The sequence below is a fragment of the Archocentrus centrarchus genome, chromosome 18 (genome assembly GCF_007364275.1).
Source record: "Archocentrus centrarchus isolate MPI-CPG fArcCen1 chromosome 18, fArcCen1, whole genome shotgun sequence".
Taxonomy (NCBI): domain Eukaryota; kingdom Metazoa; phylum Chordata; class Actinopteri; order Cichliformes; family Cichlidae; genus Archocentrus; species Archocentrus centrarchus.
The window spans coordinates 21,608,379-21,752,557 of record NC_044363.1 but is presented as its reverse complement, the minus strand read 5'-3'; the positions used below and the strand labels follow the sequence as shown (position 1 = coordinate 21,752,557).

At 40.1% G+C, this 144,179-nt stretch overlaps 1 protein-coding gene across 1 annotated transcript; it reads left to right on the top strand.

Moving 5' to 3' along the window:
* Positions 1-53,695: 53,695 nt before the first annotated feature.
* LOC115797080 (uncharacterized) lies at positions 53,696-108,328 on the top strand. The gene is made up of 3 exons (XM_030753557.1): positions 53,696-53,719; positions 53,826-54,373; positions 108,201-108,328. The coding sequence occupies exons 2-3, from the start codon at positions 53,866-53,868 to the stop codon at positions 108,326-108,328; spliced, it is 636 nt and encodes a 211-aa protein (XP_030609417.1). The 5' UTR covers positions 53,696-53,719; positions 53,826-53,865.
* The last annotated feature ends 35,851 nt before the right edge of the window (positions 108,329-144,179 follow it).

Genomic DNA, 144,179 nt, shown 5'->3' with positions numbered 1-144,179 from the left:
CTAGTGCAATATTCATTCACAAAGTGAAATACTCACTATCTTCATTATTATATTTATACACTTATTTTATTAGGGACTAGAAAGAGAGAGCATATTTCTCCCATATTGGCTTCTCTTCATTGGCTCCCTGTTAAATCTAGAATAGAATTTAAAATTCTTCTCCTCACATACAAGGTCTTGAATAATCAGGCACCATCTTATCTCAAAGACCTCATAGTACCATATCACCCCAACAGAGCACTTCGCTCTCAGACTGCTGGCTTACTTGTGGTTCCTAGGATACTTAAGAGTAGAATGGGAGGCAGAGCCTTCAGCTTTCAGGCTCCTCTTCTGTGGAACCAGCTTCCAGCTTGGATTCGGGAGACAGACACCCTCTCTATTTTTAAGATTAGGCTTAAAACTTTCCTTTATGATAAAGCTTATAGTTAGGGCTGGATCAGGTGACCCTGAACCATCCCTTAGTTATGCTGCTATAGGCCTAGTCTGCTGGGGGGTTCACATAATGCACTGTTTCTCATTCACCTTATTTACTTTGTTTATACTCCACTCTGCATTTAATCATTAATTGATATTAATCTCTGGCTCTCTTCCACAGCATGTCTTTCTCTCCCCTCAGCCCAACCGGTCGCGGCAGATGACTGCCCCTCCCTGAGCCTGGTTCTGCTGGAGGTTTCTTCCTGTTAAAAGGGAGTTTTTCCTTTCCACTGTCGCCAAGTGCTTGCTCATAGGGGGTCGTTGTGACTGTTGGGTTTTCTCTGTATTATTGTAGGGTCTTTACCCACAATACAAAGCGCCTTGAGGCGACAGTTTGTTGTGATTTGGCGCTATATAAATAAAATTGAATTGAATTGAATTGAATTGAATTTTTTACACTGTATATATTTTTATACATTCTCTTATTTTCTGTAATTTTTTAATACATTTTATTTTCTGTATATTTTATAAATACTGTTTTATTTTCTGTATATTTTTAAATTATATTAGATTATTATATTTTTATTTAAGAAAGTTTGATTTTCTATTGCATAGCACTGAACAGGAGTGGCCCTCCAATCTCATTGTACATCCTGTATAATGACAATAAAGGCATTCTATTCTATTCTATTCTATAGTACAGATAATTATGGTCTTCTGCCTCTGCTAGTTTATGATAGAAAACCACTTATTAGAGAGGCTAATCAGGAAAAAATTGCTTCAGTTTGCTAGAGAGTGTAAAGATTGGACTCTGGAGTGATGAAAAAAAGTCATGTGGTCTGATGAGCACAGGTCTACCCTGTTCCAGAGTGATAGGTTCATCAGGGGAAGACGAGAGGTGGATAAAGTGATGCACCCGGTCATGCCTGGTGTCTACCCTACAAGCCTGTGGAGGCAGTGTTATGATCTCGCATTGCTTCAGTAGGTCAGGTCTAGGTTCGGCACCATTATGCTTACTACCTGACTATGATGAATCACCAGGGTTTTCCATCAGTGGATTTTTTTTTTCTTCTCTGACGGCACAGGCATATGCCATGATGACGATGTCAGGATTCATCAGGCTTAAATTATGAAAGAGCGGTTCGAGGAAGAATGAGACATTGTCTTCACAAATAGATTGGCCACCACATAATCCACTCCTCAACCCTATTGAGAATCTTTTGGATGTACTGAAGAACACATAGCACAGCAACCTGACTCTCGCAACCTGACTCTCGCAACATCAATAGATTTTAGCAAAAAATGAATGCAACTCTGGATGGAAATAGATGTTGTGACAATTATTGCTAATTTGTTCAAGCAAGAATTGTGGTTATCCAGTGTTCATATTGGTAAAAAAATAAAAAATAAAAATTCCTTTATTTATAGTGAAACTCCTGCATGTCATGATTTACAACGGCGTATTGAAAAGTTGAGGCAAAACTTAGTGAACTTAGCAATATAAAAGCTTTTTAACAGTGGAGAGGATGTACAGCAGGGCGAGGGTACAGGTAATTTCTGAGATTATAGAAGATATCTGTTAGGTTCGCCTTTAGGTGAATAGTGAAAGGCAGCCAGGCAGGTGAATGATTTTCCAAGATGGGAGCATGGGTCCGGGGACTCTCCAAATAACAGAGGGCAGGAATTTCTGGCAGGAAAACAAGCAGTCAAACTGGGAACCACTGAGAAAGCTGTAACAATCTGGCAATGACTGGATGTTTAGCGAGTCTTTTATGCACAGGTGGGTGAAGGTGGGAAGCAGGTGCATCCACCGGAATTCCAGCCAGCTGGTAGGTATGCCTCTGGGAGGACTTCACAGGGCAGGTAGGTTCCACCCACGTTCACACAGGAGATAGAGAAAGAGAGAAGGCGAGGGAGAGAGAAAAGGGAAAGAGTAAGTAGAGCTGCTGCTATCCAAATATCTTCAGACCTGACACTTGACTAGCTATACACCCACCGAGTTTGAGCTAGATCAAAAATGAAGAACAGACAATCAAACATCCAGAGACCCCCCGACCACCACCCACACCCCACCCCACTCCCACCCCCACCACCCACACCCCACCCCCTGCTCTTCATTTTACTTATGAGATATATTAATCATTTCATCTTGTTCAGCCATCAGAAACTCTTTTCCAAAAGCTTTCACTTTCTGTCCTGTCATATGTGATGTCTTCTGTTTGTGGAATGTGTTTGTGTGTCTGTATGTGTGCTGCTTGTTGTACATCATATGATGCCTGCCTGGATTATTGCTCTATGCAAGCATGTGAGCACACGACTCTTTTTGGTGTCTGTGCATAGATGATCTTGTTTTGCCAGCATGCCCATCCTTATTCTGTTCTATTGATCATCTCCATCTGTGCTGGACTGTATTATTAACTTCACGTACAGTGAGCTTCTTCTCAGCAGTAAGGAAAATCTATAAGCTACATGGTGAATCAGTGGAAAACTCTGTTTTCCTTCATTACTGCCTATTAGGGTGGTGTCTTTTCAAGGCAAATAGGACTGGAGTGATCTGAGAAATGTTCACAGAGAAATGTTCTCTAATTGGTTCTAAGGGTCTGCGTGGTGGGATCAGAGAATGAACTGCATTTCCTCACTCTCAGGAAACAAGCTCAGATGGTGAATCAGACTAGTTTTTGAAGTGTTACCAATTATGGAAGTGCAGAGTGACATCATCCAAATCTATGGGCGAAAAAAGGTCATTTATGGTGTTCCCATGGCTGTGTGATATTTTGTAAAAGTTGGGTAATTGGGTAATTAGAAAGGGGAGCAGGGGAGCACTAAAAGTCTGTAAGTTATTTAGGCTTCATCCTCTGGGGGTATGAAAGGTACAACGTTTCATGACAGTGCTTTCAGTAGTCTGGAACAAGTTGATCAAATTATATCACCACCTCCTGAAATTAAAAAAAAAACAAAAAAACCTCACAATTAGAGTGACTCTGGTTTCAACTCATATTTAGTCAGATGGCACCAATACTCAGATTAAGAGCATTGCATTTCCTATGGCAAACCTTTTTGTTAATACAAAAATAAAGAAACATCCTTTTTTGATATCTCATCCTTGCAGATCAGCTGAAAGGCACTATGTGTTGTCTGTTGCAATTCTGAAATACAATTTAAAAAGAACAAATCTTAAAACATACATTATATATTTTTTATTTTTACAGGTCCGATTTTGAATTCAGTGATACCATTCTACATGACACGCACAATTTGTTGGCTTATATGCTGCTGCAATCAATCATTGATAGGATGTTATCAGTTGCAATGAGAAATAATAACACTCTAACATTCAGTGCAAGATTAAGTCACCCAACAGAAGCCGACAACTTCATTGCTTTACTCCTCATTTTTACATAGTGGCCTAGGTTTTCATATCCGGGGGCCTTAAGAGAACTCATCGCATTGCGATATGAAAAATACTGTACAGTAAGAGCCACCCGGGTTAAATCCATCTACTTTATTGGTATTCACTGTTCCCTCTCTCCATCTGCTCAGCACATCACAACCTGATGTCTCCTACCTCTGCCGCACTATTTTTACCTGCTCCTGGATACTGTCTCCCTGCAGGTGACGTCAACGAAGAGCGATGAAGAGACAGACAGAGAGAGCTGTTATTATTCATTTACAGTGTAGTTACTTTGCTGTCATTGTTCAAGAACGTACTGTAGAATCTAACAACTTTGTTAGAAGGGGAGTGTGGGAAGGGACATGCCTCATGCTTACTTACTTGAACTTGACTTAGTAGTGTGTCCCTCTCAAGCACGCTGGTCTTAATTGAGACTGATGGTTGTTCATCATCTATGTTGCTAAAATCATCTAATGTGACTCTTTACCTCAATTTTCTGTAGGACAGTAAGTTTATTTTTGACAATATGTAAATGTTATTTGATGACCTCATGCCATGCCTGCTCATGTATTACAATGTGCTATGGTGTATTGTAAGTCTGTCTATGCTTTTATGACACTATTATCCTTCCGATACATGCATGCACACCTTTGCAAGGAGACTCTATGTGTTTCATATACTTAAATGTTCTTGTAGTTAATTACTTTGTAGATGCTAATCCTTAACATTTAAATTGGTGATTTAGCAAAACAAACAGTTACTGGTGATTAATAAAACAGAGATTTTAATTTTAAATTAATATTTGCAACAGGAATTAAATCTAATGCTGTGTACTGTATGATGCAGAGAGCTAAATGAAACTTTATTTAAGCACCTTACATGATACAAATGGAATGGAATTCAAACTGGTTTTAAAGTGATTAACAGATGCACAAAGTGGAAACTAAGACCATCGTTGAAGAAATCGTACAAGATGACATGTAAAATGTTAAATTGTAATATGTAGATTAAATGAATACACGTGATAATAGTGCAAAAAAAGTAATTAATAAAAACAATAACAAAAAAACTCACTGAACAATACAAAAAGAGAATTGTTTTTATGTAACAATATTAATCAGATAAAAGTGATAACAGTGCATTCTTATACTTATTTGTTAAGAACCACTACAACACAAACTTTTGAGAGAATAATACAAATTGTTTAACCGTGATTCCCACCAGTGTAGCCCACGTTACTTTCTTTTCACTCCCAAACTACCTCCTTTCGTTAGTGTTTTTGTATAAGAAGAATGAGAGCTGCACCTACAGCCACAGGCTAAGTGCTGTGCTGTGCCACGTTAACAGTGCTGGGTTAAATTCACCACATCCCCCTGCAAGGTCTGTAGCCTGCTGCCTACAGACCTTCATCTAACAGCTCGACACACTCTGTTCCTTCTCTTTAGTTACCTGTGTGGAAAACAGAAAAATTCAATTCTTTGCTGTGGCAGCCACACAATAAAGCCTACCCTGTATTGAATCCATGTATTGACCGTATATGCAATCTACTTTTGACACTGGACAATGCGACTGATCAAGGATCAATCACTTGTGCTTGAATGCACAGCTGCGTGTAAGATGAGTCAGTTTTCTCTTCTTGTATGCATCCCCATAGATTTGTTATTAAACAGAGATGCATGCGTGCATATGTGTACGCATTTTACCTCAGCAGGCACCGAAGTGCTCCCTGCCTGTGCACGGCATTAATGCACGACCTTGTCCAAGGTTAATCTGTCACTCTTGTTGTATATTTGCATTCATTCTTATCTGCACTTCACCACTCAACTGTCTGTCTGCCCCAGCCTCTGCTCAGACTTAATCATCTTTGTACATTAGACGAACATCCAACAAAGCAGACATATATATATATATATATATATATATATATATATATATATATATATATATATATATATATATATATATATATATATATATATATATATACTGTATATATATATATATATATGCCATTCATGCACACAAATACGTAGGTACATTACATCATTATATAATTTCCCATTGTGGGATCAATAATGTATCATCATTCATTCATCATTCATTCATTCACATGCCCTCACGCTACAAAAAATCTGCTTTCCTTTAGAAACCACTTCCTAACCACACCCGAAATAATTATTCAGAGACTGTCAATATTTGCTCTATATTTTATGTCTTGCTAGACGTTAAGCTGACTGCTTCTCAAAAGTAATGTATTTATCACTGCATGGGGGCCCAGTGTTGCTCTCTGCAGGCAGCTGTAGCTTTTTGCTTCCGCAGGAACTGCGCAGGAGGCCAACGAGGTAACTGTTTCTCTGCTGCTTTTAGCTGAGCAACACGGGTTCTAATTAGAAGTAAATAGTTCTTCCTTAGGTGATTTAGAATAATGTGCAAGACAAGGAAACTGGCAAAAGTTAGTCTGTACAACAATTTAACATTTTTTTTAATTGTATGTTTTTCTCATGCGAAGGCAGCATACCTGAGCACAAAGTGCTTATTGCCTTATCTATAGAATGTGGGAAGCACTTTCCATAGGTAAATCTGCCTGTTTGTTGAACCGTTTAACTGTAACAATAAATTCTGATCAGTATGTTTTTGAGTATGCTATTCAGAGACAGAAATGTGTTGTTTTGTATGATGACATGATTTTGTGTTGCCATAGAGTTCTCTTTTTTTTCTAAACTGAACTATGCAACTGCTTTAGATGTTAAAAGCAAAGTGAGGATGATCAGTTACCTTCATATAAAGAGCATCTGTGAGCATCTTTTGTATTTAAAACAACAACTTCTAAGTAGATTGACGGACATTGCTTACATGGTCCCCCCTGCCATCTCTGTCTGTTCTCTCTCTATCTTGTGTGGGATTAACCCTGCTTACCTCCTCCCGGGAGTGGGAGTGGCTACTTAGGTTTCAGTTGGCACCCCTGTTCCTGATCACAATCACCCACAGCTTATGACCCTGGCTCTCCTTATAGTTATTCACACCTCATAGTTCCTTTGATTATTATAATTTTTTTTCATCCAAACCTTACCTGCTGTACTTACCCTATTTGTCCTCCTATGTTGCAGATCACTCTCCGGTGCATCAGCCTTCCTGTCTAGGAAAAAGCTTCCCTGTCCCAGTTCTGCCCAGTTGGAGAAAACTAACCTGTAATTAAGCCTGTGGAGCGTTGGGGGAAACTCACTGGAGTTAAAGTCAGCAGATGAACTCACATGTGTTAATTCTATCGAGCTGGACTTAAACCCTTAAAAACACAACAAAACAAACAAACAAACAAACAAAAAATTATTCCACTTATCCAATTCAGGGTCACAGGGGTGCTGGAGCCTGTCCCAGCTGCCATAAGGCAAGAAGCAGGGTACACCTTGGCAGAGGTGGCAAAAGTACTGACATTCTGTACTTAAGTAGAAGTACAAGTACTTATGTTAAAAAATACTTTAGTAAAAGTCGAAGTACTGGTTCAACTTCTCTACTTCAGTAAAAGTAAAAAAGTACAGGGTCTGAAATGTACTCAAAGTAAGAAAGTAAAAGTAGTTCTTTGGAGGATGTTTCTACCTGCTATTTTTGTGTAAAACAAACCGAACCTCATTATATATTATTGTAATAATATAAAATAGTACATGAGAATACAAATGTTATTCCAATCTAAATTTTAATTCTAATGAATGCACTCAGCTTGAATCTGTTATGTAGGACACAAACTGTTAAAGGGAATTTAAACACAGCTCTATTCTCTGTGTCCTCCATAGTAGAGGGTGACTGTGCCTCCACCTAAACACCAACATGAGGATACTCAGGGGTTACAGTGGGATTCAGAAGGTGGAGGAACCCTAAGATCCGCTGTAGTGGCTCTGCATGGGGAGAAGAATCACAGCTTTCTATTGTGAGCTGCAGTAAATGATGTTGGTGTGCAGGCTGTGATCAGCTGACCTGCTGCTGCTGCTCTGAGGTTTACTGCTCTGTGTGGATGAAGTGAACTCACAAAGATGTAACCCAGTATTTCACAGCTATCTGAGCTGATCTCCATCCCCTACACTGACAGCATACAGGCTGTAGAAATGTTGGATTCAGTGATTGAATCTCAGCATCAGCAGCTTTGATTCAAACTCATCTCTGCTGCACTGATGTAACCTGTAACTCTGACCATGAACACAGAGCTTTACTGTAAATACAGTACAACAAACTAACCTATTTATTAAACACTAAACTGCAGCATTTTCATAGAATCTTTGAATTACACAACGTCAGCATACTTCAGTTTGTTTTCCAGTCCTTACCTTTAACTCTAACCTCTCTTCTTCCTCTCCTGTCCTCTTTCTCCATCTCTGAGTGAACTTCTCTCTCTTTGCTCTCCCGGAAATACAGCAGCTCTTCTTTTAGCTAGCTGTGTAACAAACTGCACACCCTTTGTGTGTTTGCTGATATTTGTTGAGCATTTAGAAACGTTGCATTTACCTGCCACACGTTACTCCCTTCATGCTCGCTCCTCTTCAGTAACGTTACCTAAGCTGTTTATGTGCCGCAGCGCAACTTACGGACTCGGTCCGGCCCGATTATAGCGCTATAAATAATACATTAATTATATGGGTTTGCGTATTTAATCCCTTTCTACGAGATAAGCCGGTGATGGAGGATACGCCAGTACGATTGTCTCTTATATATTATTATTCCTCCGTTTAGGCTCAGATCGTTTGATGTTTGACGGCGCACTGACCGGAAATGCAAACTTCTCTCTGACGTGTTAAAAAGTAACGAGTCTGTTTGAAAATGTAAGAAGTAGAAAGTACAGATACTTGTGTAAAAATGTAGGGAGTAAAAGTAAAAAGTAGTCAGAAAAATAAATACTTAAGTAAAGTACAGATACCTGAAAAATCTACTTAAGTACAGTAACGAAGTATTTGTACTTCGTTACTTCCCACCTCTGCACCTTGGACAGGTGACCATTGAGTTGCAAGACTAACACAGAGAGACAGACAACCATTCACACTCACATTCACACCTATAGCCAATTTAGAATCACTAATTAACTAACCCGTGCAGAATGTTAGAGTACCCAGAGAGAACCCATGCAGGCAGGAGAACATGCAAACTCCACACAGAAAGGCCTCAGCCTGGGTTTGAGCCGAGGACCTTTTTGCTGTGAGGTGCCACCCACAAAAGTTGCAAAAGAAGATTGAGTATCGACACACTTGATGCAATATTCAAACCTACTGTACTTACCTGTGTTCTCAATTGAAGACCCTATTGAACTTTTCCAGGTGTATGGACAAACCATAACAATTAATGAATTCCATACAGTTAGATTGCAGCTTCAGGGATGCTATGCTTTTCATGTCTATATATTTTCAGCTTTTTTTTTTTTTTAATTTAATGAGATGCTAAATGAGATAATACTTAAAGGTCAAAGTGAGGAGTTAGAAAGTTACAAATAACACAAAGTTGTATTTTGGGTGTGACTGTTCCCAGTCTGACTTTCAGGTGCAGTATTGAGCTGTGAAAATGGGTTGGTCAGAGGTTCATCCAACACATCCCAGACACATACATGTCCAAAATATAGCAACAGTACGTACCTTTTACTACCATTTCTGATCTAGTCAATATATCTGTATTCAGCAGCATGCTTTAATATATACAAAATAGTGTATTTTCATTTGGAATAAAACACAGGCCCAAGTTGTCTTTATTAACAGCCACCTACCTCATCTCAATCCATTTGAAGTAACAGAGTTATCTCCATGGAATACCATCTTGAGTATTCCTAGGAGAAAACGTTAGGTACTATATACACAAATGCACTGTACACAGAGAGGTTTGACTCACAGCCTAAAAGCTATGTTGTAATTCAACATCTTATCGTTCAGCATGTTTGTCTACAAACAGTTCACAAGCTTACTCTGAAACACCGCGGCAGGTTGTCTTGAGAATCAGCTGTTACCACAAACCCCCCAGCTGGCAACATCAACACTGATGAATAGCAATATGCAAGTTTAATTTTAAAGTCACAGTACATCCAGAATGCACTCTGAATAACCATTGCCATGAAATGAATAAAAAGGCAGTACAATATGACCTGCACTTTGTGCAGTGTTACAGTAAAGATATTAAAGAGTCAGTTTGCTTGATCTCCAAGACTTATAAAGCAGGTCATCCTCACCAGGCGCCATCCTGAGGCCATGAACCCCCAGTTATACTGTGTGAGTATGACGTAGAGCACTGACAGTGGACTGTTGTAGAACTCAGTGAGCTGTGTTGAGATGTCTTTGGGGATATAAAGGGCAGAAGTTGAGTCTCTCAAGTGGACATTGATTGACTGACAGACATGCTCTATGTGTGTTTTTGTACAGATGCATGTGTGTGTGTGTGTGTGTGTGTGTGTATGTGTGTGCACAACTGGGCACATCAGCATTGACTGTTGGGTGTCATCAGTCTTTTTCCCATCTACCCCCCCCCCCCCCTTTTCCTCTGGTCCAGAGCTGGTGACATCTTGACAGATTAAAACACCATGTGCTCCAGTCCTTGGTTGGCCACACTGGTGAACCACAGGGACACGACTGTGAATCAATACAAGAAAATACTGACTCTGGAACAGACATCACCCACTCATGCTCACATGAAAGCACGAGTTCTCTCCTTGCATGAACAGACACTGCACATATGCATAACACCACAACAAATACAAAACATATGTTAAGTAATAAGGATTATTTGAGTGTGTCACTCAAAGTGACACACACAAGGAGACTATTGTTATCTGCTCAACTCTAAGCAGCATATCAGTGTCTTCCAGTGCATCGTTTTGGTTTTATGACTTTTAACTTTGAGTTTGCATGTTGCATGAATGTGATCGTGAATGGTTGTCTGTCCCAGTGTGTTACGACGGACTGGTGTCTCTACGCTGCCTCTTGCACTATGACAGCTGGGATACACTCCAGCCCAACCACGATCCTGAATTGTATAAGTGGAAGAAAATGGATGGATGGAGGGATGGATGGATGGGCTTTCAGCTTTAATAATTTCCATCACTTTTGTGAACCTTGTTTCCACCATGTGATAGGCTCTCAAATTACAACCAAGCTAGCAATTATACATAAGCTATTAAAATAGCATTTGGGGTATGGTCTATTATCTGGATTCAATTATTGCCTTATTTTTAAAATTCAAAATGACCCCCAGAAAAATAGCTACCAAATTTTGGTAAATGATCTGAAAACTCTACTTTGTAAACACCTTTGCCTTAACCTCATCAGTAGCTCCTACTCTCTACCAGACAGAACTGGCTGGATCTAAGCTCATCTTGGAGGGCAGAGAGGCTGCTACTGTGCTTATGGCTATTCAGGATACTCACCGCTTCCTCACTAGAAATGAGAAAAGTTGGCCTGGTGAGACACTCACTGAAGCTACTCATCGAATGGGTTATGTAAATAACTGTGTTCTATCTTACAGTGTTTTATGTCTCATATTGGTAAAAAAAATACCTTGAGAAAAAAACCTTGAGACCAGCTACAACAGATGTGAAAGCGGGCAAAGCACATATAGCTGCTGTTGCTCATCTGAAGAGAAAGAACTGGTATAAAAGGACACCAGATCAAACTGGCTAGCATTACCTCAAAACTTTTTTCATAAAAGCAGTGGTGGGAGATGGCACCTGCCTGTGTAAACATGACTTTAGGGCTTTGTTGTCTCCTTTTTTTTCTCCTTAAACCTCTTCTACATCTGGGTAATTACTGCTTCAGAGTTCCTCTAGGGGAGAGTGGAGGTTTTGAGGAGGTTTCAACCTGAACCTGAGGCTGCTGTATTTGTTGCCGCACATTTTCACACCTTTTGCACTATGACAGCTGGGATAGACAGCGACTCACCTACAACCCTGAATTAGATAGGCGGTTAAGAACATGGATGGAACAATGGACATTTTCACATGTTCTGCAATTTCAGGTAAAACTAAAATCCCATCACCTGCCCAAACTGCACCTGAGGGTGGAGTGTTTGCATCATTTCAAAACAATACCAGGAGCAGATTATCTTTCTCATCCTGTTTAGAGGCTTCATGCCCACATCCAAGTCAATGTCATGAGGTATTCCAATAGATATGTCAAGCCTTGGTCGACCAACTAACCAACTCCTGTGGCAGCAGTTCAGCAGTATCCAGCTGGCTGCATCAAAGATCAGCATTACAGAAAGATCTGCTGCAGAAGCCATTATAGGGTCAAAGGTGGTCTGATGGGTATGTAAGGAAGTGTTTCTGTCACCTGCTCACTTTCTGACTCAGCTGACAGAATCAGTCCAGTATACTAATGTGATATATGCACACAGTTATGTAATAAATGACATATTTTATAAACTGGCCTTGTGCATTTAAAGTTTGAAGGGTGCAGAAGGGCATCCAATCATATAGTCAGGCAGTGGACACTGAGTTTGTATTTTATATAATTTTTTCCTTTTAATTTGGAGCACTTAAAGGATATTTTGTCCACGCAGGCTTAAAAGTTTAGATTTACAGTATATTTTGGGTCATGACCTGTGACTTTAGATCCAAGTAAGTTTCTGCCTACACTCTTTCATTTAGTACAAATGTTTTAATGCTATGTTGTATTGATTTCTTCTGTTCTGTTGAAAGCAGCTACATCTTTTTTTTTCAGCTGTTTTTCAGTTTTTCTTATTACATGCATCTGCCTATTCTTACTTAAAGATTCTAACCAAAAACTTTCGACTTCTGATTATTGATTATGGGCTGTTTACTCACAAAATTGGCCCTGTATGTATGCACTTTGCATAGATTGTGGGTACTTCTTGATACTCTTGTTTCCTTCCCCAAAGAAACATCCACTGGATTTATATCAAATCATATTTATATCATTCTAAGTTAGCCATATAGTGTATCTATTAAGAAGGCAACACTTTCTTAATGGGGAGGCCTTAGGAGCTAACTATACTAAAATAAGTAAATAAATAAAATCCAGTCAGCTAATTAGGCTTGATTATAATAAGTGATAAAGAAAAAAAAAAACTGCCACTGCCTGAAGGTATGAAATTTTAACTGTATACCCACACATTTAGGAGCCAGTTAGGAAATTAAAAAAAGAAGAAGAAAATAAAGCTTGGCAGTTTATTTGTGATCCTAACAGCTGTGTCCATCATATGTAGCAGTTAAGGTTTCTTTCTCCTAAATGAAATGCTGGACAAAAAAAAATGGCCCTGACTGTTGTGTCTTTATTGATTCTGCCAGGGTGCCTGAATGTGATTAAGGGGATTTAAACTCAAGCCTGCTGACGCAAATCATGGCTGGAGGTAATATAATGTCCAGATGAAGTAGAGAGATCCATCCCAATGGGGAGGTGGCCCTCTCTGACCCTGCGTGGGCTCAGGCAATTAGCATTGGCAAAGTGCAACTCAATAACAAAATCTCCAAAATAGAGGAAGTGCTTGCTTGGCTAATCCCCTCTGTCTCAGAGAGGCCCCAAACCCTCTTTTTAGGAGGCCATTGCGAATGCATGTCAGGGACTTGGAGAAAGCCAAGCCAAGCTGCCATCAGTCTAGATACTGGAGATGTCTGGACAGCTGCCAAGTGGAGAATTATGTTAATGTTTGTTCTAATAATAAAATGCAGTTGAATACATTAATATGTCAATAGATATGACATGCTTTTTTTTCCCCACCATATGCTGTTTGGAAGACCACAGAAGGGAGACCACTGAGGTTTTGAAATCTTTTCATATTTGTTTTGAGTTAATATATAAGTATACATCATTTTTGTTCTTTTTGTTCACATGTCCTTGACTTGTGATTTTGTGTCTATAAAATTAAATTCAATATGCAGGCTATTTGAAAGGCAGAGGCTGATGAATAAGACACTGAATGTGCTTAATTTAATGCATACTGTATGCACAAAGCACACATGCGGTAGCTGCCTTCATGGATTGGTATAGTGTGTCCACCTCATTAGTCTATTTCTAGTTCTAAACGCCAGTGTTTGATGTGGAAAATGCTCCGACCATGTGTTGGGGCTTGTAATAATGAATGTTTCATGCAGGTTGGGCCCAAATGATCCATCAATTCCGATTAGATTGTAATTACTAGGGTAGAAATATATTCAAATGAGTTCATTATCAGTCAGATCAGGAGCAGACCAAGCCAGTTTGTCTATTTACCAGAACTTCAAGTGTTTATGCTGCAATTTAAGAGAATACTGCAGTAGTTCTAGCAGTTAGGCATATGTCTTAATGCATCATTTTAGCCAATTAGCCAAGTGCTCTTCAATCTTACATTTTTACTGTGCGGCTGCCAGTGTTGCTTAAATTCAGGGTCTGTCTAAATATGGTGAAGGATAGACAGTTTTCTAGCAGTCCTACAGGGTTCAGAGTGCCAGGTAGATAAATACATGGGCTGACCAGATCATTCACTTTCTTTCTCCCTCTCACCACCAGCAGCATTGGTTTCCATTTCTGCAGGTCACTGCTGAATGACTGCAGATTACATCGGCTACTCTGTGAAGTCTGCGGGGACGAGGCCATCAGGCTGAAATGACATGGGGTGGTGACAGGCGGACCGCTCGCCGACACCCACTGACATGACTCCCATTCATGGCAGCTAGCCCCGTGACATTAATCTGATTCTAGTCTGTAAAGGGACTGTTTTGCACCCACCAGTCTCTACTAAAAAAGGAAATGACCAATAGGGCAAGCCATTCTTGCGTAACCTGCAGGTATTTCAGAGGAACCTGATGAATATTTTTCTTTCTGCTCCTTGAGGTCATGTGCAGACACAGACACAGTGTAGCATGCAATGTGACTTTTCTCGTGTCTCCACTGCCTTAATTTAGTGGTTTATAAGACGTAAACTTAGAACTTTAACTAATTAAGTGGATGTTACAATAGGTTACAGAAAATACATAGCAAACTGGTTGTGATGTAATGGCAAAAGCTTCAAAGTGCTACTAGTCCAGTTTAATAAACGTTTTCATTTGGGCCAAAAAGTCCTTATTTAAATTGCCTTTTTGTAACGTGCACGCTTTTAGTTACAAGCTCTTTGGCTTTGCCTAGTAAGTGCCTTTTTGCAGATTTCCCACTATCAAAGGAAAGCCCTCTGCTGGTAAATATGCCTGCAGACCCCCACCCCCACCCCCACCCCCGCGCCCCATCGGTATTGTCCTCATCATTGCCATGACTTTTGGCTGACATGTTTTGCCTGGCTAATGGTGTAAGCCATCAGGGATTGGATCCTATCCCTTCAATGAAACTCACCCTCCGACCACGTAGCTGTGGGGCAAGCAAGGTGAAGATGAATTGGGTCAGCTCACTTGTTTAGAGACGAGAGACAGGCCCCTAATTGGATATCATCTCGCTCTCTTTCCCTAATTAGCGCTGCATTGCTTTATGAACTGATATTAAGATGCGCTAGAAATAGTGATTAGCTAAAGGTTATTACCAGCCAGGGGCACATGGACATAGAGCATGCTGGGCAATGTAATGACTGCACACGAGTTTGTTTATTTTGGCTTAGTGATTCACTCTTACTGTAGGTGCAGCTTTTCTACAACATATGTTTTTTTGATGCTGATTACTTGCCTCAGATTCACCATGTTAAATTATATAATTAAAATATTAATTAGGTTTCAGATCTAAGAATGTTCCCAGCCAGTGGTGGGCAAAAAAATATTCAGATTCTTTGCTTATGTGAAAGTAGCAATAAAAAATACTGCAAGCTAGTAAATCACAGTCACTTTATTTCACTCTCCATCACTGTCTATTGAGCCTGGTCCCACTTTACAGTTCTCATTACTGTGCAAATTATTTCTGTTTTTTTCAAAAAATGTCAGAAATGCTGTCCTCTGAACTCCAAACACCAAACCACAAGGTAACGTAACATTTGCAGTCATCCTAACAGAACCCCACCACCGACCGTCAGCATTCTGGACTATGAGAAATTGCAATTCAAATGGCGCCGGCCGCAGTGGATTGTTTTATCAGGAAAATGAATGTTTCCCAGTTACCATCAAATGATTATTCTCTTGCATTAATATTTAAGCATCAATTTGCTGAAGCACTTTTGATTAATTATTTTGTGTGGGGCAAAAAAAAAACTAATTGAGTAGCTGATTTTTTTCTTAATAAAACATAAGAAAAATATAAGAAACCAGCGATAGTAAATAAGTCTCGCTTGACTTTGTGCAGTCCAAGTCTAATGTATTTATTTCCTGTAAATTTAAAATGGGAAGTTCAGACATTTACATTTGAGATGCTGAAATCATAAATTGTGATTTTTGCTTGAAAATGACATAATTAATTAGGCAGATGTATGATATCTGAACATTAATACACCAAGTCTATGATTTTAGTATTGGAAGCTTTCTGGTTTCTATTTGTAACCCATTTTTAGTCCATGCAGTACTGACCAATCGTGTCTGAGCAGGCTTTGGCTGCTTGTAGGTAAAGAAGGAACAGATTTAGTGAAATGCAGTCTGGAAACCAAGCATCTGAGGATAGTTTATCTTTCTTTTAAATGAATTTTTCTTAAAGATTTGGCTGTCTCAGAAAGTCTTGGCACAAATATTTGCTGGTTACAACAGAATCCCTGAAATATTTAACACTGTCCCCCCCAAGTCAAAGCTATCAGAGAATAGCTGATGGTTTCCCAGATTTGGCAGATGCTCATAATTGCTTGTCTGGTAATATTTTAGGCTGAAATTGTATAAGCGGTTTGGTATTTTAGCATTTGCAGTTCATTCCATTTTGAGGCATTAAATAGTTCTTCACAGGCTTGTAAATAAAATAATCAGGCAATGCAGAGCTTGACTAAATGGATTTACTTTACACCATTGCCCTTTATTTAACAAACATCGTTCTGACACAATCAGCACACACAGTAACTACTGGAGCTTAATATTGTGTTGGCATACAGTGGATTGTAAAAGGATACACTGCTGCCTCATCTCTGGTAAAATAGTTAAAGACTTAGATGTGACTTTTTATTCCCGGCAGAGCCATTTATCATGCTGCTGAGGCAGTGTGCTAGCAGCTTTGATGCAAGGTAAAGGCTTCGCCCTGATAGCAAAAACCTTTGCTATGATCACTGCTGACACTGATTATCATTTGCAGCTTCCACACTGGACCGCACAGATCCTGAGGTCATAATATCATGGTGAGCTCACCACAAACATACACTCATATACAGTGGATGAGAAGAAGGCGGCAGGGTTTATTCAGAGAATCAATATTGCAGAACAGTCTGTTACAGTTACAGAACCAGAGACAGTCACAGTGTTGAAATCCAGGCTACAAAAACCCATCTGTTTACTGCTGACTGTACACAAACAATTCTTTTTATGTCCTCTGTGTGTGTGTGCGTGCGTGCGTGCGTGCGTGCGTGCGTGCGTGTGTGTGTGTGTGTGTACGCATGTGTGCGTGTGTGTGTGTGTGTGTGTGTGTACGCGTGTGTGCGTGCCTGCAAGAGAGAAAAGTGCTTTCTGAAAAATGTATTTGATGTTGATAGTCAAAGTCAAATAAACATGCTGACATTGCAATGGAGTTTATCTGCACACACACACATTCTCAGGAATCTAAACAGAGCAAGAAATGTCTGTTTCACATTCTATCACTCTGTCCATCTATGTTTTGTTTTTGTTTTTTGTTTTTCTGCTCCTTTCAGCACTGTGGGCTTTCATGTTAAGCTCAGAGCCTGCAATTTTCTAATCCTCCAAAAGAGGACACTGTGGAACATGCTGTCGTCTCCTGAGAGAGGAGTGCACACACAGAGAAACTTGGAGAAAGCGAATAGTAGCTTTGGAAGCTATATTTTCATTGTTTGTAATGCTATTGAACTTGGCCCACACTCCATTATTGTTCAAAGTAACCCAAGTTTTAAAAAATAAATTCTTTGCTTGCATTTATTTCTCTCTCTCGCTTTTTTTTTTTGTTTGTTTTTTGCAGGAAAAACTGTGAAATACATCTAGAAGCAAAAAGAAAACAAGAACAGCATTTCCTTACTAGCTCCCTGATGAAACAATCCACGGTTCCAGGTTTTATTCTCTTTTGTTTAAGCGCTGACTCATTTCAGAGACAGACAGTGTAGTGTTGTGAGACATTATTACAATAGCGTGTCACTCTGCCCTGCATATTCAGCAGGCAGAAAATCACTACAAGGTGGAGATGGAGAAAGGAAGAGAGCAGGAGAAAAGAGAGATGCAGGAGAGAAAGAGAGACAGGCTGATGGCTAAAGACAAAGTGAGAGAGAGGGGAGAAGGTGATGCGGGGCATTAGAGGAAGTGAAACAGACAGCTGTGTGAAGCTCACAGGAAGAGGCAGCAGCCAGGGGAGAGATGTTGCATGCTGGGGATGTGAGCAGTTCTGACACATGGGTAGCAAAGCGAAAAGGGCCGACACAATGGAGAGAGGCAGAGAGCACTGGGAGGCATCATGATTTACAGTAGGGCTATAGCCACTTCAGGTTTGCTGTGTCTCCACAGCTAAAAGCTCAGTGGGGATGCATTCATTCAGTTGAATGGAGCCCTCTTTGCCCCCCCCACCCCATCTCCCCACACTTGCTGTCATTGTTCTCGAATTCTGGAATGTATAGGAGTTATAGTAAAAGGTCATTTATTGAAAGAGGTCATTTTTGTGGATCTATTAGAGTAGAACCTGCATGATAAGCTGCCACTATTACTACTTTTCCACCGCCGAGGTGCTGGTACTTGTGTCAGTGCTGGTGTCGGTTTCAATGAACCGGTGTTTCCACCGCGCTTTGTGAACTGATCCTTTACGTAAGAGTGTGGGCGGGTCCTCGTCTGGACGGAAAGCGGGAGAACACGCTCCCCTTTGTTGTGCTGCGAACACATTTTACGGTCCAACTCAAACTACTGCAGCATCTGTGTGCAGCACAGAGGTAAACGCAAGCAGCAATTATGAGCAAGATGACAAGTACGCACTTTTCGTCCTTTTATCTGTGATATGAACTGAAACAATGCAGCAAGTTCAGCCTTAGGGCACAACCTAATTGACAGCCATGAAAATCGTATCGCTTTTCTCATGTAATACACACCATGTAGTGAAATGGTGGTAGAAAACTTTACATTGAGATGGCAGTGCCACACCCTTCTGCCACTTTTATGACGCGTTCTTGGTTTGAGACCAGCTAGCTTGTGGGGCCCGAGTTGGACCAGTTTTTTGGTCAAGCACCGAATGTGTTTGCGGTGGAAAAAAACGCTGAACGGTTCAAATACTGGCACTAGCACCAGAACCCCGTTGGTGGAAAAGAGGCATACTGTATGTGATTTTCAACTGTGTGGAATCTTCCAGTATGAATTCTACATGACTGACTCAACATTATCTGACACTGGACCCTACTAGCTGTAAAACTTCATTTGAAGGGGAGTGCATAAGATTAACACAGCCCCTGTAATGACTCTTTATTTAAAAAAAAAATCATTGTTATCATTATGTATCATTTGATCATTTGTGTCATTTCTTATGTAAAGATGACATTGTTTGTAATATTTTTTTTTGTCAGTTTTGCATTGACCAGAGATTCTATTCATCTATCCGTCCTCTTAACTTCTGATCCAAGTCAGGGTCCCAACTGCCATGGCGCCATCATGGGGCCATCATGGGGCCATCATGGGGCCATGATGCGTCCATCATGGGGCCATCATGGGGCCATGATGCGTCCATCATGGGGCCATCATGGGGCCATCATGGGACCATCATTATGATCATCTTGGTGCCCAGACTTTTGATTTATGCCAAACAAAACAAAAAAATAATCCTCACACAATATCAAATTGAATTTGCTGTGTTTTAGTTTGTTGAAGTTAGTAATGTGGCTTTTGTCATGTCATGGCTGCATGGGATTTTTAATAAAATACTACAGACTTATTGGTCGGGCGCTAAATGATTGATGTTGCCTGAAGTACGGCCCTAACACTCTCTTCAGGAAGAAATTTTTAAAAAAGTCAACTGATCACACGTTACATTAAATACAGGCTTACAAATGCTGATGACTGATTCTTTAATGTAAGACTAAGGATTAATTTTCTATATACATATATAGTAAAAAAAAAAAGTAATGTCCAAGGAAGCTTACATTTTTTTTAACATAAGATTTTACTTTTTATATATTTTACAAACATTTTACTTTGTATACTTTTGTTTCTGTAATGCAAACATGTCTAATGTTTTTGTGCTGCTTCCTTTGTTAAACCCACTATGTGATAGTGTGATAATGCCTCAGTTACACAAGGGTAAAAATAAGATGGCAACCTTGCAAATAGAAGAATTTGGAAGTTGCATGGTCATTGCATTGATTTTTTTACATTTGGCAACCGATTCCAAGTAGTTGCAGCAATCAACTGGTCACACAGAGGTTGAGCTTACAAAAACCTTCAATCTCTTGGAGATCACTTTCGAACAAGGTGACTGCGCAAGTCGTCTGGTGGGAGGCAACTTGTCTCGAAATAATTATGATTTGGGCTGACAACAGACAGACTGGTGAAGGTTTGTGAATAATCACATCTAATTTGTAAACACAAATTGATTGTCAACATGTTGCAATCAATCTGAATCAGTCTATACTCTTGACTCATCTGTGACGTCTGTTTGTAGTCGGGGACTTGACTCAGCTGGTTGCATTCTTGTTATATTGCTATATGAAAGCAAGGTTGCCGAGTGCCTCATTTTCCAGTTAAATTGCTCTCCTTCAGCAACAATGTCACTATTTGCAGAGGAACTGCTGAATTTCTGTTTCACATTGAAGAGGCTTTGGCTGGACTCTAAATATAAGTAGCTAATGTGGATTTCACAGATTTTCTTCAGTTTATCACAGTTAATCACAAACAGATTGCATGCAATTGCTCCATTCAATCACAAACTCATAGGAGACTGATATGAGATTGATTCTGTCATCTTGCATTTTTGTTGCCATCTTAATGCACCAAAGTTGCTTTGACGATGACAATTGACTGCAAGTGATTGCATTCCCGGTCCCTGTCTTCAAAACAACCATTTCAAAGACAACGAGATCACAAGTTCATTGTACACTGTTGCAGTAAATTTGGTCATGCCAACTTCCCCAGCAATTTTTTTTTCTCTAGTGTGACTGTAGCATTATATAAGTTTCCAAATTATTCAAAAAACATTTTTGATAGAATAATTAGACAACTGTAGCAAATGGTGCAGTATTTGCTGCTTCAGTGTTCTCAGGTCAAAATTGCTGGTTGTTGGTGGAATCTGTGCACTTTGGTCTTAATTACATTGTTTTTTTTGTTTTATGACTACTGGAAAGCATCAAAGTCTGAAATTTTCAGATGCTGCACACAGAGACTTTAATTTACTATGTGCATTTCAGTTCAAAGGCATAAGGCTATTAAGATCTAGTCTACAAATATCCTTTGTGCTGGAGGGTTAAAAAAATTACAAATTTCATGGAAGATAAAAATGGTGGTAGGTGTTTGAGTAGAGGGAAAGAAAACATTGAAAAAAAGGGCATCAAATTTCACTGACCAACTGACACGACTGCCACTCTAATTTAGTAACACTGGCAGGAAATGGACGATATAACAGGCAGCATTTTCATTACTTGAAATCCTGCTCTGAAAATTAATACATTATTTATTCTAATATTCATATATTCACACAACAGCTCCAGACACTGTAGCTCCTGAACTGCATGCAGGAATTTCTCCTCTTTCTTTCTCACATCAAAGTCATACTTTTTACACGCAGCCATCTTTTTTACACACACACACACACACACACACACACACACACACACACACACACACACACACACACACACACACACACACACACACGCACGCACACACACTTACTCTCTAATTCCACATCCTTGCAGAAAACGGGTTCGCTGAACATTCATACACGCGTGACGTGACAGACCTGACAAACATACATGCCAAGTAAATTGGTAGCCTGCCAACAGCCTCAAGTTGGAGATTAGCACTGATATCGCTTGACTTTGACTATCACTGGTGTTCTTGGCGGGCAAGTCATGTGTTCATAATGCTACACCATGCTGTTATTACTGCCCTTTCAAAGACTAATCAAGCAATTAACGACTACTTTGCAAACGGTACTGTAGCTATGGCAACATCAACCCTACGGCACATGTGGATGGACCTCAGTGTCCTCGGAGAAATCAATGTGTCTGTAATCTGAAGTTTCTGTACAGCCCCCTGCACCCTGGCTGCAGTATTGACTTATTGGTCCCCATTAATTACTGGTAGTGTGACCTGGAGTTATAGAGGTGGGTGCTCAAGGAGCTTTAGTTTGTTTTTGATTGCTACTCTATTTTATTCTGCGATCTGGTGCCACAAGATAAAGCACAGATTGCATTTTAGGGAACTCTGCCAGCATTAAATACTGGCATAATGTTGTGAATAAATGCCACAAAAAAAATGCATTATCGCTGCAATATTAGGAGTTAGGAGCCAAGGATTAAACAGCACAACATTTAAAATGACATGGTATTATATGCAGCTATTATATCACAAATGAAATCAATGCTGCATAAGGCCCTCTTGAGTGTGTGGTGCGATGGTTCTCTGCCTTGGGTTTGTTTCATAGACTGGTTATAAGAGCTGGACTCCTGATTTGAAGCGTCGAGTTCAGAAATTTGTTGTCGCCAGCTTTATTTTTTGGAGCCAAAATCGACCATATCTGGACAAGAGGTCTAAGATACCAGCTAATGATTGCAACCTTGCGTACAGGCGGTATCCATGGCAAGCACTATGGGTGTAGAGCACAGACACTGACACCTACTTATTAGTGCTAAGTAACACACAAATGAAATACCAGAATTGCATTTACCAAAACTGGAGCGAAAACTTGATGGGCTTTTACTACAATTAGTGACACAGCAAGCCATATTATTTGTCAGCTAATTGCATTAAAAAGGCTTCAACAGGCATTATTCCACAAACACAGTTGAAAGGTCCAGTTCAGTGACTTGGATTTGCTGAGATGATGCCTAGCTGACACCTGGGGATAGAGCTACCTGTATCAGCATCTGCCTGTCAGTCAAAATGGCCAAGAACCTTATAATACATTTAAAAAAAAGAAGAAGAATAAAAAAACAATACCCTTTCACCTTTGTCAGAAAGGGGAAAATTTGCTCTAGAGGCCAGAACATGCAGCAAAGGCCCTGGGACAGAATCAAGCCTATTTTAATGCAGCAGAACTACAGTGCACTTAATTGTGCATGGGTTGCGTATCCAGTTAGGTGAATTATGGAGCACCCCTCTTATTTTTTTTTAACAAAGTGCGGCACCACCTGCCCTACACAGAAAGAATCAAAGGCATGTCAGCCACCAAAGTGCTTAAAAAATCAAAAATTGTTGTGAGGATTGATTAAAAAAGTGTCATATCAGTGAGACAAAGACTGTGATAGTGGTGTTTAAAAAGAATCTTAATCTAAAGATAGAAGCAATCATACCATGTACAGCTACTACAACTTTAGTGTGTGGAGATGGTGGGAAAGTTGGAGAGGATCGCTGGGCAACTGCTGGCAATCTGTCATTGGGTAGTTGAAAGTGAGCTGTAGGCAGGTTGCAGTGTAAAGGCTTGTGAAGAAAAGAACAAAAAAAAAAAAAAATGGGACAAGCAGAATGGCTCCAAAGTGAGTGGGCTTGGAAATCTGGGCGATGCAACTGATTCATACAGTAGACGAGTGAAGCAAGCTGGAGCGCGAGAGGATGAAGTTACTGAAGAAGACAAGAACTTAAACTATGACCACTGAGTTAGTGCCACTTATGGAAACTGCATGATCTGGTGAAAACAGAGGAAAACAAACAGGAGACAGATGGAGAAAGAAGCAAGGACTGCCAAGATCATAATATCTAGTTACGGTATGCAGCAGTTTTTGCGTAAACGCTTTTCCATTTCAGTCTTTTTTTTTTTTTCCTTCTTTTTTTTTATTGATCTCAAGCAGCTAAATAACTCAGCAACAAACACAAACACCAAATGATTCTGGTCCCTAAAATGTATTTCTGGATTAGTATTTCCTTTCAGTCATAATTCAAGAGAGAGAGAAAATCTGACTTTTCCGAGCACAATCCTTACAATATCTACCTCCACTCCCCTGCTCACAATAAATAACACCAGCTAGAGCAACACAGGGACATGTGAATGGTCTGTTGAGCATGCTGAGGTACTGTTTAAGGTGCTGTGGATGATCTGTAAAGCTAGCAACAAGCCCAAGTCCTCAGAACACTAATTCCTACCTCTCACAGCCAAAGGAAATGAGATGTTTACAGTAAATGGGGCACTTAGCTGCACCCACAGTGTTCAATATTGATTTAATGAATCGGATTTGTAAATATGAGGAGCAGTGTCAGGTTTCCATTCGGTGAAAAACCTGCTTCCACACAAAGGAGCAGCTGGAAAGAGAGAACAGTAACGATAATGGTAAAATATATTAATCAGTTTTTATTTCAGTGTTATAGTTGCTTCTTAGAACCTACAATTTGGATGGGTGGATAGGTCTGCATTCATGTAGTGAGGGCCACTTGTCAGCAGCACGCACAAAACATGAAAAGTAGTAAAACACAATAGTGTGGCATATTCAGCTTCTTTAGGTCAGGTCAAGTGCATTCATAAAAAGCAGGTCATGGCTGCTTTTTCTAGCTGCGTTTGTTCCTAAAATTCAAGCTTTGAAACAAGGTTTTCGATGTTTGAGATAATGGTCAGATTTTTATCAATAATACTACTATCACCTCCCAGTATTCATTCTAAACATACTGACAAGAATTTCAAACACATAATTAGTGCACACAATCCATGCTTTAACATTAAAGAAAGCAATTACAGGTGGCATTTACAGTAGAGTGTCTGTCTGCGTGTGATGTTTTGAACCTGCAGAAAGTTGTCAACTCAGGCATTATACATTTGCGAGCAACTCTTAGCTTCAGACTTTCTAGTGGTGGTTGATAAATGTTAAAGTGATAAGCTTTGTTTGAATGGAATGCATCAAAGCTCTCCTTGAGGCATTTAATTGAGACAATTAGGCAGCTGAAGCTCTTAAAAGTGTAGAACAGCACACCGTTTGAGTGAAAAGAGTTATGACAGGGAATTGTGAGGAGTCACCTATTTTGCTGGGCCTTTGTGATCAGCCTTGCCTTGATCAGCACACCGTGAACTCTTGCACTGCAGGCAAGGAAGATGCAACTCACCACTTAAACTCACCGACTTTGAAATACGTCTCCGCTTGTGCTATTGCTTTCACGTCGATCTTCCTTTCTTCGTGGGAAGAGGCAACAGGAAAAGCGACGTGCTCGGATCCATTTCAAATTTTAATTAGCTGTGTTTTGCGAGTGTAACAGACATACATTCAGACCGGCATTATCCTTTCAAATTTTTAATTAACAGCTGCCTCTTGGTTTCACCACATCAAAAGGTTGGAGTGTGTAATTGCGCCAATGTGTGTCTGTGTGAGTTCCGAGTGTAAATGTGTTTGAAGCTGTCTGTTTTCAAGAGCAAAGGTGTGCCAAATTGTGATACTCAGCATACTGTCTGTTGGGTGTATGTCAAAAAAGTGTCAGCTAAGACTCATGAAGGGACACAGGAGAGCTTTAAATACTTAACAGTGTGAGAGTATTTTAGAGTGGGAAGTATTACCCTGTGATTTCAAATATGTCTTGTATAGCTTCAATAAATAAAAAAGGAAGAAATACGTATTACTTTAGTTCAAGCCAGATTTCTGCTACTCAACAGCTTGGAAAAAAGCACACCTCGACATCTGCCACAACTATCACTCTACACACTCAGCTCACATGAAAAAAGTTTAAACACTGTGTTTGAAAATAGTAACATTAACAGTCATCATCCCTACACATTAGCAGAGAGCGTAGGATATAGAAATCCATGACATTGTCTCCTGTCAGTGCATGCTGACAGCTGCGCTCAAGAAAACCGAGAAAATAATTCAGAAAGTTTCACCTCCCTATAGATTTGAAGCTATAAAAAATAGAAAGGAAAATATACAGTCCTGTCCTGAAAAGAAAGTTTTCACAGGATTCTATGCAGTCCTGTGATAAATTAGATACACTCTTACTGCTTCCAAAGGAATTAAGAGGGCAAGTAGCAGCCAGATGCTGATAATCAGATGCACCTGATTAACTGATCATCAGCAGGTGTGAGCACCTCTATAAAAGGAGTTTTGTCAATTTGCCAGTCTGGAACATTCAGCCACGTGTTAACACAATGCCACAATCGTCCCAGGAGTGGACATCCCAGCAACCTTAGAGAAACTACAAAAGCCCAAGAGTTACATCTCAGACTCTACAGACCTCTGTTAGCGTGCTAAATATTAAAGTCCATGACAGCACAATTAGAAAAAGACTGAACAGGTATGGCTTGCTGGGAAAGGTTGCCAGAAGAAGGTCTCTTCTCTCTAAAAAAAAAAAAGATGGCAGCACAGCAGTTTGCCAAGATGCATCTAAACACGCCACAAAACCTCTGGAACAATGTTCTTTTTGGCAGATGAGACCAGAAATCTTTTTTATTTGTTTTTTCACAAGACTGTAATGGAAGCACTTTGTTCTATCTTGGCTAAATATATATGATATATTTAGATAACTTTAGATAAAGTCTGTATGTGGGAGTGCGTCTGTAACAAAGCACGTTATAATCCATAGAAAGAGGCTGATTGATTGAATTTTATGGATCTCACTGGCAATGCAAAGTGGATGCCAGTGTAAAAACCTCCCAGATATATCCCCACTAAAACCCATGAAAGGAAAAATAGATATAGAATAGAAACATAGCAAGTGTCATGTAACTTGGCCCACTAAATTAGCTATAACATATCCAATCAAACATACAGTACCTAATCAATAAACTAAGACAATGTCTTCATGTTGGACATTAAAATCAAGCCCAGTTACTTAAAAGTATTTTCCTCTCATTGCCAGATATTACAGCAAGATATTTGAAAATAATGAACTCATGCATTTACCCAAGGGTGCTAGATAATTATAGGGCTCACTATTTCTGACTCCCTTCTGTACCAGCGGGAGACCGTCTTCATTAGGACACACTGACCAAGAGAAAACAGCTGACCTTCCGGGATTTTCCCTTCAAAAGTGACTCTTTACAGTGAAGATTAATAATACAATGGAAATTCAACACATTAAAGACATAATATTGTCAACTGCAGTAAAGTAAAAGTAAATAAATGTCCAGAGGAAAAAAAAAACTGTCACAAAAAAAAAAATTCTACAAAAATTTGTTCTTTTTCTCTTTTAATGCTACAACGACTAAAAGTTTATTGCAAGCTTATTGTGTGTCTTTTTTTTTTCTTTTTGGACTAGCCTCCTGCAATATGCTGCTGAATCATGGTATTGATGCTTTCGCTAACCTGCTAAGAATGATTTTTCTCCATTGCTGACGTTTGTGATAGAACAGTGAATGTATAATTCAGTTTCTCTGCTATTCTTTGACAGCCCAAATTGAGGACCTACCATGTTTTAGTTTCATAGCCTGAGAGAGAGAGAAAAAAATAATAATAAAAAAAAAAAAGACAAACAAAAATCATTGGAGTTAAAGTCATTTCACTGGCATGTCCAAAAAATGATAGAAAAGTTCTTTTGAAGCTCATAAAAGAGGCATTTCTACAATACCTGAGAAAAAAAGAGAAAAGGTTCTTATTTCATATATCTCATGTATCTCAGACTTGTACCAACATTGCATTATGTTTGCATTTTTTAGTCATTTCATGCAACAAGAACATGTGCATTGCATGTGTAAATCCTAGTGTCACACATGTCTTATAAGAGTTAGAAAAAGCAAAAAAAACAAAAAAACAAAAAACAAAAAAAAAACCCAAAACAAAAATGTACCACTGTAAACAGCAAATTCTTCACTTTTTTTTTTTTTTTTTACTAAAAGGGAAGACTGAGTTTTGGGAGAAAGAAGAAACTTTACAAACCAGCGGGGGCGAATAAATAAGGAAATAAGAGAAACACTGAAAACACCCCAAAAACCAGCCTAGTGTTGTTAGCAGGAAAGTCAGTTCTTTGTAGGTAAGTCCGAGCTGGCCTCAACTATAGGGACTGGTCAATGTGTTGGGCTTGTTCAGTAAAATTGCTCTAACCTTATAATTCCCCATCTCCCACACGCTGTTGCACTCTCTTCCATAAACTGAAGTACCAATTTTATTCAATTAAACTTTTATTACAAGCCTGTGGCTGCAATTTCAGCCTGTGCTAACATGGAGTTGTTTAGTTTCTCCCTTAAACCCTTAAACCCAGGCAACAAATGGATCTCAGCTTTGTCCACTCTTTGGAACTTTGTTTGTGGACAATGTCAGGCATGGGGGATGTGGTGTGCCTACATGTAGTCCAGATGAACTAGCATCCCATTGTATAATTGTCTGCTTGATGGTAGAAGGTTTAATCCTGTGTTGACTGAAGCGGCAGTAAAAGGCTGGTGATGTGGACGTATTTCAAAGACTAATTCTTCTTTTAAATGTTCTCAATATCAGTGTTTGATAAACATTTTAGATTTTTTTAACAACCACTTGGGACAACAGGTGACAGTTATGACATGGGATTGTTTAATTATGACAGTGAGGAAGTGGAGATCAGCATTAAAAGGCCTTTGCACACAGACTTAATCTGTTACTCAGTGATTAGTTGGACTGGACTGTGACACATGGCGATTGTGACGAACTTCATAAGAGTTTAAAATACATGTTGGTCAGGATTCATTTGTATTAACCAATGCAGTGTTCCCAATATTCCTGTTTCACTGTGTTTTCACCTCCTTGAACATAAGATTTGTACTTAAAAAAAAAAGAAAAGGAAAATAAAAGACCTGACACTCGATGAGGTAAAGCCAAGAAACATACACCGCTTTACATTCTATTTTAAGTAAATTTTCAACCAATTTTCAACCGGAATCAAACAAATAACAGGAAACAATAAACATATCCAATGTGTGTGGATGGTATTCAAACATGGGACACAGCAGACCTGAGGGATTTACTGTGGCGCAAGATTATTAATGGGTTAGTGAGCTATGCTGAACTTAAAGTCAGAGTTTTCAGTCTCATGAGGTGGTTGTCTTTTTGCCTGACTGAAACACAGGACTGTTGCCAATCAGATGCTTTCCAGATGGTATTACATGGGGGATCAATGATGGTCTGTTCATAATTCCATCAGTTTTGGCAAAATCTCCAGCACCACTGCCTGAAATACAGCCACGATAGAGCCTCCACCGTGTTTCACAGATGGCTGTAGACACTCACCGTTGTACCTCTCTCCTGACCTCCTCTGTACATACTGATGACGATTTGAACTAAAACGTTCAAATGTAGATTCATCACTCCATCAAACCTGTTGCCACTGATTTTCAGTCCAGTTCTTGTGTAGTTTGGCATATTTCAGCCTTTTCTCCCTGTTTCCCTTCTTTAAGAATGGCTTCTTGAGAGCCACCCTTCCACTGAGGCCGGATATATCTCTCAGGTCCTGTGTCAGGTCTTTGCCTTTCTTAAGTCCAGCTTTTTTAGCCCTGCCACTTTTATTCTCCATTTGTTCAGGTTCCTCAAAGGTTTTAATGATAGATATAAGAGATATACCAAGTTTTCATAAAATAGTATTTCTTCACAAACAAGATGATTCCCAAACTGTTCTATTTTTGACATTTTTAATAGAGTCAACAAAAGAAATGGAAAGAAATTATGTTTTTTTTTTGTGACAGGCTGCTAGTAACAAAGTGGATAAGGTTACATTTTAAAACTGGTTCTTTGCTAAGTTGTCTGCCATGTGTTGACACAACACTGCTTCATCCCTTGAGTTAGGAGCTCTTTCGTGTTTGAATGATTCATAAGTCAGTACAAAGTGGCTTAGCAAATGAAAAAAAAAAAATACTACAAATGGTCAGATCCGACAACTGAACTGAGAATAACTGAAAAAGCAGCCAATGTCCAAAGAAAAACTTTGAAAGACCTTCAGAAAACCTGAAGGACTAAAAAAGAAATTACAAGAAAGTTCAAATCAAAATATGAAGAAATGTGTAGTGACTCAAGACTTTTGCACAGTACTGTAGCACTTATTTGATGTTGCTGTACAATCTAAGGCAAGTTATCACACTCCTTTTAGTTCTGTTTTATCATCCTTTTAACAACTAAATGCTTTACTATATTCTCCAGGTAGTTGTTAACTTTATTTTTGATGAGCAGGTAACATTGCCTTTTGAGCAGCGGAGTGCTTACAGTGTCGAGCAAGGATGATGAAGAAACTGAAAAAAAATAGTAAAGCTGTGGACCCTAAAATTAAAAAAAAAAAATCATAATGATGATAAAAGATCCCAAACACAGCACAGCAGAGCCGGGTGATAATTCTCTCTGACTTCTTTTTAATACCTTAACCATAATAATTTGATCTAATAAGTAATAGAAAAAACTGAGCAATAATTTAAGGTTTGCAGTACCCATGAGTTTGCAATCTGTTATGTCTCTAAATTGCAACAACTCCCCTGTGACTGACAGGACTGTAGATGTCTAGTGCTTCACTCAGACTGCCTTCTGAACCGCACACACTCCCAACTCATATTTTATACTGCCTGTCTTCTGAGTGTGTAGAGAATAAACTTTTCAATTCTAGCCACTATCTGCGTGACATTCATGCCATGTGAAGGCTGTGGTTGGAAGGAGCTTGGAAGCATGCTAACGGTAGGTGGGGGTAGGGGAGGTATGGGGTGGGGGTGGGGGGTGGGTTATGGCTCTGTATGCTCCCAGCATTCACCCTTGTTAGCCTTTACCAGTTAGACAATGCCCTGATGAAACATGACAGGACAAGCTTTCATAGTCATGTTGGGGCCGCCGCTTTAAAATGCTAGCAACTGCACTGTTTTGTAGCTCTTGCAGGGAAAGAGAATTTTAAATGGCCACACACTAACACTTTGTTTGGCAGTGGTGCTGTAGGAATAACAATAATATGACAAATACCACCCAGAGACACGCGCTGCAAACCCAAGGGTGAGTAACTGTAAAATGACAAATGCTTTATTTGAAGTGAAAATCCACCCAAAACAGGAGGCCATGCCTTGCCAGCGAGCTCAGAAAATATAACATATTGTGAATATTGAATTATTTGTGAACACAAACCCCATAAATCCCACCAGACTCTAGTCTGTTATACCACAACCTACAGCTGTTCTGTTCATAAAAATCTGAATTTGCAGGCCTTCCTGTTGCATGTGTGTTTTTAGCAGAACCAGAATTCACCTTAGGTAATATCACCTGATATTTTAAAATTCAAAAGCTGATAGTGTTCTTCTCTGTAGCTATTCCTCTCCTTTTGAGATGGCAGGCAAAGGCAGTGAGCTCACAGGATCACCTGCGTGTATATGTGTGTGTGTGTGTGTGTGTGTGAGGCCATGTTGGTAGCTGTGCAACTGATTGATATCATAAGTGAACCATGGGCTGAAAGATCCCCCAGTGCCAGATGAAAGGCAGGATTAACAGAAGAGGGGTTGAGCTGCGATGAGCACTGAGAGTGCATCGGGGGAGATCAGATGAGGAAATAATAGAGAAGAGTCCCTTGCCTTTCAGAGAGCAGACAGGAAAGCAGAGCTTATGAGATGCAGAAGAGTTGTAGGAGATTGAATGATCAGTTCCAGAGAGTTGGCAGCTTTCCCAGCCAAGCTTCCAATCCTCCGAGGAGAAAAAAGAAAAGCAATCTCGATGGTGAAGAAAGATATCAGAATTAGAAAAAATGGGAGCAGCAGGGTCAGCAAAACACAGTTCACCTAGTAATTTTTTCTCTTAAACAATCTTCTACATTATTCTACCTTTGATGATTTCCAGTAATGTATAGAAACACACAATATAGAATTATACGTTTCTGATGCCGTTCTCTCCCCAGACATTGGTGTCTCCCCCCCCTTGTGTTATTTGGAGACTTATTGAAAGTCTAATCAAAAATTGTGATCTGATGCACAATGTGATTTAAATCAGATAATAAAAGATGCTATGATTGGTGTACATAGACCAGAGCTAAAAATCCCAATCAGGCATTTTGATTATGAGATAGAGATCGTTATTGATCCACTTAGGCAGTCTGTTTCCCATTTTCCTGCCTGCAACAGTGAGAACACACTGCCACAGAAGTGAGGCATTTAACAATTGATTGCTTCATCCGGGAAAGGTTCATTGAGATTCATCGCAAATGAAGCACTTTGTTTGTGGTTTGTCTCTTAGGAGAGCGAGTTCTTTCAAAATGTAAAATGTTATTTTTCTCTCCTTTTGACATCATCTGAATTGAGCCGACTTGATTGGAAGAGTAGTATTTTAAAAGTGAAAATCACGTTTTAATGTATAATTATGAATACATGAAGACAAAAAAAGATGACTTAAACTAAGAAATCTAAAAATCTTAGGTTTTGCATGCTAATCTGTACCATGATCTTAGATCTTTAGGTTTAATAACCCACACAGAAGCACCAAGTGCTGTACCTTGGATGGGCACCACAGGTTGGCTTCACAATAAAACATCTATCTTAACAGCAGAAATAACCATGTTAGTGTGTTAAGTCTGGTACAAAAACAAAATGATTTTGTTTAGTCTTAATAGCAATTTCCAAGTGTTAAAGTGGGCCCGAACGATCCTGAATGGCATTCTGGCACTTTCAGTTAATTAATAATTAAATCAGACAGGCAGGTTAATGCATGTTACTATTTAATGAGTTAATTTTTCATGTGCTGCAGCCTGGCATTGCTTCTAGTGTTGGCACAGAGATACTTGTTCAGTAATAAGAAAATAAAGACCTCCCGTGGCCTCTTACACTTTCAACACATCCTTTTTCCCTTCTCGTCCCTGTGATTGGATCCATACATGATGTTTTGCTAAATTATATTTTTGTGAAAAATCTTGCAAAACTAATTAGTATACTCATTTTGTGTTATTCAGACACTGCATAGAAAAGCCAGGTAGCTTACTGGAGGCTTCACTGGTTAGTTCGCAGTATTGTGACAAAGTTTACAGCGATGCACTATGGTGGACTGATTACATCTGGAGTACTTTTACTACATTATAGCAGACATCAATTTATAGTTAAGGTGATGATCCTACCTTTTATATTAGCTTTAGGGGTTGGAAATCAGCCACATAGCTCACCTAACATCTGCTTTTAGAGAGAATATCAATGTAGCAGCACAGGTCAGCTGATCACAGCTTGTACACAAAGAAAAATCAGCCGAAGCTCATAAGACAAATTATTATGTGACTTATTTCTGTTCCTAAAAATCTGAAACATGGTTGACAGTAATTCTTTTTCCCACAGTGCATTGCTACACCTGATCCTAGGGTCCCCCTCCCTGGCCCCACCATCTGCCAAGTCCCACTTTAATCCCTGTTGATTTCCACTAGTGGCGGGCACCACTGCAAAACTTGGTGTCAGAAACCAAGTAAATACAGGGCTAGTACTGCAGATAGCAAGTACTAATACCGATACTTTTAACTTATAAAAACAACTTATGCGGGGGACAGCAGTGTGTCAGGATTTATGAATGCAGCATTGATGCGCTAAATCTCAAAACATTTTATTGACCATTAAATGACTGTGATTTTTACTTTCCACTGTTAATTAGATAACACAACAAAGCACACCTTTCACAGTTGTTCCTGTGTTTTGAAATGGAGTAATTTGATAAATGGAGTGTTGAACTAAATGACTACAGACCTGTTGCCCTGACCTCTGTGGTCATGAAGTCCTTTGAAAGACTGGTTCTCAACCACATTAAGGAAATCACGGACCCCCTGCTAGACCCCCCTGCAATGTGCCTATCGGGCCAACCGGTCTGTGGACGATGCAGTAAACATGGGTCTCCACTTCATCCTCCAACACCTTGATCACCCAGGAACTTATACAAGAATTCTGTTCCTGGACTTTAGCTCAGCCTTCAACGCAATTATTCCAGGACAATTACACAGCAAACTGACTGAACTCAGCGTACCAGCTTCCACCTGCCAGTGGATAACTGACTTTCTTACTGGCAGAAAACAGCAGGTGAGGCTGGGAAAGTGTACTTCAAGGACCCGAACCATCAGCACGGGTGCCCCACAGGGTTGTGTACTCTCCCCACTGCTCTTCTCACTGTACACAAATGACTGTACCTCCATGGACTCCTCTGTTAAAATCCTGAAGTTTGCAGATGACACAACAGTCATTGGTCTCATCAGTGACAGCGATGAGTCTGCTTACAGAAGGGCGGTTGATCAGGTTGTCCTCTGGAGCAGTCAGAACAATCTGGAGCTGAACACAGCAAAAACAGTGGAGATGACCGTGGACTTCAGGAGGAGCCCCCCAACCCTGCCAGCACTCACCATTCTAGACAGGACTGTGATGGCTGTGGAGTCCTACAAGTTCCTGGGCACAATAATCTCCAAGGACCTGAAGTGGGACAGCAACATCAACTCCATCATCAAGAGGGCTCAACAGAGGATGTACTTTCTGTACCAGCTGAGGAAGTTCAACCTACCCAAAGAGCTGATGGTGCAGTTCTACACAGCCATCATAGAGTCCATCATCACCACATCCATCACAGTGTGGGGCAGCGCTATCACAAAACATGACACCAAGAGACTGCAGCGTATTATCAAGTCTGCAGAGAGGACCATCGGTGTAAAGCTGCCCACACTGCTGGACCTGCATGCCTCCAGAATCAGGAAGCGTGCAGAGAAAATCATCACTGACCCGTTTCACCCTGGCCATCACCTGTTTCGGTGCCGTCCATCAGGCCGACGTTTCAGCCATATGAAGACCTGAACGACCAGGCTACAGAGAAGCTTTTCTCCAACTTCCATTATTCTCATGAACAACTGAACACTACTGAACAGTTAATACTTGGGACAGCTGAATATCAAAAATTACCTATTTAATTTATGTAATGGCATACACAGGATTTTCACCTTTACTTCAATTTTCTATTTAAATATTTTATATTTTCTATAGTTTTTATACTGCACAAACTGCACCTTTTTAAAATTACAAGGTAAATTGCACATGCTTAAATGTTTTAAATGTTTTCTATATTCATGGGTATGAATGTGTGTGTAAGGAGAGAGTGAGCTGTGTGAATAAGATTGTTTTTACTGTATTTTTCATGCACTGCAAGCATCTGTGTAACCAAAAACAAATTCCTTGTATGTGTGAGCGATAGTTGGTCAATAAAGCCTGATTCTGATTCTGAAGTCCTCGAGTGCAAATGCTCTTGCCTGGAAAATGATTTATGGGTCATATTCTGTTGTTTCAAATGTGCTAGAGTATATAAATAAACTTTACTTGACAGTTAACACAAAAGATTGGCCTGTGTCAATACATTTTTATACTTTTATGCTTTTTTTTTTAGTTCCAAAAGAATAATTAATTTAACACACTGTAATGGGCTTAATGTGTTATTTGAATAAATGAATATAGTCTATAGGTAGTCAGTTTGTTAAAGTAACAACTATGATGACCAAGTCTGCACGGCTGAATCATGACAGCAAAACAAAGTAGAGTAGGGGAGGGGAGGGAGAGGAGCAACGTGCGCGTGCAAGATGTGAGGGGACCGGCGTTTGCACAGTTATGTCTACTTTTTAATGAAATGGGGACAAAATACTGAAAATAGATGAGAAAAACTGAAACAAAAGTATTAATCCCAACTCCAGTCTTGGTATTTATACTACTGATATTTGGATTGATCCACACACCCCTAATTTCCACCTTCATGACAACTTTATTAAATTACCCATTCAAATTGCATTAAGGTTGATGAGGCATTATTAGAAGCACAGCTGGTTCAACTGGCATGTAGGTGCCATCCAGGCCACTACTTGTGTGTAAGGTGCCACCTTAGCTAGTCTGAGTCACTGAACTATGGCGTTGGTTCCTTTTGGAGTATTTTTAAGATATTCAGTTGAAGAACATCACAGCTTGTTGTGTGTTTAGTTTTACTACCTTTTAAAAGAAGCCTGAACTGAAGTTTTGATGAGGTAAAATCCAATATTTTGTTAGTACGTTACTTAGCTCTGTGATGCACTTAAGCAGTCTGTCCAACCATCTTGCTAAGATTGCTAATGGTAGCTGATAATTTTTCACACCACCCTTTCATCCTCATATGGTCAGGCATAGCTCAAACAACAACAGCACTGTAATTGAGGCTCCACAGTTCAAGTCCACAAACCCATGTGTGATGTCACTGTGGCTAGATCAGTCCTTTATAACACAGTCTGCGCTTTAAAGATATTTTTGTCTCTTATGTGACTATTGCCTTACTTTTTATTGGCCTACTAAGGGGAGATGAGTGAATAGTGAGAAACAGTCTTTGTCTTAGCAGCTTAATTGGCAACATTTCACAAGTCATGCTGTACCTTTATTTCACATCAGTGATGTTTTACAGAACATTTCTCTGTATTTAATGTTCCCTCGAGAAAGGCGCGGGGGGGGGGTGACAGACCCCGCTACTACACCTCTAATTGGCTGCATAAAACATTCAAATGAAGTTCAGACACTATTTTGCGAAAAGCAGGAAAAAGATTAAGTAAGGCCTCTTGTTATTCAAATTAGTCAGCACTGAGTCAGAAAACATGCCATTAATGATGTAACAAAAGAAATGCTGTCTTACAGCCCAGCTGCAGTCATAACATAGACAAATGCGCCACACTGTTTTTCAATTATTTTATGGAAGTTAAAATGCCCTATAGCAGTTGTTGTTTTTGTTGTTCCATTTTGATGATTATGATGATACAAGCCAGGAGAGTGTGAGAGTATGCAAATTGGCAGTGATTGTAGGGGAACTGCTGGAAACTGCTCACATTGGAAATGGATTGGAGGAGAGATTGCTTATTTGTGTCCGTGCTGCACTTCTGTGCATTTGTCTAATAGTTATAGCTCTTAGTTTTGCATGTGAAACTTATCATCCAGGATATTTGCACCTCCAGATGCAATAAATCCCAAATAAGCATGTGTTTACTTTATTTGTTTAGCTTCCTTACTGTTAAATGGATTATCATAAAACAGAGAGACTTTTTGTTGGTGAATAATTTACATTATGTGATTTCTGTACTGTTCTTCTCAGCTGTGCCTCAGTGACTGTGTGAGCTGTGGGCATCAGAATAAAAAGGGAGACTGTTTATTTTACGTACTTCCCATGTTTTACAATATAATGCCTTTCACTGATTTAAAACTCATAACATTTTGGCAAAACTCTAGTCAACATGGCTTATACAGTATGACCCTATTTTACCCTCACAGATACACCCGACTTAAAAGCCTGCTGCGTCAAGTTCTCTTGAATAAAGCGTTGCTCATTTTGCCACACATAGCCAATTTCCTGCCTTTTATTGAGCCCATTCCCTTTCTCTCATGCTGTTCAAAGTGTGTCTTATTTTCAGCTTCTTCTCCCAGAAAGCTGACAGCCCATGCGGAGTTCTGGGGGAGGGGGGGTGAGGATGGTGTTTGTGTGATTGGGGAAGAGGACACTGTTTTGACAGATTGGTGTGCCACCGTGACGTCTTGGGTCAAGCGGTAGACATCTACTTTCTGTCAGTATATGAGGCATGTTAGCTCCAGAAAGCCTCTGATCCAAAGCCTGTATGGTGGCAGAAATGGGAAAGACATACACTATGCTTCAAGTAATAACTGTGTGGAGAGTTTGTGTGTATTGTGTACAGTAAAAATGACATATTTTTCATAAGTTTTCACTGCTTATAGTTGAACACAGTACACAGTTTAAATACATTCAGAATATACAGTTAGGTCCAAGTATTTGGACAATGACACAATTTAGTAATTTTGTCTCTGTATATCATCATAGTGGATTTTAAATAAAAAAGCCATGATGTAATCAGAGTGCAGACTTTCAGTAGTGTATCAAATGTTTACAAATTACAGCAATTTTTCTATGTAGTCCCACATTTTCAGAAGCTCAAAAGTAATTGGACACACTAACATAAACAGCAATATTATAATTATTTTGTCTCTCTGTCTACATTTTTCTCAGTAAAGCATGCTCTTTTGAGTTTAGAGCAGGTGGCTAACTTGGCCATTGAAGAATATCCCATTTCTTTGCCTTGAGAAACTGTTGGGTTACTTTTGCAGTTTCTTTTGGGTCATTATTTGTTTGAACTGTGAAGCACTGTCCCATCAGTTTTACATCATTTGGCTGGATCTGAGCAGTGTGTATAGCCCTGTACACTTCAGAATTCACCCTTCTACTTCTATCAGCAGTCACATCATTAATAAACACTAGTGACCCACTTCCACTGGCAGCCATACATGCCCATGCCATAACATTGCATCAACCATGTTTGACAGATGATGTGATATGTTTTGGACCACATTTTTCTCTTCCCATCATTCTGGTTAATCTTGTTTCCAAAGAATTTTTTCAGAGTTGTCCAGGTTGTTTTAGATGTTTTCTGGCAAAGTCTGCTGTGACTGTAACCAGTGGTTTGCACCTTGCTGTAAACCCTCTGTATTTACATTCATGAAGGCATGTCTTGGTGATAGATGCTGACAATGATAAGTCTACTATATCTTCAGGCTGTTTTTGACTTGGTTAGATGCTGTGAAGGTTTTTTTTCTTAACTAAGAAAACAATCATGTCATCATGTACTTTAGTTAACTTCTGTGGTCTTCCAGGCCTTTTGGTGTCGCTGAGCTGGGCAGTGCATTCCTTCTTTTTAAGAATACACCAGACTTTTGTTCTGATCACTGCTGAAGTTCCTGTTGTCTCTCTGACTCTCTTCACTTGCTTTAACTTGGAACTCATATTGTCATTTCCATGTACAGTCATTAGACATAAGTTCAGCACTTTGAATCAATTTCATGCCTTTGTTACATCTAAACTGGACTACTGTAATGCTCTGTATAGTGGAGTTAGTCAAACATCTCTTGCTCATTTATGGTTAGCCCAAAATGCTGCAGCCAGATTACTGACTGGGACAAAAAGAGAGATCACATTACACTAGTGTTGGCAGCTCCCTGTACATTACAGTATCCAGTATAAAGTGGCACTGTTTGTGTTTTAAGTCTTTAAATGGTCTCATACTTGCATATGTGGTAAATATGCTGCACCCATACACTTCCTCAAGATCATGAAGATCGGCTTCTCTGTCACTCCTGATCATCTCGCAGTTGAAGCTTATTTCAAAAGGTGGTCATGCCGTTACTGTTGTTGCACCAAAACCGACCTCCCTCACGAACTTTGGCAAGCATCAGCTGTAACTGTTTTTTTAAATCTAAGCTGAAGACAGAACATTTCTGTCAAGATTTTGCAAACTGCTGATTGCTGGAACTGTGATTGGAGGATTGGTTGCTGTTGGGCTATACAGTATTTCATGTAAACATTGTGAATGCATGTTGTGCCAATCATTTAACAACCCATTTGTTCTATCTTATTTTATTGTAAATCACTTTGGTTTTAAATGTATTATATAAAATAATTTACTTACTTCAGATCTGCTTAACTTTTCATGGAATAACAAGGGAACAGGCCTCACCTGGCCATTAAACTGTCAGTCAAATGTCTAATTACTGTAGTTTTCAGCCTCTGAGAATGGGGCGCTGTGTGCAAAAATGGCTGTAATTTGTAAATGCAATAATTTTGTTAAGCTGCAACTCTGCACTTCAGTCACATCTTGTTTGTTCAATTTTAAATTTTAATGATGTACAGAGGCAAAAAAACCAACTGTTACAGTTTAAAAACATATGGACCTAACAGTAGATAACAATAATTCTGTCTTAAATACATTACTCCTTATTTTCCTTAAGAATTTCTCTTTCCTGTTATTTTTATTTAAAAAAAGCAATCTCTTGTTTATCAGTTATTTTTTACATTTTAGTATGTGCACACTCCCTCCTGCATTGATCACACAGTGATTTACCACTGCAGGAGGCCAATTAATCGATGGGGGTTTGGAATTACAGCTGAATTATGTGACTTTGATGGAAATATTAAGACTGTCAAATATGACTAAGTGGATGTTTAATTTAGTTATTGTTTTACCCTGGATAAAACATTTATATACATTCATACATTTTCTGACTTAACCAACATAATTAAATTGTTAATGAAAGTAAAATTGGGAAACTATTTCCAAAATAACTATAGATATGTGGTGATGTGATGCAGTGCTTTACAGATAAAATTTAAATAGAATTTAATGAATCCATTTTCTCTTGCTGTAATAGATCTATGAATCAGGACTATACAGGTGTTACATTAAGAAGCAAACCTAAAAGTAAAAAAGCCTGCTGACAAGGCAAAACCAAGGAAGGAACTAACTATATCAAAGACAGTTGTTCTAGAAAAAAGTCAATATTCAAGGCACTTCAAAAAGAACATAAAACAAGCACAGACCTTGCAGGACTTCATTCTTAAGCAAAAAGCACATAAAAGTTGAAAATGTAACTAAATATGGAGACGGGTCTGTTTTGGACCCATGTATGAGCAGTGTGTCTGGGCGAATGAGGACAAGACATACAAAAATACCATCCCAACAGTTTGTTTGTCTGTATATATATCAATAGATAAATAGAAACACAGATGCCCTGTGACAGACTGGTGATCTGTCCAGAGTGTACCCTGTCTCTCGCCTTATGGCAGCTGGGATAGGCTCCAGGCCCCCTGCAAACCTCAAAAGGATAAGAAGAAGAAAATGGATGGATGGATGGATGGATACAGGTCTGGCTCCAGGATTGGGCCCCAGAAACCCTATACCGGGCAAGAACACTTCCCTTTGATGTGTCTTCCATATGGGTCATTGGAATCAATTTGCCATGGGAGACCCTATCAGGGGGCGAAGTCTTGGGATCACTGGGACTCACAAATCCCTCCACTACAATAAGGTGGTGCATCATCGAGGAGGATGGATGGATATATAGATAGATATGGTAAAAAGAAAGCACACCTTCTTTTAGTTCTAAGGTTTTACATAGGAATGTTGGTCTTCTTCACGGCATTCCTTCAGTTCTTTGAGGTTTTCAAGCATTCATATATATGGACAGCTCTCTTAAGATCCCATGGCAGCATTTCAATCAGGCTGAGGTCTGGACTGTGCCATTGCTTGGGCCATTGATTCTTTTCTTTGTCCACCATTCTGTTGGAGATTTGTTACTGTGCTTGGGATTATTGTCCTGTTGCAGCTTTATCTGTCAAACAGATGGCCTCACATTTGACTCTAAAATACATTGGTGTACAGAGGAGCTCATGGTTGACTCAGTGACTGCAAGGGGTCCAGGAGCTGTGGCTGCCAGACATCTCCACTTTGGTTTCATCTGTCAAAAGGAACAAACAAGCCCAAATCATCATCCCTCCACCACTGTGCTTGGCAATTGGCTCGAGGTGTTTGTGCTGATATGCTTCACAATGCATTAAAAATCTCCACTTTGTCCCATCTGTCCAAAGAACATTGTTCCAGAGGTCTCGTTGTTTGTTCAGATGCTACTTTTCAAACCTCCAATCTCATTGTACATTCTGTATAATGACAATAAAGGCATTCTATTCTTCTATTCTAAGCTGTGTTGCCATGTTTGTCTTAGAGAGAAGAGACTTTCCCTGGCAATCCTTCAAACAGCCCATATGGCCTTGTAACCCATCCCAGATTGATGGGCAGCAACAATTGCTTCTCTAAGATCATTGCTGATGTCTTTGCTCCTTGGCATTGTGTTAACACATACCTGAATGCTACAGACCAGCAAACTGCCAAAACCTCTGCTTCTATATAGGTGCTCACACTTGCTGATGATCAGTTAATCAAGTGCATTTGATTAGCAGCATCTGGCTGCTACTTACCCTCTTAATTCATATGGAAGCAGAAAGGATGTTCTCAGTTTTTCACACATGGCTCCTGCATTTGGACTTAATTTTTGTTCCAATTAGGTAAATACAACCTTAGATGAACTACAACATGATGTATTACACCATGCCATTATTTATTAAAGTCTTGCTAAGACCACAAACATTTTATGATGTCCTGATGCATAAAATCTTAGACTAGACAGATGGTGTGCTTTCTTCTTACCATGAATGTAAGAAGAACTGTCTACTTTTTATGTTTAGCTATTTTTTAAGAGTCTTGGTTAAATTCTTTAAAGTTCACATTTATGAGAAACACCTTTTCATGTAATGTATTTTCCATTTGTTGTTTAATACTCAACATATTTGACCACTCAAAAAATTCAAATAAGGTCTAATCAAAACATAATGACAAAAAAATATGTTTGAAAAAATAACATCTGTTGATGGTGTATCGTTAATTTTCTCCCACTCCAGTTTATTTCCAATCAAATGTCTCTCATAGTCTTATATACTCCTGTGCATATAAGCTATACATGCATACATCATTCCTAAGGAGTCTGAAAGTGTACCTTGGAACGCTTTTCTTATTTAATTAAATCATCAACTCAGAGTGAATTCTACAAGTTTCATCTATAACGCATTCATCTCCCACACCAGTTTAAAAAACACTGGTTGCCTCTGCGCCTCAAGAAAGAACTCCAATTAAGTAACAATCTGTTTCCTTGTAATTATATGTACCAGCTTGCTTAAATTAGGCTGAAACCCATTACAGAATTAGAACTTGAAATTGGGTCAAGAGCATGTCACAGTCTTTCTACTCATGCAGTTGTGGCAGTGGGGGAATAATGGCTGTAGTGTAAGCCGGATTCGGGAGGTGTCAAGATGCCCAGCTCACTGGTGGAGACAAGGCCCCTTGAGTCACTGGTGCTTCCTTCACAACAGCCTGGTCAAGATTCTTCAGACAGCCACAGAGCAGCCATGTCAACAAACAAATGCTTGTTTTCTACTCATTAGTGCACTCTGGTGAAAGTGGAAAAACTAGCCATGAGTGGCTGGAAGGAATGGAGTGTCAACTCATGTTACACATTCTGCCTCTTTGTTGTTTTTTTTTTCCTTTTGGAGGGCTGGAAAGAAAGTGCTGAGGGGGGAAATGGCAACATGTTTTTGAATATTGGTTACAGGGCAGTGTGTATGTGTGTGTGTGTGTGGGGGGGGGGGGGGGGGGGGGGGTCCAATTCTATTTTCGAGGATATGTCTCTATGGAGGTTTGGACATTTTGGTTGTTGGTCAATTCTCTGTATAAAAGTGGGATTTCAAGGAATAGGATGAAACATGGAAAAAGCAAGATGAAAAGACTGATACCACTTGTATATATTTTGCAGTAAATATGAAACGGAAACCAACGGCCACTTAGATTAGCAAAGAGTGAAAATACTGAGTGTTCACCTTTGTCTTTTTAAAAGTAACAAAATCTACCTGCCAGTACCTTTTAAGCTGTTAAATCTGTTTCAAGCCTGAAATTTGACCTTTACAATGATGACAAGACTCCAAGAGGTTAGAGTTTTTTATACAAGTCTGGGATATATGTCATTTTAATTTTATTTAGTTGTACAAGTTAAACAAAAACAGCAAAGAATTAAACATCATTAATATACACCAGTCAAGCATAACATTATGACCACTGACAGGTGAAGTCGACAACAATGATTATCTCTTCATCTTGGCACCTGTTAGTGGGTGGGATACATCAGGGAGTAAGTGAACATTTTGTCCTCAAAGTTGATGAGTTAGAAGCAGGAAAAATGAGTAAGTGTGAGGATTTGAGTGAGTTTGACGAGGGGCAAATTGTGATGGCTAGATGACTGGGTCAGAGCATCTCCAAAACTGCAGCTCTTATGTGGGTGTTCCTATTCTGCAGTAGTCAGTATGTATCAAAAATGGTCCGAGGAAGGAACAGAACCAACGACAGGGTCATGGGCGGCCAAGGCTCAGCGATGCACATGGGGAGCGAAGGCTGACCCGTGTGATCTGATCCAACAGATGAGCTACTGTAGCTCAAGTTGCCGAAAACATTAATGCTGGTTCTGATAGAAAGGTCTCAGAATACATGATGCATTGCAATTTGTATGCGGCTGCATTGACCAATCAGAATGCCCATACTGACCCCTGTCACCCGCTGAAAGCACCAATAACAGGGACATGAGAATCAGAACTGGACCACGGAGCAATGGAAGAAGGCGGACTGGTCTGATGAATCATTTTCTTTTACATCATGTGGATGGCCGGATGCGTGTGCATCACTTACCTGGGAACACAGGGCACCGGGATGTAGTATGGGAAGAAGACAAGCCGGTGGAGGCAGTGTGATGCTGTGAGCAAAGTTCTGCTGGGAAACCTTGGATCTCGTACATGGGACACGTAACACCTACCTAAGTATTGTTGTAGATCGTGTACACCCATTCATGGAAATGGTATTCCCTGATGGCTGTGGCCTCTTTCAGCAAGATAAGGCACCCTATATGAGAATGCATCTTTTCTCCATTTCTGCTCTTAATGCTAATCTAAATAACTAAAAGCTGCAACTTGTAATTTTTTAAGATATGAGACTGGGTTTAGTCATCAAAAAAGAATTGGTAATACACTTCTTTCCCATTCTGAACAGTTCTTTTAAATTGAATTTATTAGGGCTAACATTTTTTTTCAACCCAGCTTCTCTTTCTGTGGTAATAAGGCCAAGAAATATGACCAAATTAATCAAAATTTGCCCCTGCTATAGTTCTCCAAAGTGGCAGATTTGCTTGAGGCCAAGAAAAAAGCCTGCTTCTGGAGAGTTTTTGTCATGTCTTGGGCTGAAGCCTTTCTCATCAGTTTTTCATTAGGTTTCTATTTCCAATTAGGTACTAGCCTCAGTGGACAAAAGTGAGGCAAACAAACAATAAATTAGGCAAAGGTGCAACAAATATATTTGCCAAGACACGCGTCACTGCATCACAGCCTAGTGCCAAAACCATTTTCTTCTCTAGGCATTTTCGGACAACAGTGAGACAAAACCCACAGATAACCCTGTCAATTATATACTGTTTTAATGCCCTTGTATCTAAAACTACAAAAACACTACAAAATGCAACAATGGCTTGCTTGCCTCCACATTAAATACTGACTCCCTATAGCAGAAGAACAAACTCATGAAAGACTAATTATTAGTTTGCAAACAAATTTCTGCATCCTGCATTTATAATTGGAATATTTTTTTACCTGATTTCTTGCTTATCAATGCAACCAGCTGGTCCTCAGGACTTTTTTTTTCGTCATGACAAGGCCCTAATTGCTTCCCACATGTGGTTAATATAAGTTCATATGGTCACTAATGAGAACTGTCATACAGTAGAGGCTTTTTAAAGCAAATCTCAGTTATTTAAATGGACAGGTTTATCCAATGGACATAATTTACAAAAATATGTAATAGGAAATGGAAGGTTTTTCTTCTTGTTATCATGTAGCTCAGGTGTTTATACAGAGAAAAAAAAACTGTCTGACTTTATTTGTCAAGGAAGCACATTGTGTTTTCTGCACTGACAAAACATCTCAGTCATCAATCTTTCTGTCTGCCTATACATCTATAACATGCAATACAATGACAAACATTGAAAATTAAACTTTTGCATGGTTTTAGGGCTGAAGTAAATGTCACAGAACATTTTCATGGTTGTTCACAATGGGAGAAATAATTCAGTGTATACAGTGAAAAGTGAGAAGCCGATGCAGTAACACTACACTCCAAATTTCCTGGTAAAGGATAAATACATTTAATGGATGCTTTCTAAAGTACACCTCACTAGTACTGAGTTGGATCATCATTTGCCTTGTCTTAATTCTTTATGTCATGGATTCAACAAGGTGCTGGAAACAGTCCACAGAGATTTTGGTCCATGATGGCATCAGACAGTAGCTGCACATCCATGTTATGAATCTCCTGTTCCACCGCATCCCAAAGGTGCTCTGTTGGATTGAGATCTGTGACTGTGGAGGCCATTTGAGTGCAGTGAACTCATTGTCATGTTCATGAAACCACTTTGAGATGATTTGAGCTTTGTGACAAGGTGCGTTATCCTGCTGGACTTTAAACATCTCATTAAATATTTAAAGCAACACTGTGTTACTTGGAGTCTCTCTCTGCTTTTTAACGTCCGTAAGTTGAAGATGCTACTTAGTTCCACACACACTTGTTTCCACTGAGGATGCTGAAAACTTGAGCAGAAGTACATACAATTGAATCCAAAATTCAAATACCAAATTGTCATAAAAAACTTGCAATTATAACAAAGTCTTTGAAAAACAAAGGACATATTTGCCAGAGGTTTTTAAACTAATTGTATGCCTGCAAACTTATTCAGCCAATTAATAACACTGACCATCTTAACTCATTTGTACAAAAAGGTAGATGCCGATGCATTATATCCTTCACTTTCTCAGACACTTGTTCATGTAATTCAACCTTCAGCTATTGTTCAGTTGTTATAAAAATGGCTGCGCCCCAACTTTCCAGCAGAACCAAGCTGACTAAGCAGTGCTGAGATAGTGAGAGACATGCCATCAAAAATAAGTTAAAATGTCAGAAGACAAATTGTTATCCCAAGCAAAACTGTGTCTAATGTCATGCCTACACTGACGGTTTCTAAACCACTTTGTGGAAATGCATGAGGTTGTATTTAAACTGCTATCATGCAGGGTTACCACACTATCGCACATAAAGGTTTGCTCACGTATAGAGAGAGAAAAAAAAAGACTTCATCACAGAAATCTGCAAAATAACAAGCGCAACACTCCTGCCATTGAAAGTCCTGTCAAAAAAAAGGCTGACTAGTCTCAGAAGACGAGTGTCAGCCTGCAATCCGTTTCTCAGAAAGAGAAACAGAGCCAAATCCTACAAGTTTGATATACCAGACATACCAGCATTTCACAAGTGCATGACTGGAAAAATGCCTTATTTACTGATGAATCCTACAGCAAGTGTATTAAAGAGTTTGGCAGGAGAGGAAAATCACACTGCAGTTTTTCATTCTGAGAGTGAATATTCAGGCCTGGTGTTTAAATTCTCCTTCTTTAGACTTATATTGAATTGAAAAGCCTTTCATCATATATTTACTACACTTTCTGGCTCGTATCTTTGTAGAGAAGTATCGATACTGCAGCAGGACAATGAACCCAAACACGCATCAAAGCACTGGAAAAATGATGTGAATGCCAGAGAAGACCAGGAGGTGCTCACTATCATCAGGTTCCCTCTACTGTACAATCAATTTCCCTTCAACCTTGCTGAGCACTTGTGGAGGCATTTGAAGACTGAGAAAGCCAAGCATTTCTCACACAAAGCTCTTTGGGAGACTGATCAGAGATAGTTCGGGTTATCAGGTTTTGGAATGTGGACTCGAGGAGTCTACTGTATGCCAGCTCAAGTTCATGCTGTCATTAAAACAAAAATAGGAATACCAAATACAATATGTGAAATTCAGAGCTTTGAAATGTCAAGTTTTTAAGCTGATACGGTCATGAAAATGTTTGCATGAAATTCAAAATAAATGCAAACAATTTAATAAGTTCTTCAATAGTCTTACTTTTGGATCCCACTCTAACTTTAATTAAAAAAAAAAAAAAAATCAGTTGTGATATAATTAGTGACCCCCCCCCCCCCCCCCCCCCCCCACACACACACACACACACACACACACACTCTGTTTACAGATGTCACACTATATTAGTGATTCATTCCTTGCATGCTTTATTGTTCACCATCCCACTCTCTCTCGTGCCAATATTTGTTTTTCACTGTGTTTATTATGAGGTTATTATCAGTGTAGGTAAACGAGCGCGAGCCGGCCTGAGGATGTGCATTCACCGCACACACACACACACACACACACACACACACGCACGCACACACACACACACACACACACACACACACACACACACACACACACACACACACACACACACACACCCAGCAAAGTCTCAGTAACTTACACGTCAGCACTGGGCAGACCTTGTTGCAGCACACAAGCTTTTGTCAGACTTTCAAAGGGGGCTGCACAAAATGAGGGGAGATGAGGCAAACAGGCTGCCATTGCATTGTCACCACGGTTGCTATTGTGCTTTCAGTTTCTTAGTTACAGCAACAACTCGGCATAAAATGCGGTGTTCTCCAGTAGACATCTGATTCCTCTACTGGGCAGGTGCCATAGCGGTAAGGGTGAAAGCAGCCTTTGATATTTTCAAGTGGGCACACGAGAAAAGCCAAATGTTTCACTTGCCTTAGGCATGTGCATGACCCATTCCAACTTCCCAACTCATTAATGGACGAGTTTTTGCTTTCAGTTATTTTTCCAAGTGGAAAATCATTTTGGCAGTTCTGAAAACGTTACCTTTTTTTTTTTTCCGTGAGCTTTGTTCCAGAATCTGTTTTTGAATAAACCGAGGTTTAAAAGAGGCTATGCAGCGACAGATCATGCTTCGTTTCATATCTGTAACAACCAGCTCCGACAGATGTTGATAAGTATTGGCAGTTATGAAAGAAGCAGAATCACATCAACATGAAAACATTGCTCATTGTGTGTTGATTGGTCTCGCACAATCAAGTGTCTAGGGATGTTTTTTCACGCTTAAATCTTGTAGCGAACGCTAAGATTCTGGCTTCATGAGGTTACTATCAGAACATTGAGCTGCATAGTGATTTCTCTTAGAATCAGATACAGTACTGTATATCCATATTTGCCACTGAGACCAACCCATTTGCCTAGTAAGAACAAGAAAAAGAAAGGCCTTCATCACTGATGAATTACGAGGACACACATCTGTCAGTTCACCACAAATAAGACTGACAAAATCCTTTATTATGGAAAATGTGTCAAAAGTACAAAAAAGAGGACAGGCAGGCTTATTCATTCTAGTAACATTCTTCTTGACTTAATGGTAAACAATGGCTGTAAATAAGTCTTTATATGACTTGAAAAAATATTCTGTCATATATTCTTATACAGTAGTACTATTTATACATGAGCTAACTGTGGTTGTAGAAGGGGAGATCTTGTTATCCTCAGCTGCAGGGAAAGAGTACAATAAGGATAACACAAGCAGTAGAGTGAGAGGTTTTCTGCCAAGAAAGTGCACACGTTTCCCTCAATCAAAACACGTCTTATGGCTATTGTGCATCAGGGTCTGTTAAAGCTATGGCCATAAAAATACTCATTTGGCATTTCTGTCTTATTCAAATGATTACTGAGCATTTGTGCAAAATGCGTTAAAAGGCAAACTTTGCTTTTTTATTGTTATGAGGTCAAGTTAATTTATAGCCCCCATTTAAAATCAATATAATTTGGCAAAAGTACTTTTCAAAGAAAATTAAAATGCATTTAAATGATTAGAACAAAAAAGAAATGACTAGCAGAAGGAGATTTATGCAGCTGTAGTAATAACTTAATGACACCTACTGCAGTTTAAGGCTGGATTTAAAAATTACAATAGAAAACACAAGACACAAACAAGGTTATCACTTCCAGGGAGCAGAATATGGCAATTTTTGTCAAATCTGCTGGCTCCTTAGATGTCCTTTAGCAACTGTGCAGTAACACACTGGTACTAGCAAGAGTCAGTGCCACTCCTATATTGTAACATACGGAAGCCTCTTTAAATTTAAATTATATAATAAATACAGTAGTGTGCAAAAGTCTTGAGCCCCATAGTTTTTTTTTAAATGTTTTGTTAGAAAAATGGGAAATAGGTTTATTTATTGAAACATGCAATCATATATGGAAATACAGTATATAAGGTAAAAACAGAGCTTATACCATTCTAACAAGCTTGAACATCAATATTTGGTGTGACCACCTTTATTCTTCAATAAAGCCTGAATTCTCTTTGGCAGCTTTCCTGTCATTTCTTGAAACAGTCTTCAGGAATGGCTCTGCAGGTTTCTTGAAAGACATACAAAGCTCTTCTTTGGATGTTGGCTGCCTTCTGTTCAGACAATCCACGACTGATTGTGTTCCATTGTGGTAAATGGTAAATGGTATTACATGGTGGATCAAAATCTGATGGTACCTTTGTGTGTTTATAATTCCATCAGTTTTGGCAAGATCCCCAACACCATGGCTGCAGACACTCCCTGTTGTACCTCTCTCCCAATCTCATTTGTATGTATTTATGATTTGAATGAAAATTTTCAACTTTGCATCCATCACTCCATCAGACCTGTTACCACCAATTTTCAGTCCATTTCTTAGTGAAATATCTCAGCCTTTTCTCCCTGTTTCCCTGAGATGGAGCAGCTGAAGGGTCAGCTATCTCTCAGGTCCTGTGTGAGGTCTTTGCTGGATTTTTTCCCCATTACTTAAGAACATGAGTTTCAGATACTGTTAATCTCCTGTAAATAGTTTTTCATGCCTGCCAGTTGGTGTTTTATCCTCCACTTGTCGAGTTTCTTCAGCTCTTTTAAGAACACATCCCACATTATGCTAAGATAGGCCAATTTTTTCTTTAGGAATCACTTTGTTGTTGCAAAAATATAATTTCATGAAAATGGTCAAGTACAAGGACTGGACTGAAAATGCCACCAATGTCCAATGAAAGCCTGGAGAACTATTGCTCAAGAGTGCTATGAAAATCACAAGAAAGTCTGGCTCCTTGGAAGCAAAATATAAAGAAATCAGGGGCAGCTCAAGACTTTTGCAGAGTACTGTATATGTTTTAGTTCATAAGTAGTGAGCACAGTATTAAATAGTGCTGAAGGGAAAATATGAGTTTGAAGTATGTGTGTGATCAAATGGGCTGCTGTAGGCAGGTTGTCCAAGTTCAAAAAAAGAAAAAGAAAAATTTGAAAAATAGTCAAAGGTTGGATGTCATTTAATGTGTAGCTACAGTTTTGGTCTCATTTTTATACAGTTTTATATGGATAAATGGAAGATAGGTAGATGCTAGAAAAATCTAGGTAGCCATAAATGAAATTCCCTTTGCAGATGCACAGTGATGACATAAATGGAGGTCAAACTATAATAAATGTAATCTGAAGTGAATCTCCTAAGAAGGTCAGCGAGGGAGGGCACAGCAATGATCGTGACCATGTCAGTTTTGTTAATGTTTAGACAGCATGCGGCAAAGTAAAACTGCAGTTGGAGCAGTTCCTCTTGTCATGCTTCATATTTGGGAGAGTGTGAGTGTGTCCTGCAGAATAGGGAGATATGTCAGTAGCAAGGTCACCAAGCAGTGATTCTGAAATGACTTTATAAATTTGTTCAGCAGCATCTCTACTTTCTGTTGAGATAGTCACCTCTTTTCTTGATCTGCTTTTCTATTTTGCTTTATTTCTTTTTTTTTTTTTTGTCTTTGTACTAGGAGACCTCCGTAGACCTTTCAGTTTTCCAATTTGCAGTAGGGTGTGTGTGCTTCGGAGATTTTGTTCCGGCAGCATCTCCAACGGCTGTGTGGTTTAACAGTAGATTCAAAGTTTCCATTTGTTCCAGAAGCTTCCCCAACTACTGACCAGAAGAGATGACAGCCCCGCTGCCCTTTCAGCTGTGCCTTAAGAGACATGTTTCAACTAGAAGTCTGTAATCACAGTTCATGCCCTTTCACATGACATCAGTTTTGAATGCAGCCAAAGGTTTGGCCTGTGGGCCCCTGAGTTGTTTATATGTGTTGACCTTTCATCTGCACTGAAACTGTATGATCACTAAACATATCAAATAGCGATTCTTTTGCTTTGTTGCCCATAGAACTGTCCTCTCATAATTTCATATTCCCCATATTCCCCAATTCCTCATGACATATTCTGTCACCGTTTTGCCTCTATTTCATACACAATCTCAAACCATCTACTATTTTTAGGATTCAGACAAACCCGAAAAGTATTATCCAGTACTGTGATCCTGCACCTTGTTTTTCCTCAAGGTATATGATGATATGAGCATGTCAAGAAGCCTTATGGAAAGAGCCAGTTGTAAATCCCTATCCTGTCCTCTACAACAAGGAAGCTCAGGTGAATGTCTTTGATCATGGTGACATAAGTGAATGAAATGAGCAGGAAATGGAAATATGGCAATTGGGACAAATCGGTTCTAAAATTGAATATGACAAGCCTCTGATTGTAATCTCCATGTGGATTTTGGGGGGATGGAGTGTCTGAGATGATGCAAATCTGAATGAATATGCACCTCATTTGAAAGGAGATAGGTGAAAGGAAACTGACCACAAGGTGTATCACTACATTCAATGTACATTGCTACATACAGGTACTGCATGTATTTGTTATGAGCAAAGCCTTATTTTAACAGCTTTGGCTGTCATACCTACCTGTAATAAATTCGACCCAGTGATGATTCTAGAGACTGTTGGGATCCCAGGCAAAAATTCACAGGGGCCCCCTTCAAGCACCATTATGTTATAAACAACCTGACAACAGTCCTGTAAAATGACATGTAAAACATTACTCTTGAGTAGACCAAGTTGACTGGTCATGAAGTATTAATACTATAACTACTACAGTAGGTCCTACATGTCCTGACTTGAGCACTCAATCTGAGCTTGGTCACATCACAGCCAGCAGAGCTGGACACACCAGGCCGCTCTGCTAGCTAAGCTAACTAAAATGTAAAAGTAAACATAAGAAATAATGTGATGCTAGTGGAAGTTATATTATTCAAGTGTGTCATTATGTGGTTTTTGTTGTCGTTACCATAGTTTAAAAGTTTGTATGTGTAAAGTTTGTAAGTTTGAATGTGTATGTGTACATGGGTGTGCTTGCGGGTGTGCGTGTGTGTTTGTATGTATGGCTGGACCTGGACCTGGGCGTGGTGCCTTGCCTCCTGGCCGCTCTTTGCTGGTTGCCTCCTCCCCCCTGCCCCCTGGGGTGTGGGTGCCTCGGGGTTCCTGGGTGGGGCTGGATGTTCTGACATGGGTGTTGACCTGCTCCCCTGGGGGCTGCGGCGCGCGGCTGCATTGGCTTCTTCAGCGTGGGGGGGCTCTGTGGGGGGTCGGGCGGTCCTCGGGTGCCAAGGGCCCTGGAGGCCTGCCGCCGGCCTGTGCAGGTGGCTGGCCGCTCGGGGGGGCTGGCTTCTTGTTGCCTCGGGTTCTCTGGTGCTCTTGCTCCTCGACTGGGGGCCTCCGTCTGGGACCTCCCTCCCCCGTCTGCTGGGGTGGGTGTACGGTTGTCTTTGGAATGAGTGGCCACGGGTCTTCATAGGTCTTGATGGGCTGCTGGTGGCCTGGGCTTCCTGGGGCTTTCTTTGCCCGCCTGTAGCTTCTGACGGGCAGAGCTGTGGCTTTCTGCCCTCATTGGTAAGTACATTTCATGACACAGACACAAACACTCACGTAATCATAATACAAAATGGTTGGTTTGTGTAACCAAGCAATTTTTGTTTTCCCCACACAATTTTTAATTTTGCAAGTATTGTCAGTATCTTTTATGTTTAACAAGTGATGAATTATTTGGTTTATTTACTTGTGCTCTTTCCTATTTTTTTTAATTTTCTCTCTATTCTCTTTTTTTCCCCTCTCTCTTTCTCTCTCTCTTTCTCTCTCCCTTTATCTTTTTCTTTTTTTCTTTTTCTTTTCTTTTTCCTAAGCCTGTCAGCTCTGGCACAATTTGTCACACAGTATGTTAAAAATAACTCAAATAAAATAAAGGGTCACACACTAACAAGAGAAGCCTATAGAGAACCTATAGAGCTCATCTTGAAATAGCAAATATGTTTGGCACAACAATGCATTCAGATCACAGTTCTGCTTGCAAGATCCGCCAGACATGACAGGCTTTTAAAAAAAAAAAAAAAAAAAGGGTTGTCAGCCCACGGGGCTCCCCACTGGCCTGGGTCCCCAAGCATTTGCCTGCCTTGCCCAGTGGCAAGCAACACCTCTGATTGTATACATCAAATTAAAAGAAAGAAGAATAAATTTAAAATGAAACAGCACTCTGAGGGTGCACATCGTGTTCCCCTCAGAGTGCTGTACCTGTGAGATGCGTCACTGCTGAGATCACGCGAGAGCTGTGCGTAAGTAATATGGCGGTATAGTAAACAAACCGGTGCAACTCAGGTAAATCAAACCAATATATTTATACCAAAATAGAATTATTCCTAATACTAACCTCTGCCTATTAATTCTTTCAATATAACAAACTGGACGAGGAAACATTGTACAGCCTGGAGAGCTACGTCGACGAGTGCTTTGTCAACTTCGTGATGGGCAAACCACAAAAAAATCCTGCTACCACGGCCACACCAACTTCTAAACGCACTCGTTCCGAGTGCTCAACAAGCACATCCACATTATCCCCAGAGAAAAGCTTCACTGATGTCCTGGACTCCATCGACAAGAAGCTAACTAGCCTAGATGCCCGACTTGCCTTGGTGGAGGTTCTACACAAGGAATTCCAACAGCTGAGGGTGTCGTTGGAGTTTAGCCAAGAGCAGGTGGCGTCGCTTGCTGTCGAGAACCAAACGCTGAGGGATACCGTGAAACAACTCACCGATGGGATGACACAGCTGACCGGGGAAAACAAGAAAATGAGGGAGACCATTCTGGACATCCAGGCTCGGAGCATGCGGGACAACCTCGTCTTCTCCGGGATCCCAGAGCAAGCAGAGGAGGATGCCGAAGCCTCGGTTCGCGAATTCCTCCAGCATCAGCTGAAACTCCTGAGTGAAGCGGTAAAAAATATAACTTTCCATCGTGTTCACCGGCTCGGAGGTAAGAAGCCCGATAACAAACGGCCTCGGCCAATTGTAGCTAAATTTGAACATTACAAGCAAAAAGAGCAGGTCAGGAGTCGGGGCAGAGAGCTGCGTGGAACACACTACAGTGTTAATGAACAATTTCCAAAAGAGATTCTCGATCGGAGGCGAGTATTATTTCCAATAAGGAAGAAATACATCACTGAGGGCGTCAGAGCTACGGTAGCTGTAGATAAGCTTTATGTTAACGGTCAGCTGTACAGGGACCGGGAGGTTACCCCATGGCTTTATTAGGAGCAACTTCATGTTAATTTAAAGCATGTAATTGATTAGATAAGAGATAAACTTAAACCGCGGCCGGTCTACAGGTCTCTATATAACAATTAATGCACAGCTCTTTGTTTTGTTATCATGTTGTTTTTTTTTCTTTTTTTATGCTTGGCTCTTTGGTGTTTGCACTGTTTCATTTCTCTCTCACTTTACACTCCTTTTTCTTCTTCTTTTTTTGCACCCAACATGTTTGCCACACGGACATACAGCACACACGCTGCCATACAGGATACACAGTCATGCAGGACGCGTACACATGCGCACACAAGGTCATGGAGGACACATGCGAGGACGCGCGCACACATCTTTAGTAAACACACAACACTTCACCTGTTAATCTAAACATGAGCACACTCAAGTTTGTCTCATGGAATGTACGCGGAGTTGGTTCAAGGGAAAAGAGAGTGAAAATTATTAATCGGTTAAATGATTTACAGGCTGACGTTGTGTTTCTACAGGAGACACATGTGTCCAGAACATCTGCGCACACACTCTCCTCTCCACAGTTCCCTCACATGTACTCAGCCTGCTACAACTCCAAACAAAGAGGTGTAGCCATATTGATTAACAAAAAGATAAACTGCATCATTAGAAATACTACATCAGACCCAGAAGGTAGATTTATAATACTCAATTTAACTATTCAAAATATAGATTTATGCATTGCTAGTATATATGGGCCAAATGTTGATGACCCCTCCTTCTTTCATACCTTCTTCACTTTGCTGTCCGACCACTCTGACACCACACTTATAATAGGAGGAGACTTCAACCTGGTACTTAATGCAGATATTGACAGGCTCAGTACAGCAGTGAGTCAGAGGAACTGGCAGTCTGCAGACATTCTTAAACAGTACATGAAGGATTTTGGTCTTTGCGATGCTTGGCGTTCACATCACCCCACTCTGAAAGATTATAGTTTCTTCTCACCAGTACACAAGTCTCACTCCCGCTTAGATTACTTTTTAGTTAGCAGCTCCATGATGATGGATATCACAGACACTCAGATTCACCCTATCACTATCAGTGATCATGCACCGGTGTCTATGTCTCTGACACAGAAAAGAGTCACACCACCAACCAGGAACTGGAGATTTAATACATCATTACTTAAAGAACAAGATTTCATTAATTATTTCAAAAAGGAGTGGTCAGCATATTTAGAAAATAATGATCAACCTGGAATATCACCGTGTGTTCTTTGGGAAGCAGGAAAAGCAGTAATGAGGGGCAAAATAATATCTTACTGCTCGCATAAGAAAAATAAAGAAAAAGCACTTGTGTTAGAATTAGAACAGAAAATTAAATCTTTAGAAACTGCCTATGCTGCTTCACCACAAGAACATATAATTAACAACATGAGGAAACTAAAACTGGAGTTAAATGAAATAATTGATAAAAGGACACAATTCATGTTGCAGAGGTTGCGTTTAGAAAACTTCGAACATGGAAATAAATCTGGAAAATTTTTGGCTAACCAGTTAAAACTAAATAAAGAAAAAACAGCCATTTATTCTATTAAAGACTCAACTGGTAATATTACCCACGACCCACAACAAATAAATAACTCTTTTAGAGACTTCTATGAAGCCTTATACTCATCGCAGATTAATCCATCTGATGCTGAAATTGAAGAATATCTTAATAACATTAATCTACCTAAACTAAATGATGAACAGGCCGCGACTCTTGATTCGCCTCTTTCATCATCTGAATTTTACGAAGCAATACAGCATCTCCCAAATAATAAAGCCCCAGGCCCAGATGGTTTTCCAGCAGAGTTTTATAAAGAATTTTGGTCTGTACTAAGACCCTCTTTTCTCAGAATGGTGGCTCAGATTCAGAGCAATCATGCGGTCTCTCCAAACATGAACTCTGCTAACATTAGTCTACTTCTTAAACCAGGCAAAGACCCCACACTCCCATCCAGCTACAGGCCAATCTCTCTGATTAATGTAGACCTTAAAATAATTTGCAAAGTCCTTGCCAGAAGGTTAGAAAAAATCACTCCATCTATTATACATCCAGACCAAACAGGTTTTATCAAGGGTCGGCACACGCAGACTGATAAATATAATAGATTACTGTTCTATTAATAAATTAGAAACCACAGTTGTCTCTTTAGATGCAGAGAAGGCATTTGATAGGGTAAATTGGAAATTTCTGTTAGCAGTTCTACACAAATTTGGATTTGGTTCATCCTTCAAAAACTGGATCAGAACATTATACAGCTCTCCAAATGCACGTGTTAGAACAAATGATCTTATTTCCCAAAGCTTCAGTCTGCAGAGAGGCACCAGACAGGGCTGCCCACTAGGGTTTAATATTTTTCCCGAAAATGACATGAATCAAATCCCGGGAAATGACGAGCCATTTCCCGGGAATCCCGGGAAAAAGTTTATTTATTTTTTTATTTTAATTAGGCCTTCTGTAGCCTGTGTCGGCCTTAACCTATTGTGATATTGTAGAGGTAGCTTTCCAGCTATGTCCTGTTATGCCCAGTAGGGGGCAACGTCGGCTTGATTAACGCAATAAAACCTACATCTCGACATTCGAGTGCTCGAGCTATGCGGTGTTGTATCGTTCCTCAACACTCCCTTAACAAATATAATTCGAATATTCCTCCATTGTACATGGAATTATACCAAGATATTTTACAACTGCTGGTGCAAAACAATACGGTTCATCTCCACAGCATTGATAATGGCTCAGCCACGCTGTCGTGGCGACATCTGTTGCGCTATATCTCCACCAGTGGAACGCTGTAATAGTCATTGAAAAGTTAACTACGGTACTACACTATAATATGACATAACACAGGGCCTTGAGTAATGCACTACGACTTGGTCATTGCCATTCTGGCAACAGCAAATTTATAACACCGTGTCTGAGGGTTAAAGTAGGTTCGCTGTGAATCGTCTTTTGAAAAACTGGCCAATCCTTATAGCCTAAAAAATATACATTTTACTCAACTCCATTTTAAAAGCGAAATATGTTAAAGTAATCTATTTCATGATAATTTCTTCACCCATTAGGCCCGTATCCTAATTCATGATTGTTAGTAAGCGGCTGCAAACGAGGAAAAGAAACACTCGAAGTTAAACAGATATTTCTTTATTGTTCAGGGCAGGCATATTTTATAGGCTATATAATGCAATATAACAATATATAATAATATAAAATTATATAATACAAAATACCTTAGGGTAAACACATTGCCTACGATTTCAACAAATTAAAGAGGAAAAAAGTACAACTGTGTAATACCTCTATTAAAACGCTTGAGATGAAGGCTGAAGCCTTAAACGGAGGCTGAACGTGCCTGAAATGAAGAGTAATGCTTTTCGCATTAAACGAACCCTTCTCTCAATATTTCCTTAAATTTAACTTTCTGAAGCTTTCTTTTCTTTCTGAAAGTCAAATCGACGCGCGCGACTTTTTTCCCGGTTTCCCGTCTAACGTTTCCCGGGAAACGGGAAATGGTTCTGATCGCATTTCCCGGGAATCCCGGATCCCGGGATTAAACCCTACTGCCCACTTTCTCCTTCACTCTTTGTCATTTTCATTGAACCACTAGCAGCAACAATCCGACAAAATGTAGATATTAAAGGAATTCAAACAGAAAACACAGACCATAAGATAAGCCTTTATGCTGATGATGTATTACTTTTCCTTGAGAACTCACAAACTTCTCTTCTAAAAACAATCACACTTATAGATAAGTTCTCATCTATATCAGACTACTCCATCAATTGGAGTAAATCAAACGTTTTACCTCTAAATTGTAATTTTCAGAACACCACGACCACCTCACTACAATCTGGCAATATTAAATATTTAGGTGTTAATTTTTCCCCCAGGCTGTCAGATCTGGTACGGTTGAATCATATTCCTCTATTAAAAACAGTAGAGGATGATCTCACACGTTGGAACTCTCTACCTATATCTATCATGGGGAGAGTTGCCACAGTAAAAATGATGATTTTGCCTAAAATCAATTATTTGTTTTCACTGATCCCTAATAAACCTTCTGTTGCCTGGTTTAAATCTCTAGACTCAAACATTTCAAAATTTTTGTGGAAAAATAAAACCTCAAGAATAAGTTTAAAAACTTTACAAAAGCTAAAATGCAGTGGTGGTCTAGAACTCCCAAATTTTTATCACTATTTCTTAGCCAATAGATTACAGTATATTTCAAGATGGATCAAATCAAGCCCTTTAGACAGCCCATGGCTGGATTTAGAACAAACACTCTGTGGAAAAGTGAAAATCTCTGACTTACCTTTCATTAGCGTCAGTATTAAACATCATAGCGGTTTTAAAAGTCTTAACATAAACACCTCTCTGACAGCCTGGTGGGAATTCTTAAAGATAACAAAGTCTTCACTTATCCCATGTGAACTGACACCCATTTGGAACAATCCAGATATATGTCAGAAAAAAACAGTACTGAACTTCTCAACATGGCAAGAGAAAGGAATAAAGAATTTAGAACATGTTATTCACGATGGGACCTTTATTTCATTTGAAGAACTTATTTCCAAATATGAAATTAGCAATAGCAAATTTCTCGAATACCAGCAGTTGAGGTCTATCATACAGGCAAGGTTTAATTTAAATAATTTAAAATTAGAAACCCCTGTACTGGTAACAGAATTTCTAAATCTTTATACCCCTAAATTACTATCAAAAATATATAAGTTATTATTAAAAATTAATGATTCAATATCCCTCCCAACTACAAAATGGGAGCGAGATCTTTCCATTAACCCAGAGGAAAACTTCTGGACACAGATATGTTTAAACACTTTCAAAATGACTAAAAGTCCGAATTTACAACTTATACAATACAAAACTCTTCATAGAATACATTATACAGGACACAGGATGTTCCAAATGGGCCTCAGAGACACAAATATATGCACCCACTGTTCAGGCAACCATACTGAAAACTATATGCATGCAGTTTGGGCTTGTACACCTGTTCAGAGGTTCTGGCAGAGGATATGTGAGGAATTATCCACATGTTTTAATTGCGATATCCCAACATCACCAAAACTGTGCATTCTAGGTGATTTAAGTGAATTAAACATGGAAACAAATATATCACACATAGTTCTTACTACCTTATGCATCGCTAAGAAAACGATCCTCATGAATTGGAAATCAAAAAATGATTTATGCGTTACTCACTATAAGAATCTACTTTTAGACCACATTAGTCTGGAAAGAATGTCTGCCACCTCTAAAAATCAACTGGCAAAATTTGAATCTCTCTGGTCCCCACTGATCAGCTCCATCGCATGATGGGGGTGACGAGCTGTGGTCTAGTTTCATGGCGCACCCGGTAGGTGGCTGGGGGTGGGCCGGGGGGGCCTGGGTGTCTGATGGCTCTGGCCTGGAGGCGGTGGCTACCGTTTTGTGGTTTCTGTGTCCGGGCCCTGGTTGTTGGTGGTGGGGACTTGGATGGTGCTCTTATGGTCGTGGGGTGTGGGGCTCGGGGTCCCGTGGTGGCGGTGCTGGCCCCGTCCGGGTGGCCGGCTTCCTCTGTGGGGGCCGGGGTGCGGGGGTCGGGGCCCTGGTGCCCGGGGTTGCCCGGTTCCTGGCTGGGCCCCTCCCTGCGCTGGAGGGGTCTGTGCCCCCTTGGGCGCGCCGCCGTGTGGGGTGGGTTGGCTGTGTCGGGGTGTCTGGCTGGCATTCCGGGATTCTGGGTGCCCTCCCCCATGGGGTGGTGGGGCGCTCAGGTGAGGGAGCAGCAGTTGCCCCACACGGGGCCGGTTGGTTCTGACTCAGGACCACTGTGTGCGTGTGTGTGTATGTGTGAGTATGTATGTGGGGGTGTGTGTCTGTGTGTGTGTGCGTGTGTGTGCGTGCGTGTGTATGTGTGCGTACGTGCGTGTGTGTGTGTGTGCGATATTTGTTGTCCTTTGTATGCATGTGGGGTGTGTGTTGTGTCCTGTTTGCAGTGGGGGCAGTGGGTGCCGGCCTGGAGTACGGTGGCGTCCTGGGGGTGCGGTCACTTCAGGCCCTGGACCTGCCTTCCCTGGGCTGCGGGGGGGTGTAGGGAACTGGGGTGCCTAGTGAGCCAGTAGCTAGCTGGCTCTCTTCCTCCGGGGGGTAGTCCTCTGCCTCCCGGTCATATTTATCCTGGCCCCTCCCCTCCTCCCACTCAGTTTAACATCACATTATGCACACATAGGTTCTCGGGGGTGGGGGGCTCGTGCTGCAGTGAGTAGGGCCATCACCTCGGCTCTGCTCGCTGTGCTGCGTGATGTCCCACTCCTCCTTTTTTAATTGCATTATACAGCTCACAACACATCATAGTACATATAGGGCCTTGGGGGGCAGGTGTGTCACACAGTGGTTAGTGGGTGGCACTGCTGAGGTGGCCCCACTTGTCTGTTCACTGCTGCCTGCACCTCAATTTTATTTACATTTTAGACATTGAGGGCCTTGGGGGGACAGTGTGGATGGGCTCTGTTATTCAGTGCTCATATTACATCTGTCCCTCCAATTTTAAAAGCACTGTAGTTTTCACACAGCCATACACATTCTTCTCAGTACATACATTCACATCACCCCCCCAACACGCTGAGTGGGAGGAGGGGGCGGGCGGGCCTTCTCACACCCCAGTTCCATGCACCCCGCCTGGGATGGGGACTGGCTCATTGTTCGGGGCTGGGTTGGCTGCTTCCCTGGGTTGCCGCTGGCTTGGTGCTGGTACCCGCTCTCCCACATTAGGTGTCCATGTATGTTACTTGTGCGTATGCATGAGTGTGTGACTGGTGCATGCGAATGTGCGTGCGTGTGTATGTGCGTGTGTGTACATGAGGGAATGACTGGTACGTGTGTGTGTGTGTGTGTGTACGTGCGTGCTTGTGAGAGTGTGTGTGTGTGGACAGCTGGGCCTGGGTTGGTGGCTTGCCAAGCCTTGGCACCGGTGGGACACGGAGGGTGGGAGTTACCCCTCCCTACCGCTCCATGCTGCTCCCCACTGGTCGTCACTGCCGCCCCTGGGGTGTGGGTGCCCATGGGTCCCGGGATGTGTGGCCGGATGTCTCGGCATGGTTTTTGGCCTGCTCCCTTGGCGGCCGTGACCTGGGGGTGGCTTGGGCCTCTTTGGGGCGTGGGGGGGCTCTGCCGGGTGTCGGGCTGCTCTCGGGCGCTTGGGGCCTCGGGGGCCGCGTGCCTGGCTCGTGCTGGGGGTGCCGGCCTGCCGGGGGGGGTGGGCTGCCCGTCGTCTCTGGCTCTCTGGACTCTAGCCCCTGGATTGTGGGGGTTCCGTCTGTAGCCTCCCTCCTTCCTCTTCTGGGGAGTGTACGCGGTTGCCATCGGGATGTGTGGCCCCAAGTCTTCTGAGCTCCTGTGCTGTGGATGGCCTGGGTCCCCTGGGTCCTTCCCTATCTGCCTCTGGATCGCGGGGGGCATGGTTGCAGTTTCTCGCCCTCATTATCGAATACATTGCATGACAAAGGCGCATACACACACATTACTACAAACAATAAACTTGTGTGTGTGTGTTTGTGTGTGTGTGTATATGTAGGTGCATATGGGTGTGTGTATGGATGTGTGTGTGTGTGTGTGTGTGTGTGTGTGTGTGTGTGTGTGTGTGTGTGTGTGTGTGTGTGAGTATATCAACCCCTTTTATTTTTTTTATTTTTTTTCTATCTCCTTTCTTCCTTTTCTCCCCCCCCCCCCTTTTCTCCCCCCCACCTCTTGTTCTTGCCCCTTCCTTGTTGCCTGTCAGACTTGGCATGAATAACTAAATAAAAAGATAAATAAATAAAAATAAAATTGCAAACATTAACAAGAAGAGCCTATAGGAAACATATAGAGCTGTTCTTGTCAAAGCAAATATGTTTGGTACATCAGTGCATTCGGATCATCATTCCGATTGTGAAAGATGCCAGACATGACAGGCTAAAAAAAAAAAAAAAAAAAAAAAAAAAAATGAAACAGAAACTGTGTTTGGAATTTCGATTGGCGCGAAAGAACATCTCTATAGCTGTCTGTGTTCACAGGTTTTGTAGGCAGTGAGATTTAGCACAAAGATTTTAGGGTGAACTTGCTTTCAGCTTTTCCTCTAAATAGAGCGGTGCAGATAATCTGGCTAAGCTCCTGGCTTGTTAACCTGCCTGATCGCCTGAAGGTGCATGTTTCTTGCTCCTTCTTACTTAGTTTGTGTGGTGTTCCCAGAGCTGCAGAATTACTTTGGTTAGTATACTGTTATCATAAGGAAGAATGACCAAAATTGGAAAAACAGTTTCTTTAAAAAAAAAATAATAAATAAATAAAAAATCTAAATTGAATCTAAATCTTTCAGTTTTGCTCCTAAAGGAATTTTATTAATTGAGAATAATTTTCATAATGCAACTGTGGTTTTGTTGACAAGCTTGTGTAGGTTATAAACATGAATTCTAAAATCTGACTCACCACTTGGGGTTATTACTTAAATAGCCCTAGCTACTATAAATTTGAGAGTCAATGCATTTGGTTTTAGATTACGTTCAAGTGTTTAGGAACTCCTTCAGCAGTTTTCAGTCACTAGCTCAGCTGCTTTCCACTCTTGTCTCATGATAAACTGCAGCTCTTCAACACTTCGGGTCCATTTCAGCTTGATGAGATCACTAACATGCAAGCCTTGGTCACTATAACCACATGATGGTATTGCCCAACTAGGCCCATTGCTATTATGTGTGTGAATTGTGAATTATGAGCGCATTGCATACAAATTCCAGCTATATTAGTGTGTACAGTATAATGTGCAGCTGCAAGTTGTTGTGTTTGTATGAGCAAGTTTAAATTTAAAATTATTTACCCCATGCTGACGCAGAGGCCTGCTGCTGTTTGCCTGTTACCAGTAGAAGATTAAAACAGCCAGTAGTGCGAGAAGCCCCAACCCCCTCAATTTCACACGCACACTCATTTTCAAAACACACACTGATACATAGACAATTTTGGGTTAAAACAAGTGAGAAAGAAAGCAAAGACACACATTTAAACACTACAGAAAATGGAGACAAAAAACACACAGTGCCTCTATTTCAATATGAAACCTCAAATGCATCTAATCCAATATGGACTTTGTTGTGCATTAAGGGATTTTTTTTTATTTCTGCAGAGACTTTGTTCCTTGTCTGTTTCTCCCTGCCTGTTCCGGATCTGTTAAAGTAGACAGGGAGTTGTTGAAGTTCAAAAAAATGTACCGTTCAAAGGCTAATTTCCCAAAATACAAATAAGCAGGATTTCAAAAGATGATTTCAAAGACTGAAAATGACAAAGTTAACACTCCCTGCTTTGCTCAGATAAAGCCTGCGCAGATTTTTTTTTCTTTTGCACCATTGTCAGTCTATTTCTTTATTTAATGATTTAGTCCAAAATGCTCATTTATTTTGCATACATTCCTTTTTGTCTTTGTCACTCGAACGGTGCTCTGCTGGTTTTCAGTTCTTGTTTTACTTTAAATACATAATTATGCAAGCCAGCCACTGCAATAAAACCACCTGCCTAATACTATATACTGTCTTCCTGTACTGACAAAAGCATCAGGGCGTGTCCACCAGACCTCTATGGGTGGTGTCTGGCATTGGGAAACTGGTAGTGTATCCTACAGGTTATGGGTTAAGACCACAGTAGATTGGGCTCAACTAGCCTGAGATCTGTGGAGTTTAGAGGCTGCATCAACCAACTTATTCTTATCCCAGAGTGTCAAATATTGCTATTTTGCCAGAGGTTGTGGGATCACAGAAATAAAAAGCTTTTATTGTGGGAAATCAGTAGAACTGCACTTACATAAAATAAAACGACTGGTTGAATGAAACAACAAAGTTTTGACTACACCAGAAGCCCTGAAATATTGACTATTACCCCCAGAGGCAGTCAGCAGACTAATTGATGGATTTCTAAGATGATTCTTATGTGATTTCTGAAAAGCTGTTGTGGCTTTCATACATAATCATTGCTTTTACTTCTTTTTACATTGTTTCATCTTGTTTGTACTAAGGTTTCAGAATTAGAATTATGTTTCTGACTGCCTTTGTGAAAGTTCTCACTCCCTAAAATTACAGGTCTATGAAGGGTACAGTCACACAAAACACAGAGTGTATTATGTTCTCAATACAGGAGGGTATTACATTAAACTTTAACAGTAATTGAAGTAAAAAAAAAAGAAAAAAAGAAAAAGTGATTCATTGCATAACACATCAGAAACAAACTAGTATATACAGATAAGGACATTTCATTCATTTTTAAGTATTTCCCAAGTACTGTTAAACAGAACTAGGATGCTAATAGTCAGTTGTGTGAAGCAACCTCTGTTTTGGGTCATTGTCGTGTTGGAAGAAAAGATGACCCAGACCTGGTTTTGCGGCTGACTGTTTGAGGTTTTCTTTCAAAGTCTTCACATATCCTTCTTTCTTCATGATTCCTTCCACCCTGACAAGATTCCCAGTTCCAGATGCACTGAAGCATCCCCACAGCATAATACTCCCACCACCATGTTTCACTGTGGAGGCGGTATTCTTTGAGTTGTACTCCTCTCCCATCTTTCTCCAAACATAAGTAGCATCTCTGTGGCATAGGAGCTCTAGTTTTGTGTAATTTGACTAAAAGATGCAGTTCCAGCATGCATAATCTTTCTCCAAGCTTTGCATTCTTCAGTCTGGCTTTAAGGTGTCTCCTCTGCAGAAGTTAAGTTTTTCTCGCTCTGCAACCTTACAGTCCATTCTTATGCAGGGTTCTAGTGATTGTCTTTTTTGAGACTACAATTCCCAACTTGGCTGAGTCACTCCCTAGTGTCTTGGCAGCTGTTCTGGGGTCATTAGACACATCTCTCACTAGTTTTCTTTCCACAGTCTTTGAAATATTTTGCTTCCTACCTCCGCCAGGCTTGTTCTGTACTGTGTGGCTCTCTTTGAATTTCTTGATGATACTTCTCACTCCAGTTCTTGACAGTTGGAAATGCTGTGGTAACTTTGTATATCCATCTCCGTCTTTGTGAGAATCAGCTATTCTTTTTCTCAAGGCTAAAATGATTTCTTTTGTTCTTGAGGTGATGCTTTCTCAAGTGACAGCTCAAAGTCTTGCTGATGTTTTTATACGGAAATTGGAAGATAACCCTCAGTTGTAACTTTTTACAAGCTTTGAGCATTACACAGTTAACCCCTTAAAGCCCAAATTGTGAAATAATTGCTAGAATATTCACATTTATTGAAAATGGAGTATTTATTGAACCTTCTCACAAATTTTACAAGATACTTAAATAATAATTTGTATATTAGTTTTTTATTCATGTCATATTTGCCACATTTAGCTTTTTTTTTCTTTTTTGCTATTAATTGCTTAAAAATGGATTGTGCAATTTATTTAGGTTTTTCAGGAGGAAAAAAAAATCACGCTGGTGATGTAAGAGTCTCAAAAACTCTCAAAAACCATACGTATCAAATATGATACACTAGGCATTAAGGGGTTAAAGAGCATCATTGCACAGCAGTGGTTTGTGCTACGGCTCAATAAAAAGGTCAGTTTTTCAGGGGGCTAATAATAACATGGCATTCCATGTATGCCCTGCATGCTAGCATCTTGCACCCTGCTGTTATGTGCTGGACCGTCAGAGGGGCATCTCTGCACAGCCTGCACGTGGGGTCTTGCCTGGTGTGGTAGACCCCAGCCTCTACTGATTTTGTACTTAGAGCTTGTTCCTGTGCTGCCATGATTAGTTCCTCTTTGCTGTGTTTCAGCCCAGCTTTGTCTAGCCATTAGTAGGATTTTTCTATATTAGCCGCTTCTTCTATCTGCCAGTGGTAAATGCTCTGCAGGGGCCTGTTCTTCCATGATGGTTCCTGTTCTTGCTCCTCTTCTTTCTCGGGTTTCTGCTGCCTGTGGTACTCACTAAACACATGATCAGTTGTGGCCATCTTCCTGATGTACTCATGGATCTTTCTTGTTTCATCTGGGATAACAGTTCTGACACTCACGAGTCCTTGGCCTCCTTCCTACTGCTTAGCATAATGTACAGTTTCAGGGTGCTGGAATTGGGGTGAAACCCCCCATGCATGGTAAGGCGCTTTCTTGTCTTGATGTCAGTGGCTTCTATCTCCGCCTTTGGACAGTTTATTATCCCAGCATGGATATCCCAGCAGGATCTTGTTCTTTCCATTCTGCTGACTCCTCAGGACTTGCCTTACTCTGCCTGACAAGAGCTTCTATGTTGTACTGATACAGGTTATTGGCTAGTCTTTGTGGTGTCTTAGCCATTAGCAACTGGTTCATTTGTGCCACTAGGTGCTCATGGACTGTAGTTAGCTTCTTTAGCCAGTAGGTGAGGATCATATGGGGCCCTGGTGCTGTACAACTCTTCAAATTTGAGACTCTCTCTTGGATATCTGCCACTGTGATAGTTACTGGATCCTGGATCCTATGAAGTCAAAGGTTAGTGATGACTATTTTTCAGAACTTGTGATGCTGATGGGCAGAGAGTTTGAATGGAGATTGAACAAAGAGCTGTTGAGGAGGCCTGCCCATTTCAGTCTTTTTTTTTTTTCTATACCTATTCTAGCTTTAATACATTTAGTTCCGCCTCTCGTTCGCACTTTATTTTACCCTTTCTGTTGGTCTGTTAGGGAGACAGCTGAGCAGAGCCGGTGATAACTGCCATTAGCATGTCTCTATTTGGGTGTTAATATGCAGTTTCTCTGGGATGGCATTTTGCACCGTGTTATTACCGCTGTCCAGATGTCACTGGAAGGGTTGGCTGGGCTGCATGTATGCATGTGTGAGTGTGTGTGTTTCTGGTTTTACAACTTCAATCCCTCTTTCAGACCCTCTCACTTTTCTCTCTCAGTCCACCCCTACAAGCCTAGCTTTGCATTTATGTTCCCCTGCAATGTGATGAAAACTATAGAGAGTTCCTATAATTTTAACTAATTTTATTTTTTATTTTATTTTTTATTTGACTTTATCTCTACTCCCCATTGTGCAAATATGGGCTTTTGCAGACTTCCTTGTCTTTATTGAGTCCCAGAAACCTTGAAGTTCGTATGTATCAAAACATTTTCTGTGTGGATATACTTTCTGTGCAAATCTGCACGTCTATGCATGCACATATTCATGTACATATATTTCATCTGCTTGTTCGTGTGTCTTTATCATCATCTTTATATGCAGCTGTGATGTTGGTCTATTAGCAGATACTGTATTGTTCCCAGTGGTTTGGCTAATCTGTTCCCTAATTGCCTGGACAGACAGAGAGAGGTCCAAGCTCCATTTGGCCAGTCCATTTCACACAGGCCTGTTTCCCCATCATTTAGCAGGTGAAGCACATTACACATCTGCTAAAATGAGAGGACGACGTTAGATCAGGAAAGGGTCCACACTAGTAGTAGCATTATCAGAGTGGCTGAAAAAATTTTTGTATAATGAATATTTATGGTATCAGACACAGCATGTTGAATAGAGTGGAAATGTCATCTCAAGTCAGCACAGATATATAAATCCTGCTACATAGACTTTTGATAGTTTCCCGAAATAAATGATTGATTTTTTTTGTTTTGTTTGGGGGTTTTTTCCCCCCTCTGGTCTGCAGAGAGATAATTCCTTCTAGATTGTCTTGTTGTGAGATGTCCAGCTTTGATATTGGCTCTAGTTGTTGCTCTTCCTTTTAGTATAATAGAAGTAGACCACACTGCCCTTGTGGTGTTCAAAGCAAAAATCAAGTCAGCAGCAATGTGTCTATCCAGAAATAATGACCTGGTTACTTAAAAAAACCCCACAAAAATAATAAATAATAAACACAAAAACACAAAAAAAAACATTGTGAGAAATTTTACATAGGAACTTTCTTTCTACAGCTGCTGATTGTATCAATGTTCAGAGGGAACTGTGCATGAGAAGCTTACGCTCATGTCAACATGACAGGATGTAAACATTAATTCTGTCTCCCTTGGTTGACCTGTAATGTTACCTGTCTACACGCTTCTTTGTGTTGGCTTCAAACGCTGTTTTTGAAGAAACTTGCATTTAAAAGGTTCGACACAGTCTGCGATATAAATGTTGTAAATATATGATGTGAATAGGTTTCACTGATAGTGATAAGCTGGTACAACCTGATTAGAGAAAACAGTCAAACAGGGCATTATAAATATTCAGAATGTCCCTTCTGACTGGGGGCTGCTGCCATAAGCACTAGGTGCTTGCAGATTGGGGAGTAACTGATAATTAATTTCTGAAGTTAATTTCTATTAGTGGGGGCAGACAGAAAATCAGTCATTTTCACTTTCACATTTTACCTTCACAAATGTTAAAGGCTGTTTGATCAGTGATTTAATGCCAAGATACAGGATTTTGTGAATGTTCTTTTCACAAGATAAAAAGGTTCCCATTGTTTCATTTTTCTTCCAAATTCAGAAATTTGCTTTGTGCTGTAGGTGTGAGTTTCTCTCCTTTTTTACATGCTCTGCTATTACAAGCTTTGTCAAGTGTGGCGTAATTATAGTGCTAAAGTTACAAGGTCCAGGTATTGAAAAAAATACATCTATAACAAAAGGCTTCATTGCAATCTTTGGCAGAGAGAACTTTAACAAAGGAGATGGGAATAATAATATTACATTGTATTGAGGGAAGTGAGTCTTTTGAATCTTCATGTCTGTTTCAGTTTTGACAGTTTGCTCCCCCCCAACACTTTTTTGAATAATTCTTTAAAGATCCAAGGTGGTGTTTTTGACCACTAGCAGCACTGTGGAGCATTTATTCTTTTCATCGGGTCCTTGTTTTTGTGCAAGGACGAGTACACGGGTTTTGCAAAAGTTAAAAAAAAAAAAAAAAGAGAAATTGTTTTTGGGTTTTTATTCTGAATGTTTGTTCCTAAGAAAGCTTGAAGGTAAGAATCTCTTTACAAAAAAAAAAAACATGTAGAAAGCTGTTCTAAAAGACTGTTTTCTGGTACATTACTATTGTAATTTGAGAGTTGTATTCACTTGTATTATGCAATGCACATTCACAGGTGAAAGTCACAGTGGTTCATATTTGTTTTTGTAAATTTCAGGCCTCTATTCCAAGATAAAGGTGGACTTGACTAGCTTTTTTTTTATTATTTATTTGTTTTTTGGTGATGCTTGTTAGAAATTCTTGTTGCCTGAAATACAGCATGTTTGTGTGAGCTGCTCATGTAAGGAGATTTGAATAGAATAAGTATGTGTGTATGGGCAATGGGCCTGCCCTTATCTGAGACAGAGCTCTAGGGCATTGAAATCTCCCGCACTCTCGTTCATACTTGCTTTCTCCTCCCTCGATCTGACTGAAGACTTTGGGGAAACATTCAGCTGCAGAGTACAGATTCACCCTGAAGCTTAAATTTGTCCCTCTCAGAGAGGGCTGAGGATTCCCAGTAACAAATTATACCTCACACTTCAATGCAACAACTGCATTTACTATCCAAGGATATATATATATATATATATATATATATATATATATATATATATATATATATATATATATATATATATATATGTATTTTTTATTTTTATTTCTTTTCTGGGGGGTGGGGGGTAGGCATAGGACAGTGCTCAGTTTGCCAGTGCAGCCTTGATGCTGCAAGACAGAAAGAAAGAACTGCCAACTAATCTCACTACCAGACACACAGAGCACAAAAGCTCATCTTGACTTTGGTTGGTATCCAGGTCATCTCTTCCTCTCTGTCCTTCTTCCCTCCATCTTTTACACTCTTTCAGCATGTCAGGACTGATGTGAGAGGAAATATTGTAGAGGGCAGAGGCAGCCCAAACAATGAGAGATACACAACCTCCCCTAATTTAATCTTACAGCAGATGGTAAAATGTAACCTATGGCCTTGACAGATTGCTGTTTTGGTAAAGCCTTCCAGCAGTATCCGGAAATATGGAAGAAGCAGACGGATGAGGTTGACAGGAACTGAAATGGTGGAGGGTAGAATACAAAGATGGAAGAGAATTTGCAGTTGAATATCTGAGCAGGGAAAGCCAAAGTGTGTGAATCAAAGCTAAGGCGAAACCTAAGGACAATCCAATATAATTTAAAAAGTGGTGACATGACCTAACCTGGCAGATTTGAAGATCAATAACCATAACCTCTCTGGGTCAAATGGGAGCAAGTGAAAGCTAGGGAGAGAAATGTCAAAAACCATGAAAAGACAATTAAGAGCTAAATCTGAATGGTGTTGAGCACTACGGAGAGAGATGAGACGATGAGCAGGAAAAACAACTCAAAGCTGGATGATAAGCATGTGCGAGTTCTTCTGATCATTTGTCATCTGTGATGCAGATGATGGAACAAGTTGAATGAGTTTTAATTAGACATTCTGCATGCAGGGTGAGCCTCCCTTAACCTCTATTGCTGCTTTTTTTTTGGGGGGGGGGGGGGGGGGGGGGTGCTCACTTCACTTCACTTCAGAAAAAGAACACAAACAAAATAATCAAAAGTGGAATAAAAATTAGAAAATCATGCATTACTACATAATAGACTGAACAACATTGTGCCAAACATGTCAAAATTGATGTGGTTTATATTGTAAAAGGAGAGAATCAAGCTTACTAACTGATTTATATGTACTGATAATTTATGTACACTGTCTACCAAAGGTTTGGGATTTACTTAAAATGTCCTCGTTTTTAAAGAAATTATTATTATTTTTTTTTTAATCTTATATGAAATTGTTCAAAAGAAAATGTATGCAATCATCTATTGTTCAATGGCATCATAAATGACCTGAACCCAGAGTTCATGGGGCATGTTAAAAACATTGTGGGATTTATTATGTTCCCAAAATGCCTCACAGTTTCTCTTTATCAGAATAAAGGCTAGTCCATACTTCCGTGCCATTCTTTGTTGCTATTCCCTGTTCCTTGGCTCTTTTGAATAATACAAGTAAAATGAGGACTTCTTAACAGCCAGTGAACTCAGAAGTGAGATATACTGTATATGTAGTAATCTAACTACTTGCAAATGAAGCTGCACAGGACTGGTGCTAATGAAGTGGCGTATTGCTGTGGGAAAACGTCAGAACCTCTGGAACTGTTTTGTGTATTGAGAACGGCTTTAATCTGATCCTCTAGGGCGCAAGACCCACCAGTGTGTAGGTCAGCCCCAACGCCGTCCACTATGACTGCACATTTTGTTGTGCTAGTTGATTCATGTTGTTATCTCGGCATTATGGTATTGAACAACTCTTGAGGGGCTTTGTGAAGACCCAGGCCGACAGAGAGAAAGGAAAGTCATTTTGAATGATAACAAACCACTTATTTCTGCAATAAACTAACACATGCTTTGTGCTAATTGAGTTCCAAATTGCTGTAAGCAAATCTGAAAAAGGTTAAATTGGCTTTGCTAAAGTGGAGATTTGCTTTCACAATGTGCCGCTGTGCTTTCTCCCTTTTAAACAGCATTAGCCTTGTCTGAGGCCATGGCTTACCATGCTTAACCAAGTAAGCATTATATGACCCTTTTCATCGTTTTAAAGGTACAGTCAGTCTTTTTTTTTTTTTAGTTTATTTAGTAGAAAAAAATTTAGTCCTCATAAATATACAGTGATTAATGTGTCATTGTGACTTCCAACAAAACCTGACATGGTCCCCCAAAATATTTGAATAAAGTGGCCAGGAAAGACATCTCCCTTCCAACTAATCATGTTTTGCATATGTGGCTACATATATATAGTCACACAGTAAGCAGCATACACAGACATGGACATGGATAAAAAATGAAATGGAAAAAAAGACCTGACATAAAAACTGCAGTTCCTCAAATACCAAATTGAGGCCGGGCAAAGAAAAAAGTCAGTCTGCAGATTCCAGTGATAATATGCGCAGTGTTAAAGCAGAAATAAGTAGTCTGGTTAAAAAAAAATGAAGTTTCTATAGTTTATTTCCCCTTCACATCAGCTGTACTTGGGGTCATTTCTTATTTATAACTCACTTGTTTAATCTGGTTCAGGGCTAAAAGTTATTATTTATTATTTTATTTTATTTTATGTTTTGATTTTGTTTTTTATTTAGAGTAGTTCCCTTTGCAGCATTGTAAGGCAGTTATCACAGAAATAAAATGCTGGATTGTTTTGTGGTTCCTTGTGCTAACAGTTCCAAGTAGTCTGCATTCCTCCAAACACAGCTCTGACCTTGTGGAAAAACATTCCCAGCATCTGATTTGGGACATCTGGGACAATCTTTCTTTCTTTCTTTCTGAATATTGATTACGAGTCATGAGCAGGTGCACATGGTTGATCATATGTTGCAGTGGATCATTCAAGAATTGTTTATGGATGGTTGTCGTACTCCCCATCAATATGCTAGCCACACATTCCATTAGGCTAGCGATTCAGCTGTAGTAATGTCCAAGTAATGTATTGTTTAGTTTAGTTTTTGCTAACCGAACAACATCAATCATTTGGGGGGGGGTTCAACTTTCTATCATACCTCCCACATCATCCTATGCGGAAAAAAAGTCCCAAAGAATATTTATATATCGAAAGAGGCTAGATTAAAATTTTTTCCAGGAACTAAATTTTATTACGTCAGTTACTCGAGACCAGCCAGAGACAGCCGGAGAACAGAAATGAGAAATAGAAATGGCAAGGCACAGTGAGACTTCATGTTTCATGAAGCCCTCACCTGTTTTAAGTTCAGCCTGTGGGCTTGACCTCCACACACTGACAGCAAGTTCCAAAGAGCTGCTTTAAAACTTTAAACAGGAGCTGAGGAAATTTCACATGCTCTCAGGTTTGTCAAAAACTCTCTTTCACCATTGACCATCATCCTGACCAGGTGTGAGTTAGCTGAAATCTCTGGAGTCTCTCTGGAATAAGAAATGTGATTGCACTTGACAGAAAAAAGAAACAATTTTCAAACCTGGAACAATATTAATGATACTAATGACAACCCTGTGACAGGTGAGACTGTAACTGCTTGTTCAAATAAAGCTGTCAAAAGAGATAAAAACGGTGAAAATATATATCACCTTGCAAAATGTGGTCTGTCCAACAAAAATATGAATGTTTATAGCTGTGTGAGCCTGTAGTAGCAGATGACTATAATAGACAGTTCATGTTTTTGTTTTTTTTTCTTGGTTTATTTTTTTTCTTATAGTTTATTTCCCCTTCACAAAAGCTGCACTGTTAGTAATATTTCTCGCTACCATGTTTATTTCAAGCAGCACACAGATAAGGGATTTAAGTCTTCCCAACACTCTCCATCATTCTCTTCCAAGACAACAGAAAGATTTTTTTTTAAATGTTCATTATTTAGACTTTCCCAAAATTATTTAAGAAAATTCAAGTGAATGTCTACTATGTACAGTATAAAGTCTCAACTCTTATGTACTATTCAGGCCAAATTTGACCAATTTTGACATTTCACAGCAGTAAAAATACCCTAAATGTTATTATTTTAACCTGAAAAAAATGAACCCAAATTTGGCCTACATCCATTCAGGTGTATTTTAGATCCACCAGTCAAATCTTTAAAAGTCACAGGTCAAAACAAGGAAAATGGCTAATTTAGGGAATCTTGAAACTGTAAAACCATCCATGCCATGTCTCTGTGTATTTTCTTTCTTTTTTTTAATGGAGCAGTGGTTACAGAGTTCAAGGAGGCCTTAATTCAGTCACAAGAACTGTGTTCCCACCATATTTTCCCAGGTTCACACAGAGACAGGCATCTGGTAGTCTTTGAAGGATCATGGGGGAATCTCCAAAATGAAATAGTAAAACTACAGGAATGACTATATGTGGTCTACAAAAGAAACAGAGGTCAGTGCATGAAACATGCTGTGGCAGGCAGGTTTTAGGACCCAAAAAGCAGTAAAGGATGTTACTTTATCATCAGCTTTAATGCTGGAAACTGGACGGAGCTGGACATTCGCCAGCAGAACAAATTACAAACTCACTTGGAATAAGCAAATTGACTGACTGAGAGCACGCAGTGGATGGGAACTGACAACAAGGGCGCGACAGAGAGCTAAGGAAAATGCAGACAGTAAATACACATCAGTGCAATCAGGGAAATAGGACAGGTCAGGGAGCACAGCTGAATAAAATCACAAGACAAGGCAGAGGAAGCAAAACTGAATATCAAACCCAGAACACGGAAGACTATCAAAGTAAAACAGGAAGTGGCTAAACATGATGGACAGAAACCAGGACTAAGACGTGTGGACTTGATACAGAAACCAGAGAGACACAGGGGCACAGAGACGGAGACAAAACCAGACAGTAACATCAGGGAGTCAAGCAATAAGACTCAGGTCCCTTTTACACATGAACGATCCAGTGGAAAAGGTATCACTTTTCTTTTTTTAAAAAGTAAGACACTCAGACGGAAACGTTTTAAAAACGATCGCGGTCACACGGAACTGCAAGACGTTGAAAACGCTGTAGTTCCCATGCCAGGCCACAAATTGGGGATGTGGGTATAGGAGTTGCAACTATAGTATACATGTGCCAGTACCTCCCATTTTAAAAAACTAGCATTTTAGCCTTTTACACAGAGACCAGAGCATTTCAAAAAATGCTCCACTCTGGAACTTGTTTCCAAATTGTGCTGTTTTCAGGGACTCGAAATGCTGTTGTTGTGTAAACGATCATAAGATTATACGGAGACCTGAGCTGCCATTTCAGTGAGTGTGGGAAAATGCAAGTCCCAGACACGCAAGGTTTCCTCCCACTGCTTTGAATGTATAAAATAGTTTGCAATAGGCTTTTTTTTTAATAAATGTTTTCTGTTTGTGTTAATGATGTTGAATTAATGTTAATATCTATATTTGATAGTTATAAGAATTTTTGTGTGATATAGCATTGAGGCTAGTGTTTAGTGGCTCCATGATGCCGTGGCTAACACACCTGCCTCACATGTGAAAGATCCTTGCTTCAAGACCAGAAGACACAAACCTAGCCTCAGAGGTTCACAAACAAATAAGTAAGCAGCCAAAATTGCCAGTGTGAACAGTATAAATATTCATTTGCTTATATCAGATAGGCTATTTATACATTCTAAATACATCTGTAGTTCAAAATTTGATATAGACACTGAGCAAATTCTTAGTCTGGGTCAAAGTTGATCTGGACCGTACAGTAAAGGGAATATGATCAGTATTTAAGGTTTTTAATATTCTAATATTGTTCCCGTAGCTATGCACAAATGTACAACCTCAGTGAAACAGACTGGTAGCAGTGCACTTAAATTCAGTCACTTTTAAATTTATTTACAGGCTTACTTTGGATATTATTCTAGAAGATGGTAAATGGAGTTGTGCATGTTCCAAGAGTGCACATACTCTTTGTGTTGCACAAAAATAGCTTTGTTCTGAGGGGAAATTACAGACCTGTACACGTGTTACCATTCCATTTACTTGCATAAATAAAATTCCCTGGCTCTTCCGAGTTGAAAAAAATAAAATAAAATCTTATTACATGTTTATTAATGAAATTAACTGCAACTTTCAAGCTCCCACCTCCACATGCACATAACATAAGGCTCAAAGAGCAAGTCTTATAAGGACAGCATGCTATTCCAGGCAGAAAACAGCCATAATCCAGTGAAAGCGGGCATTATACAAGCACAATAGCAAAAAGGGACATATACAGCATGTACTCACTGCAGACATAAAGTAAAAGTTATTTTATTCCACTTAATATTGTTTTTAAAAAAGCACTTAATATTCAGCAAGTTGATAATTGTAAGCTTTTGACATCTACCATAATCTATTATAATGAAAAGAACAAACCCTAGCTTTGCTCTAGTACCTGGTACATCCAATATATACAGGCTATTCAGTCAGCTGTTGAAAAGTCAATCTTGCTACCCCAATTTGCTTTATTTTCTTTATGTCATCACAGCTGGTTTCTCAGTCTGAGGGATATCTGAGTCCAGGTTAGTGTGACATCAAGGCGCCTACATGACTGCAATGACACGGCAGCCATCCTGATGCCCTTCTTTTCTTCTTGCCTGCTAATATCCTGTGAAATCCAGCAAACTTAATTTGAGGGAAAGGAGCTGAACCTGAACTAAGCGGATTGAATTAATAAATGTATTTTCCATTTAACGGTTTGATTTCTCCAAAGCCTGTTTACAGCCACCGAATGATCTGCCTTTAAGTAAGGTGCACGCCCAAATCTGCTTACAGTTGCCTAAATCTATTATCTGCGCTCCACCTTATGGCGAGTCACTGACTCAGTGTCTAACGTGTGTGCGTGTGTGTGTATTTGTGAGTAAAGGCATATGGGTGTGCATGTGTTACGCCATGATGCATGAGTATTGTTATGAACATCTGAGGTTAACAGTACAGAATAAAGGGATGTTCACCCAAGATTTGCTTTTTCCCAAGAGAGTGAATGCAGTTTACTTGTAAGCAAACAGTGAAAGCACAGAAAAAGAGAAGCACAAGGCCTTCTATCACCATGCACTTTTTATCTGTATGCAACATGTACACTTACATGTGGCTTTTATTCTATCTTTGAAGCACTTTGTAACTATGTGTTTTGAAAAGTGCTGTACAAATTAAGTTACAGTGTATTACAAAAGTGAGTACACCCCTCACATTTCTGCAGATATTTAAGTATATCTTTTCATGGGACAACACTGACAAAATGACACTTTGACACAATGAAAAGTAGTCTGTGTGCAGCTTATATAACAGTCTTCATGTAGAGCAACAGTTCATCTTTTAAGATCCTCAGAGAGTTCTTTGCCATGAGGTGCCATGTTGGAACTTTCAGTGACCAGTATGAGAGAGTGTGAGAGCTGTACTACAAAATTGAACACACCTGATCCCTATGCACACCTGAGACCTAGTAACACTAACGAGTCACATGCCATTTTGGAGGGGAAATGACAAGCAGTGCTCAATTTGGACATTTACGGGTGTAGTCTCTTAGGGGTGTACTCACTTTTGTTGCCGCTGGTTTAGACGTTAATATATTGAGTTATTTTGAGGGAAGAATAAATTTACACTGTTATATAAGCTGCACACAGACTACTTTTCATTGTGTCAAAGTGCCATTTTGTCAGCGTTGTCCCATGAAAAGATATGCTTAAATATCTGCAGAAATGTGAGGGGTGTACTCACTTTTGTGATACACTGTATTATTAAAGTTATTATTAATTTTTTTTTCATCCAGCAGATTTACAGTAAATGGAAAAAACCTTCAAGTCATTCAGTTTTTAATTTAATATTGAATGAATTTTGTTCCAGTACTTCCCTTGTTGCTGGGTTTCAAAAATGGTGTGTTTGATTATTGTGAAGGAGTCACATTTTTAGCTTGACTCCACTCGCTTGTAACCCTGGATGAGCAGGTGCTAAAAAACTACCTGGTACCAGGTACTACCACCTAATGGAAAACCCTAAAAACAGAGTAGACACTAGCAGAAAAGAAGCATAAGTTTGTGGTAGTCTTATGAAGTGGCATAGTGAAGCCATTCCTTCTGTCCTACTGAACTCTGTGTGGTCGGGGAGGGACGTACTTTTGTGGCCTCTCTAGCAGATCTTCAGCTCTTTCAACGAGACAGCTTTCATCTGGAATGACTCATTAATTCATTGGCAGGTTGTGGTTCTATCCCTAGGTTCTCCAGTGTAAAAATCAAAGTGTCCTACTGAACTGCCACCCAGAGTGCCCCCATTAGACTAGTTTAATGTCTTGACCTCTGAATTTGCATATATAAGGGCAACTGAATAATAGAAAAAGCTAAGCATTGTATAAAAATAAAGAGATGAAGTATTTAATGATGAAAAGGCAAGGCGTAGTGAGAGGTGAAAATATTATAAGGACTGTTTTGTTATTTGTTTTATTGTATGCTCATTACAGAAAATGTATGTTGTCCTGTGAACAGAAGGAATTGCTTAAGAATTATATAATCATATTATGAAGTATAAGGTAGAATCAGAGCTGAATAGGTTAGTGACAGTTAGGGTGCGGCTTGATGGAAAGCAGGGACAAAAGAAAAGAAGGCCTTGGAGGGAAAAGAACTCCTTATATGGTAAGGCAACTTAGGGGTACAAGAGCTGAGGGGGAGACGGACACAGACAGACCACATTGTGGATTGAGAGAGAGAGAGATGCTTAGAGAGTGGTAAGGAAAGCTTAATGTGGTCTCCAAGCATGCTTGTAAAATCATTATAACTCTGCATTATTATTATTACTATTTTTGTATTCTGAGTGTGTTTTAATAAATTTAATAACGAAACTGAAAGTCTGACCCTTACCCTCTTTTATCAACGAACCCGAGGGGGAGCGGGACAAAGGATTCCGGCCTTCCTAACAGTAGAAAAAAATCTGAAAAAGTAAGCCTAGTTTTGGGTGGCAAACGGTAACTGTCTGCTTTTCAGTACCTTATTTTGAGTTCCTTCATAATTGTCTTGCTGCCTCTTGTGGAGTCTCGATCCCCAGGTCGGGACCCACTGGCCTAAATATTATGCACAGAATTCATTCTGTGCCAAACTGCTGAATTCAGAAATCTCTGCAGTGCTTGTGAAAGCTTTTACAAACTTAACACACAAAAAAAAAAAATCTTTATATTAAACTTAGCAACTAAAGTACATATTTAAACACAACAGTGAAGCAAACACACGAGTAACACGTGTGTATCTTTAAAGGTTTTGAGATTTCCAGCTCTGCTATTTTTAAGGCAGGGGGCTGTGTAAAAGAAAATCAATTTGAGACCTTTTCAGTGTTTTGATTCTCTTAGGTAATTGAAACTGCATGGTCCAGAGCCTCTTTTAATATTAACTGAAGGTGCCCCGGATGCTATAACTTCATACAAAAAAAAAGCTAATTTGGCTCAGTGCTTCAATTCGACTTTATTAATTTCTCCTAGGTGAATGAGGACAAGTGATGAAGGCCAAGTCCACCAAGTCATACTGCTTGCTTGTCCATATTATATCTCATGATGAGAATAATTGCCTTACCACTCCACCCGTTCATCAGTCTAAGGGTGGGGCACACAGTCGATGGTCTAAATTAGAAAAACAGCCTTTAAATAGGCAAAGTTTGATGTGGATGAACTTTTTCAAGAAAATTATTAAAAATGTAAACTTACTCTGGATCTGTGACAGTGAGTATAGATTTCTGAGTTCTTGGATTTCACCACACTGATTCTCTTGGAGTACGATTGGAAATCTGTCCACGGTGGGTCATGTATACTTGCAGCAAAAGTCCTCTTTTGTGATGAAGTTGTGGACCGAAATGAGCAACATTTAACTGCTGACTGCTCAATTCACCAGGTAGCTGTCAACAAAAATGCTGCACAATCTATGTAGGCTCAATTTTGACCTATCCCTGACATTTACAGAAACTGACTCAGTGTTATGCAAGATACTGACTTCATGCAGGTTATTTGTCAGCAAAATGGACATGCCATCAGCTTAAGGGTGCTGTTGGTCATGAGCAAAAAGTTATGATGTCTGAGATTGGTCAGACACAAATGTATTTGTTCTTGCTGTGACCGTCAAATGTCAACAATATATTGTCTTACCTAAGTTACCAGTATCGCTGACGGTCTGCTGAATGTTTACTTATGGCTTCACAAAACAGCAAGACAGACTGCAGGCATGTGGGTGGGTTGGAGATACAATACCTCTAAAGGTTATTGAAGAATGGCAACAACAAAGTGACAAATCAGCCAGAGAAAATTAAAGTAGCAGACAGCTTTCAGAGAGTGGCAGGAGAAGGCGGAGCACTTTGAGTTCACACAGGAAACGCTCAGCGTTTGTGCATGATGATGCAATTTCAGCATAAGATGACTTGCTTGGGGAGTGCAACCTGTTTTGGCGTACAGTTCCCGATTCTTGGGGAAGATTTTTTAATCCTTTTTTTTTTTTCCCCCACCTTCCTTTGTGCAAACCAAAGCTAGATGGCAGCTGGCCACTCTGTTTTTGATTAAAATACTTTTTTTTTTTTTCATCGAAAGCCAACACGTTTTAACAAAACTGACATATTTTCGCACATTACTTCTCAGATGGTTTGCTGCTGTTCCACATAACAGCTTTGTTAGGGCAAGGACAGGGTCAGATGGATAGTGCATTTCAGGAAAGCCTCTCATGCTTTTACATTGATAACTTGCCTGAATTTCACACGCAGAGAGACAGCAGCACAAATGAGATAACTAGTTTACTTAGAGCCTTATTAATCAAAAATACTCACAATTCATTTCGACTGTCAGAAAATACTTTATTCGGACAAGAGTTGCCTTTCCAAAGAGACTGCCGGTTTCGTGTAAATCCATAGTCATTAACACCGCTAAAGCTTTATTTAATCTCCTTTTCAAGCTTTTCCCGTTCATGAACAAGTTTTGATTTTCTTCACTGCTGCCCGCACAGAGATGGTTAGTTTAAATAGATTCTGGTCAGTCATGACAATTACGCCGCTGTCACTATAAGTGATGGCTGACTGATAGCTTTCATTGGACTCTCTGAGTTACATTGTAACAGGAAATGTGCATGAAGATTGTTTATGCACAGAATACTGCACAGGCCTTTAAAGATCCATTTGTGTATATTCCAAAAGTGTAAAGTGTATTTCTTTAAAAGCTGCATGTTTTTCATGCTGTTAATTGAAGTTTCACAAGGTCACCGGCAGATTGGAAGTCGCTTGTTTACAAGAGCTTCAGGCAAAAGATTTAACTAATTACAGTGTTGCCCTGGCCTCACTGGGAGACGGTTTCTGTTGCTTTTGAAAGAGGCTGAAATGGTTTAAATGTAGAATTGAACAAAAGGGACCGAGCTGCTTCTAGTTACGGTTCTCTTGCAATGTGGACTAATACTAAACGTGTCTGAAGTCAAAGCCTTTTAAAACCCCAGAAAGACTGTGTGTGTCTATGCGGGCTTTAATAGTCACTTTGGTCTACGGGTGTCTATGAATGTGTGAGAAATAACATCAAAACCACTCATCAAAAAATATTTATCTTACAACCTCAACTACACAGCCTGTTCATTCTTGAAGGTATTTGGTAATTGTGAGCGCAAGATTAATTAATAAGATATCACACCCTTAACATTTTAGACAATTTATAAAAAAAAAAAAAAAAAAAAAGATCTGCTGCAAATTCAACATCAACATGCTCTTATATTTAATGAGTCTTCTAATTAACTGAGATGATAGCATACACCACATTGTGGCTGTGTCATGTTTTGCCCAGCAGTGCAAACTTATTTGTTTCCATCCTTATTTATTTATTTAGCTGTGCACATATTTTCCTCCCAGGAGAGATATGTGAAACCTTTGCTGGATCCCTATCGCTGCCTCTCCCAGAGGATATGGCAGGCTTCTAATGTTTTGAAGTTTTATCTGATTAAGAAAATGAATTTCACGCTGTGTTTCTTAACACCATTGGAAATTGGCTGTCAGAGTTTCACACTAATTGCAGTTAAGCAGTGTTAAAATGGATTAGTAATCAAAAACAGTCAGATTGTTTTGTGTTATTATTATTTTGTGGATTGGCGAGAACTGTCTTGTCTAAGCAATGCAGTCATTGCTGAAAACGAAAATCTAAAGAACTATATTGATGTGCAGGTTGTGGTTACTTATAAATACTTTATGCATATTCAGCAAGCAAAATTATGGATGACAAATGTGATAAGGCTGCTCATAGAGTTTCATTTAATAATTTTTAAAGGGCTTTACAAAGATAAATATTAAGGAATAGTCAGACAATACAAATAAGTAAACAGAACTTGCATATTTACTAAAGAAACAGTGACAAAGAAATGAAAAATGTATCCTTCACAAGCACATCATAGGCTGCTAACTAGCTTCATACTTGAGGCACTTTTATTGACTCTTTATGATCCACCTAGCTGTGTGGGGTACACTTTCACCTAACAAGTACAAAGATCTCTGGTTTGATCCCGGGAGGAGATGCATCTCTCTTTGGGATCGTGTCAGGACCTACTGAGGTTGCCCCCGTGTGACTAAGGGAGCAGCTGAAAGGAGCTTGTATGAATGGTCGAGCCACCATGAAGGCAACAGGAATCTTGATACAAAAGACACCCGAGGAGCATCCTTAAATCTTACAGAGATGCATGTTTACATGTTTAGAGCTGGCTTACTCAATCATGTCTCTTATTAAATCCTAAAAAAAAAATGTGAATGATTGTATTGTTTATAAAATGACCACTAGAGATGATACAGTCTAATGTGTGACTTGCCAGGGCAGGATCATGAGCTTGTAAATTAGTTCAAATGTCCTGGGCTCACTTTGGACTCTTTTTGACCTTACATAAGTCATAATGTAATGTAATGCAAATCAGGCCATTCCTGGCAGTCAGTTCAGCTAGATTTACATGGACATTTATGATTTCTTCACATTCTGAGTATCATATTAACAGGTGTAACTGTATAGTATTTGCCAGGTGAATTAACACTTAATTCAATAGAATAATTTTTCAAAAAATTAAAAAGTTTTGCATTGGCTTCATTTTTCAGCCATGTAAGTTGCCTCTTAGTAATTTATTCAATAGTATTTGTTACTCATATTAGTTAATACTTCAGGATGACCCCTGCTACCCCCCCACCCACCATTTTTTCTAGCTTTCCAGTGAATGCTTAAAACAGTTCAGTTGTCACACAGTTACATTGACCCCATATTTTCATATTTCATAAAACAGCACAGAGGTTGTAAATTTCATTACATTTCCATACCTGAAATGTAATTCACTGTGTGCCTCTGTCTCTTTGTACCTGCGGGGGCAGCAAGGTGGATCCACAGCATGCACAGTTCACTGCCACCACACTGTATACCTGTGTCTGAATTGTTGAGGGCTTTCGCTATTTGATGTCCTTTTAATTTTGAGAAGCCACGGAGTTTGGCGAGGACCAGCAGAGGAATTTTTTTTTTTTTTCCCAAGTGCTTCTCCCTGATATAGTGGAAGTTCTGTAGCTGTGCATAAATTATATTAGTTTTTCTTTTACTTTATTGTTTGTTCCTTCAGGTTTCATTTTTAAATTTATCCTTAAGTTCTGTCAGATCAGACAGAGGTTAAGCCGTCATGCACACATTTGGTTAATTAGCTATAGCTGCTGCTGCTGTTTTGGGGGTGATCCTGTTATGTGTAGTAAAAAGAGAGCTAGAAAGCAGATAAACTGGATACTAAGAAACATGGGGAGAGAGAACAATAGAATAACAACAGGAACCAGAACTTAATAATAAAAACACAAACATCAAAAAAAATCTAGTTTAATTCAACATTTCACACAGCCATGTCTTCTCTTTCCACTGTTCTGTGTTACGATATCAGATATCCATGTTCATATGGATATTAATTTAACAATATAGCAACTACTGTACCTAAGTGCTGACCAGGGCTACAATTCAGTTAAGCATCTAAAGGATATCTTCACTCATCCTTTCACACTCCCTCTCTTGCCTTCCTGTATTTTCTCTACCTCCATCACATGCAGCTTAGCTCTTCCTTGTCTCCATACCCCACCCTCCCATCTCATTCAACCTTCTATATTACACTCCACTCTTACCACCTTCTCTCCACATCACTCAGTTACCCCTCCAGCTTTCCTCTGTCCCCTCTCTTCTACCTCACCTTCTTTCTGCCCTCTCCCTTTTGCCTTCTATATCACCCTAACCTTCTTTATCCATCCTTCTGCTCCTAACCCCTTGCTGTCAGGGCTGTGTGATGGTTTAGTGAGCAGTATGTCCATCTGTGTGGTTGGGTGTTTTTTTGTTGTTTTGTTTTTTATTTTGTGTCTACAAAGGAAAACACACATAACCCAAATGCTAGGCTAATTGGATGTGCTAATTGGATTTCAACCAGTTGGAGAAAGGACAGTTGGCAGCAGTCAGAATGCTTATGTTATCTTCTTAAAAGAGCAACACAAAAAATAGTTACAAAATTGCCAATTAGTTTGGGTCAGACCCATAACTTACAGAAATCACAGCTTTTTTATATACATTAGAGATTCTTGTAGACACTTTTCTTCATGCAGTACCATCAGGAAGGCATCGATCCATATTAACAACTGCAAAATTGCGACAAAGGCATACCTGCCAACATTTGAGTTTGAAGGGTCCAGGAATTTAGAAAGGTTTACCTAACAAAAATCCCCCCTAACCCTTTTATCAATACTAAGTACTCCACCAGGAGATCAGTGATGTTTGGAGAAATTTTAGTGAAACTACACTGTGTCGGAGTGAAGTTATTGAAGTATCTCGATTATGAACAGCGACTGCGCACATGCTCACAGCTGGCTAATAAGACTAATATATTTGTCCAATTTGGAGGTTGAAAACTGGGTTGTAGCTCATAGTGAACCCTGCTGCAGCTGGAAAGAAGCATAGTTTGTGTTATTAGTTAATGACAGGAGAAGAATCAGAATATTTCTGGCTTTGCCAAACTCAACAATGCTCTGTCACACAAGGAGTTAGACATGGTATGACTGGGTATTGTTGTTTTGGCGCACTTCAAAGCGTCAGACTCAGCTGTGTCCTCTTAACCAAAGGAGCTGAAGTGGTGAGGCAACAACAAGTGCTAAGATAGGAAAGTTAATTTATACAACAATCAAGTGGTCTACCTGCCTTGACAGAGAGCTGCAGCATACTGTACAAGCCCCTTGCATCAGGAGGCCAGCTTCCAGTGACAGATCAATTGAAGTCATATGTGATATGTGGGTTATGTGTGAACACAGTGTATCATTGAAAACCACAGGCAACAGCAGAGAAACATGCAAAATCCATTCCATTCATTTATAATAAGGCTTCATGCAAATTGTAGGGGTTTCAGAGGAAAAATCAGGTGGGTACAGGGAGATGGCCTTGAAACTCACCAAAAATCTATGCAGATAAGGAATGAATCTCAAAGTGAATCAGTGCCACAGGCAATTATTCACCACATCCCTCTTTGCTTATCATTTAACTTTTACTTGTGCCGGAAACTCATACTTGATGAATGGGTCTTTCTAAGCTAGCATTTGAACTGTAGTTGTTGCAGATTTGAATGTAGCATCTTCTACCTTCAGTTTTATCATACTCAAATAAAAATTTTCTTTCAATACTAGAGAGTTTTTTTGACACCCTACAATGGTGATTTGGCTTTGCACATGTATACTTTATTTATTTCTTTTTTTTACTTCTAGAACCAGGTAACATTTATGATAAAAGCAAAAACCATAATAAATATAAGGGCCATTATTTGAAATCTAGATATAGCACAAAATTGTATGCTTTCATTCAGTGTCACTTTTTGGAAAGCTGCAGTCCGTTGTTAATGCCTGGCAATTCCAAATATTTGTCAAGCAAGGGCATGGCAAAGGTCCCTTTTATGGGCACTCTGGGTATATGCAACACCCACAGAGGCTGAAGACAAAGCACAGGTAGGAAGACTGAGGAAAAGTGGGGTGGGGTTTAAAGGATCAAGGTCTTTAATTCAAGCCATCTCAAATTCCATCCATCCACAGGGGGGGCTGGAGCCTATCCCAGGTGTCATAGGGTGAGAGGCAGGGTACACCCTGAACAGGTCACCAGCCTGTTGCAGGACCAACACAGAGAGACAGACAACCGTTCACACTCACATCCACACCTATGGGTAATTTAGAGTAGCCAATTAACCTAACCCCACTAAGTGCATGTCTTTGGAATGTGGGAGGAAACCAGAGTACCCAGAGGAAACCCACACAAGCACAGGGAGAACATGCAAACAAGGTGGAATCAAACCCAGACCTTTCAGATGTTATTCTAACTGTGAGGCAGCAGTGCTAACCACTGCTCCAATGTGCCATCTCAAATTGATGGCTTGAATTAAAGGTACAGTTTGTGAAACATCACTAGCTGTCAGTCGATTGCAGATTGCAGTTAACAAAGTTTTGTTTTCTTACCCCTCCCAATTCAAGTGCATAATCCTAGCTACGGTAGCCACTGTAGGACAAACAACTCTGGCCACTGTTCATCTGTGATGAGTGTAGGCTGTTAGCCCGCTGTTTACATCAGCTGTCCACGTGCTTGTGAAAGGGGTGCGATATGACTCGATGAATCAGTGAAGCTCACTTCTGACCTGCAGCTGCTGTTTTTCCTGCTGTTAGTCGGCGTTAATGAAACTCTCTTTGAAGTGGCTCTAACATTGTTGGACTCTGACACTTAGCAAATAAGCTCTCCAGCAATGTGAGAATGTAATCAAACTGTTTATCAGAGGGAAAGTGTGATTTTCAGAACACTCAAGCCTAACATTAGCTGGCATAATGTTATCTTATAACCAGCTGTTGTTGTTCTTTAGCCAGCATGTTGTCAGGTGAGGAGGAAGAGGATGATGTTTTATCCTGATGCCGGTTGCGCTGTCTCTTTCTTTGGCATTATTGCTTCTTTGGTGAAGGGACCCCTTTCAGATGAGAAAACATATGTATGATGCTTCATAGCTTGAGTGTGAAGGTGCAGGCACAAATTCAAATGTCCCTCCACGGCACGCGAATGCCTGTGAATGCAATTAGGCAAAACGGCGATGTCCGGGTCAGCCACCGTGTTCACAATGGTGGGGCAACATAGCAGTTTCCACAAACTGGTGCCCACTCATTTGTATTTTTAATGGATTCATTATACGTTTGTGAGAATGCATCGGTTTGTTGGAAGATGTAATTCCACACTAACTTTCTGTTATATAAACTAGAAACACGACTGACCTTTAAAGACTCTGTTCATTAAGTAAACTGGACAGATAAGCTAAAGAATGAGAGCTGGTATGCACGCTGTATGTGTGTATTACTATGACTTTGTATAAATTCAACACACACTTTTATTTTTGTTTTCCAATAAGAGGGACTTCAAAAAGGTTTCAGAGGGTGAATCAAACAAACAACCAAAAAAAAAAAAATGAAGAGGATTTTCAATCTTGATGGAGTAATGGTTTCTAGGGACAGAAGGGTCGAGGACTTTAACAGATTCTAAACCTTTAAGTGAATGTGGGAAAGTAAGAAATGGGTTGGAGGGCTCAAAAAGAGAGATGCTGCTGATTCAAGGTGAAGGTTAACGAGTCAGTAGGAGGTCAGTCGAAGGTCAATGGGAGGGGCAAAGGCTCTCTGTCTGCCTCTGTATGAGAATTGCCTTTTGATGCCTTCAGAGGTCTATTAAATCTTGCTATCATCTCAAAACCAGTAATCCGGCCAAGTGACTGGAACCCTTCAATCACTCTGCACAATCTCTCTGCAACAGCCTGATGATAGGAGTTGGCTCAGAGGGATTTCTGTTTTGCAGGAAGCCTGTTACTTGTGTTGAGCCACAGAGACCTTTACTTCCAGCTTTATTATGATATTAGCAGAACTGATAATTCAACTTTTTAATAAGCATGTAATGCAACAGAATAGCGCTGAACATTTATACCCAGCATCATCTTTATTCAAAGAGAAGGTAGACAATCTTACCACTTTTTATCAGACACTGAGATTTTTTTTGTCAAGAGAAAGTTTCCCGCCTACCCACTTACCCAGTTCCTACCCACTGTACCATCCAAGACTTGAGCCATACTGTAAAGATTAAAAAAGCTGTAATAGCTTTTTTAATCTTTAAAAAGGCTCGAATGAGTCCTGGTCCTGCTGAGCTTCACTAGCCAATATGCAAATATCTTTTTAATGTGGTGCAAGCAGCAGCCAGGTGCCAGCCGATCATGATCATCTAGATACCTGCATTAACAAATGCACAGGTTTGTTTTATTTAATACAAAATTACAAGTTTTAAAGCACTGCTGCTGTGCCCCCAGTTCTCTGATTCTCAAGCACAATAAGCCAACAAACATGTTAGTCATCTCAACTCAGAAAAAACAAACAAAAAAAAAAAGAGCTCCCCAGTCAGAGGTGAGTATGGAAATTATGTTCATAGCACAACAAAACCCCATAACTAAAAACACATGCTAGACAGAAATAGCAATCTAAAAATAATAATAATAATAATAAAAATAAGTGGCAACCTCATGGGGGCACTAAAGGAAAAGTCAGGAGACCACCCCTCACCTCAGCCCATGAATGTCTACACAAAATGTAATGTCAGTCTGCACAGCGACTATCAAGACATAACAGTCTGGACTGAGGAGCGGGTCTGACCGTGTCATTCCCTGATCCCTGCAGCAAACATGTTTTGTGTCAGTCTTTGAACTGAACAGCTTCCCCCTTCACTGGGGGAAAGAAATCAAACTTCAGTTGACAATTAGTCAAATCCAGTTGCACTTCACTGATGCAAGATGTCTCTGCTAACAGGCCGCAAGCGACATGACGACTAATTCTTGTTTAATTGTGCATACATGATCCATAAGGCCCACACTGTTGCATGCAAATTGACCACATCTAAAGTCCTTCTAATATCCTCCTTGATAATAATTACTGGCCATTTCTTAAGCTGCGGAGGAGAGGGAGAAGTGCGTTAAGTGTGCGCCTGCCACAAGGTATGGGGCTAATTGCAGCCTCCCTTTAGTGGAGAGCTCATCATGGAAATGTAATGCAGCAGGCAGGCAGATGGAATTAAATGTAAGCTGTGTATCTGGAGAGTTTATGAGTGTTGCCATGAGCAGCCTTAACTGACACTGATGAATGCTTGCCTCTACCTTCTTTAATAAAAATGACAGTTGGACAGCAGAGTGGTCATTTTCACTGACAAATTATCTTATTCATCCCCAGCTACACCCCATCCAGTCTGACAATTTGCTTCCTCAAATGCAAATTGGCGTTCGTTTGTTGCATCTTCCAGTAAAATGGCTAAAATGATTCTCGTGGTCTGTGTGTTAAGAGTTTTTTATTTGCTCAGTGGATCAAATAACAGGGAATTGAGTATCATTTAAATCGGTTTAGTGCAGCCACAGTTCCTCATGCTGTAAAGACCACTGGAAAAGTTCTATATTTGATATAAAATGGTCATTTTTGCATCTAATGTAAGACATTTGGTAACAGAACTTTGCGGAACACCAGCTGCGTTGGTTTATTGGTTTTTGACTGTGTACAAATGAGAGCTGTTATCTTATAGCCCATATCAAATCATGATGACATGCTCTTAAATATACACTATAAATTGCAGTAATAAAATCACTGATTGTGAAAAAGCTACACATTTACCCCAGGGAGTACAATTCATCAAGAGTATGTGGAAAGTTTTATTTTATTAATTCAAAAATGACAACAAAATCTGTTCGTATTTATCTTGATATGGATTAGGAAAATACTTGGTGGTGTTTAGCAGACAAGTGTTACAATAACAAAACCTGGCTAAAACATGCCTTCCAACTAATTCAGCTATAATTTTCCAACCTCATGCTGTGATTAATAGCACGAGTCAGCAAGTGAGCTGAAGTTAAATTAAATAGCTGAAAGCAGTTGGTTGGACTGCAGCTGTAGGATGAAGCTTTGAAACTTTAACAAACCTAAAAGAAGGATGTAAAGGGAAGTCAGATACTGAGGCTGATTTTGTACTACTACGAACGCCTACTACAGCTATGCCACTTTTACATAATCAACCATCATCCTGCCAACATATTTACATACATGGAATACTGACTGAGAACCCTGAGGAGCACAAGAATCAGTTACTGTAAGAAGCAGTCATGACAGCAAAATAATACCAAAATGTATTTCTTCTCAAAGGATCCTTAGTTATGAAAAAAAAATGTAAAAGATATGAAATAAATGTACAGCCAGCCCAAAGAGATAATCCCTCCATCATGTCCTGGGTCAGCCAAAGGCCTTCTAGGGCTTGCCTGAAACACCTTACCGAAAAGGCACCCAGGAGGCATCCTAGTCAGGCCTGCATCACCTCAACTGGCTTATTTTAGTATGGAGGAGTAGTGGGTACCTTTCGGATGAATCTTGTTTCTGCTGCTTGTATCTGCAATCTTATTTATTTTTGGTCACAACCCAGACTATGGCCATAGGTGAGGGTAGGAACTTAGATTGCCCTGTAAATCAGCAGCTCTGTTTTCACCCTCAGCTCTCTGTCTTCACCACAGCATTAGTGCAGACACAGCACCAGTCTGTCTGTCAATCTCCCACTCCTTCCTCTCCTCACTCCCGAACAAGACTCCAAGATACTTAAACTCCTTCACTTTGAGCAGCAACTTATTCCCGACTCTGAGTGAACACTCCACCCTTTTCTGGCTGAGAACCATGGCTTCTGAGCTGGGGTGCTGATTCTCATCTCATCCGCTTCACACTCAGCTGCAAACGGCTTCAGTGCAAGCTGTAGGTCATTGCTCAATAAAGCCAACAGAGCCACATCATGTGCAGAAAGCAACGACAAGATCCTGAGACCACTGACCCTCAGCTACATCTACTGTAGATATGACAATGGGCAACCCAGGTGGAGACCCACCGAGAGCAAGTCTGACTTATTGCTGGCAATGCAGGGACTGGAAATGGTTGCGCAGGGACTGGAAACAACTAAAGTTAAACACACACTTCAGGCCGTTTGCCTCATGCTATGCTCAGAGCATGCTGGCATGTGACTTTAGGAGCATAAAGTTGCTACCTTCCTGATTGTGTTCTGGGTGAAAAGGTAATGGCTTTGTCTAGTAGATTTTCCAGCCGAGCACTGGACAGTCACGTCAGCAGGAGGAGTTTTCCCTCACTGTCAGGAGAGTCATTGCTTCTTGGATTAGGGATGTAGCAATACTGGCTATCCTTCCATGTGTGACATGACCAGAGCACATCCCTGCTGTCTCAGGTAGATCTGGCAACATTTCCAAACTTCTGATAACCTTCAATCTGGGAACTTCCCCATCCAGAGGATGAAGGCAACAATGGCATCTAGGTCTTTCTTTGCTAAAATGACTGATAGATTGCCCCTACCCCCTTTACACTGTGTGATACATTAATTTAGGAGGGCTCGTATTTGTATTTTTAAAAAACAATGATTCAAAGCAGAAATATAAAATAATAATGTGACATCATCAGGAATAAACTGTGAAATCTGTGAAGTATGACAACATATATATATATATATAGTATACACACACACTTCTGGGGTCTGCACAGTCCCCAGTTTGCAGGATGAGAGTTAACAGCTTTAAAGATCAAAAAGAAAAAAAGTTGGGGACCACTGAATTAAGTTGCCTTCAGTTTGTACAGACAGGCCACTTTACAACAAGAGCAAAAAGGTCAGTCCACCCAAAAAACAAGCAAGCCTATCCCAGCTGACCTTGATGAAAAGCGAAGTACATCCTGGACAGTTTGCCACTCCATCACATAGAGACAGGCCATTCACACCTGCAGCCAATTTAGAATCGCCTAGCACATGTCTTTGGATTGTGGAAGGAAAACGGAGGCCCCGGAGGGAACCCGTGCAAGCAGAGTGAGAATATGACAACTGCACACAGAAAGGCCTGAGCTCAGCTGCAGATTCAAACCCAGAAGTTTGTAGCTGTGAAGCCACAATCCTGCCCCTGACCCACTAATGTGACAAGAAATAAGATGGAATATAATCTCAAAATATATCTCAGGGTCGAGGATGTGGAAGTTAATCTGTAGTATTGCTTACTAATGAAATGCTCAGAAGCTAATATTCCTTTCTGCTCTCCATAGAGAGTTATCAAAACACTCAATGTACTTGCTTTGGAACATTTTTGCCTGGAGTGCAGAACGTAATGCTGAGATTAGCCTTAATTGTTATTCCTGTCTCATAACCTCCTAGTTTCTATTTTCCAGCCTTTAGTTTTTGATGTTTCACGCTTAACTTGTTACTCACAACAGCAAACACAAAATAATCCATTCTGATAGAAATCAACAGCCTAACAAGCACGGCATCTGCACGCAACACTAGCTATCCTATGTTGATGAGAGCAAAATGTACATGGATTTGTGCACATACACCTGAGCTTGTGTGTGTGTGTGTGTGTGTGTGTGTGTGTGTGTATCTCAGTAATCTTGTTCAAGTGATGGATTCGGGGGACTTTCGTGAATTAAGTCGCCTTCAGTTTGCTGTCGCACATCCACAACTTAATTCTCATTGTGCACACGGTCAGCTCATTTGGAATTCACAACCATTCAGCTACCTAATTAGTTCACTAAGTCCCTTCATAAAGAGCTATCGATCCTCATCCCTGCTGGGAATGAATTAGGAGATTTGAATATCGCTCTTTTTCCTCATGAACCCTCCCACACTCGCACCCAACACACACACACACACTTGCTCAGCTTCAATTGTTGTGTCTCTTTCTCTCACACTCAGTTGCATGAAAGCCTGCAATGAGATACAAATATTGTCCTCCACACATACAGTCTGATTTCCCATCTTGGTTGCAGTGTTGCGCGTACATATGCAGCAGAAGGGTCTGCATTTATTTGCCCTACCTGTGTGATCTCACTGCTGCGGGCGTGATCAAAGGGAGGCAGCCACATCTTTGCACAGAGTAGAGAAAATGGTGGAGAGCCTGATCAGCCTGCACTGTAATCTTCTGTGAATGCAGCCTCAGCACTATCCCACTCTCTAAGTCTCTTTCTGTGTTTGTCTGTTCCCTCCTGGGGTTACTTTCTAACCAATATGAGCGGAGCAGTAGAGCAGGATAAGTGAAAAGTGAGGATGTGCGGTGAGGAGGCATCTTCTGCCGTCACTCCCACCACCACTGCCTCCTTCCTCTCTCTTTGCAGTGTCCATCTGTCATCTCTTTATTGTTTGTTTATGTGCTTCCTAGGTTGTTATTGCTCTTTCTCCTGTTGAAATACTCCTTCCTCCTTGCTTCTCTCAATACCATCTTCAAACCTTATCCCCCTTATTTTGCCAGTCTCCCTCCACTCCTGCCACTGATTGTGGATACCTGGAACAGAGTAAGAGAGTGAGGAAGAATCAAAACAACAATGGCTGCACTTACACCATAATGGCTTTATCCACCCCTGCTTTGACTGACTCTCTCTACTTTTTCTTTTTTTTTTTTTCTTCTCAAAGAGGAAATATTTGTGGCTATCAAACATGGATGACTTGATTGACAGTGCTGCTGTTCCTCAGTACTGTCCTTGATTCGTTATCGGTTAATACTTTCAACATTTTTATTATTAATCCCTCCGTTATGGGGATTTTAGAGAGTTTCTTTTAACCTTAAATTATTCAGATTTTGGAAATCTAGCACAGTAGTTGTATCTAGTTTGGTGCCTAACCTGATCCTTACTCTGGACGGCGTTACTTTGGCCTCTGTGAGGAATCTTGGACATATTAAACAAATTTGTAGGACTGCTTTTTTTGCATTTGCGCAATATTTCTACAATTAAAAATATCTTGTCTGAGAGTGATACTGAAAAACAAATTCATGCTTTTATTACCTCTATTAACTCTTTTATTACTTTCAAGATTATGATATAATACAATTTTCAGTGAGATTTCTCAGCCAGTACTGCAGCTCCTTGCTGACCATGTTAGTGGGAAGGGCAGAACAATGTTCTCTTGTCTTTAGACCACCAGTGTGCATCTTTCTTTTGCCTGAGTCATTATCCTCTCTCTCTCTCTCTCTCTCTCTCTCTCTCCTGGGGAGACACATTTTTACAGGTAGAAAACTTCTGCTCTAAAGCAAATTTGTCGACACACGGAGAGATACAAACACAGACATATGGCTCACGTCCCCACTGAGAGGGAAAAAAAAATACACTGGAGAGCAACATAAACAAAAATCATGTGAATGCAGAGGCACTGGAGATGCGGAGTGCCGACTCAGCGCAGCCTTGTTTAATTACTGTTCACCTGGGCCAAAGGCCTAATGGAAGACTTGGCTGCAGGCCCAGACAAACAACGTTCCACTTGGCTTCAACTGCAAGAAAATCTTGGGTCTGGCTCACGCGGGCTTATTGGCGTTGTCGATCCACGGATGGCTAAGACAAACTGCAAACACAGTCAACAACAAGGGAGTTCTCATTAATGACGTATCTGCACAGGTCCATGTGCTGATATCATAAACTGGACTGCCAAAGAAAATCGGCATGCCGATAAAAACATTAAATGTGATGCTGAAGTGATATGGATATATGTTTGGTGTTTTTATTTTTGATATGGATATGTCTTAGCTTGGTCAAAATTCTAGGGGAACAAAATCCCAACTATGCTTTTATGCAATTTTATATATATATATATAAATATATATATATATAAAACTGGTGTAACATACATGTTTCTCAAGCACATAAACATGTTGGCAATTTAACAACTGTCGCTGCTAATGCACTAAATTCATGTTATTCTACTGATATGATGATACTGACAGTGCTTGTGTGCATTTGTTAGCATAAGCATCTGAGTGATTAGAAAGCTTCCAAGAGCTAGGTGTAATACATTGGCCATGTGACAGATATGGGACAGAATCAGCATTATAGTTTCTCATTTAGACCCTGTCCTATTGATTTGCCCTACTAAAGTCTTGATTGAAATTACAGGCAAGACAGCTTCAGTAAAATACTCAATAGCTGGGCTCCCATCAATTACACAGAACAGAGATTGTGGAGGGAAAAGGGTGCTTGTGAGAGGACTGATAATTTTGCAGCCTGAACTGACTGTAATTTATCTGTGCGAATAGGAGGCATTAATCTGTAATGTTCAGTCCATGATCACATTCAATAAAGAAGTGAAGCAGAATCCCTCAATTTTAAGACTTCTAACCAAACAGTCCTTCAGTCTCAAATGATCATCTTGGCCATTTGTTCCTGCCGTTTCATATGACTCACTCAAGCGTTCCAGATACACAGTGTCTCTACTTAAAATGGCAAAGTCCATATAAGGAGATAAACTTATCCAACTTTCTTTAAGGACACTTCAGTTCCAGCCTTGGAACCAAGTTTTGTTTTCACTCCCTGTTTACTTGCGCTTTCAGTCTCAGTTCAGTTGGATACACAGTGGATGAGGCGCATTGATTATACTACAACATTATTCTTCCAGGATAATCAGCAAAAGTCATCACACCTGACATATGGGCATGTAATATTTTTCAATCATTTTTTTTTTGTTTTGTTAAAAACAGACAAAAATTGGCTTGACTCAATGAGCGACGCTGTTTCTTTGAAAAGACTGGGAGTTGTACAAATTAAGGTCCATTCCCTTTCATTGTGTTGTGTTTTGGGGTTAGGTGGATTTATGATAACTGGTTTGTTTAGACACAAGGAGTGAATCAGAGGCTCCACAGGGCCAGAGCCTTTTAGTAAGTAACTTTCCCTTGGGATATTAAATTCAAGTGACTGAATAATTCTGTATTTTGTCATATGTCATTGTTTTATACACAACACTCTCATCTGCAGTATTTCTATATACACAGTCACTCCTGCAAAATAGTGAAGCTGTACAAAATAAAGTCCTTTACAGTTTGGGGAATTTCTGGCTTTTATTGTACTGCAACTGTAGGACCTGCACTGTAAACAAAACCAAGATAACTCATTGCCTTAAATTTTTTAAGTACTGAAACAGTTGAATAAGTGCAGTAGACTATGTTCAATGTACTTGAGGCCCTTTTGGAATGGAAGTGGAAGTTGAATGTACTAATAACAGAGTTTCAGTAACTGCAGATACTAAGCAGTTTAAGCAATCACCACCCATTTATTTAACTCAGCTTGTTAAGTAAGCACTACTCCATTACCAATTGAACTAAATTCTATGTTCTAATTGACCAAACTTATCTTTTATAGTTCGTGAAAAATTAAAATGTCTTTTAGTCAATACTCTTCATGGTCACTGGGGGGGGGGGGGGGGGGGGGGGGGGGGGGGGGGGCTGGAGCCTATCCCAGCTGACGAGGCAGTAACGCAGGGTACACCCCATACAGGTCACCAGCCTATTGCTAACACACCTGTGAGCAATTAACCCAATCCCAGTAACTGCATGTCTTCAGATTGTGGGAGGAAACTCCACACAGCGAGAGGTTTGGCCCAAGGTGGAAATGAACCCAGACCTTCTAGATGTCATTCTGTGAGGCAGCAGTGCTAACCACTACGCCACCATGTTGCTGCGTATTAAGCCAGTCTGTTAAAACCAGTATAAACTATATTTTTAAGTTGTTTGAACTCAAACACATAATTACAATAAGATAGACCAAAAGTACAGTCTACTCAGCATTAACAAGTAATGTTCACATTCTAAGTAATTTTAAGTAATATGAACTCAATATTTTTAAGTCAAATCAAAATCTGGGTTTACAGTGTAGTCTTTTCAGAAGTGTGGCTTTTTCTACTGGTCATGGGAGCACAGGTGCTACACCTTAAATATGAGACATTATGATACAATATTCCTGGACCTCACTAACTTCTAAACCCTGGTTAGGCCCTGGCTAGAGGTCACTTGACTTCAAAATGACGTTGCTGCTTTGCTGCTTGCACAGATGATCTCTGTAGTCATTTTCTTGGGGAGAACATTTTCTTTTTAGCACATAAAATGCACTGAGTAATAATCCAAGTGCGATCACTCAAAGTGTAGGGTGACAAACCTCCATGCTATCCTACTGCACATGTGAACCTGTAAACTTTCCCAATGTGAAATGAATTTCCTGTGATTCATCGCTGCACTTTCACCAACAAAATCAAATATAGAAATATTAATTAAATGTATTCTACATTTTGTCACTTTCTTGTAAAAATCATGTAGCGCCAAAATTTCAGCAGTTAATGAGCTACACTTTCTCAGATTTGTGATAGCAGGTTTTTCCACTTGCACAGTTTACTTGGCTTAACAAGTAAAGCAGATGACATTTTATATTTGCGTTGGTCACAGAATGCCTTCCACTTTAAATGCAGCCGCTGATTTTAAAGCTTTTTCCATTTAAAAATAAAACATATCATTTACAGAATGTGAGCTGATACTCCTCCGCCAGATTTGTGAGGCTTTTGAAAACAGGATGTTCAGACAGGTCAGTCTTTATAGCCAATTTTAGCAGCAGCCTTGAGCTGCTGCTGTTCTTGTCGCATTGTCAGATGTGTTGGCTATGGCTCATTACCTTTGTTCAAAAAAGTGCTTCAGTGAATGTTTTGATTTTACCATTCAATTAGTATCTTTCTTCTTCTAGCAAATACTATAACTTTTGAGCAAGGCTGTGATGTAAGCTTGAATTATTAGTTCAGAGACTGAGCATCTGGCCTAAAGAATTCAACAACTTTTGGATGAATTACCATGAAACTTTTGGAGGGTTTTCTCAAACCCCCACGCTCAAGAATAAGATGAGGGAGAAGGTGGTGTCTCTGCAGACTTCCTGTAGAGACGCCATCAGGTTGATGCTTTAACTTAAGGTGGCACGGTAATGCGGTGGCTAGCACTGTTGCTTCACAGCAAGAAAGGTTCCTGGTTTGAACCCTACTCGGTGAACATTTCAACATTGGGTTTTCTTGACACCCAGTCTTGCTTTTAAATCTGCCATTTATGCTACGGATCTGGCTGACTTCTCGGATTAAAAGAAGCATTCCTGCATCTATGATGCTGACACTGCAGACAGAGGGAATAATTTTAAGATTTCAGCACATTTAAGTTCATCATGTCACAAATGAAATAGAGTTTGAATGTGCAAAACTGTAAATTGCTTGAAAGTGTATTTGAAAAAACCCAACAAAAAACAGGCTCTGGTTGTGGTGTTCTATGTATGTGGCGAGGACACTGTGTGGATATCTGTTCATGTATTAACCATATTAGCTGTCTTTTTTTCCTCTAAAAGACAGATGCATTTACTTCCTTCATTTAATAATTAGATCGATATTTCTCACTTTGTAACAGACAGGTCGATCTGACCTTTGTTCTACATGGAAACAATGTAAACATCTGTCTGTCGGTGGCATCAAACTGCAACCAGTTTTGACCAGGGAGATGATGTCGGGGTTTCAACTAAGTTTGTGGGTACAGGTACTAGATACAAAGTCCAATTGACTGTGGATGTGCGGTAAATAAAGTGCTTAAAGTCGGTACCAGTCAAAAGTTTGGACACACTCACAGAAATTGTCAGAAACGATCTTGAAGCTTGAGACTGATTTTCTAAATAACATCCACTGCGTTTAAGTGGTAGGGAAGTGTCCTTTTTGTCTGTCCTTTTTTTTTGGTCTCTTTCTGCACTCATACATTCTCCCTTCATTTGTGTCACTTCTGCACTCACTTGTCAGTCTGCTTCTGCCTCTTTCTCTCTCTCACGCTGCCTAGTGTCCCCTCATTTCAACATTTCCAACTCTCATTTTTCTACATTTTGCTTACTCACCTCCTGCCCGTTAGCTGAACAGTTTCCTCTGCAACTGCCAAAAGTGTGTCAGAAAGCAGTTTCATTATTTGTATTTATTCCGACCCCCCCACCACACCACCCCCAACACTAGTTTAAAAAGCAAGTGTACTGGGTGAGCACACTTGCTTTTGTATGAGGTTAACCTGGGATTTAACTGAATCTTTTATCCACAACAGTTTGCAGTCAGCAGGTGAGATACTGATGGGACTCAGATTTATTGTAAACCAACAATTTGGGATTGTCTTTTTTTCTGATTTACAACCAAGATCAAAATTAACATAAATATTGAAGAATAATGTAAAATAAGATGAGGGAGAACAATCAAAACTGGTCATTGTGTCAAAAAGATTGATAGAAATTCAATTTTTGATTTCAGTGTGGATTAATAAGTGACAAGGTGAGAGATGCAGTACCTTTGACTTCCATTAAACCTATAATAATAATAATAATAATAATAATAATAATAATAATAATAATAATAGCACCGATAAAATATGACCCAGACAACACTGTAGGTCTATCAGCTGCTTAAAGTATATACTAACCTGTATTGAAATGGTTGCTGAATGTTTTCCATTGGCTTTTTTGTGTTGTCAGTTATCCACAAATGTATTCAGGGCACTCTAGAACTGTTTAACACACACTGTTATATAAATATTTGGATACCATATTGCCACAGAATTATTTATCTTATCTATGTCTGCTAACACAATCCATTTCACCCTTTTACCAATTGCGTTTGGCATGGCGCACCACGCAAAACTAGATTAACAAGTTCACAACACACTATGCCTAATACAATATGCAGCGAAAATCAAGTGAGTCTCCAAACCAGAGACACACAGTACTGTCACCTCGCTTTTTTACAGACTGTAAGTCACTTGATGGGATGATGTAAACATTCTGTGACACCCTGTTAATGACCAAAAACACACGTGGAGAAATTTCCATTATATGACTTATGTAAAATGTGGAAACAAAAATGTGGAAATGAATATGTGTTAGGCTGGAAGCAACACTGATGCTTTTGTTTGCATGAAATTAATATGCAGTTTGCAGTGAGACTCTTCAAATTAGTATTTTATTTGTATAAAAATATGTTTTTCTTGAATGTTTGTTTCAACATGTTCCTGCCTCTTCATTCATTCAAGTGTAACTGTAATCTATCTCTATTTGATCAACACTGAAATCACAATTGTTTCTCATTATTCTTTCATTTAAGTGACAAAACTGCTTTCACATTCATGTCGTGTGACATTCCTGCTAACATACATCATTACATGTGTTAATATTTGGCACTCTATAAATCAGACACTTGCTTTGTTTTCTCGTCCTTGTTTTCAGAGCACATTCTTAGTATAGTTTGTATAATTTATACCTCCATTGTTTGTATTCTATTAATTGAGCATATCAAACTGCTGGATGCCCTAATTTCCTTTGGGATCAATAAAGTATCTATCTATCTATCTATCTATCTATCTATCTATCTATCTATCTATCTATCTATCTATCTATCTATCTATCTATCTATCTATCAATCCATCTATCCATCCATCTATCTATCAATCCATCTATCCATCCATCCATCCATCCTACAGCACAGGTCTTCCCACTTTAGAAAAAATAATTGTGCGAGTGTATAACATACGTTTCCTGCTCACCATGTTTGGTGAACGTGTATCTTTGGCCAAATGGAATGTGATTGTGTTGCATATTTCCATGTGTCTGTGAGCGGGATTTATACACTGGCGTTCTGTTCATCCTTGCTTTTATGAACATCTGAGTTGACGATGGACGAGTCAGGTCAGCGAACACTGCACTGTTTTTCTTGGCCTTCCTTATATTGCACTTATTGGTGTGTTTTCAGGCAGTTAAACAAGTTGGTTGTGTTACTTTGCAGTACTTATCAGCACTCTTTGCATACGATGTGTTCTTGGTTAACATTACTTGCACTAAACATGAGGTATTTCCAACCAACAGATTGAGGGAGGGATCGATGGAGAAGCTCTTTGCCTTCTGCTGTGCTAGACATTTGATTTTTGTTGTATATCTTTCTTTTAATGCAGTGTTACTCATCCAGGCTGGTAGAAAGGGGCTACAGTAGAAACTCCAAGCAGCACGGTGCAGGGAACAGCTGTGCACATGTATGCATGTTGTCAGGACACCTCATTGGCTTTTTCTTCACATTTAATTGACTGAGCATTTTTAATGTTGCTCAGTCATTTTTCATTTAATTGCATGAAGCCAAAATCGTGATCGATATTAAAATTCGATTAATTATGGAGACATAATATACACCAAATAACAAAGGGGCAGCGTACTACCAGACATATTAGAATGACAACAGTTTATACTGCTGCAATATTTTAGAGTGTAGTATTAAATAACTTTTCAGATAGCAGTAGAGCAGACTTCTATCAGAATGTTTTTGTTTTGATGTGCATATTGAACTCCTCTGGTCTGCTTGTTGAGTGTCACTGGCAAGATACTGAACCCCTAAAGCTCCCTGCAGCGTGTCATCAGTGTGTGTGATAGTGATGGTGCAATAAAACTGCAAGTGGGAATGAGGAATCTGGCTTATAGTTTAAATACATTTTTACTTTAAAAACACATGGAGCGCTTCAGTCAGACAGCAGTCCATTTACTGTACCACTTGCTGTCCCTACTAAAAACCGCATGTGTTGCAAAACGGAATAAGACTGAAATCCTTGAGTACTGGACTGAGTATTAGAATAAGATGGAGCAGCCAGGGGCTGGCTGCTGCATGAAGAATTACAGGTATAGGTCAGCTTCTCAGCAGTTCAGGTTGAGAACTTTACTGTATCCTATTTTTGCATGCAACATATTCTGTACAAAATAAATCACTTTTTTTTTCTCTTGCCATATTGTTGGCTCTTTAATATTGAAGTGATCTAGTATTTTTTTTTTTAAAGCTTGCCATCAGTGTGGCCAAATCAGCCACTTTAAGGTGAGAACCTTGTCAAAAGATGTTATAGCTACTTTTCATGTTTCTTTTGCACAGTTGCTTAATTAGGATAAACACAGAAATGGCCTATTATGATTAGCTCCTACATACTTTTTTGCAATGGGAAAAAAAAAAGTGCTTTGTGTATAGTTTTGTAGGTTGGCAGAAAAGTGAAAGATGTGATGGGTGCTATAAGTGTACGAGCTGCCAGATGGTGCTCACAGAAGCGTGATCATTTGCCATTTTTTCACCAAAGGGCTCCGGGGGAACGGAGAAAGTGGTGAAAGGAGATGCAAAAGTGAGTGATGAAGGAACGGCTGCAGAGAGACCTTCATGTGCCACGAGAGATAAATATCTTTTAGATTTCTCTCGCTCCCTTTTTAACCTGCCTTGCATTCAATCTCCGGCCACTTAGCCAGTGCACTATTTTATTTAGTTTTGTTTTCACTTGGGCCAACATTTGATGCTCTAATGCTGAAAATTGTCACAGCAAAAACCAGTCTATCCTGTCTGATATTTGGCCTCCTGTCTCATGTCTGAATCAAAGCTAATTGGCTTGGCTGGCATCATTTACATGTTGTTCTCAAGCTGTGCCAACAGGGCAAATAAATCTCATCTGGTACACAATCGGTAAATGCTTTGAAGTTAAAGCCATGACTGCATGTTCTGCATGTGTGCGTTTATGCAGGCGTGTACACATTTTCTTTGAGTTTGCTTTTTTGCACATGTGAGCAGGCATTGGTTTAGTGCGGCCACAGAGCTGCTTCACTGGTGTGCTCATGTGAGCTTTGTGACTCGGGACACACCTGCTTGGGAGGCTTATCCCCTGAACAATAATGCTGGCAGCCATGTTTACCCTTTGTGGTTGCATCCTTTCTTGGATGGCAGAGCGTTTTCTTTGGCGTTCTGGACGAATACACAAAATACGATTTTATATTGTGTATTTACGATTTTTATATATATATATATATATATATATATATATATATATATATATATATATATATATATATATATATATATATATATATATATATATAATTTGAAGTGAACTGTTCAGCATACTGTAATATGCAATATATGCTGTACTTACAGATCTGGAGCATTACACAGTGGGATACACTATGATGCCCCCCCAAGGCAGTGGGATCCTGTGCCCAGACTTAATGGCAGACTTTGTTGGCTCTCCTTAATTCTTTGGAGGAAGAAGAGCAGTAGTGAACAGAACTTTGACTATATTGCAGAAAAAAAAGGGAGTGCATTTCTTGCTCACAGCTCCACTCATATCCTCTCATCCAATTATCATTAATGTATGCCTTATGGATAATCAGCTACAAAGCTCCCCATACCCTCCTTTGGTTCTTTCATTCATTTCATACTGTTTTTTGTTTTTTTATCCTCTCTGTGGCCTTAAGTAGATGGACGAGGTCAGGGTCCAGAAAAGCAATTCTCTTCAGGCTATAATTAGTGCCATGTAATAAGCAGCAACAAAGGCCATGAAAATAACTTGACAACAACCATGGGAGAGATGGTGATGATGGTCAAACACAAATTACCAGTTATTAAAAACAACACGCAATAATGCTCTCATTACTGCAGAAACATTTTCCACACACACACACACACACCCCAGCTGAAAAAAAAATGAACAATGAGGGGAAATATCCTTTGAAAAGTGATTATAAATTGACTTTAGGGAGAGTGGCAAAAATGGGAAGGAGGGACGGTGTAGCACACCCTTGTGTTCTATAATTCTTTTCCGAGGAGATTGCAGACGCTTGCAAGTAATTCCACTTGACGGAACAAGGGGCCCTTTTTGGAAGCAATTGGGAAGAGAACCAAAGTCTCATTCAGGGAAGTTAATCCCCGTTAATGGGTTTGTTTAAATTCAATAAAAAGGAGAATATGCAGAGAATGAATTATGAAAACCGATTAATGAATGCTTCAGCAAGTAATCATTTTCCGGATAAATATGCACATACATATTCATTTTCTCCCCAGCCCCCCAACCCTCGCACCCCACCCCCCATCCCCTTCCGCCATAAAATATACGATATTTTTAGCAGATCCTTACAGAAATGTCTCTCTTTTGAGACACCATAGTGCAAAATCACTAGATAAAAAGGCAAGCTCCTTTTTCTCATTTTAAAATACTCAGCACACCCTGGAAGGTGGTATCAGTGTGTGATCTCTTGCAGAGAAGGTTTGAGGGATGTTCACCTCCATGCAGGCTTCTTGTCAGAGAAGAGACCCCCTAATGGTGCCGATGACCAGCGGGAAAGGACACTGTGGCAGGACTGACAGGTGTGGGGACGGGGAGGGGGCACCGTCTGCCATATCAGGTGACACCACCAAGTTTGGCAAGGCAGGCCCTGAGGCAGAAAGAGAGAGAGAGGGAGAGAGAGCGAGACATACAGATGCAAGTGGAGTTACTCACAGTGCTTTTCCACCATAGCTCAATACCACTTTAAATGTAATTATATCACTTATTTAGCAGCACCTAATGGTTAACTGGCATGTTAGTGAAATGTCTATAGTGGTTTACATTAAAATGCCATATTGCTTACTGAAAATACTTTTAATGTTTACCTAAAATTCTGGCTCAGCCGCAGTTACTGAGCATCAGATAGCCAACAGAAAACAGCATTCACCCACAGAGGATTTCACTCTTTTATTAAATTGTCCTGATATAGAAGCTGTTTTTGTCTGGTAAATGTTTGCTGTGTAAGGTTCAGCATGGTGCGCTCAGTGTTTATAGTATATATAGTCTAAGGCTCAAACTCAGCAACTACAGGTCTCAAAAAAGGGATGACAAGTGGTCAAGACAATGGGCACTAATAAACACTCAGCCAGCATTTCAAAACACACACACACACACACACACACACACACACACACACACACACACACACACACACACACACACACACACACACACACGCATTTTGTGTGCAATGCCACACAAAATGCATTTAAATATAAACAGACATACTCACAAGAGCGAAGAGACACACACAACAGCAGCAGTAACCAAGAGACATTTACAAATTGGCTTCTTGGCTTGAACATTGCTTCCGTTCATAATTATTTCTCCCCGTCATTGGGGCCTCTGCACACTGCTGGTCCCCTGCTAATGTTGTACACACGCCAAGCGACTCCAGAGCTGTCTCTGTGTTCAGGCAGCCAAGGAAATCTCTCTTTGCAGCTAAAAGCCAATTATTTCCTTGTAGATCGGCAGAATTATTTGCCCCAATAATTATTCCTATATGACCTCTTTACAGGAGGAAATTGAAATAACATGGAGGCATTAATGAAAGAGGGTGATTTCTCCATGTGCATTTGTTTTGCCTGCTCATTTTATATGGTTAAATGGACCAAATTGTTGGTAAATACACTCGAATACGAGGGTAACAATTCAAATTTTTACAAGACATAAAAAATGCTGTAAGCAGTAGTGAATAACTGGGTTATTTACAAGAAATAAGAAATAATTATACTGTAAGTACATTTAAGTAATTACTGTAAGTAATTTTCAGGTGTTTTACAGGAAATAATTATATGGTAAGGAATTTTAAGTGGTGAGTAACTTAAAATATATTACAGGAATGAAGAAATAATTATACCGAAAGTAATTTAAAGTAGTGGTTAATGTTCATAGTTCAGCATAAAAACAAACAACAGTTCCCCAGATTGCTTCTACAAACATTTGTGAAAGAATGGGTCACTCTCAGAAGCTCCGTGATAGGACGCCACCTGTGCAACAAGTCCAGTCGTGAAATTTCCTCTCTACTAAGTCAACTCAGTCAACTGTTTGTGGTATTATAACAAAGTGGAAGTGATTGGGAATGACAGCAACTCAGCCACAAAGTGGTAGGCCATGAAAAATGATGCATAGTGCACAGAGGTCAACAACTTTCTGCAGAGTCAATGACTACAGACCTCCAAACTTCATGTGGCCTTCAGAATGAAGCATAGAGAGCTTCATGGAATGGGTTTCCACGGCCGTGCAGCTGCATCCAAGCCTTGCATCACCAAGTACAATGCAAAGCATCAGACGCAGTGGTGTACAGCACACCTCCACTGGACTCTGGAGCCGTGGAGACATGTTTTTTGGAATGATGAATCACGCTTCTCCGTCTAGCAATCCAGTGGATGAGTCTGGGTTTGGTGGTTGCCAGGTAAACTTGTCTGACTGCATTGTGCCACATGTAAAGTTTGATGGAGGGGGGATTATAATGTGGGGTTGTTTTTCAGGAGTTGGGCTCAGCCCCTTAGTTCCAGTGGAAGGAACTCTTAATGTTTCAGCATACCAAAACATTTTGAACAATTTCATGCTCCCTGCTTTATGGGAACAGTTTGGGGATGACCCCTTCCTGTTCCAAAAAGGCTGTGCACAAAGCAAGATCCATAAAGACATGGATGAGTGAGTTTGGTGTGGAAGAATTTGACTGGTCTGCACAGAGTCCTGACCTCAACCTGATAGAACGCCTTTGGGATGAATAAGAGCTGAGACTGTGAGCCAGGCCTTCTTGTCCAACATCAGTGTCTGACCTCACAAATGTGCTTCTGGAAGAATGATCAAAAATTCCCATAAACACTCTGAAACCTTGTGGAAAGGCTCCCCAGAAGAGCTGAAGCTGTTATAGCTGTAAAGAGTGGGCCAACATCATATTAAACCCTAAGTATTAAGAATGGGAGGTCACTCAAGTTCACATAAGTGTGAAGGCAGATGAGAGAATACTTCCATATAGTGTGTGTCTGTTGTGTCCTTTAAACACCAGAGATGGCTCAAGATGATCCTCATTAGACTTGGAGTGGTTTGAAACTTCCTAGAATTCCCCTAAATGAACATGAAAAATGGGTGAAAACTTAGGTTCAGAAATTTTGTATTTCATGAACTGCCATGAGACTCTTACAGTGTATACATACACAAAATGATTGCATGACTAATGAAAAAAGAAAGCACAAATCTACCCTTTTTTACAGCTTCATATACTCAGCCAACCACTGCTTGAAGTAGGCATGTTGATCAGATTGTAATTCTTAGTAAATTTACAAAAAAATGGCTGGATACAGAGCATCTGTTCTGACAGAAAAATGCTGAACAAAAGCAGATTTGGAATGTAGTTTGATCATCAGACATGCGCTCTGTTTAAAGCATGCATTTGGGTATCTCTAGCAACCACATAAAGCACTCTGGCCCTTGTAGAGACATCAAGTCCTCTCCAACAATAGCAGCTCCCTGATACAGAGCATATATCATCTGTGTCAAAGAGAAGCTGGACTAATAATAGAGAGTTAGTTATGAATCATCAGACTGAAGCTGGTATGAGCTCCACTTACTGCACCCTAAGTTGCAGACAGACTGCAGATTTGTAACTTTTACTCTCTCTGTACACAAAACTGCCCCGAATAAGAGTATTTTTCAATCAAGTAACACAGACAAAGAAAGGAGGAAGCAGCATGATGTTGTACATGTGACCATAGTCACTCTTTTGTAATTTTAACGTAAACCATGATGTTTTTCAAACTGTTGTTACTGGAAGGATGTGTAAAATCCTTTAAGGAAAATAAATTAAAAAATAATAAATTAAAAAAGCTTCAAAAATGTTTTTCTTTTCTATCTATATTTTTATTTTTCATTTGATTTGCTGAAATATCTGTCCTTGTGAACAGCTAATGAGTGAAACTGGAAAATATAATTGGCTCGTGTAGATTAGCTGACATGATGTTAAGCCAATTGATCTAAAAATGATGGGGAAGACATTAGTGCATCCCTTGACCCTTACTGTACAAACAAGCTTCATCTTGAAAAAAAAAAAAAAAGTCACATGGTGCACACCATGAAAGTCCATAACATAAATTTGAACTAATTACAGCAGCAGAATACAGTTAGAGTTTGGATTCTTGCCTCCACGCTCATCATACCCTGCAAATATGCTGCATATATAATTGGGGCAAGATAAGTAAACAGCTACTTGAAACAGTAGGCAGTGGTGCGAAGCAGCAGCAGCGCTGACATGTCAGAGGGAGAGATGACAAATTCTGCAGCTTAAATAGGCCGCCACATAAGGAGGGTGTGTTTGTTATAGTATATGATATGAGGAGAGTGAGGCACGTGCAGCTCAACTGCCTGCCTGAAGTAGCTTTCATGTGTTGCTCTCTGCACAGAAACCCCTCCATGATATAGAGTTTGATTTGAAATTATTTAGTTTACCAAATGGTTGCACATCACAAATTGAACTCCCACTTGTTCCAGAGCAGAAACAGTGGTTATGGTTATGGTTATGGTTGTGGGAATCAGTCGTGGAAAGATCTGGACATTAAGCTGCAAATCAGGAGAAGACAGAACAACCAGTTTGCCTCATACCAATGCTTGGTAAGTAACTGTCTGTGTCATGTTTTCACCCAATAGGAACCCCTTTGCGATACGTTTTCAACCTGCAGGACAGTCTGATAGACTCCAATAAGTCCCTTAACCTCGGAATTAGACTCCATGGGACTGCAGCCAAATGTGCTCTGCGGGTGCTGTCACAGTGGTGAACAAGAAAATGGCAGAGAACCTCCTTGCAGATGGGACAAGTGGTTATAGTTGGGAAAAGATGCATTTTAACTGAAACCTTTTTTTTTCTGTTAATTTGGAACCAAACATCACAACAACAGAAAAATGAAAGCTGAGGTAAACTGAAAGTCTAAAAATAGTGATGGAAGTCTAAACATTCCAGGCACCATCCCAGCCGTCTGCTTCAGCAGACTTTTGTCAGTTGTTTCTCATCCAGAAACATGGTATGCATGTTAGAAAATTACACTTAAAAGACCGCTTTGTATGTTGATATGACAATGAGTACAGACCAAGCATTGGTAAATGACAAGCTGGGAGTGAAAAATCAAGAAATTAAAAAAAAAGAAAAAGAAAAGAAGAACTAAAATATTCACAAGACAGTTTAAAATGGATTTCTGCTTTGCAGAATTTTTTGCAAGTATTGCATGGGGCTGCACTTAGAGGCAGCTTCTTTTTTTTGTCCTGAAATAGCCTGTGTAAATTCCAGACAATAGCTACCCAAGAGAAACACAAAAGGTTAGGGATGAACAGGGGAGATAGAAAGGAACATTATCTGTGGCTCAAAATCCTTTTAGTTCTCAAGTGGAAGATGGAAATAGACCAAGATTAGTATGCCAGGTTTTATCATCTTGAGATTTATTATATGTTCTAGGAAGTACAAAGAGAAATAAAAGACAAATGCTTTTTTTAAAGTTCAGACCATCTATAATCTATGAGCACAAGAGACTATTTCAATTTCATTTGGAACTTTGGAACAATGTCACAGACCTTAAAGTTATATTCAGACATAGGGGAAATAGGAAGTAATTGTGTGTGAGTGAGTGTGTGACTGTGTGTGTGTCACATATAAGTTTCCGCAGAGCAGAAACTATATACTACTGACAGCAGCAGAATGATTATGTGCATGTCTTGCTTTATCAGACAGAAACAATGTTTTAATGTTAAAGCACTGGCTTCAGGCTCTTTTTCTTTCTTTTTTTTTTCTGGTTTTAGCTGTCAGACTGTGGTCAAGCCCATGACAGGGCAATCCACTGTAAATACATTGTGTACTGAAATGATGGAATTATGTTGTGAATAGAAGTGGTATTGTCAACAAGATGGGTAGTACCTGACAAATGGATGAACTAAAGCATCTCTAAACACAATTTCACTACACTACATCATAAAATTGGTACAATCTTGTGAGCTCCCTTTGCAAAATATACTTTTTGTTAGGCCAGAGTGATAATGTTAAACACTAAGTTAAAAAGAAAAAAAAAAAAAGAACAACAACGACAACAACAAAATACAAGTGGATTTCATCAGTGTTCAAATATAATTAATTAATTTGACCCCCAAGAGGAATATCCCTACAACTTCAGCAATGAAGACAAATGATAATTCAGACCCCCTCACCCCCCAGTATATTTGTGGGCTAGTTTGGTAATTATTCTCACAACAGCATGACTGCAACAGCATGGCTGCATTTAGACCAGCATTTCAATTAAGTATTGGCAAAGTCTAATTTGTCATTTACCAATTAGGGTAAAGGCTGATTTGGCTCACTATTTCACAGCTAAATGGGAAATGAGTTCTGATGCAAGCCACAGCCCCTGTTTGCATTTTCTCTGCGTTTTGTTTTGGAATTTATCCCCCAGATGAAGGAAGAAGAGAATCAAGGAGCTGTGTACCGCTTTTGTAACACCTTGAGCTTTTTTTTTTTTTTTCGTGTGTGTGTGTGTGTGTGAATGCAATTCTTTTCTGCTAACTTCAGTATAAAACCTTTCAATTATAGGTCTGTACATTGGCAGACATCTCAATAAAACATTGCACATCAGTAGGCTTTGCCTAGGGCTAGCATCTGGGCTGCGATCTGATCAAGAGATTGGGGGTAGAACAAGAACCATCACACTGGTCAGTCAAGCAGATACCCTGTAGCAAGAGTTGTGTCAGACAGAATCCTTTTTAATAATAAATTCACCAAAAGTACATTTTTCTTTATATCTAAACTATTTTATCTTGGTACATGTTAGTAAATTTGCTTCATCAGTTCCCTTTCCCTATTCAGATCTATACAACACCGGTTCTGCTATTTGCATTAATGTGCTGCTCCAGAAAAAATTAAAGGAACGCTATGAAAACACTTCAGATTTCAATGGAAAAAAAAAAAAAAAAACATGCGGGATGTCTATACTGATATGGACTGGGTTAGGAACAAAAGGATGCCACTGAAAACTATCAACCTACAGAGGACTGAATTCAAAGACTCCCCAAATATCAAAGTGAAAAAATGATGCAGCAGGCCATCAATTTAATTGCAACAACTCAGAATGGTACTCAGTAGTTTGTATGGCTCCCATGTGTTATATGCATCCCTGACAATGTTGGGTCATGCTCCTAATGAGATAACGGATGGCGTCCTTGGGGATCTCCTCCCAGATCTGGACCAGGCCGTCACTGAGCTCCTGGCATCCTGGCTGTCATGGTTCTGGGCCATATGCTCAGCATTTTGTGTTTAGTTCTGTTTTCACTGGGTTTTGTTATTTTCTAGTTTTGTTTTGGTCTTCCTTATTCATTTTAGTTCTGGCCTTATCAGTTGTGGTTTTCTAGTTCCCGTTTTTCCTGTCTCCCCTGTGTCTGTGTTTCTGTCTTTTTCTCTGTTCCTTGGTCCATGTTTAGTTTTCCTCTGTGCCAGCCCCCTGTGTTAAGTCTGCGTGTACCTTGTTAGGTCTTTCCTGTTTTATTTTGACAGTCTTGCGTTACCTGTGTGTTGTGTGGAGTTTTGCTTCCTGTGTTTCATTAGTATGATTTTGTCCACCTGTTCTCCCCAGCAGTTCCTGTTTTCCCCCGTCATTCCCGGTGTATTTATTGTCTGCGTTTCCCTCTGTTCCTTGTCGCGTCCTCCCTCATGAAGGTGTGGTTCTATTCCTGTTTTGCTGCCTCGTCACCAACCTCAGTTTTGTATATTTTGGATTATTTTCTGTAATTAAAATCATCACCTACATTCAGTCCTGTTTGGAGTTCTGCGTTTGGGTCCACCCTGCTCGCCACACCACTCACACATGACACTGGCAGCATCTGATGGACAGAAGCATAATCTCCCAGAGGAACCCAGGACCCATTGCACCAGCATAGGGTCTGACAGTAGGTCCAAGGATTCCATCCTGATACCTAATGGCAATCAGGGTGCCGTTGCATAGCCTGTAGAGGTCTGTGCATCCCTCTGTGGAAATGCCTCCAAGACCATCACTGACCCACCACCAAACTGGTCATGCTAAATGATGTTACAGGCAGCAAACATTCTCCATGGCTTCCCCAGAACCTTTCATGTCTGTCATGTGTGCTCAGAGTGAAAACACAGGCCACCAGTGTTGGACCTGCCAATTCTGGTATTCTATGGCAAATGCCAGTAGGGCCCCACAGTGCTGGACAGTGAGCACAGGGCTGGCTAGAAGAAACTGGGCTCTCATGTCACCCCCATGAAGTCTGTTTCTGATTGCTTGGTCAGAGACATTCAAACCAGTGGCCTGCTGGAGGTCATTTTGTAGGGCTCTGGCAGTCCTCATCCTGTTCCTCCTTGCACAGTGGAGCAGATACCGGTCCTGCTGATGGGTTAAGGACCTTCTATGACCTTGCCCAGCTCTCCTAGAGTAACTGCCTGTCTACTGGAACCTCCTCCATGTTCTTGAGACTGTGCTGGGAGACACAGCAAACCTTTTGGCAATGGCACGTATTGATGTGCCATCCTTTTTTTTTTTTTTTTTTTTTGATGTGCCATCCTAGAGGAGTTGGACTACCTGTGCAACCTCTGTAGGGTCCAGGTATCACGTCAAGCTACCAGTAGTGACCCTAGCCAAATGCAAAACTAGTGAAAGAAACTGAAAATATGAGGAGGAAAAAAATGTCAGTGGCCTCCATCTATAAAACCATTCCTGTTTTGGGGGTTGTCTCATTGTTGCCCCTCTAGTCCACCTGTTGTTAATTTCATTAACACCAGAGTAACTGAAAGTGATTAATAACTCCCTCTGCTACTTAACTGACCAGATCAATATCCCAGAAGTTTAATTGACTTGATGCTGTACTCTGATTAAAAAGTGCTCCTTTAATTTTTTTTGAGCAGTGCATTATTTCATCCTACCCAAAGAAGACACAAAGCCACACCTGCATCTAATAAAGATTTTTGGGAAGCGTCAACTCAGTGTGTGGCTGCTTTCTTCAAGAGTCATTTGTGCCCCCTCATAAATTGTCAGACGCCTACATCAGCAAAACACATAGTCATAAACTGTGGGAAGTATAACAGATTAGCACTAAAAGTCATCATCAGCATCATAAATATGAAACAAGTTTGGATGAGGAGAGAAGGCACAAGGGGGAGGCGGTAGAAGGCCTAAACGGTAATAAATGTTGTTTAAGGAAAGTTATGTTAATAAAGATGAGATGCCTCGCGTACATTCCTGTGCACTATGTATCATAATAAATTGTGCAAAAGACAGACATGGTGACAAAAACTGATCCCTTATATAACAGACTCCTTGAAATACTCATATTTGAGTGGCATTGCAGCAATATGCACATCACAGTATCTAACTGTGTAGCAGCAAAACTGTCCAACAGAGATATTTTACTTAATAGTGCTATCCATGTCAGTGAGCCATTACTACAGAATTACATACCAATCCATTAAGATGATAATGAAATAATTAGGATGGTTATAATTATAATAAAACTCAGGAGATCATTAACATCATTACAGTCGCTCCTCAACATATATCTGTAGCCCACAAACCGGATCAACAGGTCAACAGTGCCTGCCAGCCACTAGCTTGGATTAAAGAAGAAGAAGAAAAAAAAAACCACAAACAAGTTCCTCAAAGTAAGTCATTAAATCAATGCTTTTAATAAACTTTCTTCTCATCCACTCCTCCTGCTTTGCATGCCTCTGCGCTTTTTGCAGCTTTGAAGCTCTCATCTGAACCTATAATCCAGTCTTGATCCTCACAACCTAAAATGTTTAGCCACTAAGGGCCTATTTGGCTTGTCAAAATGGTTACTGAGTGAGATGCTGAACCGCTACCTGCCCACTCACGGCAAGATAACAGTCATTTTAATGCCAAGTCTAAATGTCTGTGGATGTGGTTGATATAAGGACACAGTTAGCCACAAGGGTGAATAGTATAAGTGTATATTTCAGATGGCTAGTGGAGGACCTTTACTGCTGTGAAAGCTAAAAACAAGATGTTCTGATGTGGTTTATTCTCCCCAGCAGTGCTGTCTGACATAAACAGCATGTATGGAAATTATGATTGTGGCTTCAATTGGTCCTTTTTACCCTCAATTCTCCTGCAGAATATTGTCTACAGCTTGATGAATGGCTTAATTAGAGCTCTGCACCCACATTTTTTTTTCTTTCTAAAAATTGAGCAAGCTGTCAACACTGCATTGCAGATCAATCCCCCCCACCCATCTACCATATTCCAAAATCAGGACCTCCATTTCAATCCAGTTGTTTGATGGAGTCAAAATGAATCTGGGAAGGTATTTGGGGAGGGATTGTTAATCACAACAAAATGATGAAAGAGCCAAATGGATTCAGATCAAGATCTCATTAAGCAGCTCCTGTGCTTCACTGACTGCACTTGGCATCTGAAGTTTCTGTAAGCTCAGAGCTCCTGTCTTGTGGAGGTGATGGTGTTTTATTTTTAACAAAGTATACATAACCTTAATTGTTTGTACATCCATCATTTGAATGTCAGGTGTGGTTAATGGTACATAAGCTTGTTTGTCAGCAGATGAATCTGCCCGGGGGGGGGGGGGGGGGGGGGTGTGCACAGCAGTGACTAGGTCAGTACTGTTTGTTCTCCAGGTTTGCACAGGCAGCATTATGTATGTGCAACTGTGGATGGAAGGCACTCAAGCTGGCCATGCCCTCAGGTGGTGGCTGCGGAGTCTGGGTTGGGAGTGGACATTGCAGCAGATGCTTCCTGTCCGTCTGATGGAGTTGGGATGGAGGGAGGAGGGGTGAGAAACATTTGATGACACAGATGAGCGTATCAGTGACCTCTTCTCCCCTCTTCCTCACACCTCCCTCTCCCGACATGTGTCAGTCAGTGCCAGGTCAATATGGTGGCCCAGCGCGCCTGCCGATCTGCCATGTGCTTCCAAGGCAGGGACTGGCAGTGCTGCACAGCACCGCTCACCAGCACGAGTCATTTCACCCCTCCACCTGCCAAGTGTACGGGACCACGGGAATAAATGAAACCTTGTGGATAAACAAACACAGCTGATGAGCACTTGAAGTACATTGGAGACCAAAGTTTTAGAGTTTTGCTTTGCTTTCTGTTCTTGTGTAGGTAGGGCTGGTATAACTGATGTCATATTTTCAAAGCTGTCAAATGTCGACTTCCACATGCAGGCCAGTGCAGAGCCTCTCTCTCTCTCTCTCTCTGTCTCTCACACACACACACACACACACACACACACACACACACACACGTACACACATAAAATTGTACCCATTTTCCTCTCACACCCTCAACCCCAACCTTCCCTCTCTCTCCTGCCCGGGCCGCTGTCTGCCATGGCTACCCACTCACATCCACCCACATGCACATCACCCAACCGCTGCAGTTTATCCCATTTGTAACACATGGCTGGCCATCGTACAGCTATGACCAAAGGGAATGCAACAGAGCCAGGCAGAGAGAAAGGGGTGTCGGGGGTTGCAGTGGCCGGATGGAGGAGCGGTTGGTGGACTAAAGCAGCGTTTGGCTCAGTCTGGTTGGCTGTAATTGGTGTCCACTCTTCCAGAAGCCCTGCAGTGATGGCGGACAGGATGACTGTCCCCGCATTCTCCCTGCCATCCATAGTGTGTGTGTGTGTGTGCGTGCATGAGAGAAAGCAGGCACACACATTTAGGGGGTTTACAACTGGTGACAGATACACTGACAATGCCCATAGGGGTTGTGTGAGTGGGCAGCCAAGGGGTAAGTGTTATGATAAGTGGATGTAGCATCTCATTTGATCACATTATAACATTTATACTGCTCTTGCATTATCTTATGCGTTGGTATATTCCTGGCAACCTTTGTTTGGAATATAAGCCGTTAGGCTGGAATTACATTCTACGTCAAAATAAGACCCTGTTTGGAATAAATATGAAAATTGTCTAAACACAAACAAAAAAAAAAAAAGCAAATGATATTTTTATCTTTACATTTCTGAATTGAACCACCGTGTCATGTTGTCGTTACGTTATACTCATCTTAGAAATACTAAGCTGTGTTAGTATTAGCAATACTTGTGAACATGACACCCTTGCTGCAGGGCTTCGATTTCCCCCATTTTGTTGGCATGTTTCCATAGGGCTGGGCTACAACTGCAACTAGAGCATATAATTTGATACATGGTGCAAACAGTTTTTCGTTGACTTGGAAATCATGCTAAAATGTGTGTTGTTTATTTAGTGGGTGGAAAAAAAAATCCTTTAGGACTTTGCCTTTAATAGAGAGCTTATAATGAATATAAAGACAGGGAATGTCGGGAGAGGGAGGGATGTAACCAAGGTCTCCAGCCAAAATCAAAGCAGGCCATTGCAGTTATATGTCATGCATCTTAAGCACTAGGCCACCAGATGGTCTTTGCTTATCTTAATGATGTGTCAGAGGATCCCTGCTTTACACAAATCACAGCAAAGCCCAAGTTATCTCTGTGAGGTAAATTTGAACATCTGATCATGTCCATGCTATGGTTTAATGTGCAGCCCATAATGTATCATTGCACCCATTTGAATGAACAAACTGATAATGTTGTCAGTTTATTCGGTATGTTGTAAAACAGCAGTGTCACAAGAGTATGGATGTGGCTGCGTTATCATTCCAGTTATATTTCTTAGAAGTTCACTTGAAGTCTGATGCCTAGGGCGCCTGCGTAGTTGGTGCATTGTAATGTAAAGCAACACTCATGCTCACCATCAGATGATGAAATTTACATCACTCAGACCCAAAGTGGATTCTGGCGGAATCGCTGACGTGGAAAGTACAATTGAGGCTATATGATCTCAACCCATCACGCTGCAGCAACAGAGACATACACTTAAAACCAGAATGTCCATGACATAGTAGCTCACCCGCCTCATGATTCATCAGGATTCACAGGTTAGTATAATGTGTGAAGTACACAAGTAAAGTGATAGATTTTCTTGTTATTGGCTGCCTGTATTGCACAAACTAATGAGAATTGAAATCCACTGAGAAGTCAAGGAGACTCACAGTCAGTCATATCCAGGACAAATCAATCTCATTCGCCACCAATTGAAAGTGTTTGGGTTCAGGAGTATTATGACCACATGGTCAGCGGTAACCATGGACACAAAAAGCATGAAAATATGTGCATCCATCAGCATGACTCCATTACTGATGTTAGCCTAATTGTGATAAGAAGGCCCCAACCACACTTTCCTAATGTGGCACTCAACAAATAGGACAACTAGGACAACTATGATGATCAGTGTCTAACAGGATATAAGTGGTATGCAACATGCATTGATAGCTCAAAATGAAATTTTTAAGCTATCACATCATTTGATATTTCATGAAATTGTTAAATTCTTCTGCACATGGCAAATTTATCAACATCATCCTGGTCAAACTGTAAGCAGTGTACTTTAAGGTTATACTGTCAAAATGCCCATGAAGTGCCTATAAAAGGACAAATGTGACCTTGACCTTGAACGTTATTTGGGTGAAGAACCAATAGGTGGTCACTGAATATGAGTCTAACTAAAATATGATCAGTGGCGATTCTTGTCAATTGTGGGCAGACACATGGACGACAGATGCCTTTGCCATGTTATGATCTCACTGGTCCTTCAGCTGGGTTAGCACTAATGCTCATTTGTCCATTTTAAGATCAAAGATCACAGTTACACTATTCACTGATAAACAGCTGCATATACATTCATATTATTTTATCTAAAAAAAATTATTCTATTCTAGAATCACAAGGATTATTCCAGCAAAACAAGAAAAAAAACAGTTTTCTCTTTTAGATGCTATTTGTGAAGTGCAAAGTAGTGTGTGTGTGTGTGTGTGTGTGTGTGTGTGTGTGTGTGTGTGTGTGTGTGTGTGTGTGTGTGTGTACGCGTGCTTCACCAATCCACATGTAGGGATCATTTCCGTCTGCTTCACTGTAGTGTTGTGGTGAATAATAGTGTGTGTGTCTAAAATGCTTCAAATTAAAAATTTGAACTGCTGACAACAAACCCACATTATTCCAGCTCTGCCTGGCCCTGCATTTGCCAACAGTATCACCTCCAGATGGAGATCATACCTTTCAATTTAAAGACCTTTGATTATAAGATTTAAGAACAGCAGCTATCTTAAACAGTAAAACCTGCAGCAATTTTTTTTCAAAAGGCATTAGAAAAAAAATAAATCTATATTAAAAAAAAAAAACTGTTATTAAGTAAATTGTCTCCTCAGTGTGTTTTCCCTTTATCCCAGCAGCCACCTCCATCTCTCACTCACTCTCACTCACTCCCACTCACTCCCCTCTCTCTCTTCACAGCGAGGCGTTATCCTTGTCTGACAACTCCCCTATGAGTGAGAAAGAGAGAGCAAGAGTTGCAAGCAAAGAGTGGAGACTAAGTGGAATGAATGCCAAAAGGAATTAGGTGAACCCTTTTGGCCTGACAAACCTGGGAGGGCTCGGAAGGGATCTAATCATCACCTGTTACAAGCCGACAGTGACTTGAATAGTGATATTAAAAAAAGGAAAGAGAGCAGATGCTAAAATGAGGGTAACCTTTCATGTACTAACACACATACACACACACACATACATACAAATGTATGTATGTATATGTATATATATATATCATCAGTATTTTATGACATTTTCTTTATACCATTTAGTGAATGAGGAAAGGCTAAAGTAAGTAGAATCTGCTATCTCAGAAGCTTCACCACTACCTCTTTAATCCTTAGCTCAAGTGAACTACCATCCCTGAACATAACTATTTAACAGAAGCTCTTCTAAAGCCGTTAGATATCTGGTCTCCTCCTGTGAATCTAGCTTCCAGTTTGTTTTTGTATAGGTAAAAACTCTTCTGTACATTTTAAAATATTCTTTAGAGTTTCCTTATAGTTAAGGCTGGCTCTGATAACCCTCAACCATCCCTTAGTTATTCTTATATAGGCTCAGGTGGCTGGGGAGCCTCTTGTATAGCACTGAGCACCTCTCCTCCCCTCTTCTCTTTCACTCGGGGCTTTTATTTGCCAGTACTGCCTGGCATTGTCTGTGACTTCTCTCTCACATAGTCCTGTAGTGTGCAAAGTGCCTTGAGATGACATGGTTTGGTACTATTTAAATAAAATGAATGGAATAAAAGTAATGGATTCAACAGCTGCATGTGCCTCAACAATCAAAAAAGCTTCCAGCCTGCAGCTAACGCTCAGTCCAGATTGAATGCAGCAGTGGTAACTTGGGTTTAAATTATCTGAGATCAGGAATTACTCATTTGTGCGGACACAAATCTCTTACATCGAGCACAGTGCAAATGTGATGGCGTGTGAGGACACGCACTCATACACGTGAATTCTTTTAAAACCTCTTGAGAATGCTTCCAGTGAATCATACGTCTTGATCACATTTTTTTCCTCTCTCCCTTTTTTTTTTTTTGGAGATTTTAACCTGTGGGCAAGCTATTAGTAACTGAAAAGAAATTCCAATTACTTCTTACATCTGAGGAAATGAAAAATGGCAAATTGAAAATAACAATCAGTGTAGGTTGTGATTAGCATTTGCATTATCTTGACACACATGACCATGCAATGCAGGGCCGATATGACAACAGTGCGTTACCCATATGAAATATTTGGGGATTTTTTTTTTAGACCAAAGAAGCATAGTCTAAGGTCCCCCCATAGTCCCCCCCAAAAAAATCTTTTTCTCATGCTTTAACTGTCTGAAACAAAGAAGATGATTTAATCCAATGGTGTGCTATTAAGTGATTAATCAGCCCTTTATAGACTCCACAGTGGCACAGAGGGCATCTTGACATGTCTTAATGCAACTCAGCCAAGACCGTCTGTTTCCTTTTAAGTCTTTGTTTCCTGTGTTCAGTCACTTGTTTATGGCTGACTTTAAAGCATGGCTGGTCATAAATAATACATCTATTATAGAGAGATAACATCTCATATATCCAATGGGAAGATATCTTAATCGCAGGAAGTTGTATAAATTTTATTCAAGTATTATACTCAAGGGCAATTGCTGCAGCCTTTCTTGAAACTGTGGAATGAATGCCGTGAATGTCAATAAGGGTAATAACATAGTTCCTACTCCAAATGCTGGGACCCAGGTTTTGACAGGAAACCATTTGATTATCATTAAAAAGCCTGCTTGGACTGCCATTATCTGTCAGAGAGTGCTTTAGAAGTTGATAGCATCCACCGGAGGACTGCGTGTGCTGTTTTAGAGAACATCCTTAAATCTCTATTAATCATTTGTCATATCACCATCATCATTTATCTGTTCTGATCCACATGGAGAAACCATTGCTGTTATCTGAAAGGGTTTTTGCTTGTTACAATTAACCAGAGAATTATTGCCTGGCTCTTCAGTACAGATCAGTACAGGTCATTTGAGCCCGCTCTCTTTTTTTTGGGAAGATATATCTGCAGCAGTTATTAATAAGAACTCCACACTGACAATTGCATTTATAAAGCATTGAATATAGCATACACATGTTGGTGTAACCTGCAATAAAGCACCATCCAGACCTAAATTACTGATGGACTCAAGTAGCAAAAATCATTAATACAACACCATTAACAACAGTGATGATGTGTTTTGTCCACATACAAAGATGATCCGAGTATTTTTATTCAAATATAACATGGCATAAATAGCTCTATGTAAAAAAAAAAAAAAAATAGGTGTAATATATAAAAAAAAAAATCAGTACATTGAGCTACAAAAGTCAATTAAATATGCACATCATAGGGCCCCTGGTGCAAACTACAGATATGTCAATACACTCTATATAAAAAATATTAAAAATAAATAATAATTTATTTTGAAATAATTTTTCATGAGAACTATTTATGCTAACTTCATTAGCAATTCTATGGATGGAGTCAAAATCAAATCTAAAGTACTCTTAATTTCCTCAAAAAAGCTGTACATTTTTGTCTAATGTATCATTTAGCAAGGCATTTTCATCAGAAACTGTGTGGAAAGACCACAACCACACAAACAACCACAGCATAAACCCTTAAATACTACCTGCCAGGCAATAAACAGCCAAAAAAAAAAAGGCGTCTAGCTGTTTAAGAAAGTCTAACGTGTAGTAGCTAAAAAGGACATTTTCTATCATTAGTTTATTGAGTTCAAAAAATATATAAAGAAGACAAATATTAGACTTGCATTGTCAGATGGCCAAAAACAGAACTCCAGTGGGATATGTTGCTCTGTGTTGGCACAGTGTCTAAGCACCTAGTTGCTTGGTATCATGTTAGCCTCCATCTATCAACTTGTTTTGGACATCTTCTGCCTTCTGGTGGCCAAAAATCAATAGATGTATAGCTTTGAACAAGAATCCTTTGGTTCCTCTGTGTAGATGTTGTTTCAGTTGGCTGTAGAAAACATGCCAGAAGAAAGCTGAGGAAGAATAAGACTGGCTCCTTTTCCCCTGTGTGAAGCCTAATGGGTCATTTACAGGCAATTCCCATGACCTAAACAGCAAATACTGATATAATAATCTTCATTATGTTTTTTCTCTTTACAACGTGTGGGCACGCCTCAAGGACTGACTTCAGACCAGAACAGAGTCCAAATACAATGGCGCTCTAGATTAGTTGGATCCAGCAGTGCTGACCACGGATTATGGCAGTAGAAACTCCGCTGAATACACAGCCAGCAAATTAGATGTTTCCCCCCGGGTCTTGTTAAATCTTTAGAGAAGAGACATTTGGTACTTATGGGACTCAGCAGGTAATCCGGAATGGGGCACAAAAGGTCGTGTTTGGATGGAACTAGCCAGATTTGCCCAGTGGTTAGGCGATCTCTGGAGCTTTGGCTTCCCTAAAAGGGGATTGAAAGTGAGACTCAGTGGCCACAAAGCCTCTCGCCAGCTGGCCTTGCACGACGTTTTTTTCTGAAGATTACTGGGCCAGTAAAAGTGTCTTAATGGAAATTTTAGATTTAGATGGGTATTCTGTGTGCCTGGATGAAACAGAAAGTTAAACAGCTGTTCGACAATGTATGTCAAAGTGTCTATAGTCGAGTGTTCTGTCTGCTTGTTTGCATTTGAATGCACACACATGCATTACTTCCATGGCTGACTGTCTCTGTCTTCACTGACATTAACTTCTTATGCCTCATCTGTCTATCTCTGTGTGACAGGTGAGTGAGCAAGAGGCACACTTGCCTGAAAAAAAAAAAAGGAAAAAAAAGAATAATCTCATTTCTGACTCCTCTCTATCTCCCCCTTGCTGCAGTGTGCCTAGGCTGCCCTGCGAGATTTGGGTCAGTTTAGATCTATTGACCCTACACACTCAGGCAGCATAAGCCTGAGGGCTACTCTGACAGATGTTGTCTAGTGGCAGACTGAAATGAATATTGTATGTGCGTGTATGTGTATAAATGAAGTGTGTATATATTCAAAAGTAGAAAGAGAAGAAAGCTTTTCTTTTGACCTTGTTGTGTATGGATCTACAGATAGTACATGTGGTACAAATGTGTTAACAGTATAATCAAAGAAACAAAAAACATAAAGGTTAAAAAAAAAGAGTAATACAAAAAATAGTCGTGTTTCAGTTTGGGTCTCTTTTTCTTGGTTGACACAGATGTAAAGAAACTGTTCTTACAACGGGGGGCATTAATATAAAACAAACAAGCTGTTCACGTGCACTGCATATTCTTCACGTGCACGTCTTTCTAGAGTGAAGGTATGTTAAGGTTGCAAGTGACCTCCAAGAGACCCATCCTCAGAGTGACCCATGTGATCCCTCCTTCCTCAGTATAAATTATTACAAAGTTGGGAATACACTGACATATTTACTATGTAACATTTTCAGATTCCCAGAAAATCATCAGTTGCCTTATGGGAAACAAAAAATATATAATCATGTAGTAAAACAACTAATCACAGTAGACTGGAGCATGCCTCCAGCTGATCCAATTTAGCATCTACCAACTTTTCACCACAGCAGCTCAACAGGCATCTGTAATGAGCACTCTAAGAACATGAACAAATACGCCTACAATGAGGCAAAGATGAGTTCACTGACCAACACCATATCTTGCACTGTATTGGTTTGGGGAATTTTGATGGGGGTGTGACACAATCATCCAAGCATAGCAACCCAGCAGCAAAGGATCTGTGAGAGTGCAGAAGCAGTCTAAATACAAGTCAGACTTTGACCAAATATATGAGTGCAGAAGTGCAGTTTCGAGCATGAGCAGAGCAAACCTGCAGCCAAGCACTGACCATTTGACTACAAGAGTTTTAGTTTGGAGAAGAGCAGCGCGGTAGCTGAACATGAAAACAATAAATCACCCTCTAAAATCAAAAATCCATGCTTTTGATGAATGAAATATAGTAACCAGGTTGAACGGGACTAGAAATGAGTATATCAGCTCTGGTGGAGCAGTTTGGAGACAGCGTTAGAGAGGCAAGGCTGAGATGGTTTGGACATGCACAGAGGGAGGGATATACTGGACAAAGGATGATGAAGAAGAGGAATCCCACAAAGAAGGTTTCTGGATATTGTGAAGAAGGACATGCAGAGGGTTGGTGTGACAGAAGAGGATGCTGGGAATAGGGTGAGATGGAGGCAGACGATCCACTGTGGCAACAACTAAAGGGAGCAGCTGAAAGACGATGATAAAGCTGTTAAAATGGCAAAAGTGACCTATCAAAAATCTCTTGGACCATGACCCTGACGTAAAGAACGCATCGTTATGCTCATTGCACTGCTGGACAACTGTTATAAGATTAGATAAGAGTTCATTCAACACAGGCTTAGGAAAGTGACGTTGCTTTACAGATTCTGTGAATTTCTGTCTTCATGCTATACTACTGCTGAACCCTTGCTTTCATATTTGTCAGTTCCTCTCATCTCCTTGACTCTCCGTGACTGAGTGTGTGTGGTGAGTTGGGTATCTATCTGTAAATGCCCAGATCACAGTGAGATTCCCATAAACTGAAGTCCTGGGGTCCATCTCCCCAGCCAATGGTCCAGGGAGATGTGCAGCATTTATTTGTCTGACAGTAATGAGGAGAGGGAAGCTAGGGGTGCTATCAAGCATGCCCTGATTTGCTTGCCTCTAATGTGCACACAGGTACAAATGAAGACCAAAGCCACCAACCAAATCAAAGCTGGCCTACATTACTGCACGACTAAATCTCAGCAAACATCAATAAGGAGAGACACTGGAGAAAAGGTGCAGACTCACTTGGATGATTGCAAGTGGTGCAAAAACCACAGTGGCAGACATTCTGACACACAAGGAGTTTATGTGTTCATGAAAAATAACAGTTTATATTTGTGTTTCTTTTTTTTTTCTTTTGTATTTTAAGTTTCAGTGTTGCTGTGCTTTTGCCGTTCTGTCAAACAAAGACGCCTTGAAATCCTTTTGTTGTTAAAGCGGGACAGAAAAGTAGTAATTTAAAAGAAGATGCCGTATAAAGTGAGTGAATGCATGCCTGGTGGGTCTCTGCACTGTTAATTCAGTTATATGGCTGCTCTGCAAAAGCAATGGGACTTAATTAAATGTCTCACCTAGAGCGGCGGAGGATCGTGTTGCCACTAAATCCGGTTTGAGGTAATGCCGCACTTTATTGTGACGATCAGTGCTTCCCCAGGGGTTCAATTACAGCTAAATCTAATTGAAGGGGAACCATGAAACAATGCTGCCCCCCCACCTGTCCCTTTTCCTTTTTGTTCTTCATAATCAAAGTCTCCAGCATTTTAACTAAGTCGGATTACCTTGGGAAGTCTTACGAAACTCTTTTGTAGACTGGAGACCAACAGCTGGTGGCAGAGGTCCACAAACTCATTACCTGAGTTTAAACTAGAATTGCCTTTACAAAAGAGTGTAATATCCTCCATTAATTGCCCTTATATGAAGTTAATTAATTAACTAAAGCTGTAATAGAGTGGAATCTTTTTTCAGCTAATCAGTCAAACAACTCATGCGCATGTTAAAAATGAGTTATTAAGTGGCTGGAAATCTTTTGGAATCAGGAGCAGTTTCCATAGAAACTCTGATTAAATCTTACAGCCAAAATCACCTTGAAAGATAATATGTAGAATAAAAATAATAATTTTGTGTGTGAAACTGTGTGCATCATCCATCAAAGAATCCCTGAGGAGAGGAAAACAAAACACTCATGAGAGGGACCCAATTTAGGTGAAATGATACATTTTATGCAACTGTGCACTGATCACCATCTCACAGTTCATTAACCATGATTAAGGGACACTATCCAACAAGCTGCCAGTCACAACACTGTCACCAGAGGCTTCATCTAAGATAAACAGACATCCACATTGCCAAGTCTTATACCTTAATTATTTATTTAAGTATGTAATGATAATAATAATAATAATAATAATAATGGAAAGCACATTAGCACAATGGTATACCCTTAATGATTTCATATCAGCTCGCACTAAAGTAAAAATTGAGTTTTGGTTCTTCACATTCTGCTGGAATGTAGCTACATTTACTCAAGGACTGTTTTCAAGTACAAATTGCAGGTGCTTTTATTTTACCGGAGCGCTCCAGTTTTATGCTCCGGTTTCTACTTCCTAACTCAAGTATTAAGCTTTTTACGCAACTACTTTCACCTGATAGATACAGTTAATAGTCGAAACTCAGATCATCGTATTTTAAATAGAAAAAGTGTGCAAATAATATAAAGTATTTTTATAGATGAAACCAACCCAACATCAGGGCTATAGTAACTGTTGGGTTGGCATAATTTAGATCCATTTAAGCCTCCTGCTTTAGTTTACATTTTGCATGTAATCAAATTACCAAAAAGTAAGTGCCACACAGCTATTAATGGGCATTTGGATCACCTTTTGGAACACATTACATGAAATTATGACGCTGCCAGGAAGCATCTTTTTATAACCTTTGTTGCTGATGCATCCAGAGTTGGGTACCATAGCTGAAAACTGTATTAGGGTAAAGCGCTCTATGTTTTTAAAAAAAAAATCACAGACTTACTGAAAAAAATTCATTGGGAAACCACTAATTTGACATCTATCCACCTTCTTCCACTTATTCAGTTCAGGGTTGGGGGGGGGGGGGGGTACTAGGGGGGCACTAGGGGTGTTATCAGTTACCAACATTGTCTTTCCCCCACTTTTGCTACTTAATGCCATTGTGAAGCCCACAAGTGTGTGTTCACATGTGGATGTAATTCGAAATAAGCATTTGAATAAGGTGTATAGTGCTGTGTTTCAGATATATTTTGTTTGTATTTATATGGGTCAATTTTAGGTTCACACACTGTGTTAAATATTGAGTGTGTATGCAGTTACTCCGCTCCCACCAGTAGGAGGCACTGTGAGATGGTGGTGTGCCTGCCGCTCGTGCATTCCCCTCATAGCTGAGGAGGAATCAGAGACGACAAACCGCTTCTCCTGTGTCATCTTATTGTTTTCCATTATTCCAGGTATGTTGTGTTTGAAACTGTAAGGAAAATGGGTGTAACTGCTAGTTAATGTTTGTAGACAAAGTCGAATTCAGAACGATGGTGTTAATGAGCGGTAAGATGCGTTATCCTTTGTTTATGAGATCGATCGTCACCGAGAGTGAAAGTGACAGCAGTGCGGCCATTTTGCTAGCAGGCAGCTAACTACTGAAAGCCTGTGTGAGCTGATGCACTTTCATTCTCATTGTTTCATGTATTAAGTGGCAAGTTTCTCTATGTATTTGATGTTTATATCTCTGTGCTAGTTAAAAGGTAGATTAAAACTGAGAAGAGTAAAATGTATAAATTAATCAATATGTTTAAAAGTTTGTGTTTATTTACTTACTACTGTTTAATATGGAGTCCATTAATACCTCATGGTATTTTTCTAAAGGTACATTTAAAATACAGTACTAACCAGTGTTAATCTGTGATATGAGAAAGAGACATAAAGGAGATATTGTAACAGAGTTAATGTCTGATGAATATGTGTGATTTATGGACACTGAAACATGTCTAAGGAGACATTATACATATGTGTGTACAGCAAGATGATGCTGATTTAAAATGGACAGTGTTAACAGTTAATGATATGTGATGTGTTAATAAATATAGCTGAGGAGGAATCAGAGACGACAAACCGCATCTCCTGTGTCATCTTATTGTTTTCCATTATTCCAGCTATCGGTAAAGCTGCTCACGGGCGCTGTGAACCGGTACCCGTTACAGTTTTTCTGGGGGCTCGTCCGGGGTCACTTCCTCTGCCAAAACGGAAGCTGATCCAGTGATATCGACACCGAGGACCTGATGTGGCCAATCAACCCTACCTGCCTCTACATCTGATGAAGAGTCAAGACTGTGCCTCAGGAAAATAACAGCCCATCAACAACAAAGACAGAGTACGGTTATCGGACTGCGTGACCAAGGACGAGGAATAGGGAAGCAGCCATGGCAGACAGTGAGAGGAAACGCTTGGTGTGGGCCATCAAGAAAGACCTGTTCACTCTTTCTGCAGATCAGCTGTTCCAGATTGCAAAGTCGCTGAGGGCAGTACCTGAGATGAACCAATCTCAACTTGAGTCGGGGCGTGAGGATGATTGTTTTGAGTACATCAACAGTTTCATGTGCAGTAATACTCTACTAGAGTCTGAGGATGAAGGTATGGCTCATTTGTTAGATTTGAGAGATGTAGTTGATGTGACCATGAGGGGTTGTGTGTCTGAGGAAAATGTCAAAATGCATGCAAAAGGTGATGACATAAACTCACAAGTTGCTAATGTAAGTGGTGAAGAGACTCAAACTAATGGTGATGCTATTGATATCATTGTTAATGATGCAAGAGAAGTTGACAGTGCTAATCACCATTCAGCCACCACAGTGACATGCACACATGAGACAGAAATACACAAAATGCTAACCACTTATGAGGAACTTGGTAAGAAGATCATGCAGAACATACCCACATCCACTCTGCATTCTACATCTCACTTACCAGTAAGACCGCAGTCCATCCCACAATATAGAGACTTTGCACACACCAAACCTGTAGCTGGGACAACACCTGACAAAGTGGTCTCCTTAAGGGACCTTTCTTATCTCCATCGCCGGGAGTTTAAGATACATGGGGGTCAGATTGCAGACCAGGGGTCAGACATCAGCTACAATAATGTTTGCCGTCAGATTGAAGAAGGATTAAAGGAGCAGTTCAGTGATGCAGAAATTGTGAGAGCTGTCCTCAGAACTATAAAACCTGGACCTTTCAAGGACATGTTAATGAATAAGGATGAGTTAACTGTTGAAGAGCTTAAAGGCTTCCTTCACTCTCACCTGGGTGAGCGAAGCAACATGGAGCTTTTCCAGGAGCTCATGTGCACCAAACAAAAAGACAGTGAGACTCCGCAACAATTTCTGTACAGAGTCATGGGGCTAAAGCAAAAGATTTTATTGGCCTCAAAGCATGCTGACACAGATGTGAAATACAGTGCAAGCACAGTTCAAGATGTTTTCCTCCACACTGTATACCAGGGCCTTGGGCACAAACACGATGATGTTCGCCGAGAGCTCAAACCACTGCTTGCGGACGCTGGTGTGACTGATGAGGCAATCCTGAAACGCATGAAAAGGATACTAAGTGATGAAAATGAGAGACAGAGGCGCTTAGGTCCTGTCACCCGTCAAAGACCCACAAATGTACACAGTGCCCAGGTGGAAGCTAATGCTGCTCAGTATCCCAGTACCAAGGAGGAGAACGTGGGGAAGAAACAAAAGACAGATATTATCCAGCAACTAACAGAGAAGGTTGAAAAGCTGACCAGTCTTGTTGAACTCATGCAACAGTCAATACACACACAGAAACCAGAGCAAGTCAGTAACCTAAAGAAAGGAAGGACAGATGACAAAAGAGAGAGACCGTTTGGCTGTGACAAATGTGTTGAGCAGCATCGCTCTGACTGTACACACTGCTTCTACTGCGGTGAAGAAGGTCACAGAGCAGTGGGTTGCCTGAGAAAGCCAACACGTCAGGGAAACTGGAGCCGGTCCCTGCCAGGGGACAGACAGTGACCGGGTCCCTACAGTCCCAACCTGCCATACGCCATACCAATGAGCCTGACAAGCAAAACTTGGCAACCGTCAGTATCAAAGACCAAAATAGTGTAACAGAGAATACAGGACAGGGACTGCTAAAGAAATCAAGTGTCACCTCCCATGTCCTGTCCAGCAGCAAAAGTGAACGTCTGGCAAAGCTTATTGGGAGCAAAGCCCTGGCTCGCTGTAACCTGAATGGCCTAGCTGTCGCTGCTTTGCTAGATACAGGAGCTCAAGTAAGCATGATAGACAGAGACTGGAAGAACAAATACTTACCTGACAATACAGTTAAATCACTAAGGGAGATTATCCATGATGATGAAGAACTACAGGTTTTTGCAGTTAATGGTGATGTCATCCCCTTTGATGGCTGGGTTCCACTTACTGTGAATTTGATGGGTAATGAAAACCCAGATTTGTCAATCACTGTGCCTTTTCTTGTTAGTAGTCTGCCACTTGAGAGACCACTGCTAGGTTTTAATGTGCTGGAGGAGATGATGCAGGAACAGCCTGAAAAGTTAATTCCCATGCTTACCACTTTGCTCTGTAATGCCCTGTCAATATCTACAGAGAATGCAGAGCTCCTTGTAAATGTCATCCAGGCTGGCAAACCCCCTGTGCAAAGTGGTCGTCTACGGACTGGCAGACAAGACACTGTCATTCCAGCAGGACAGGTAACCTGGGTTAAGTGCCAAGTCCCACCCAACATGGATTGTTCTGATTCAGTCTTCCTGTTTGAACCAGACATCAACAATGTGCAGCTGACAGAGTTGGATGTTGGAGAAGGCCTGTTAGAGGTGCAAAATCCAAGGAAGCCATATGTTGCTGTACCTGTTGGGAACAACACAAAACACGCAATCAAATTACCGAGAAAGACTGCTCTGGGCAGTATACACAGTGTTGAAAAAGTCATCTTACCAGAGCAATCTGACATGTCTGAGCCCACAGTGACAGTCAACAGTGTCACTCCAGCTCCTGCTAGCCCCAGTTCACCCTCATGGCAACCTAATATTGACCTCAGTCATCTTGATGAGGAGAAACGAGCTGTGGTTAACAAAATGCTTTGTGAAGAGGCTGGAGCTTTTGCACGTGACAGCAATGATATTGGGTGCATACCAAGCTTACAAATGTCAATCACCCTCCGTGATGAGATCCCTGTCCAGAGGACTTATTCGTCAGTCCCTAAACCACTTTTCAAAGAGGTAAAAGAATACATACAAGAACTTCTGATGAGAGGCTGGATAGTCAAATCCAAATCCCCGTATGCTGCTCCGGTGGTCTGTGTGAGAAAGAAAGATGGCAGCCTGAGGTTATGCATTGATTATCGTCTCCTGAATAAAAAGACCGTTCCTGACCGTCACCCACTGCCCAGAATACAGGACCTGACAGACACCCTTGGTGGCAATGCCTGGTTTAGCATCCTGGACCAAGGCAAAGCCTACCATCAGGGCTTTATCTCTGAGAGTTCACGGCAGTTCACCGCCTTCATCACTCCATGGGGCCTCTATGAATGGATCCGGATCCCATTTGGACTCTCGAACGCCCCTGCAGCCTTCCAGCGGAGCATGGAGGAGATGCTAGGTCCCCTCAGAGATGAATGCTGCATTCCATATCTCGATGATGTGCTTTGCTATGCAAAAACGTTTGATGGGCATGTTGAGGCACTCCGAAAGGTTCTCCAGGCTCTCCAGCATCATGGAGTGAAACTAAGGCCCGAGAAATGTGAGCTTTTTAAGCAAGAAGTCAGATATGTGGGCCGCCTTGTGTCATCTGAAGGGGTCAAAATTGACCCACGTGATCTGGAAGCTGTACGAACTCTAACAAACAAAAGGCCACAAACAGTTGGAGATGTAAGGAAACTGACTGGGTTCCTGGGCTATTACCGCTCATACATTCAAGATTTCTCCCGAATCGCCAAACCCATCTATGAGCTGCTTCAAAGTAAGTCAGGGAAAGCCCAGACCAGAGTACAAAACAAAACCACTAAACATCCACAGTTGCCCTCCCGAGAGCTTGTTAACTGGACCACTGAACATCAGCAAGCTCTTGAACAACTGGTTACTCTCCTGACAAGCCCACCTGTTTTGGCCTATCCAGACTTTAACCTCCCTTTCACCCTCCATACTGATGCATCAGACCAGGGTTTAGGAGCTGTCCTATATCAACGCCAGAATGGAAAACTGAGAGTCATTGGATATGGCTCAAGGACCCTCACTCCGTCCGAACGCAATTACCACCTGCACAGTGGGAAACTAGAGTTTCTCGCTTTGAAATGGGCTGTGTGTGAGAAATTTCATGATTACTTGTACTACTCTCCACACTTCACCATCTATACTGACAACAACCCATTGACTTACATCATGAGTACAGCAAAGTTAAATGCGGTCGGCCATAGGTGGGTGGGTGAACTCTCTGATTTCCGGTTTGACATCAAGTACAGGCCTGGAAAGTCAAACGCGGATGCAGACACTCTGTCTCGCCTTCCTTTGGACATGGAGAAATATGAAATGACTTGCACAGAGAAGCTCTCTGATGAAGTTGTTTGTGCAACATGGCATGGTAGCCAGGCAGCTGAGCGCAAAGATGTGGCCTGGGTTGCAGCACTTAATACCTCCTCCCCAGATCTACACCAAAAGCCTTACCCTAACCTGCCAACTATAAGCCATGATAATCTGGTGAAAGCACAGAGAGAAGATCAAGCTATAAGTCAGATAATAGAGCTGAAAGCATCAACTACCAAAGTGACAGATGAGACACGCAAAACTCTAAGTGGAGCTGCTCGGAGGATGCTGCAAGAATGGAGCAGGTTATACCTGGAAAATGACCTCCTGTACCGACAAACAAATGGGCGGAAACAGTTGGTCCTCCCTACCAAATACAGAACATTAGCCCTTAAGTATCTGCACAATGAGATGGGCCATGTCGGCACAGAAAGAGTGACCCACCTTGCTAGAGAAAGGTTCTACTGGCCGTTTATGGCAAAAGAAATTGAGGACTATGTCACTCGGAGATGTCCATGTGTCAAAGCCAAGAAGCCTGTCACTCATGATCGTGCTCCTACTGGTAGCATCACATCAAGCTTCCCTTTGGAACTTGTGTGTATTGATTACTTGCATTTGGAAGCAAGTTGTGGAGGCTACGAATACATTCTGGTGGTGCTTGATCATTTCACTCGATTTGCTCAGGCCTATCCCACAAAGAACAAGAGTGGAAAAACAGCTGCTGAGCGGATTTTCAGTGACTTCATACCCCGATTTGGATATCCGGCCAAATTGCATCACGACCAAGGCCGTGAATTTGAAAACAAACTGTTCGAAACACTGCAGAAACTGGCTGGAGTAGGTCACTCAAGGACAACGCCATACCATCCGCAGGGCAATCCAGCTGAGCGATTGAACCGCACCATACTCCAGATGTTGAGAACACTGACAGAAAGTGAGAAACTGCGGTGGAAGGACCACCTCCCACACATTATCCACGCATACAATTGTACTCGACATGAATCCACTGGCTACTCACCCTTTTTCCTCCTCTATGGCCGTCATCCACATCTCCCAATTGACTTGCTGTTTGGGTTGACTCGAGATAAGGAGTCATACTCGCCAAGGGGTTATGCGGAAAAATGGGCTGAGAGAATGGCAGAAGCCTATCGGATTGCAAGTGAGAACAGCAAAAAGTCCAGTGACAGAGGGAAAGTAATCTATGACAGGAAAACAAAAGGAGTCATGTTGCAACCTGGAGACCGGGTTCTGGTAAGGAATCTCAGTGAACGTGGAGGGCCAGGCAAGTTAAGATCATATTGGGAGAAGACTATCTATATCGTCAAAAGTCAGCTTGCTGAGAGTCCAGTGTACATTGTCTGTCCTGAGAGGGGTGACCACAAGAAAACCAGAACACTACACCGCAATCTCCTATTGCTAGTAAATGACTTGCCTGTGGAAGTTGTTTCACCCCATGCCAGACATGTCCCTGACAAGAGACCAAAACACAAAGAAAGACAGACAGACGCACAAGAAATGGATGAGAACGACAACTCAGACTCAGATGATGACTGTGTCTCTCATTACTGGCTCAGAGTACCTGCGGAAAGAACTGAAGAAAGATCTCTCATCAACCATGAGGAACTTACCTTTTCTCTGAGAGATCCTTGTCAAAACCCTGTAAGAGACTCGGTTGCTCTCGAACCTGTGATCAGCAGTGGTCATACGGTGCCCGAGCACAACCTGTCTCCTACAGAAAGTGGAGCTGAACAAAACATGGATGAAGACCAGCGTGCTCTTATTGAACCTGAGACAGACAATGGAGTTCAAGAGCATCGACAGTCTGGTACAGAAGGCCGATCCCAGACCCCACCTGTTGAGCATGATCAGCCAGAGATTAGAAGGTCTGCTCGTGAAACAAAACCAACACAATTTCTCACATACAACACATTGGGTGAACCATCAGTCCGATCACAGACTAGCGCAAATACAGTTTCTGCGCACACAGCACCATACTCACCTGTCATAGTTGCATCTCACACACCTCCACCACTGCCTCTTTTGCCATACATTCCAACCATTTGGACACCATGCACACACCCCATTTTGTACACCCAAACACCATACATGCCACATACACCAACTCCATACATGCCACCCACCCTGGTGTGCGTTTGAAGAGAGATCTGTTCGTAATAAACAATAATAGGTGCAACCTTTAAGTTGAAAAGTTGGTAAATGATTTGGTAAATGTCAGGAGACATTTTGGATCACCTTTTGGAACACATTACATGAAATTATGACGCTGCCAGGAAGCATCTTTTTATAACCTTTGTTGCTGATGCATCCAGAGTTGGGTACCATAGCTGAAAACTGTATTAGGGTAAAGCGCTCTATGTTTTTAAAAAAAAAATCACAGACTTACTGAAAAAAATTCATTGGGAAACCACTAATTTGACATCTATCCACCTTCTTCCACTTATTCAGTTCAGGGTTGGGGGGGGGGGGGGTACTAGGGGGGCACTAGGGGTGTTATCAGTTACCAACATTGTCTTTCCCCCACTTTTGCTACTTAATGCCATTATAACTAATATAATTTTAAGCCACTGATATCTTGAGGTTTTAACATTAGTTGTGAAAATTAACAAAATGAGGACACATGCATGCATATACAGCAGCAACTTGTCAATAAGCAAGTAGTCACACTCCAAATGATACCCTGCTCTAAATGGGGCCATAATTTACAAAATCAGCATCATGTTTTATGCAATAATACTTCAAAGCAACAATTTAGACCATTAAGTTATTAAGAAAGTGTTTTACCAGCGGCATAAGTAAAAAGGGAATTACTTATGCCGCTGGAGAATGAAAGTTTAAGTTTAACTCAAAGTTACATCAATCTATACATATTTCAGTGACCAAAGTTTTACTTAAGTCTTCACCTGTTTACCTCTATCTCTTGTTATGGTCACTGCATAATGATATAACATATATCATGTAATATATCAGGATAAGAATGCACTGAAAAAGGTAAGGAACAGGTGGGGAGGCAACAGACACTGAGACAAAGACTGAGGGGGAAGACAGCACTATATGCACATTCACAATAGGGTAATTAAGAGAAGTGGACAGAGCTGGGTAACAAGACACAGATGAAGATACAGGAGGGGAAGTAAAACTAAACACAAGACACTAGCGACAAGTAACTATTAAAATAACAGGAAGTGACAACTGCAACTGAATGGGAAAACTCACGGATGAATTTAACATAGGGCAGTTGACACGAGGAAAAGACAGGAAACACAGAGGGAACAAAATAAACGCTTACACAACCTGGAACCAAAGAAGAAGGCTCGGCATACATGAAAATCAAATAACAATAAACAAACTAAAAAGTAAACAAAGAATATAGTAAATAAGGAATTCAGTCCAAAAAACAGTGAAAATCCCAGGAATGATGGTGCGTTATATAGCTAATTTAGAATTGCCAATTACCTGTGGGACTGTGGGAAGAAGCTGGAGTACCTGGTGAAAACCCACACAGGCACTGTGCGAACATGCAAACTCCATAATGGAAGGCCCCAGCTGGGGTTCAAATAAGGAGCCTTCTTGCTGTGAAGCTACTGTACAGACCACTGCACCACTGTGCCACTGCTAAGGAAGGAGCTGATGTTTTATTCTGAATGATCTATTAAATGTAGGCGCATATGTTTCTTCACTACCAGCCACCTCATGGCTGAAATTTTATACCATTTGCTTATTTGCCTGCAAATTTTCTGCCTTCATCAGGCTAACATGACTACTTAAATACAATCCAAAGATGCACACCTTTAACGTATGACAAAGCAGGAGGGTTAGTAGTTTTGGAGTTCATTTTGAGCACTGACTGTGTTCACAAGTGGAGCTCACAGCACTCTGCGGTGCAGTAAACATTAGCTACTTCTGCTGTTTAAGCTTTAATGCAACAGTGGAAAAGAAAAGTGAAGGCGAGGTTGTTTTTGTGTCATGCGAATCTCTTGTTGTAACTTTAGCTGAAATTGTGGCATGAATATTTTCGTAACAGTTTGCATTATGATCTGTATGTAAGCTGTCTCAATACATATTTTCCTGTTATTAATCAAGTCTTTCTCATAATAAGGTTTAAAGGGAAATGCATTGTACAACTGGCCCTTTAACTCTCTCCAGCCACACATTATACCACTATAAAGTCTACAATAAAACATGAAGTTAAAAGTCCCCCCCACCCAAAAAAAACAGAAGAACCCCCCCCCCCCCCCCCCCCCCCAAACATTCCCACTGTTTCTGAACTTGTCAATAAATCTCCAACCCATTCTGTTGTTGTCTGTCAGAGAAAAGCTTAGTTATATGTTCACTGCAGGAATCCCAGTCAGTTCAGTTTCAATTCATCAAGCTTAACAGGTATACTTGAAGGAGCTGGGGTTCTGGCAGCATTAGTTCTCACCATTTCTTCTCCTAAGTTACCTAGCTTGCAGTAAAGTATAAAATATATCTTCCAGATAATTGCAGCTGTATAGCAAAAAGAAAGAGAAAATGCTTCATGGACATTAGAAACAGTCACTGGGCTTTTTTTGATGAGGTTTTATACACAGGAATCGCCAAAGGGCACCCATACTCAGTCAGTACTGGTCTTAGGTAAGTATAAACCCTAAATTGGATCTCACACACAGCCACAATCACTTAACCTTGACATAACGTGGGTATAGCTGTAACTACTTGGCAATCCCCTAAACATATGATTAACCTAAATCTGATCAAGACTAGCTAGTCTTCACTGTAAATTTTCGTTACATTACATTATGAACACTCACGTTTTTGTTGTTTTTTTTGTTTTGTTTTCCCAAAAGGGAGGTGTGTTCCAGCAATTATACAGATGAAAGAGATGTATGTCCCCACAATGTGAGTGATACAAGAACACACACACACACATGCCCTCCAAAATAAAGAAATAAGTGCAACATAATAATGTTCATGAGGATTTACTCCAAGGGGGCTTAGGGAGTTTAAACAAAAAGAAAAAGGAAATTTTAAAAAACACAATCCCCAGAGTTTTCTCTCTCTTGTTGTGCCTGCATCTGCACTGCTGTAAGGCTAATCAAAACTGACAGGTCGGGCTTTGCACATCCCTCCTCTCAAGCATACATTCTCATCTTCATTACCTCCATTGTAGACAATATCGAGTTAAATAAATAAACATTAACTAGTGCGCTGAAAAGATAAGGAAACGTAATGAGACAAAGGACTGCGATCGTAGCATCTTTCTCCCTGGAGACTGATATGAAATTGAACACGATTAATGAAAGGCCTTCAATTAATTGTCGTCTTCTTTGTTCAGCTTAGAGTTGAATCTCGTGAAATGATTTAAAAGGAATGAAAAAGTTCAGAAGAGAAAGATTTTTTTATTTTTAATTTTGTTTGATTTGTAAGGCAAGACATAATTCTGTTTTATCAGACTCGGGCAGCCTTTAAAGCACTTTTTAAAGCGGTTTCTGGTTACTGTACTGTATGTAGCAATGGAGAGCATAGTTACTTTACTTCCATTAAAGCATGTAGTATGACACATCTGTGTACTTTTCATTTGCAAACACTGCGCAGTGAGAACTTACGTGATTTACTCAGATTCAACATACCGTGTGAATCTGAGTAAGCCACAGATTTCTGAAATGATGTCTTAAAGACTCGAATTGGGGTCCTAGTTTTCATAAAACTATCACTGAAGCAATTAAGTTGGGCCTAGAATGAGCTGCGATCAGCAAACCAAGCAACAACCATAATTATTTGGTATTAGACATCTGTGAATCCACAGAACAAACACACAATATAACATCTTAGCTGCACGGGTAGCTATTAAGATAAATAAAACATGAATATTTTAGGTTGGTAAAGTGGAGTCATTTTAGGAACTGCATGCTAAGGTCTTCGAGCACTCAAAAACAAAAGATATGACCTTGTTTTGAGAATCCTTTCAGCGTACTGATTAATGAAAAGTTAATCCCGTTAACGGCAGACTTATCATTTTTTGCTCCATTTATTTAGAGGCTTTTAGCACAGTAGTGTCATGTCTTTACCACATAGTTATTTTCAGAATCATCAGTATACACTGGGCTACTCAGAAATGCAATTAATAAGTCCTGGTATACATTTTTAAACACACAAGGGAAATTACTGTATGGAGGAGCGTCCTTGTTGCAGGATTATAAGAATCAGGTTTGTGAAATCTGAGGCTTAGTAATGTCAAAACAATGTACTGATGTATGCAGAAAAAGAGCTAAATTAATTAATGCTGTCTATTCTTACTTATAATCACGGTCTGTGTTTTCTAATTAGAGTTCACATAATGCTTTAGGGGATGCAAGCTTAAAGTATAGTGAAGTGAGTGAGTTCACTGTGAGCTAAACTTTGAGCCCCGTTCTTTGCCTGAATATTATTTTAAAAAGACTACAGAAATTAACTAACCCCTTCCTCTTTGGACTGTAACACCAATATACAAGTGATAAATGTCTAGCAAGAAAAGTAAATCTTTTCTCTTGTGTATTTCCAATTTTTCTGCACAGGATTTCTATGTATAAAAATGTCTGCAATTCCTAAACAGTCAATGCAACCATTTTATTAAACCTCTTAAATTATAGTACTGTGCAAAAATCTGGAGTAACCCTCACTTCTTTATATGTTATTAGAAAAATGGAAATAGGTGGAATATGAGCATGAAACATCTGCAAATTTACATAGAAATAAGGCAAAATCAAAGTTTGTCCAATTCTAACAAGCTTGACAGCCAATATTTGGTGTGACCACCTTTATTCTTCAGTAAAGTCTGAACTCTCAGCTTTCTTGTTATTTCTTTAATCTTCAGGCTTCTTGAAGGACATTCAAAGCTCTTCTTTGGATGTCGGGTGCCTTTTGTTCTGTTCTCTGTCAGGATGATCCCACACAGATTCACTAATGTTGAAGTCGGGGCTCTGGGGAGGCCAAGCCATGACTGATAGTGTCCACTATGTGTTTGGAATCATTGTCAGGCTGAAAAATTGCCAATCAGATGCTTTCACATGATAACTAAATAAAAACCACCTAAAAGGATAAAAACGATGATGAAATTAATTGACACTTTTTGTCAACGAATGAAAACGAGACTAAAATTCTTGGTGGGGACGACATCCAATCAGAACTGATTTCATTTTGTGACAGGGTGGGACAAAACATCCAATTAAACGCACGGTTGCACAAATTCACTCTAAACCCAGGAAGGACAAACTATCCTGTGATTTGTCTTTACTTCCGATAGAACTAAGTTATGTAAACAATGTCTATTCAGGGAGAAAGAGAAGAGCCGATGTATGGACACATTTGTCCTTTGATACCGTGACAAACAAAACGATGTGTAAACCATGTGGGGCGACTATCTCGGGTAAAAACACGACAAATCTTAAACATCTGCAAACCAGTCACCCAGATCTCCATGCAAAGGTAAGCATTTTAATGCCATGCAGGGTAAAGTGTTTTTCCCAGTTTAGCGTTTGTGTTTAGAGAAAATCTCCACACCGCGGTGGATTAGCCTTTCCTGATCTTAGTCCTAAACACTGCCCTGTACCTTTCAGAGCGTGTCCTGCTGTAAAACGCTCGTATTATCTCAGTAAGGTGGTGTTAATGATCAGGTGTGTGGGAAGCAGGTGAAACGCTAATGTTAATATTATGAATAATATTCCATAACTTTTAATAAATGTTTAATTTGTGTAAGTGTGTATAATGAGTAATTCAAGGGAACTGAAGAAAAAGCGTTTACATTTTACACTCTTTATATTTTAGTCGACTAAATCGACTGTAGATTTTGTTGACTATATTCTTAGGATAATTTCATCGACTAAAACTAGACTAAAACTGAAACTATTCAGATGACTAAATTATGACTAAAACTAAATTACAGTTTCGTCAAAAGACTATGACTAAAACTAAATCAAAATTTGCTGTCAAAATCAACACTGTTTTTGACAAACTCCCAATTATGACCATCCATTCTCTTCCACTTATCTTTTAATCAGGGTCGTGGGGGGTCGTGGTGGTGGGGGAGCCGATCCCAGCTGTCATAGGGCAAGAGGCAGGGTACACCCTGTCGCAGGGCTAACACAGAGAGATAGACAATTAGTAACACTCACATTCACACCTATGGGCAATTTAGCACGACCAATTAACCTAACCCCACTAAATGCATGTCTTTGGCCTGTGGGAGGAAACTGGACACAACCACAGGGAGAACAATATCCACACAGAAAGATACCAGCCAAAGTGGAATCAAACCTAGGACCTTGTGAAGCAACAGCGCTAACCACCACGCGACCATGCTGTTCAAGTCAGGATTTAAAATCTGGATTCCTCACTCCAGATGACCCGTTGCCACTGATTTTCAGTCAAAAATACCATTTTATGCCTATAAAACTGTGTTATCTTTGGCATGTTTTATAAGTTCAGCTACAGAATTTGGAACAAATTATTTGTGTTTGTGGCTGTCTGCTGTAACTAAATGTGTAAAGATACAATTTATAATAGGTTCTTTGCTAAGTTGTCTCTTATGTGTAGACACAAAACTGGCTCATCCCTTGAGTTGGGTGCCTTTTTTTATGTTTGAATGATTCATAGGTCAGTGTTAATTGGCTTAACAAACAACTAAACAAGCAAAAAGAAAATGGCTAGATCCAAGGACTGGACAGAAAATGAGAAAAAGAAAACCTTTGAAAGACATTCAGAAAGCCTTGAGAACTATTGCTCAAGAGCTTTTTAAAAAATACAAGAAAGTCTGACTCCATATAAAGAAATGAGAGACTTGAGACTTTTGTGTAGTACTGTAAAGCTTTAAGTCTGCACTCCAATCACATCTTAATATTTTGATTTAAAATCCACTGTGGTGGTCTACAGAGGCAAAATTACAAGAAATTATGTTTTGTCCAAATGCATATGGGCATAATTTTACTTTTAAGAGGGTTCCTATCCTGGCTTGTTATTCAGATTTGACTCTATTATGTCTCTTCAAGAAAGAAGTGCAATTTCTTTTGATGAATTTCATCTGTTGAGTGTTAAAGTAAAAAAATGCTCAATAGGCTAATTAGAAATCAACTCAGATTCAGGTTTAACAGAAAACAAGCAGATTCAGCACTTTTTCATTCCTCCATTCACCCTCAGAGCATTTCCATTTTAACAAACTCCCTTTTAAACATTTTATACCTCTATATACCTTTATGGAATAGTATATAATGAAACCCTTTATTGTCTCTCTTTTCCAGAACCTCAGTAAACTCACACCAAGCATTGCACTTCACTGAATGCTGCTGGGACTCATCAAAAGCCCAGTCACATAACTTTTGGTTATCTCCCCCAAGGCTCCTCTACCAGACACAAGAGAATAAATTGTGTGCTGAATAACAAAACATGAAGAGTTAATGGTGCTCAGATGCTGGTCTTCCCTTGTCTCTCTCCACCTCTCACCTAACACTTAGATGGATGCTGCCTGGCAGTTTCCTGGTCATGATACATAAGCGATTCACCAGATGACTTAACTGCAAAAGGTGACTAATGTCATCTGTCATTTAACAAATCATTTGTTGGTGTGTAATTTGTCCTACTTCTGTAGTGTGCATCAAAGGTCTGAACCAGCACATGCAAGCATCAAAAAAATAAAATACACACACACAAAGAATTGCATTAGCAAAGTCTCTTAGCCAAATCACGTTTCATCAGCACTAAGTCATAACCTTTTTTTTTTTTTTTTGGACTAAGGATGTCCATCTGTCTAATACAAGATGTGCTCCATTTGGTTTGTAAAATGAACTTGTGGCATAGTGAGGGGTTCTTGTGTGGGTTGGGAAGGCAGGCGTACAGACACTCAGCAGATGGACACCACTTCAGTGCACCAATGGGGTGGCTGGTGGGGGAAATAGGAGGTCCAGCAGGCTTGAAGACCCTACAAGTCTGTGGCCATGGCCACCATCACACGTACACTATTCACACGCACTCACAATCCCTTGTCTTGGTGACAAAAGTGAGAAACTTCACACTCGATCTCAGCGGATGCAAGACAGGTGGTGAGGAGGATGGAGGGAAGTGAGAAAAGAGGAAGAAAGAGGCAAGAGGAGCATCTGAAGTGAAGGAGATGCTTGCATACAAAATTGTCTTGGCAACGATATAAAGTTGGCAGTGCGTAACTGTTCGGTGGCCTAACGACAGTTTGGCTGATCGACACGCTGGCAAGAGCTCAACTCACTCCCTAAAGGTGACAGCAGACGCTCAAGCCAGGTGGAGCAGTGACATTGGTGTCAGACATCCCAATTTGAATACAAGTTTGAAGGGAAATTCTGTATGTCATTCTCTTGCTGGCTGGCACACAATTTCAACATGGCTTTTTTTTAGTTCTTCACATATTTCAGAGCAAGTAACATTGGCTGACTTAATTGTTTTTGGTTATTACCAAGTGGTACGTGGTAAAAATCCTTCAGCAACTCAACAAGGTGGAAAAATAAAAGGAGATTACTTTGCTTTTTCTTTTAAGAAAAACTCCAGCAGTCTCACGTGTTGTGTAGCTGAGTGCATAAGAACAAATTAGTAAGCAAACTATGAGGTCTGAACAGATAGCTCATTAAGTAAGTAAGGGAAATAGCTGAAATAGTTACATAAAAGTAACAATGAATGTTTATTTAAACTGAAATTGTTTAAATAGATGAAAGAATAGGGAACATGTGAATAGTTTGCTACAGTAAATAATTAATGTAATAAATTAATGAAATACAGTAATTAAAAGTAATGCGTGCACTATGATCATCCCAGCTACCTAAGATAAAGGGAGCAACATACCAGATGGAATTGACTGAAAATAATCTTTAATGAATACAATAAATATATTTACACTATGTGTAGCCATATATTTCAAAACTATTGGAATGAAGGCCAATTGATGCTACTCAAAACAAGCACAGAAATACAGCTAGCGAGAGACTCCTTCTCTACAGCTACTTCTAAAGCTAGAAGACTGCCCTCTAAAAAATGTAACTATAAAAGATCTATTCTAACCTAACAGTGCTACTCTTGCCTAACTAAACAAATAGCAATAGTTCTCCAGGCCTTCTGGAGTTTGCCTTTGTACACTGGCTACTTTTTCACTCGTTTTCAGCCCAGTCCTTGGACTTGACCATTTTCAGAGGAATGTTGTATTTTGTTGTTGTTGGTGGTGGTGGTGCTTTTGTGTCTACAACAAATGACCTAGCAAAGAACCATTTTTTTTGTTTTTTTTTGTTGAGTCTATAAAAATATAACACAGTTTAACAGACATAAAATTGTATTTCTGCACCAACAAAATGATTCCCAAAACACTATTAGCTGATAGCATTTGTTACGTCCCGCGGGCATAGGGGACAAGGGAGCAACATACGATTAAGAAAGGAACCAAAGAAAACCAGATTCATTCATAAAATAAATAATGTTTATTTAAGAGAAAAAAAAACAAAAACGGCCACAACACAAAACAAGCCCCAAACCGGAGACGAAAAACCTATAAAGGGGAAAAACACAAAACTATTTCCAAACGGGAGACACCACTTATCTTATCAGGCGAGAAAAGAAACCCCGCTAAACAACCCTCTGGAACGACGGATCACATCTGTGGTCAGCCCACAGACAAACCACTCTCCACAGGAGTAACACTTCAGTGTCTCGAGCCACCATTTAAAAAAAGTTGAGGAAACTGGACAAATGGAACATAAAAGAAGAAAAGCAGACCTAAAAAAATATATGTAGCAGTTCAACACTGTCTGAAAGCCATGTCCTTAATAAATAGGAAAAAATCCATCAAAGACCTGACACAGGACCTGAGAGATACACCTGGCCCTTCAGTTGATTCATTTATTATCCACTGAAGCCTCATCAGAAATGGTCTCCGTTCAAGCGTGGCTGTCAAGAAGCTGTTATTAAGAAAGGGAAACAGGGAGAAAAGGCTGAGGTATGCCACATTACACAAGAACTGGACTGAAAATGAGTGGCAACAGGTCTGATGGAGTGATGAATCTAAATTTGAAAATCATTGTAAATATGTGTGGATGAGGACAGGTAAGAGGTCCAACAATAACAAACAATAAGTTCACAAAGGAATCAGTCATGGATTGGCCTCCCCAGAGCCCGGACCTCAACATATTGAAGCATTGTGGAATCATCTTGACAGAGAACAGAAAGGCAGCCAGAAAAGAAGAGCTTTGAATGTCCTTCAGGAAGCCTGGAGAACTATTCCTGAAGACTACTTAAAGAAATGACAAGAAAGCTGTCTCAGAGAGTTCAGGCTGTGTTAAAGAATAAAGGTGCGCATGCCAATTTTCAAGCTTATTCAAATTGTAAAAACTCAGTTTTTGCCGCATACACTGTATTTCAATAAGTCACTGCGCCTATTTCCCATTTTCCTGGCAAAATACTAAGAAATGAAGGGTTGTTCCAGACTTTTGCACAGTATTGGTGCACATTCAGGAGAAGCTATCCTAAAACGCTTTTCCAAAGTGTGTTTGTATGATGTGGCAAGAGAAGTAAATCATGAACCCTGGCCCAGTCTCTAGGAATAAAGCAAACAGCATAAATAAACTAGACTCATACACAACAGTGCCAAATTGCTATCTTACCACCAAGCTACAATTAAAAAAAATACTATAATGTAACCACTATCAAGACAATTCAAAAACAAGTAGAGAGCCAAGGGGTGACTTCACACCCCTATACCTATTTTAGACATTCCCAGGAATTTACGCAACATACAGCAATCAAACATAAAACTGAGAAGAATATGTACGTATCTACATTTTTGTGCTAGGAAGAACAGGCTGCTGTCATGGTAAACCAGTGTTTCGCAAACTGTGGGGCGCACAGTCATGACAGGTGGGGCGCAAACCTGTTGAACATCGGATTCATTCTCACGGAGGTACAAGGAAACGTTAGCAGGTACATTAGCACAGTGACTACCAAACCACTCCATCGTCACCGTCTGCTGTGACGATGTGCTGTGAAGCAGAGTTGCAGTCTTACACGCCTCTCTGCAGCTTC

Excerpts from the sequence above, each read along its gene's own strand:
- LOC115797080 (XM_030753557.1), top strand. The coding sequence starts at position 53,866 with ATGGGCAAACCACAAAAAAATCCTGCTACCACGGCCACACCAACTTCT. Across the intron at positions 54,374-108,200 it reads TCGTGTTCACCGGCTCGGAG|GAACCCCTTTGCGATACGTT; the intron begins GTAAGAAGCCCG and ends TTCACCCAATAG.